General features: G+C 46.2%; 2 protein-coding genes across 5 annotated transcripts; both read right to left on the reverse strand.

Moving 5' to 3' along the window:
- HSPA8 (heat shock 70kDa protein 8) lies at positions 9,461-13,943 on the reverse strand. The gene is given in 9 exon segments (NM_001243907.1): positions 9,461-9,878; positions 10,163-10,395; positions 10,600-10,798; positions 11,028-11,230; positions 11,427-11,982; positions 12,070-12,222; positions 12,441-12,646; positions 12,935-13,144; positions 13,874-13,943. Coding segments are annotated over 8 exon segments (1,941 nt in total). The 5' UTR covers positions 13,140-13,144; positions 13,874-13,943; the 3' UTR covers positions 9,461-9,692.
- On the reverse strand, positions 17,150-121,406 carry CLMP (CXADR like membrane protein). 4 transcript variants are annotated; one of them, XM_021063025.1, is made up of 8 exons: positions 121,080-121,406; positions 120,210-120,549; positions 43,763-43,920; positions 24,661-24,862; positions 23,188-23,355; positions 22,592-22,714; positions 20,886-21,042; positions 17,150-20,350 (listed from the first exon to the last, which is right to left on the reverse strand). In XM_021063025.1, the coding sequence occupies exons 2-8, from the start codon at positions 120,235-120,237 to the stop codon at positions 20,053-20,055; spliced, it is 1,134 nt and encodes a 377-aa protein (XP_020918684.1). In that variant the 5' UTR covers positions 120,238-120,549; positions 121,080-121,406; the 3' UTR covers positions 17,150-20,052. The 4 variants fall into 4 exon arrangements, with proteins under 4 accessions (XP_020918684.1, XP_020918685.1, XP_020918683.1 ...); XM_021063026.1 differs by lacking the exon at positions 121,080-121,406 and having other exon boundaries at positions 20,886-21,027; positions 120,210-120,607; XM_021063024.1 differs by lacking the exons at positions 120,210-120,549; positions 121,080-121,406 and adding an exon at positions 52,175-52,425 and having other exon boundaries at positions 20,886-21,027.

Consider the following 133,995-nt stretch of genomic DNA (forward strand, 5'->3'; position numbering starts at 1 on the left):
GCCCACAGCTGGTGGCCTGCTTCAGGGAAAGAGACTGCCACTAAAAGGATTTTTGATTGGTCCCACAAAAGAATAGGTATTGGGATTTCATCGTTTACTCTCTCTCAGGCGAAAGCTGGGGCAGGGATTCCTCTTCTGTGATAACAGGGACTGTAACTGTTACAGGTGGAATGTGCTCCCCGCCTACCCCAGAGGAAAAAACCACACAACACTATACAGAATTCCAATTCCCACAACCTCAGAATGTGACCTTATTTGGAAATAGTCTTTACAGAGGTAATCAAGTTAAAATGAGGTTATTAGGGTGGACCCTAATCTAATATGACTTCCGTCCTCATACAAAGGGGAAATTTGGATCCAGAGACAGACATGTACAGACAGAAGCCACTGTGAAAACACAGGGAAAAGACAACCAGGTACCTGGAGTGACGCATCTAAAAGCTGAAGAACACAAGAGGCAACCAGAAGCTAGCAGGGAGGCACAGCAGCTCCCTCCCTGTGCACTCAGGGGGCTCAGCCCTACCGACACCCTGATTTCTGACTGCCCACTTCCAGACCTGAGAGACAATACATATTTGCTTAAGTTTTTGGAACTTGGTTATGGCAGACTTAGGAAATGTTAATAATTATTAATAGTTAACAATACTAACTAGTCCTTTATAGGAATCAAAAACAGTGTCGTTTTGGCACAAAAAATAGACATATGGATCAATGGAACACAACAGGGAGCCCAGAAATAAATCTGCACACCTACAGTCAATTAATCTTCGACAAAGGAGACACGAAAATACAGTGGAGAAAAGACAGTCTCTTCAGCAAGAAGTGGTGCTGGGAAAACCGGACAGCCGCATGTAAATCAGTGGAGTTAAAACACACCCTCAACACCATACACAAAAATAAACTCAAAATAGCTTAAAGACTTAAATGTAAGACATAACACCACAAAACTCCTAGAAGAGAACATAGGCAAAACATTCTCTGACATCAACCATACAAGTGCTTTAAGTTAGTCTCCCATGGTAATGGAAATAAAAGCAAAAATGACACCTAATCAAACTTAGAAGCTTTTGCACAGCAAAGGAAATCATGAAAAAAAAAAAAAAACAAAAAGCCTACAGAATGGGAGAAAATACTTACAAACGGTGCAACCAACAAGGGCTTAACTTCCAAAACATATAAACAGCTCATACAACTCAATATCAAAAAAACAAACAACCAAATCAAAAAATGGGCAGAAGACCTAAACAGACATTTCTCCAATGAAGACTTAAAGACAGCCAGCAGCCACTTGAAAAGAGGTTCAACATCACTAATTATTAGAGAAATGTAAATCAAAACTACAACAAAGTATCACCTTACCGTGGTCAGAATGGCCATCATCAAAAAGTCTACAGGGGTTCCCGTTGTGGTACAGTGGGTTAAGAATCCAACTGCAGTGGCTCTGGTTGCTCTGAAGGCATGGATTCAGTCTGAGGCCTGGTGCAGTGGGTTAAAGGATTTAAAGGATTCAGCTTTGCCACAGCTGCCACGTAGGTCAGCAGCTGTGGCTCTGATTTAATCCCTGACCCAGGCACTTCCCTGGATGTGCCCATTTAAAAAAAAAGTCTGCAAATAATAAATGATGGAGAGAGTGTGGAGAAAAGGGAACCCTCCTACATTGTTGGTGAGAATTTAAGTTAGTTCAGCCACTATGGAGAACACTATGGAAGTTTCTTAAAAAACTAAAAATAGGAGTTCCTGCTGTATTGCAATGGGATAGGAGGCTGCCCCTGCCCTGCAGTGCCAGGACGCAGGTTTGATCCCTAGCCCAGCACAGTGGGTTAAACAATCCAGCATTGCCATAGCTGCAGCATAGGTCACAACCGCAGCTTGTATTCAATCCCTGGCCCGGGAACTCCACATGCCTTGGTGCAGCCAAAAAAGAAGAAAAAAGGGAGTTCCCTTTGTGGCTCAGCAGTAACAAATGTGACTAGTATACATGAGGATGTAGGTTTGATCCCTGGCCTTGCTGGGTGGGTTAAGGATCCGGCATTGCCCTGAGCTGCAGTATAGGTCACAGACGTGGCTCAGATCCCAAGCTGCTGTGGTGTAGGCCAGCACCTGTAGCTCTGATTAGACCCCTAGCCTGGGAAGTTCATATGCTGCAGGTGCAGCCCCCCGCCAAAAAAAAATGTAAAAATAGAGTGGCCGTATGATCCAGCAATCCCACTCCTGGGCAACTACCCAGACAAAACCTTAATTCAAAAAAATACATGTACCCCAATGTTCACAGCAGCACTATTTACAACAGCCAAGACACAGAAGCAACCTAAATATCCATCAACAGATGAATGGATAAAGAAGATGTGTTGCATATATTCCTTGGAATATTACCCAGCCATGAAAAAGAATGAAATAATTCCATTTGCAGCAACATGGATGGACCTAGAGATTATCATACTAAGTGAACTAATTCAGACAGTGAAAGATAAATATCATATGATATCATATATGTGGAATCTAAAATAGGATACAAATGAACTTACTGACAAAACAGAAAGACTCACAGACTTATGGTTACCAAAGGGGGAAGAGAGTTGGGGGAAGGATAAATTAGGAGTTTGAGATTAGTAGATACAAGCTACTATATATAAAACAGATACTCAACAAGGACCTACTGTATAGCACAGGGAACTATACTCCATGTCCTATAATAAACCATAATAGAAAAGAATATGACAAAGAATGCATATGTATGTACGTATAACTGAATCACTTTGCTGTCCACCAGAAACTAACACGACATTGTAAATCAACTGTATTTCAACAAAAATTTAAAAATTTAAATAAAATTAATAATACTAGCCCTTACTGACTTACTCTATGAGTCAGACACAAAGCTAAACACTCCACACGTACTGACTCATTTCATCTTTGTAACACACCTAATGGTTGGTTATTATAATCCCCATTTCATAGGTAAAGACACTCAACTTCAGAAAGAAGAATCTGCCTAACGTCATACACCTAGTAAATGGCAAAGCAAGTCCCAGACAGACACATGAGAAACAATCAACAAATAAATAAAAGGTCTCCACCGGATATTTCCAAAGTCTTTTCAAGTGGTTACCTGTCTGCAGCCTGCTTTCTTTTCAGCCCCATCTAGTGTTTTCAACTCCCGGGTATGGAACCTCTATCTGCTTGGTTTGAGGAAAACACCAGCATAGGGTAGTGGGCAAAGGGGAGGATTTGGTCCAAGTGTACACACTCTAGTCACAAGATGAGTAAGTTCTGGGGATCTCAAGTACGACCTGGTGACTACACTTAACCATACTGTCTTATGCTTGAAAGTGGCTAAGAGAGTAAATACTAAATTTCTCACCCCAAGAAGGAAAACGTAAATGTGTGAGGTGATGGAGGTGCTTACTGTGGTAATCAGTTCACTGCATGTATCAAGCAACATGTTGTACACCTCAGACTTACACTATGTTACACGGCAATTATGTCAATAAAGCTGGAGGATAAAAAGGAAAATGATGGCACAACATCATTATTAGATCCTTAAGAGTAAGAATCTTATCTCATATTCACACACATCCTCTCTCCCTCCCTCCCGCCTCCCTGCACTTTGGGGAAGTCAGCTCTGCAGCCTCTTGCTTTCCTAACTTAAAAGACTTTTTGGGGAGTTCCTGTTCTGGCTCAGTGGAAACGAGCCTGACTAGTGTCCATGAGGATTCAGGTTCGATCCCTAGACTCGCTCAGTGGGTTAAGAAGCACTGCCGTGAGCTGTGGTGGAGGCCGGCAGCTGCAGCTTGGATTCCACCCCTAGCCTGGGAACTTCCATATGCCGCTCGGGTGTGGCCCTAAAAAAAAAAAAAAGGCAAAAAACCCTCCCAAAAAAAAAGAAAAACTTTTTTTTTCATTGTTATTGTTGGGTGGTTTTTTTTTGGCCACACCCACAGCATGTGGAAGTTCCTGGGTCAGGGATCAAACCCTGGCTACAGTTGGAACCTGTGCCACAGCTATAACCTATGCCATGGCTGTGGCAATGCCACATACTTAACCTGCTGTGCCACACCGGAATTTCGTAAGAAAGTTTTTAAAAGGTGCTTGTTGAGATACTGTTCATACATCAAGCAACCGATTAATCTATTTAAAGTGTGCCATCCATTATTTTTAGTGTATTCACAGAATTATGCAACCATTATCATCAATTTACCATCCCCAAACAAAAACCTCCTGTTTGCAAGAACTCTGCATTTCTCCCCAATCCTCCTTTCACTCAGCCCTAGGAAACCACCTATCCACCTTCTGCCTCAAAAGATTTGCCTCATGACCACTGCACAACTATAAATGTAATAAATTCACTGAGTAATTTTAAAAAATTTGCCTTTTCTGGATATTTCATATAATCGTACCATGTGTAGGCTTTTGTCACTGCCCTGTTTTGAAGGGTCATTCATGTTGCAGCATATATCAGTACTTTATTCCTTTTCACAGCTGAATAATATTCCAAAGTATGGACATACTCACACTTTTTGGCTATTATGAAAATACTGCTATGGATATTTGTGTATAAACTTTTGTGTGCATGTATGTTTTAATTCCTCTTAGGTACGTAACTTGAAGTAGAATGCCTGGGTCATTTGGTAATTAATTCTAAGGTTAACTTTTTGAAAACTGCCAAGCTATTTTCCAAATTGGCTAGACCATTATACATTCATGCCAGCAGTGCATGAGGGTTCGAATTTCTCCACATCCTTGCCAACTTGTTCTTGTCTTTCCAATTATAGACATCCTAGTGGGTAACCTGCTAAGCCATGACAGGAACTCCCATGACCAAACTATTATAAAGCCCAAAAGGAGTACATTCTACACCTAACCTCTTAGGTGCTTGTTCTACCCCTTTTTATTCATTCATTTGATGACGTTATATGTTTATAATATGCCAAATACTAGGTAGGACTACAAGAGCATGTGAATAGTCTTGCATCCATGGGTTTGAATTTGGTGGGGAATTCAAGCATTTCATACAAGTGAGAAGAAGCCCAGGAATTGGTAGTTGGGTGATGAAACAAAATAGGGGCTTAAACTAGAAAAGAGTGGATCGCGAAGAACTATTTTTCTCTATTTATGGAGATTCATTTTTTTCCCCTTCATGTTTCAAAGCTCTGTCTGTGTCTAACCTAACTACCCAAGTACCCTAAAATCCCTACTTAAAGCCACATCACCACAACCCCAGCCCACTCCACCCTTCAGTCAGAGCTCTTGTTCAACTTACTCAGCTGGGAATGCTTTGCCAGGAACGTGAATGAATTTGGAGCTGACTTTTTTTTTCTCTGCATTTGCTGTGCTTCCAATTAAGCAACTTGTGAAACAAACAAAAAGCACAAACCTTAGTGACAGTGTTCTAAGGAGCCACTCCTAGCTACCCTGGTAATTTTCCAAATGGCTTACTGCCATCTAGTGGATAAAAATGGTCTCACAGTCACACATAAACCATAGAAGGGGAAAATTCTCAGCCTCCCTCCACCTTGTTTTTAGAGCCAGTTTTAGGTTTTTAGGCCTATGTAAATTCCCAGACTAGGAGTTAAATCAGAGCTGCAGCTGCCAGCCCATGCCACAGCCACACCAGATCTGAACCATGTCTGTGACCTACACCACAGCTCACGGCAACACCATATCCTTAACCCAGGGATTTAACCCACAACCTCATGGCTTGTTACCACAAAGTCACAATCGGAACTCCCTCTCAGCCTTTCTTATGTCCCACCAATCACTCCATTCTACTTTAACAGAACCCAAAGCACTGTTTTTCCTATGAAAGTACATTGCAGATACTCAACTATTGTTTGACAAAGGATTTTGCAGGCATTATCATTTTCTTTACAGTACATTTTGAGTCCATAAATACTGTAGCAACACTGTTGGGAATAAATGTATTGCTCTGGCTTTAAAGACAAAAATTATTCCTTTAGTAGCTTAAAAGTACCACTGCCATCGAGTAAAATGATCTATGGTAATAAAAATGCATTTTAAAACATGACCATATTGTTTATTGCTAAGTTCAACTGAAAGCAGAATGTTTAAGTCTTAAAATTTGGAGTTCCCTTGTGGTGCAGTGGGTTAAAAGATCCTGCATTATCACTGCTGCTGTGGCATGGCTTCAATCCCTGGCCCAGAAACTTCCTCATGCTGTGCGTGCAGCTGGAAAAAAAAAAAAAATTTTGAAGTCTTAAAATTGGACCTGGAGATTGAGGGACAGTGAATTTTTTGCTCCCTCTTCCCAGTCCAGTGGTGCCGTGTACAAAACGTAGGCACCACAGCCTACGACTGAGATAGATTTAAAACCACAACCTCATTACAGTAATCCATGCAAAAGTAAAATTGCTTTTGTCACCCTCTATAGACTCACACATGCACAGACAGGCCATCCAATCATCCTGCTAATTTTGTTTGGTTTGGGGGTTTCTAACAACTGGGCGGATATAAGTTCCTGAGCCCAGACTGAATTAAAGTTAAGGCTGCACTTGGGGCAATGCCAGATGCTTTTAACCCATTGCACTGAGCCGGGTATTGAACCCACACCGCTGCAGCAACCCAAGCTGCTTCAGTAGCATTAACCCACTGTGCCACAGCAGGAAGGTTGTGAAAACAAACAACCTAAGACAGGTGAAGCCATTTAACTGAATGCAAAATTGCAAATGCTGCTGCTTCAACCAATTTCCTCTTCAATTTCTTCTAAGCTGTAGTAAACAATCTACTTTGTGATATTTATTGCCAGTATTTCCCCACATGTAACTGTCAGTCTTCTGGCTATCCTAATGAGGGACAGGACATGTAAGGCTGAAACACATCTTTACCAACTTCTTAATCTACTCCTGCTGTCAGGGGTTAGGCCACAGCAGGAACCTAGCTAAAAAAGCATGACAAAAAGTGACTGTCATTAGGATCCTCAAATCCCCAGACTACTTGAGACTTCTTGCAAAAATTAAATACCCAAGTTGGAATACCAAAAGGACTGAAAAGAAAAATGTGACAGTGCACTCAAACAAGGAATTATCAGATGAAGACTGCAACTAAATCGTTAATTATAAGGTTTCAGTCCTGGCTCAGTGATCAATGAACCCAACTAGCATCCATGAGGTTGCGGGTTCGATCCCTGGCCTCTCTCATTGGGTTAAAGATCTGTCATTGGTGTAGGTCACGGACTCGACTTGGACCCTGAGTTGCTGTGGCTGGGATGTAGGCCACCAGCTACAGCTCAGACTCAACCCCTAGCCTGGGAACCTCCATATGCTGTGGGTGTGGCCCTTAAAAAGACTAAAGACCAAAAAAAGTTATTAATTGCATGTATTTTCAGAAGCAGATTACTCTCTTAAAAATTCCTTTCAGTAAGCCTGAACCCCAAACACTGCACTGAGATAAGCTGGTACCCAATTCACTACACTGGGATGCAGGAGCGAACATACAAGTTTTTGTTAACAGTGTACCCAAATTTGAATGCCTGGCTCCTCTCTGCCACTGTGGTTTACTCAGGATCTCACAACTTCTGCTTTCAGACCTGGTCATTCTTCTTCAGGTTAATTAATACTAAGAAAACCTAGCAAAGGTATAATTTCTAGTTCATTTTAAACCCCAATTATTTTCTACTGCACAGGCCCAGCAATGCCTCATACTTCCCACCTATGTAAAAGGACACGTTGTATTTTATCTTTGTCTCACATTTAAGTTCACTAACCTGCTTTGTTGTAATTATTGAGGTTAACAATTTGCAGACATGGGTTCCCTGTCCTGGCTCAGGGGTTAAGAATCTGGCTTTGCAGTGAGCTGTGATGTAGGTCACAGGGAAGGCTTGGATCCCATGTTACTGTGGCTGTGCTATAGGCAGCTACAGCTCCAAATTGACCCCTAGCTTAATTTCATAACCCACAGGTTCCACCCTAAGAAACAAAAAAAAGCAATTTGCAGTAATTGCTACCATTGCTACCAGTGACTGGCCTACACGTTTTTCACCGATCACATGCTCCCGTTTTCTTAGTAGGATCCCACTTCAAACAGCAAAGTATTGCTCCTTATGAGCTAAATGGTCTCAAAAAACAAAAAAACCCAACATAACACCCCCCCAAAAAAAAACAGAAAACCACATGGCTTGCTCCAATTCATAAAAGATGAAAGCTTCCCAGTCACCAAACACAAACGTGAAAAAGAAATGCAAATTACTTTCACTTTCCACCTTTAGTGAAAACAAATACACCTCAGGCTGCCACATATGCCCGGAGAGCCAGCCTAAGTCAGTCCTACAACTAAGACTAGTCGTAACTACATACACTAACCTGATGTAGGGTTAGTGATCTAAGGTGACACTATAAATCCCAGACTTACTGGTTGGGTTGCCCAATAGCTCCACAAAGAGAAATGGTGTCTGCTGCACTAGGGTGGGGCCACTCTCCTGAGCCTGAACTGTATTACATTCCACAAGACCCCACTAAAGCAGGATTAATCCTGGCCACCAAGCAGCAGGTTGGCATTACCCAGGCCTTGTAAAACCCAATTTCAAACCATAGGTTTAGAGTCCCATCAAGGAAGTGACTCAGATGATTTTAAAAGATTCATATTCCAGGAGTTCCCGTCGTGGCGCAGTGGTTAATGAATCTGACTAGGAACCCTGAGGTTGCAGGTTCGATCCCTGCCCGCGTTGCCGTGAGCTGTGGTGTAGGTTGCAGATGCAGCTCGGATCCCGCATTGCTGTGGCTCTGGCGTAGGCCGGCTACAGCTCCAATTAGACCCCTAGAGCCTGGGAACCTCCACATGCTGTGGGAGCAGCCCTAGATAAAAGAAAAACAAAACAAAAAGAAAGATTCATATTCCAAAGTCAAGTACCTTGGGCCTCTAGCTTGATTCGGTCAACCCTAGTTCTACATACACTAAAAACCCACCCAATAGACAAAAGCATCAGACACTAATATCAGCCTTCACTCCTAAGGAGGCTTACCTAAAAAGTCATCCAAAGTAAAGTTTTGGTAAGCACTACTGAGAATGAAGTTTCTGCCTCACCCAGCCTGAAGTTCCTCAGCATGTTACCTATGACTCAAAACCAGAATTAGGTTTTCTAGATGACTCAACATTTCAAGACATTTCACAATGCTAACCTTAGAAACTAGTAGGCTTCTACTTTCAGATTACAGGATTTTAGGGGCACTCTGGTAGTTTCCTCATCCTAATTGGCCTCAAATGAATTTAAGGGATCATTTGGGATGCTGCTTTCCACTCTTAATATTGTAACACTGGAAAAACACATTTATCTGTTACATCATTAATAATGTTAATAGCAATCCACGTTATTTCCCCTCTCTGAAGCCTTTAGAAACTCAACTCGGATTGAACCCAGGCACTGTTGGGGGGTATGCAGCAGAAGGGGAAATTCAGCCCCCAAGCCAAATGCTGCCTTACTTCCTTTGTAAAAAGAGCCAGACAATTGTATGGTGCCAATTTTAAATAGTTTTATTTAAGACATTGCATTTTCCACTTAACAATACAGTGCTTATAAAGTGCAATGTAATTTCCTTTCCCTGTGCATATTCCATATTCAAGTATCAAGAATGCCCAGTTATTTACTATAGCAGCTCAACTTTACAACTGCCATGGAATTTGCTACAAATTTGGGTCCTTCAATGTCATGTGGAACAATGCTAAATCTATACCAGTTTGGCTTAGTCAACCTCCTCAATGGTGGGCCCAGAAGAAGCACCACCAGATGGAGGAGCTCCGCCCCCAGGGAAGCCCCCAGGCATTCCTCCTGGCATGCCTCCTGCACTCTGGTAGAGCTTGGTAATGATGGGGTTGCAGACTTTCTCCAGCTCCTTCTGCTGATGTTCAAATTCTTCCTTCTCCGCAGTCTGAAGAGGGAAAAAATTACACGTAAATTCTTCAAATAAAACTTTCAAGGCTGATGCATTGTGAAGACATGAGACATGCCAAAGCCTGTCATAAGTCTACATATAAAGATCTTGGGTCACTCAGACATCCAAGGAAGGAACTGCCAACATCTGAGGTTCTGGTGGAAACCGCGAATGTTTTGGACCATTCATCATTGTGACCCTATAAATCCACCCACCCAAGCTTTCCCAAAAGTCCTATATCCAACCCAACCCTACACCCTCAAACTTTCAGCAGTACAAACCTGGTTCTTATCCAGCCAGTTGATTATTTCATTACACTTATCAAGAATCTTCTGTTTGTCCTCATCATTGATCTTGCCTTGAAGTTTTTCATCTTCAACAGTAGCTTTCATGTTGAAAGCATAAGACTCAAGTGAATTCTTAGAAGACACCTTATCCCTCTGCTTCTCATCTTCAGCTTTGTACTTCTCAGCTTCCTGGACCATGCGCTCAATGTCTTCCTTGCTCAAACGACCTGTAACATTAACCAATCTTTTAGACACAGCTTTAAAAGCTATCAGCTACTTGGCAGTTCTGTACCATGTCACTCCTGCAATTCCATTTTGATCTCTTGGCTAAACACCCTCAAAAGCACTTATAAAAACAACCATTGTGATCTGAACTATTTTCTTTCTCTAAGACCAGTTATTAATGCCACAAATTAACAGTGCCAATTTACCTTTGTCATTAGTGATGGTAATCTTGTTCTCCTTTCCTGTGCTCTTATCCACAGCAGAGACATTGAGGATGCCATTGGCATCAATATCAAAAGTAACTTCAATCTGAGGAACGCCTCGTGGGGCCGGAGGTATGCCTGTGAGTTCAAACTTGCCAAGCAGGTTGTTATCCTTGGTCATGGCACGCTCACCTTCATAAACCTTGGTAGGGAATAGAAGTGACTAAGAAACACGAAAGCTCTGTACTTTAAATTTGCATAAGCCTGACTGGAGAAGAATGATCGCTCAGACATCCAAGGAAGGAACTAGCCAACACAAAATTTCTGGTGGAAACTACGAATGGTTTTGGAATCCATCATCACAGCGAAACATCTTCCCAGCTATTATAGCACCTCACGCAGTAAGCCAAGCCTACAGTACAGAAACATACCTGAATGAGCACACCAGGCTGGTTGTCAGAGTAGGTGGTGAACGTCTGCGTCTGCTTAGTAGGAATGGTAGTATTGCGCTTGATGAGGACAGTCATGACTCCACCAGCAGTTTCAATGCCAAGGGAAAGAGGAGTGACATCCAGTAGCAGCAAATCTTGAACATTTTCAGATTTGTCTCCAGATAAAATGGCTGCCTGCACAGCTAAATTAAAAAGCAACTTTTTAATAAAAAAAGGTACAACTCATTAGGGAATTAATAGTTCTTAATCGCTCAGACATCCAAGGAAGTTGTGCCATCATTAGCTAAGCTTTTGGTGGAAACTACGAATGTTTAAAAATCATTCATCACAGCGAAACTAGCACAGGCTTGTAAAAGCTAACTACCATAGGGAAATTACCTGCACCATAAGCAACAGCCTCATCGGGGTTGATGCTCTTATTCAGTTCTTTCCCGTTGAAGAAGTCCTGCAGAAGCTTCTGGATCTTGGGGATACGGGTTGAGCCACCCACCAGGACAATGTCATGGATCTGAGACTTGTCTAGCTTGGCATCCCGAAGGGCTTTCTCCACAGGATCCAGGGTGCCACGGAACAGGTCAGCATTCAATTCTTCAAATCGGGCACGAGTAATAGAGGTATAGAAGTCGATTCCTTCATAGAGGGAATCAATCTCAATACTGGCCTGAGTGCTGGAAGAGAGAGTGCGCTTAGCACGCTCACAAGCAGTACGGAGGCGACGGACAGCCCTCTTGTTCTCGCTGATGTCCTTCTTGTGCTTGCGCTTGAACTCTGCAATAAAATGGTTGACCATTCTATTGTCAAAGTCCTCTCCACCCAAGTGGGTATCTCCAGCTGTAGATTTGACCTCGAAGATACCATCCTCAATAGTGAGGATTGACACATCAAAAGTGCCACCACCCAAGTCGAAGATCAGCACGTTTCTTTCAGCTCCAACCTGCAATTAAAATACAAATTTGCTATTCCCTTTATCTGTACTTCTGATGACTCAAATCTTGACTGATAAGCCAAAACTGGTACATACCTTTTTGTCTAAGCCATAAGCAATAGCAGCAGCAGTTGGCTCATTGATGATTCTAAGTACATTGAGACCAGCAATAGTTCCAGCATCTTTGGTAGCCTGACGCTGAGAGTCGTTAAAGTATGCTGGTACTGTGACAACAGCATTGGTAACAGTCTAGAAAAACAAAAGATTAAAACCTGTCACATCAACTGCTTGCTTGCACAGGCACTCAATGATACCTCACATAATTAACATTCGAGTTTACCTACCCATTTTAATAGTTTTTTCTACTGTGCTGAGATCAGCCAAAATCCCACATTATCAGTAAACCTTCAAACTTGCTGTGGCAATCTCCACCCACATCTTCTCCTTGTACTACTGTATACACTTACCTTCCCAAGGTAGGCTTCTGCAATTTCCTTCATCTTTGTCAAAACCATGGATGACACCTCCTCTGGATAGAAACTTTTTGTCTCTCCCTTGTATTCTACTTGGACCTTAGGCCTGCCTGCATCATTCACCACCACGAAGGGCCAATGCTTCATATCAGACTGGACAACAGCATCATCAAATCTTCGTCCAATGAGGCGTTTGGCATCTGTTAAGGCATCAAACACAACCGTTACCTTGAACTGCATTCATCAGCCTCTCCATCAACTTAGCCCACCATTCTAAAACCAAGACCCTCTCAGTATTAAATGGATTCAACTTCTGACGAAGATACTTCAAATTCTTTCCTTAAGAAGAAATGCCACTCACTTAAATTTTCTAACTTTCCCTATTCTCAAGGTTTTTGAGATACCTCAAAACTGACTTTTTAGAATTACCTATATATAATCTGCCTAGATCACTTAAAACTCATGCTGTTAACATTTCAGTGGCTCACCAAAAACCGTGTTGGTGGGATTCATCGCAACTTGGTTCTTCGCAGCATCACCAATCAATCGTTCAGTATCAGTAAAGGCAACATAGCTTGGGGTGGTTCGGTTCCCCTGATCATTAGCAATTATTTCCACTTTTCCGTGCTGGAAGACACCCACACAAGAATAGGTGGTGCCAAGATCAATGCCAACTGCAGGTCCCTTAGACATGGTTGCTGTGGAGAGAAAAAGTCCATGTCGTTAAAAACCAGATTAAGCGCCCAAGATCGTCTATCTTAAAGACCACTCGCCATCAGCTCTCAAGACCACTCTTAAATACACATCGCTCGGAAACTGCCCTGGTCGGAAATAACCACGCGACAGGGTCAGAGCCAGCATGGAATGCTGCAGTTAAGGCTGCCATGCCAACCGCAGAGCCCGCCGCAGACTGAAAACAGCACCTGCCAAGAGGGTCTGCGCCATAGCCGACCACGTGGTCCGGTGCCCTGGACTGAACTTTCGCCCTCCCCCTTTCGCACCCTCTTCTCCACCCTTGCAAAGGATGAGAATCCTCCTCCACCGCCTTGGGCGCGTGCCAATCAGGACTTCCTCTTTTAGGAGAAACCCGTCTACGCCGGAAACGGGGAGCGGCCGGGATTAAGGAGCGAGCTCCACGCCCCGCAAAGGAGTGCAGCCCCTTCCCCCCTCTCTCCTCGCGCCGGGTGCGGCCGCAATCGCGGTCACCTTCCTGGTTAAAGCGGCCCTGCCCACCGAGCCCCGACCCTCTATCCCGATTGCATCACTGCCTGCCACCAGGAACAAAGCTCCCCAGCCGAGCAAAATAATAGCTGCCCGCAGCCCGCCTGAGATAGAAAGCTGCAGGCCGCCACAAACTCAGGGAAGCTGGGGCGGGAAGCACACTGCGGCGGCACAATGCAGGTTTGGAAGATATTCAGAAGCCTTACCTGAAACGTAGGCCTGGTTTAGCTAGAGAAAAAAAGCCGCAACCCGAAGCGCTCCCGACGGTTCAATGAGACCGGTTTCCGCCCGTCGCCCTATCTCTTATACCCGGCCTCAGAACCTTCCAGAAGGGGCCCGCCCCTGCCGGTGCCCATCATTGCTGCCTCAGCCAATGGGCGGGCGGTTACCTCCGCAAGCCCCAATGACGAACCCGGCTTGACTCCTCGCACCTCCCCCTTCCTTCCGCAACACGCCCCGCCTCGGATGACGCACTCACCGCAGCGTTCTGGAACTTTCATTCTCGCCCCCGCTCTCTGAACGGCCCGGGGGAAAGGGAGGGTGGGGCCGACGGAGCCCGCGCGCGGGAGTCCTCAGTCACCCCGTGGGGGGGAGCGGGGGGCGGGGAAGAGCGCGTCCGCCTCTGCGCATGCGCCCCCAGAAAGCGCGGGCGGGAGGGAACGGAAGGAGGGGGAGGAAGAGGGGCGGGCCAACTTGGAGTCAACCAATGACAGCGATCTGGCTCAGTGCGGAACCCGGGGAGGGTAAGCGCTCGGCCTGCAGGGAGGGGTCCGACTCCAGCCGCCGGGAGAGAAGACGGAAGTGGAGCGAGGACAAAATGGCCGCGAAGGTTGTTGCGCCCCTCCCCCACCAGGTCCTCATTCTCTTCCCCGACACCCACTCCGGATATATAGACTGTCCCCCAGGCTCTCCCGGACTCCACATCCGCACATTTCGTGACCGGCGTGACGCTGGTCTAGGGATGACCGTGAGCGACAGGGCCGAAGGTTCCGACCCCGGGGCGCTGCCGGGGTAAATTCGGCCGGGACACCCAGATCTGGGGAAGGAAGGAGCTGCCCGGCTGCCGCCGCCGGTCCCGCCTCTGCCTAGGGTGCGGCAGGGTAGCGTGGCAGGCCCCCGCGGCCGTCCGTTCTCTGTGGCAGCTGGAGGCCGTCTGACCCCGACACAGGTTGGAGAGGCTCGATTTCTTAGCCCACTAGCCTGTGTCGAGACCCTCAGCAAAGTAAATGGCCAAGCACGCTTCTCGAAGGCCTCGGTTACCTCCGGTATCCCGCGGAGAATAGATTCGGCTTCTTTTCTCAGCCCCTCCTCCACCCGACCGAGCCCCGTTCTTCTCTGTTACTTGTTTTAAAGGAAGAAAAGGTGGCGAGTTTTTTCTTTGTAAATGAACCAGACGTTAGGAACTTTGGTTCCGGTAGCTTTGTGTCCTTGATTTAGGCTTCCTGAGCCTTTTATTTTCAGTAACAGGAGGGAATAGCTATCTGCTTTGATTTTCGTCAGAAACTAAAAGAGAGGCCAGGCAGAGATGCCTTGAAAACATCACTGAAGGAGTCTAGTGTACAAAGCAGTGGACCTAGAATTTTCAATTCTGTCTGGTGGCAGGTGTTTGGGGCCTTGTCATTCTAAAGGCTTCTGAGAGCCTTTCTTAGTACCATGAAGGCTTTCCTACGTGCTCTTTCAGGCAGGCAGGGCAAGTAATAAACCCATTTAGTATGTGTGTGGGCACGGATAGGAGAAAAGGTTTTTTTAAGACTATCTAGAACTTTTATCGGCATCACTGGAATTAGAAAGGTCTCCAGACTTCCAGAAAGGCTGTTAGAAAAGTGAGGATGACTTGTCCTTGTCAAAGCCAGTAGAGCCTGGAGTTAGACTCAAATGTTTGATAAAAAGGGTATTTGCCTTTTGGGAGGGAATGTGGGCTTGAGTCTGTTGAGGAACATACCTAATGCCTCCCCATCTCTCAAGAAGTTCGTTTTACATGATGCTTTCACAGTGTACAGAGTGCTTTCATTTGCTACCTCATTTAGTCTTTTAAAACAATTCTCTGAGCTATGTATCATTCATTCCTGTGTTAGGAGATAAATGAGGTTCAGAGATGTCTTTTGTGGGAAGATAAACAGCTGGCTGAGTTACAATGGAATTCAGCTCTTGATTCCAGATTCTTAAGTCTTTTTTTAAGTAGTAATTTTCTTTGTGGAAGCACGTGTAACTCAAAGTGTGGAAAGAGGAAGATGTGTACTGCGGGAGGCTTCTTTCAGTTTTCTTCAGCATCTGCAGTCTTCCTCTCCCCACACGATTTATCAGTACTATCTCTGAACCACTACATTTTGCAGCTTTATAACCTCTGAATTACCTACAACATTTGAACCACTGAACTAGTGGAAAATAGAACTGGGGCCCCAGTCCAGGGGTTTGGTGTACTTTGCCAAACAGCAGAGATTAAAGAAAGCTGAACAGAGAACCTTTGTTTCTGGTTGCTTTCAATATATAAAGTTGAGATTATGATAAATGTCCTATCTCTACCTCTTCACATGCACAGGGTTTCAAACCCATTCAGGAACTAAAAGTTTGAGTGCTTGGGGCTGCAGAGTGGAGGAGTCTGAAGACTGGGTGTCTGATGGGGAATAGTGTCATTAACATTTTGGGATCCTGTTACATGCTGAGCTCTGTTCTGAGTGCTTTGCATATATTACCTCCTTTAATTCTCTGAAGTTTTTTTTCAGATTTATTTGAATTTCAGTGTTTACTTTTCAGATTTACTTGAGCCCCTTAGTGTGTACTTTTTTTCCCCACTTTTTAGGGCCCCACCCGTGGCATAATGAGGTTCCCGGGCTAGGGGTCTAATCAGAGCTACAGCTACTGGCCTACACCACGGCCACAGCAACACCAGATCCTTAACTCACTGAGCAAGGCCAGGGATCGAACCTGCAACCTCATGGTTCCTAGTTGGATTCGCTTCCGCTGTGCCATGACGGGAACTCCAGTGTATACTTCTTTGTTGGCACCTTACCTTGGCATAAAATACTTGCTTGGCAAATATTATTTGTTATTTTGATAAAGTTCTTAAGGGTAGAAACTGTCATGAGCTTTGTCATCATTTGGTATGTCCCATACTACTTAGTATCTTGCTTTGTGAGAAAAAAAGTATTGCATGCATTTATGACTGAAATCAATAAATAATAGATCATATTCAGTCTGAGTCCTTCTGTTCTTCACTTGGCAGCAAGCTAATAAGTAAATTTCCAGCACAGGTTATATGAGATTCAGCCTTTCCTACAGTATCACCTTTACTTATTTATTTTTAAATTGCTGATACAGATGCATCTGTAATAAATATTTGGTTTTTGTGATCAAACATAGTCCCAATTAGAAGTTGAAATATAAACAGCTTACCACCAGAAATGAGGCAAAGTTATGTATGTCTTTTTGTAATGGCAGTTCTGAAATTGTTTTTATACAGTGTAACAACAGACACCACTTCCTTATTTTACAATTGTAAGTTTAGTGTTCATATTTTATTGAATGGTTATTCTCTAAACATCCTCATCATTTCATCTGTATCTCTTCCTACAAACACTTTTTCTTACATGATTTATCCTTTTCTGTTTTATATTAAAGATCATATTATTTGACTTGCAAAGTTAATAGAATACAGTTTGAAACCAGTAGTGGCTCAGACTTTATCTTCACACCTGTGTATCTGAACCCAAAAGCCTGACTGAAGGAGAAGGGCACTGTCATGGCTGAGACTTTAGCACCTTATCTCCCAGAATCTTGGATTCCTAGAATTTCTCAGATTTCAGGTTGTTTTGTGACATTTTTGTAGATTTCCTGTGTGAACTGATTTCCAAAATAATCTGGATATTCAGTGGCATTTTAGTTTCCTAATAACTAACATGTTCAAATAATCTAAACCTTTTCGTGCAAAGGGGACTGATTCTGGCTTTTGGAGGTATAGGCAGAAATCCTTAGGCTCAGAGGTAATAAATAATGCTAAGAGCAAAGTGCAAGTGATGGTACAGCTGGAGCCACCAAAGCCTAGTCGTTGGCTCAGGTACTCTAGGAATGGGAAATCTCAGAATTACATAGCAGAAGTGCTCTGTTGCCTGGATACCACACTATCAGAAGAATAAAGAAGTGAAGTAAGGAATTATATGTTACAATGAGGCAGTGTAGTATAAGAAGCATTCTGAATATGCTAGCCTTCTTAAACTAATAGCAGGTATTCTTTACATTACTTCCTTGATGTTTCTTATGGCCCAACTTTTTTTAGAGGAGGAAAAAACTCAAGATGAAACTTTCACTCAAGGGTAAACCCCTATTTCTTAAAGGATTTTGGAAGAAAATGGCATTTGTGCTATATGAGATGTAGATGTAGAGATGAAAATCAGAGAAATGGGACAGAATCCTGGATCAACCTTTTCCCTTTAAGCACCTGATTCCCATTTTAGAAATGGCTTTCATCACCATATTCAGTACTACTTTTTCTTTCTTGTAGCCTGCTGCCCTTTTAATAGTAAGAAATGTTTTGCTCTACCAATGGTGATCTGTGGACATTTGCTTTAGAGTCCTTGAAGGGCTATTTTAGGTTTGGCATTCTTGTCATCAAATGAATTTGACTATCAGAGTGGTCAAAACTATTAAAAAGGCAAGTTATTCTACTGGAGGTTCTTATTTTTCAGACACCTTTCTTCTATGAGTCAGCTCTTCTGAGAGCTCTCCTAGTGAATCATTTCTGCACTTTCTTTCCAAGACGCTGACACTATTTAACAGGCACTAACCCAGATCTCTCCTGCCACCCACTAGTTATCTTCACCATCTCTTCCCTAAATGTTAATTTCCTTTCCTTCCACCCCAGAGCTAGGCTTCCTTAGAGGCTAAACTGGGAAAATGCAGAATTCCTCTGTCTCAGCCTTTCAGGAGGGAATGTTAAGACATCCATGCAGTGCCATCAGGAAACTTTGGCAGTCCCTGATTTTTTTTTTTTTTTTTTGGTCTTTTTGCCTTTTCTAGGGCCACTCCTGTGGCATATGGAGGTTCCCAGGCTAGGGGTCGAATCGGAGCTGTTGCCACCGGCCTACGCCAGAGACAGCAATGCGGGATCTGAGCCGTGTCTGTAACCTACACCACAGCTCACGGCAATGCCAGATCCTTAACCCACTGAGCAAGGCCAGGGATCGAACCAGCAACCTCATGGTTCCTAGTCGGATTCGTTAACCACTGAGCCACTATGGGAACTACAGTCCCTGATCTTTTTGATAATTTATGGCCTAGAATCAACAAAAGTCCCAGGTTCACATCCTCCTAAAGTGAAAGACGTGAAAGAAGCTCCAAGTTTGGTGAAGTTCTGAACTTATGATGCCACTCCTTGTCACATTTAAAAAAAAATTGATCTAATCTCCAGTCAGTCTTGAAATTCTCATTTCATATGTTCTCAGAAAGAAGAGACTGTAGCAGTATGTCAGATGATCTTGTAGCATCCTTAAAAGATCTTTCTAGACTTCATTCTAAGGACATGCTTAAGTGATCCGGAGGGATGGTTTTTTTTTTTTTGCTCCAGAGATAGCCAGCAGGAAAGTCCTTAGAGACCTTTGATTTGAGGGAGAATCCACAGTTGCTCCAGTATATATTGCTGGTATCTGTCAATGACCCTCTGAACATAATTATGATGGAAAGTTTTTCAGTCATTAGTTACATATTTTGGACTTCCTTTTTCAGTTCTTTTATGGTTTGGTATGAGGAAGATTAGCAATGGATAGAGTGGGAAAAACAATCATTCTTCTCCATCTCCCACTATTTCAACTTCTCTTGAAATTAATATCCAAACTTTATGATAAATGAAGTCAAATCAGGATAGAAGAGACATACTTCCCTTTTTAGAGTCTCTCATGGTGCAGATAGGTGTAATATAAGGCTGTGGGTTCTGCTTGACTCTGAATAATCATAATAATCCAGTAGGTTTGCAGAAATGCATAGAAACATTATGAACAACACCATATTTCTTCTTGACAATGATGAATTTAAAGTGTTGATACAAAACATCCCAAGTGAGAAGTTCTAATTGTGTTCACTTCCCCTTTCCCCAACTGTTCTCACCATAGGTCCTGGTTCCCAAATACACAGCTTTGGGCCCCTACCTTCCCCCGAGTCTGGTCTGAAGGCACAGTGAGATGCCTTTTTGGAGATGATCAGCTTACATCCTTTTCCTTTTTGGTGTCATAAGGAAGGTGTTCCTGTGAGTCTGTTCCATACAGTGGTCGATGCTACTTAAATGACCACTCATTTGGTTCAAGGGGGTTGTGTGGCTGGTGACTGAGCTTTAATGACTAGAAGAGTCCTAAGATCCTGACTCCCGGGAAAGGATGGGTGTCAGGTCCACTCTAACTCAGACAGTTTGGAAGGCTCTGCTCTGGCTGGGGGTCGTGCTGGGGGTGGTTTCTGCTCTGGTCGGGGCAGCATGGTGGGCTTTCTTCAGTTCGGAACTTCTCACGTCTGGCCCCACAAGGCTGTATGCGTGGGTGGCCAGCCCTGGCCGGGGAGCTTCCGTGGACAGTGTCCGATGGCTGCGGGAGGCACTGTTCGCCGTGGAGCGAGTGGAGGAGGAGCCAGAGCGAGAGCTCCGAGAGCCTGAGGAAGAGGAACTTGGTTTCACGAGGCGGGCTTTCGGGGCTTCAGCATCTTCTCTGAAGGGAAAAATCAGAGAGATAAATGTTAGTTAGCACCATGGGATTGTGAAAGCTCCCGCTGTGGCTGCTGCTTTCTGAGGCTATGGGACCAACTCCTCAAGCTGGAAACTCGGATTTCTATTAGAGGGCAGCCACTTACGGAAATAGGGACACTCCCGCCCCCAATGTCCTGGGCCCAAATGGTTGACCCTGTTACTCTTGGGAGAACGGGCACTCACCCCTGGATGTCTAGACAGCACTCCCCTTGAGTTGGGGCTTGTCTGCATAAACCCTTTCATGGCCTGCAGGCTAGGCCCATTCTTTACTGCACGCCCTTTATAAATAGAAGGGAATCAGAACTAGTGCAAAGTTTCTCTAAGTCTGTGTTGCACAAGAAGGTCAAAATACACCAGATCTGTCTCTGGCTGGAACTGCTAATCTTTTTAACAAAGTCATGGTCAAGAGGAAATGGATATTTTCATTGGCTATTCCTTATGGAGCTGACCTTAGAAAGGCAGCCTAGTTGAGGAAGAGGATTTTGCAAGAAGCTTACCGAATTTCATTTGGTCTCTCTTCTTCTTCATATCTTGCTTTGTCTTTCCTTCGGATTAGCAGCCACACCACAAGGAAAATCAGCAGGGCTCCAGCCACCATACCTGTTGCTGCTCCTGCAACCATGCCGATGCTTTGTACATCTGTTTTCTCAGAAACAAAAGCAAAAGGAAAACCAAACATAAGCTAAGAAATACATGGACTTACAAAACATCAGCTCTGGATAAAAATGAGTGTTTCCAGATCTTTAAATCTGTCCTCTTGAGTTCTCTATTTATCCTTTCTTGGTGTATGACTATCTGTCTTGATATTGAAGGGGAGTAGAGTCTGTCACCCCAAAATCTGCCTTGTTCACATTAGGATTATTTTAGGCTGATTTTTTTTTTTCTTTTTAGGGCCACTCCTGCAGCATTATGGATGTTCCTGACATAGGGGTCGAATCTGAGCTGCAGCTGCTGCCACCACAACACCAGATCCAAGCCACATCTGTAGCCTTCACTGTAGCTGGCAGCATTGCTGGATCCTTAACCTACTGAGCAAGGCCAGGGATAAAACCCACATCCTCATGGATACTAGTCAGGTTCCTAACCTGCTGAGCCACAATGGGAACTCCAAAGCTGATTATTTTTTGAGAAACAACAGGCACAGGAGAAGCTCTGAAAGCAGTAGAAGTTAACTGTTTGTAAGGGAAACTTACATTTGATCCCCTCCTGGATATAACACGTTTCTTTAAGGGGCTGGAAAATTCACACATACTTGTAAATACAGAGTTAGCTACAGCTGTTGAATAGTCCTTGACAACTACTGAATTTATTTCAGTGATAGCCATGTCTTTCTGGAAATAAAGATTTTGACCTGACTTTTAGTTGTGATTAAAAATATCTTAGGAGTTCCCGTCGTGGCTCAGTGGTTAGCGAACCTGACTAGCATCCATGAGGACGGAGGTTCAATCCCTGGCCTCACTCAGTGGATTAAGGATCTCGCATTGCTGTGAGCTGTGGTGTAGGTCGCAGACGTGGCTCAGATCCCAAGTTGCTGGTCTGTGGTGTAGACCAGCGGCTACAGCTCCAATCGGACCCCTAGCCTGGGAACCTCCATATGCCATGGGTGCAGCTCTGAAAAGACAAAAAGACCAGAAAATTAAAAATGTTTTAGGGAGTTCCTGTTGTGGCTCAGCAGTTAATGAACCCGATTAGCATCCATGAGTTCGATCGCTGGCCTCGCTCAGTGGGTTAAGGATCTGACGTTGCCATGAGCTGTGTTGTAGGTTGCAGACTCAGCTCAGATCCCGAGTTGCTGTGGCCGTGGCATAGACCAGCAGCTACAGTTCTGGTTGGACCCCTAGCCTGGGAACCTCCATATGCTGCGGGTGCAACCCTAAAAATAATAACAATAAAAAGATTTTAAAATAACAATAAAAATATTTTAGGGAGTTCCCATCGTGGCTCAGTGGAAACAAATCTGATTAGTATCCATGAGGATGCAGGTTCAATCCCTGGCCCTGCTCAGTGGGTTAAGGATCTGACGTTGCCATGAGCTGTGGTGTAGGTTGCAGATGTGGTTCGGATCCTGCATTGCTGTGGCTCCAATTTGCCCTTTAGCTTGGGACCTTCCATATGCCATGGGTTTGGCCCTAAAAAGACAAAAAAAAATTTTACGCCAACCACAGTATAGAGACAAAACCAAACCAGCCCTTTGGCCACTTACACTGTACAGTCACTCGCACCACACAGCTCTCCTTCCCAGCCTCATTGCCCGCTGTGCACTGGTAGAGCCCGGAGGAAGACATGGTGAGATTCTGCAGCAGCACTCGTCCAGGGTGGTTGTAGTCTACACAGGCAGAAAAGTGATTGTGATTCCCCAGTGACAGAGTCTATAGTTATCATTCACTTCATTGCATCATTGACCTAAGATTCTATAATACAGTTTGGTAAGGATGAGATGATAGAATTGATCCCTTTCTGGAATGTGGAAAGGAAGGTGAACATTCTTTTGAATTGTAGTGCATTTCTCAAAAGTTACAAAAGATTCTGAACGTTTAAAGGACAGTAAACACAGTAATTAGTTATAATGGATTTATATAGTACATGCATTCCTAATTTCTTCACCACTTATATTTTTGCCATTTAAGGGAAGAAAAGACAGATTTTTCCTGTCTTCATTTAGGAATGAAAAATGGAAGTTCAAAGAGGTCCAGCAGTGTATTCAAGGTCACCTTGTGAGTTGCTGACAAAGCCAGATTTAGAATTCATGGAGAGAGTACTGTCCTGTTGTCTCAACAGATGGGTAGAAAGATGACTTACCAATCCTTGATTTGGGAGGCAGATGCTCATCTTCTCCCTCCTTTTCCCGGATTCGCTGCCAGTAATACACAATGGGCTTTGTGCCAGAGGATGACTCACACTGCAAGGTCAGGTCACTTCCTTCTGTCAGCTCTCCCTCCAATTCACACTTGGGCTTTGATGGTCTCACTGGCCAAAAAAAAAGAAAAAGAAAAACAATATATGTGTGTACAATATATATATATATATGGGAGATCTTGTTGTGGCTCAGCGGAAACGAACCCTACTGGTATCCATGAGGATGCGGGTTCAATCCCTGGCCTCACTCAGTGGGTTAAGGACCCAGTGTTGCCATGAGCTGTGGTGTGGGTCACAAATGTGGCTCGGATCAAGCGTTGCTGTGGCTGTGACATAGGCCAACAGCTGCAGCTCCGAGTTGGATCCCTAGCCTAGGGTCTTCCATATGCTGCAAGTGCAGCCCTAAAAAGCAAAAAAAAAAAAAAAAAAAGAATCAAAGATCCCCAAGCATCCAATTCAGTGGAAGAACTATATCCTGTTGTTTCTCCAGCCATATGATCGATGTTGAGTGAGGCTTCACCAGCCCTTTGGTACCTTGCCACGCTTTACACCACCCCTGAATATACTCGCTTCCATCCCCTGTGAACATATCCACCCAATTCCAGCAGCTTTCAGAGGTGCTGTTGTAATTGTTGGAGGCTGCCCCAGAAGCTCACTTATCACTTCTCAAAGAAGAAACTTTTCTTTCGGCTGAGGCATGCAGAGGCTGGATGTGGGAACTCAGTTCCCAGACCTGGGACTGAACCTTGGCCACATCAGTGAAAAGCGTTGAGTCCTAACCACTAGACCACCAGCGAGCTCCCAAGAGAAACTTTAATAGTTCAAAATTCTAGGAAAGTTGAGCGTGATTTTACTAATACTAAAATGGACAGAAGCTCATTAACTTGGAAGCAATTAAATAGAATGCAGTAGCTCTTGCTGTCAAAACAGAAAAAAAACAGATTTGAATCAGATCTGAGAAATTTGTTAAATATAAGGGTCCTATTTAAACATTAGAGGATATTTAAATTTTGTAAGGGGCTACCATGGAAAATCGTGATTGCTTTTTAAAATTTCATTATGGCTAAAATACAAAATACACACTTTCGGGGAACTAGACTGGGTGACCTCTATATAGTACAAAGTACTAAACAAGAAGTTTTGTCCCACCGTAGTGCATTTGCCTGTCCCTTGCAGAGACTTCCGTAATAAGATAAGTTCCCTGATGGCCTAGCGGATAAGGAGTTGGAATCGTCACAGCTGTGGCCCAGGGGACTTCCACGTGTCACAGCTGTGGCCAAATAACAATAACAATAATAATAAGATACCAAGGCATTTACCAGGACACTCTATCTTACCTAAGACTTTCAAGGTGACATGACTCCACACATAGCGCTCTTAAGATACCAGGGCATTTACCAGGACACTCTATCTTACCTAAGACTTTCAAGGTGACATGACTCCACACATAGCGCCCTGAATTCTTCACCTTGCAGGTGTACCGGCCCTCATCACTGGGCTTCAGAGGCTCAATTTGCAGGGAAGCATCTCCTGCCAGGAAATTGGAGGCAAAGGCCACTCGGCCCTTCTGTTCCTCAGTGAAGTTACTGTAGACATGACGGCTGGAGTAGGTGATCACCTGTGGGACAGATGAGGCAGTCAAGCTGTGTGGCTCTCAGTCTTGCTCTGCTGATGAGGTCAAGATGAGGAAAGGGAATCTCATAATGGAACAAAGCAGTCAAGACTGGGGCCAATGCCAAGGGTCCAGGAGAGCTCTGTTCTAAATAGTTAAATACAGTAGGTTTGTCCAGGCCTTCCTTCTCCTTCTAGGAATAAAAACACTTGATATCTGGTAGCATTTAAACTATAAAATAGTAATTGTTTCATTAAATGCTTAGAACCCTTTCCATTTTATAGGTAAGAAACTTTTTATAAATGATTTTTATTTTTTTCCATTATAGCTGGTTTACAGGTAAGAGACTCTAAATTTGAGTTTCAGATTCAAGGTCTCATAGCCAAATCCAGGAAAGAAGGACATGCACAGAACCGTCTCCAGAGTGGCCTCTGAGGAGAACTGAGAGAGGGGAGGGTAAAGGGGAGGAGACTTACCTTTCCCCGCCCATCTTCCTCACTTTCGCAGTTCCTACCACTTGCACGTGATCTGGTCAAAGTACATACACTCCCTGTGCTAAGTGCTTTTACATGGAGTTTATGTCTCACACAGTGTTTCCAAGTAGGCTTTATCTATCCCCACTTCACAGGCAGGTGCAGAACTGGGATTTGAACATCCTGTTCATTATTCTGGTTACCACAGTGACCTCTCCTTTTCCCAACCGCATTCATTTGCTGCTCATAAACTGTTCTTCCATAAAGTTTGGAAGTAAAGGAGAAAATATGAAATGAAAAAATGTGTTTTGTCTTTACAAGAGTTTTTTTGTTTTTTGTTTTTCCCTTTTTAGGGTCAAATCTGTGGCGTATGGAAGGTCCCAGGCTAAAGGGCACAGTGGAACTGCAGCTGCCAGCCTGTGCCACAGCCACTGCATGCCAGATCCAAGCCGTGTCTATGACCTACACTGCAGATCACAGCTATACCAGATCCTTAACCCACTGAGCGGGGCCAGGGATTGAACCCATATCCTCATGGATATTAGTAGGGTTCTTAACCTGCAGAGCCACAACGGGAACTCCTATCTTTACAAAAGTTTGGAATCCAGCCGAAGTTAAAGATGTTAGTAGTTAAAATCCAGGTCTAATACTGAAGGAGTCATTGCTGGCTTTCCTGCTTCTTTTGGCTTCACTGTTGATCAGTAAGAGTAAGTTAGGTGTGTTGTCGATAGTTATACTCCAATAACCTTTTTTTTTTTTTTGTCTTTTTGCCATTTCTTGGGCTGCTCCCGCAGCATATGGAGGTTCCCAGGCTGGGGTCCAATCGGAGCTGTAGCCGCCAGCCTACACCACAGCCACAGCCACAGCAATGCAGGATCTGAGCCACATCTGCAACCTACACCACAGCTCACAGAAACGCCAGATCCTTAACCCACTGAGCAAGGCCAGGGATCGAACCTGCAACCTCATGGTTCCCAGTCAGATTCATTAACCACTGAGCCATGACGGGAACTCCTCCAATAAAATTTTTGAAAAATACAAAAAATTTGTAAAACAGAGTAAGTTAGGTGGGAAAAAACTATGCCCTTTCCTTCCATAAAATACACGTGAGCTTATTTTGGTAGGGAGACCAAAGTTTAGATTTCCCCAAACAGAAAAAAATAATCACACTTTTTACTGAATTTACATCTGCCCGCATCACCAGCCCTAGTTCTTTAACGTTTTCTTGGTTCTCTTAGTCTATCACCTATTAATCACAAAAACCATGCTGATCTAGTCTACCAAGACTTCAAGTCATATAACTTCAGTTTTGCCCTCCCTGCCACTTAGGGATCGTATTCCTAAACTTAGTGATGTAAACATCAGCACACATTTATGGAATGACTGCTCCCCATCAGGTCAGAAGGAAGCTTATTCAATGAGTAAAACCCTCTTCAAGTAATTTATAATCTAGTGGGATTAACAAAGGGAGAAGTATAAACACAGGAGTTCCCGTCGTGGAGCAGTGGTTAACGAATTCAACTGGGAACCAAGAGGTTGCGGGTTCGGTCCCTGGCCTTGCTCAGTGGTTAAGGATCCAGCGTTGCCATGAGCTGCGGTGTGGGTCGCAGACGTGGCTCGGATCCCGCATTGCTGTGGCTCTGGCATAGGCTGGCGGCTACAGCTCCGATTAGAACCCTAGCCTGGGAACCTCCATATGCCGCAGGAGCAGCCCTAGAAAAGGAAAAGAAAAAAAAAGTATAAACACAGAAAAAGGAATGGTTAACTTGAAACAGTATCAAAGAGAACATCCTAGAAAAGTTGGTGGCATTAGAGTCAGGCCTTGAAAGATGAGTAGACTAAATAAGAGATGAGAGAGGCAGGGAGGAGATTGCCAGAGGGGCATTCCAGAAACACTGAAGGGCACTGAAAAAGGCATGTGAGCAGACAGGAGTCCCCCAAGCATATTTTTGGTTCCTGCCCCAGCTGTTCCAAGTGGTTTCACTCTAAGCCCTTAACCCCATCCTCAACCACGGGAAGCTCTGTACTCAGGAAATACTTTCCTGAAAAGATTTGAAGCCATCCAATAAAATGGTCATAAATTCTTCTACCATTCTAACAAAACCTTTCAGGACCATCCATTTTGCCTTTACCATCCTTCTGAAAAAAGCATTTTCTCCCCTCTCTGCAGTTTCTTTTTCTTCAGGAAATATGTATTGAGTTCACATGCCAGGGACAGTGCCAGGCGCAAGAAAATGAGCAGGAATTGTTAGAGTGGAGAATCAAAGAAAAGGCAGGAGGCTGGAGCACTGAGACTTTAAGTGAGTTTTACTGACCCACAGATTGGCCAGGAGCACTGAGAGAGGGAACTCAGGCTCCCCAAGGCTTAGGGAGCAGTTAGTTATGTAGGAAAAGGGGTAGTTTCTATTTTTAGCACCGGTTTGTTCTTGGGCTAAGTCAGTATTCATGAGAGGCAGTCTCTTTAGGAATGTAGGTAATGGTTTGGGGTAGGGGGTAGGGGGAAGTTGCAAAGGAACATCCCATGACAAATGACATGTTTAAGTTTAATTGGTCTCCAAGGCAGCTCATTGTTGGGGGAGGGATCAGCTTTCTAGCTTGGAGGTCTGATGAGAGTTTTGGTGGCCCCTAGCAAGCCATGTCGGATTGCCCACCTAAGAGGAGTAGACACAGTTCCTACCCTGAGGACCTCACAGTCTTGTGGGGAGAAGAGAAAATTAAGGTAAACACTGTAATTGATAATACATTAAAATGTTTTCAGTATTCAATTTTGCCCCCCTCCCTTCACCCACTGCCCCTGTTGTGATAATTCTGATATCTCTTTTGCCAACACATATTTGAGCTCCAGTTTTATATTTCCAGTGGCCTGGCCACTACAGACATCTGTCCTCTCCAATCTACCCTATATAATAATGAAAGTTAAAGCTCAGTTAATATTAATGGAAAACTCACACTAGCTCTTTTCCAGACCAAAAAGCTCTCATGGCTCCCCACCACCTCTGAATGATGATCAGATTCAGTCCAGGGTCATCAAAATGACCTCTGCATTGCCACCTCAAAACTCGTTTCCTATTTAGTGGGTGCAATCACCTTACATTATTTCCCTTGCTTTCATAGGTGTGATTTCTTTGTACTCACATGCCCTTGTCTGCTGCATTTTTCCACTTAGAAACTCCCTTTTCTCAATCTCTCCACATAAAGAATCCCTCTTCCTCCTTTTAAAACTTCAATCAGGAGTTCCCATTGTGTCACAGCGGAAATGAATCCGACCAGGAACCATGAGGTTGAGGGTTTGATCCCTGGCCTTCCTCAGCGGATTAAGGAGCAGGCGTTGCTGTGAGCTATGGTCTAGGTTGCAGACATGGCTTGGATCCCGAGTTGCTGTGACTGTGGCGTAGGCCAGCGGCTACAGCTCTGATTGGACCCCTAGCCTGGGAACCTCCACACGCTGTGGGTGCGGCCCTTAAAAAAAAAAAGTAAGGCCTAAATCAACTGAACGCCTTATGAAACCTTCCCTGATGTAACACTCAGACTCAGAAAGCTCTCTTGGCTGTTATCCATAGTATGTCTTGGCACCATTTTTTTCTTTTTTTTTTTTTGGACATACTCATGGTATGAGGGAGTTCCAGGCAGGGCCAGGGATCAAACCTGTGCCGCAGCAGTGACCTCAGCCACAGCAGTGACAATGCCAGATTCTTTAACCTGCTGAGCTTCCTGGGAATCCCTTGGCACCATTTTTATGTGAGGGGAAATTGTGAAAGACAAGACATTGAGCAAACCAGTTGCGGGATCCCCTTTCTACAATTCTGGGCATTGTCCTAGAGATTCTTCAGGCCATTCCAATTTTAGATACATCTGTTACCCTTGACTGTCTTTGGCTAGGGTTCTTTATTCAATTAACATTAGTTGAAAACATACTCTACACTTGGCACTGTTCTAGAGATGATAACAATACAAAACAATGAGTTTTATGTGCTGTTGGGGACCAGAATCTGCCACCCCCAAATGTGCCACTTTGCATATGCGTAATGATTAATTTCAGCTGAAGACATCTGAGCTCCTGAAATCCCTTATCTGTCTAAAAGCAGAGCCTCCCAAAAGAATTTAAGTGTCCATAAATTCCCTTTCCCAGAGCAACTCTAATCCAGAGGTAGCCATCATACCCAGACAGATATTGTCACAAACCAGCATATTTCCCTTCTGCTCTTCTTCTTTTTTTATGTTGGCCAAACTCACAGCATGCAGATGTTCCCAAGCCAGGGATCAAACTGGTGCAACAGCAGTGACCCAAGCCACTGTGGTGAAAATGCTGGTTCTGCTGAGCCACATGGGAACTCCTCTCATCTGTTCTTCTAAGAGTCTGTTTATCTTTCTAAAAAGTGATTTGCTTTTTCATAAGTGCCCTTTCCTCCCTTCCCTTCCCCTATTAAATTAGGTACATATAGTTGTCCCAATTCTAACCACGTTTCTGAGTCACTCATCTCTGGCTGCTCCCAGGTGTTACTTAACACAATGCACGGGTTTATAAACTGCTTGCTTTTCTCTTGTTAACCTGTCTTTTGTCATTCTAATGGACAGTGCCCCAGCCTGAATACATAGGATAGTAGAAGGAAAAAGATACTTTTTTCCTCCCCTAGTTTTCTTTTTTATTTTAAGTGAGAATTGCAAGATTTTTCAATTTTTAAAACATTTATTTATTTATTTATTGCTTTTTAGGGCTGCACCTACGGCATATGGAGGTTCCCAGGCTAGGGGTCCAATCGGAGCTACAGCTGCCGGCCTACACCACAACCACGCCAGATCTGAGCCGCATCTGCGACTTGCACCACAGCTCACAGCAACTCTGGATCCTTAACCCACTGAGCGAGGCCAGGGATTGAACCCGCAACTTCACAGTTCGTAGTCAGATTCGTTTCCACTGCACCTCAATGGGAACTCTGCCCCTACAGTTTTAGAGGACAACTTTAAAAAAAAAAATAAAAATTAAAAAAAAAAAAAGTAAAATCACAACTCTCATACTCTCATATACATATAAAATAAACATATCAAAGATTTTACTTAACTTATTAATTAATGATGGAACCAGAAAGCTGTTACAACAGGTTCAAAGGAGAACTGGACTAAAAGAGATTTAGATTCTTCTTTGGACAGAATTCATCTGCATCTCTATGAATAGGAATTATTTGCATCCTATGGATAAGAAACTGGCATCGCCCTGGGTATTCTACAAGTTAATTTCTATTTCTGCAGAAGTTAGTATAGAAGGGAAATTAGGACTCTAAGCAGAAAACCTGGACTCTAAGCATAAAGCTGATGTTCAGGGGAACCTCCCTCTGGCATATTGTCAGGAAGGGGCAAGTTTTTGGGCTCCGGTAAGGGGAAAGCCTCTACTGGTGTGACAATGAGGGGAATCAGATCCCATGAAGGCTGCTTCCCCCTTCCCCGCTGCTGCTGCCTCCCTTCCCTGTGGGCTCCAGTTTCCACTCAGAGTCTCTACAGTACAGCACCTGAAGTGCTGCTGGGAACTGCACTATGGGAATGTCTCCTTCTTACTGGGATGAGGGTATTGGAAACTGGGGTATTGTCACTAGGACAGCACCCCCAGGCTGCTCCCTGAGGCTAAGGTGAACTCTTCAGAGGCATCTTAAAGCAAATTGGCAAGCATGGGCACTTGAAGACTATTTAGGGAGGGAAGAGAAGGCAGGAGGAAGAGGAGCTGTCATCCATAGGTAAGGCTGGACATGTGACCAAAGGCTGAACTTGAATCTTAAGCTAAAGAGATCCAAGATGACAGTCATTTATTCAACATATTTTGAGTCTCCACTACATGCTAGCACCTATTGTAGGCACTTGGGAGATACCAGCAAACACAACATGTCAAAATCCAGTCCATGAGAAGCACATGTTCTAGGGAAAGACTTCGAAGAACACTATATGGGAGATGTGACTCAGTGAAATACTATGAAACTAATGGAGTGGAGATGGAGAATTGTGGGCCAGGGAGACAGACTGCAACTTAAATAAGGTCATCCAGGAGTTCCCATCGTGGTTCAGCAGGTTAAGAACCAACTAGTATCCATGAAGATGCAGGTTTGATCCCTGGCGTTGCTCAATGGGTTAAGGATCCGGCCTTGCCGTGAGCTGTGGTGTAGGTCGCAGATGAGGCTCAGATCCAGTGTTGCTATGGCTGTGGTATAGGCCGGCAGCTACAGCTCTGATTTGACCCCTAGCCTGGGAACCTCCATATGCCACAGCGCAGCCCTAAAAAAAAAAAAAAAATAATAAAATAATAATAATAATAAGGTCATCCAGGTAGACCTCACTAGAAGGTGAAATTAGAGCAAACACACTTGAAGGAGATGTGGGGCCAGCCTTGGGGTTATCTATGGGAAGAAAGTTCTAGGCAGAGGAAATTGCCAGTGCAAAGATCCTAAGGTGGGGGCGCCCGGTGTGTCTGAGTAACAGCAGGGAGGCCAGGTCACCAGAGGACATCAGAGGAAGTCAAGTGGTGGGACCACATCACAGAGGGCCACGAGGTAAAGATGGCTTTTACTCTGAGGGAAATGAAGGCTGTTTGGGGGTTTTGAGCAGAAGAGTATCACGACAGATTTATATTTTGGGAGCAGGCTGTGGGAGGCCAAGAGTGGATACAGAAAAACCAGTCAGGGGGCTACTGTGGTGAAGATTCAGGTAAGAGATACGCTGCCTGGAACAGAAGCAATGAAAGTGATAAGAAGTCATCAGATTCTGAATGTATTCTGAAGATAGAACCAACTAGATTTCCCGATAGACTGTCTGACCACCTACCTTATTTATTTATTTTTGCTTTTTAGGGCCTCACCCACAGCACGTGGAAGTTCCCAAGCTAGGGGTCGAATCAGAGCTGCACCACAGCCACAGTAACTCCAGATCCAAGCCGCATCTGTGACCTACACAACAGCCACAGCAACGCTGGATCCTTAACCACTGAGCAAGGCCAGGGATGAACCTGCATCCTCACGGATACTAGTCAGGTTCATTTCTGCTGAGCCACAATGGAAACTCCCTGATCACCTTATTTACATGTATGTGGCATGAGAAAAAGAGGAGTCCAAGGCGACCCCTAGGCTTTTGTGCAAGGAGAGAACTGCCCTCGATCCAGAGGGGGAAGACCAGGCCGAGCAGGTTTGGGGTCAGAGTATGTAGAGTGAGGAGGGGGTATCAGAATTTAGTTTTGGACGTACCTCATTTGAGACCCCACTAGACCCCCAAGGGAGACGTGGAGGAAGAGGCTACAAATGTATGTCTGGTGGTCAGGGGTGAGGCCTGGACTGAAATAGGCATTTGGGAATTATAAGCATGTGTTTGGTATGTAAAGCCAGGATGGCTGAGGGCATGAATAAGAGACCATGAACACAGAAGGGAGAATGAGGCTATTCACAGAGCGGACATGGAAACATAAAGACAAGAATGCCAATAAAACCCCACCAGAGTTCCCGCTGTGGCTCAGTGGGTCAAGAACCCAACTAGTATCCATGAGGATGCAGGTGTGATCCCTGCTCTTGCTCAGTGGGTTAAGGATGGGGCATTGCCACAAGCAGGCTGAGGCATAGGCTACAGATGCAGCTCAGGTCTGGTGTTGCTATGGCTGTAGCGTAAGTGGGCAGCTACAGCTCCAATTCGATCCCTAGCCTGTGAACTTCCATATGCTGAAGGTGTGGCCCTAAAAAGACAAAAGAAAAAAAGAAAAGAGAAAAGAATCTGACTACCGTAGCTTGGGTCACTGCAGAGGTGCAGGTTCAATCCCCAGCCCTGTGCTGAGAGTTAAAGGATCACAACTGTGGCTCAGATGCATTCCTGGCTGGGATATTTCCATATGCCTTGGGTGCGACCATAAAATTAAAACAAAACAAAAAACCACCACCAACCTCTGAGTAAAAGAGTGAAATAAATGACTGTTGTCTTGGATCTCTTTAGCTTAACTGAGTGTTAAGCCTTCTTCTAAGTCCAGCCTATTTCCCTCTGGATGACAGCTCTCTTCCTCCCTCCCTCCTTTCCTAGAGACTCAATAAATGAGTCATGGGTGAGCTCTCAGTGAGACTACAGACCAGGAGGAGGCGACAGAAACAGCTCCTGGGAGAGTTGACTCTCCTCATTATCATACCCTGAGAGGCGCAGCCAGAAACATTCCACACCCCTCCCACAATTTACATCCTAGGGAGGTGCCTCCTGAACCCTGTCTTCAAGCTGAGGAATATTCTGGAAAGTACAGGAAATGCATGATGTCAATCAAAGGTCCGGTATTTACTCCCAGGCAGGCATTTTGTCCTGAAGGTCTGCATTCTTTCCAACAGAAGCCCGGGGAGGGGGGTGGAGAAGAAGCACGCAGAGGGCTCTAACTCCAGGAATCTTGGGTCCAGATCCCAGCTCTGATAAGGCTTTCGCCAAGGACAGTCTGTAAGGTTTAGTGTCCACATTTTCTGGAGATGAAGTAAGGTCTAATTTTCCTCAAGTATTAAAAGAAAATTACTGTAGCAATCCTTACCTTACCTACTTCACAGGCTTATAGTAATGTAAAATAAAACTCATATTTTGCGGCAAGAAAAAAATTTTTTGTTTGCTTTTTTGTTTTTTTGGGTGTTTCTTGTTTCTAGGGCCACACCTGTGACATACAGAAGTTCCCAGGCTAGGGTCTGAGTCAGAGCTGCTGCTGTCAGCCTACACCACAGCCACACTGGATCCTTAACCCACTGAACAAGGCCAGGGACCAAACCCACATCCTTGTGGATACTAGTCAGATTCTTAATCCATTGGCCCACAACAGGAACTATGTGGCAAGAAAAATTTAAACAGAAAAAATTCTTCCCTGCTGTCTGGCTTCCCCTCTCCCCCACTGCGCATATGCATTGGTAGGGATCACTGCTCAACTATAAGGAGCAACACTCTCCAAGTATCAACAAGAAAACGCCTTAAAAGACAGCATTTCTTCTTGATCTTGTAAGCGATCCCATGACCCACTAGGACGGCGCTTAGATCTGGATGATGTAAGCGATCAATAAAAGGTCATTCGATGTACAGCCCTCGATCTCAAAAAACCTATAACCGTGCCTTGATTTCTTTTTCTTTCTTTTTTTTTTTTTTTTTTTGTCTTTTGTCTTTATAGGGCCGCACCCGCGGCATACGGAGGTTCCCAGGCTAGGGGTCTAATCCGAGCTACGGCCGGCCGCTAGCCTACGCCAGAGCCACAGCAACACCAGATCCGAGCCGAGTCTGCAAACTACACCACAACTCACAGTAACGCCGGATCCTTAACCCGCTGAGCAAGGGCAGGGATCAAACCCACAACCTCATGGTTCCTAGTTGGATTCGTTAACCACTGAGCCACGAGAGGAACTCCCTGTGCCTTGATTTCTAAAGGGCAGAACAGTTCTCAGAGCTTTCTGAGATGCTCTTCTAGGGTTATAATCCTCAGATTTGGCTCAAATAAAAATTTCCAATTCTTTCTTAGATTGATTGATTACTTTTTCATTGACAATAAGAAATAAACTTAAGAGACGAGGTTGGAGAAAGGGCACCGTTCCTTCTCTCGATGACTTTTAGCAACACCTCTGCCAGCACAGTGCTTGGCTCTGGCCTCAGGCATGTGAATTAGACACAGAAATGAAAATCCACCAACATAGTACAATACACCCAGAGATTTTTGTTTTTATATAACAAACACATATATGGTACTTTTTTTGTGCTAGGCACTTCCCTGAACACTTAACAAATATTAACTCCCTACCATCAAGAAAAAAATAAAAAGGCAGGGAGTTCCCTTGTGGTGCAGTGGGTTAAAGATCTGGTGTTGTCACTTCAGCAGCTGGGGTTGCTGCTGTGGTGCGGGTTCAACTCCTGGCCCAGGGACTTCCACGTGCCGTGGGGATGGCTGCAGGCTGGGGTTGGGGGAAAGGCAGCATGACACAGTGTAAAGTTTAAGACAAGATGAAGGAGATGAAGGCAGTAGTGTCTTCAATAAACTGCTTAGATTTAAGGCCATTTTGTTTGCTTGCTTGGTTTGGGTTGGGGGCGGAGGGGACGGTTTGGCCACAGCACTCAGAAGTTCTGGAGTTCCCGTCGTGGCGCAGTGGTTAACGAATCCGACTAGGAACCATGAGGTTGCGGGTTCGGTCCCTGCCCTTGCTCAGTGGGTTAACGATCCGGCGTTGCCGTGAGCTGTGGTGTAGGTTGCAGACGCGGCTCGGATCCCGCGTTGCTGTGGCTCTGGCGTAGGCCGGTGGCTCCAGCTCCGATTCAACCCCTAGCCTGGGAACCTCCATATGCCGCGGGAGCGGCCCAAGAAATAGCAACAACAACAACAACAACAACAACAAAAGACAAAAAGACAAAAGACAAAAAAAAAAAAAAAGTTCCCAGGCCATGGATTGAACCCATGCTACAGCAGCAACCTAAGCCATAGCAGTGACCATGCTAGATTAAGGCCATTCTTTTGTTTAATACACATTTGTAGAGTGTCTTCTATGAGGTAGGTACATATATCTTTTTTTTTTTTTTTTTTTTTTTTTGTCTTTTGTCTTTTGTTGTTGCTTATTTCTTTGGCCGCTCCCGTGGCATATGGAGGTTCCCAGGCTAGGGGTCAAATCGGAGCTGGAGCCACCGGCCTACGCCAGAGCCACAGCAACGCGGGATCCGAGCCGCGTCTGCAACCTACACCACAGCTCACGGCAACGCCGGATCGTTAACCCACTGAGCAAGGGCAGGGACCGAACCCGCAACCTCATGGTTCCTAGTCGGATTCGTTAACCACTGCGCCACGACGGGAACTCCCTATATCTTAATCTGAAACTGGGGTCCTGCAGTTTAATTCTTCTCATGGGGTAGCTCCTTTGGGCTGCCTGTAGTCACTAATTAATCAATGCGTTTTCCTCTGAAGCTAGGCAACCCAGGGAAGGGCTCTTGGGAAGGGAGGTTTCCTCCTATTCTTAGGGAGAGGTTTCTTATCCCTTAAAATACAACCAGCCTCCTATGCCAGGATGTGACTAGCACAATTTCTGAATAATTTCTTAGTCTCACCTCAATTCTTTTTGCTTTCCTCTCAATCAGATAAAACCTATGAACTCTGACCCAGAAAAATGTACATAATAGATTATTTTCCAAATAATTCCTTAGGGTGCCTAAGATCCAACTTAAAGCCCTGTGCTTTAGATGCAGACCAGGAAGAGCTAGGATCACAGCCTTCTTCTCCAGATGTGGTAATTATTCATTTTAAATATTTGCAGACTATTCTTAGCTCCACATCCTGTTAGGAAGAATAGTTTTCTTTTGAGGTGGAAGGAGCTACCATAGAAATGCCAGATGGGTGGGAGGGTAGGCAGAGAATGAAATACATTGGCAGCAGGAAAAAAACTGGAAGCTTTAGAGTGTATCTCCTCTCTAAAACAGAATAGGGGGCTGATGTTTGAAGATAGAATAAGTAAGCTTGAAATATTAAAAAAAATTTTTTTTAGGAGTTCCCGTCGTGGTGCAGTGGTTGACGACTCCAACTAGGAACCATGAGGTTGAGGGTTCGATCCCTGGCCTTGCTCAGTGGGTGAAGGATCCAGCTTTGCCGTGAGCTGTGGTGTAGGCTGGCGGCTACAGCTCCAATTCGACCCCTACCCTGGGAACCTCCATATGCTGCAGGAGCGGCCCAAGAAATGGCAAATAATAATAATAATAATAATAATAATAATAATAATTAATTATAGTTGATTTACAATGTTGTGCAATTTCTGCTGTACAGCAAAGTGACTCAGTCAAGCTTGGAACATTTAATAGGCACTCAATATTATTTTCTTTCTTTCTGATTTTTCATATTTATGTACATTTGTGTAGGTACATAATCACCTATAAGGAAGTAGTTTGTGCTTCCTAAGAAGAATGAGATTCTAAACCTATAAATCAGTACAGAGCTGGGTGATTTTTAGGGGCTTTTGGGTTTTGTGGGCTGTGGGAGATTGGTGACCCTGTGTGGTCTGGGGGATTTCTTCCTTGTTCATTTTAGTATTTGGACTACTATCAGAAGATACCTTTGTCTGGAAAGGTATATTTGACTTTGAAAGCCTTAGGAGGTGTGGTCCAGAATTAAATCTGGCTGCTGTGGGCTATTAGAAGTATACTACCGTAGGAGCTTTCGAACTTTTTGAACAGGCTCACAATAAGACGTACTTTTTTCTTTGGCCGAGCCTACCGCATGTGGACATTCCTGGACCAGGGACTGAACCCAAGATGCAGCAGTGACAACACTGGATCCTTAGCCCACTGTGCCACAAGAGAACTCTGAAATACATTTTTCTTCATGACCCAGCACACACATAGCACATACATCCATGACTGAAACACAGCTTTTCATGAAACTGTGCAGGTGTGGGACATTCCGAGATGTTCTAGTCTATGTGAAAACAAAACATCTCATAGGTTGGGATCCACTACTGAGTCCTAAGTTTGAAAAATGCTGCACCAGGGCACAGTGATGGAGAGAGCTGGCTGGGAAGTGAATGCTTGTCTGTATTCAAATGGGAGCCCCTCCACTTGGAGCTGTGCCTGGGCTCAGTTAATGAACCTTGCTAAACCTTAAGGTCCTTGACGGTCCCACGGGGATAAGCTGCTTCATAAGATGTCTGTAAGCCCTCGTGATCACTTTTATTAGGCTGATTCTGGGTTCCAGAAAGCCCTTAAAGTTTCGAAATTGGTCAGCCCCATTCATTTGTGCAGTGACGCTCCCCTGGCTCAAAGCCTGCATTGTTTCTCATCCCCTGTGCACACTGCACTCTGCAGTTTGGCCCCTGGGTGTGGCACCTAAAGCCAGCACAGCCTGAACCATGACTCATCTTTGGCCCCTGTCCTCACATCTCGGAAGAGCCTGGTCCCCAAACTCGAGTCCCTTGATTCTGAACAATGTCTTCTAATGTGTCTTTGTCTTGGATCACACAGTCTTCCCCTGAAATGTCTCTCCTTTTCTTTTTACCTAAACAACACCGACACAGATCTCAAGATCACGCTTGAGGGGCACCTTCTGTGTATACAGGCTTTCCTGGTATACTGTTTTTCTCTCCCTTTCCCCCAAACCCTGAAGAAAAAAAGAAATACCTACACTCAGTATTTAACAAGTCTGGAAAGCAGACATTACACAACTTGAAAATAATCTTCATGTAATTAAAAACCCCTTATTTAAGATGAGAATTTCACAACACTTCTGATACAGAATGGGGCTCAGTTACAGCTTTGCAATTTGGCTTTTTTTTTCCCCCCAGACATACATTGAATCTGGATGCTTGTAGGCCTCTCTATTTTATTTTATTTATATTATTTTTTATTTTTTGTTTATTTTTTCTTTTTGCTTTTTAGGGCCGCATGTGCGGCTTATGGAAGTTCCCAGGCTAGGGGGTGAATCGGAGCTACAGCTGCCATCCTACACCACAGCCACAACAACACGGGATCTGAACCTCACCTGTGACCTACACCACAGCTCATGGCAACACCGGATCCTTAACCCACTGAGAGAGGCCAGGTATTGAATCCTCCTCCTCATGGATACTAGTCGGGTTCGTTAACTGCTGACCCACAATGGAAACTTCTTATTTTTTTATTTTTAGGGCCACACTTGTGGTATATGGAAGTTCTCTGGCTAGGGGTTCAATAGGAACTGTAGCTGCTGGCCTACACCACAGCCACAGCAATGCCAGATCTTTAACCCACTGATCGAGACCAGGGATTGAACCCGAATCCTCATGGGTACTAGCTGGGTTTGTTACTGCTGAGCCACAATGGGAACCCCCCGGGAACTCTTTTTTTTTTTTTTTTTTTGTCTTTTTAGGGCCGCACCCGCACATATGGAGGTTCCCAGGCTAGTGGTCGAATCTGAGCTGCATGTGCTGGTCTAGGCCACAGCCACAGCAACGCCAGATCCAAGCTACATCTGCAACCTACACCACAGCTCATGGCAACTCCGGATCCTTAACCCACTGAGCAAGGCCAGGGATCGAACCTGCGTCCTCATGGATGATAGATTCGTTTCTGTTGAGCTATGACGGAAACTCCTTATTTTATTTTGTTTTTAATTCTAAGAAATGTAGTGCTGAGACCAAGCTATTGATCAACTGGTGTGTGATAGGGGAACAGGAAATATCAACTTAATCCTTCAGCAAACAAACAAAAAATTAAATATATGAATTGCAGCTGTTGTGGGGCTGTCTGTCTTGTGACATTCCTGGTGGACTCGCTCCGGATGCATTTTTAGGGAGACAATTTGTTAGGACTCCAACAGAACAGACAGTCAGCTCAGCTTTCTGGCAGTTGCTCTGCTGTGCCATGCCCTGCATAGCAATGGCAACACTGCCTTTTTTTTTTTTTTCTTTTTGGTTGCACCTGTAGCATGCAGAAGTTCCCAAGCCAGGTATCAAACCCATGCCACAGCAGTGACAACACCAGATCCTTAACTGCTAGGCTACAGGGAACTCCCCAAACTGCCTTGAATGAGATGCATGGAGACCCTTCTATGTCTTACATCAGGATTTTTCTTATTCAAAGTCAAAGAGGAGGGGGAAGGGGTGAAGGGGTGGTCCTGAGGGAGGGGGGGTTGGTATGGGAATGAGAACATCTCTGGCCTGATTTTTCCATTTGAAAAGAAGAGAGGAAAGGTTTCTCTCTCTCTCTTTTTTTTTGCTTTTTAGGGCCACACCTCGGCCTATGAAGATTCCCAGGCTGGGGGTCCAATCAGAGTTACCAGCTTCTGGCCTACGCCACTGCCACAGCAACATCAGATCTGTGACCTACCCCACAGCTCATGGCAACGCTGGATCCTTAACCCACTGAGTAAGGCCCCGGGATCGAACTGGCAACCTCATGGTTCCTAGTGGGATTTGTTTCTGCTGGGCCACGACAGGAACTCCAGGGGAAAGGTTTCTGATGTGAGTCCCTCACTGACCTTGGTGGAGGGGATCAATCTTACTATGTTTCCATCCCTGGAATCAGAAGGAAAGTTCCAGAGTTCTAGTGGCCATGTGGTCAGGAAATTCAAATATTCCTGAGGTGCCTCCCCATCCCTAAATATCCTCTGCATAGCTGAGCATCCTAGACAAAAGGGATGAAAATGTTTCTGCTTAGATGGAGATGCAGAGCCAACCTTGGGATCTAGGTCACTGGCCAGCCCAAAGTATGTCCATTCCGGCCCCTCCTGTACTTCCTTCCTCAGTCCCCGTCACTGTCTCTCTCACTCCCAACACCCAGGCAATTAACCAGCTCTGGCAACTTTCCCCCCTGCTTGGTGGGCAGCTGCCCACAACCGTAGTTTAACCCTTTTATTATTGTAGAGCCTGAAACCATTCAACTGATCTGGCTCCTACTCAAGTCCCCCTTAACTCAGCAGGCCACACAGTGCCAGAGTGATTGCTCTAGATACAAAGATGCCCTTTTGATGCTTAAAATCCTTCAGGAACACTGTGACATGATAGGAAAACCTCTCAGCTCCCGATATGGCAGACAAGACCTTTCCGTTTCTGGTGCTGCCCCTTCCAACAGGCTCACACTTGCATTCCACCTGTACCAGCCACTTGGGAGTTCCTAGAATGTGCCTGCTTTTGTGACTTCCTCGGGGCAGTGCCTTCTGTCAACAGGGATAAGTGTGCCTCTGACAAGAAGCACACCTTGACCTCTACCCTCCTCCAACGGTTCTTAGCCAGTGGCTCCTTTGTTCTCATCTAGAACACTCTGCCTATCTCTGACATGATATGTATCTCTTCAAATAGCTTCTTTATGAGAGAGTGTGTGTATAGTGGGAATCCAATATTTTTTACATTTAATGAAATTTAAAAAAAAATCTTTTTAGGGCTGCACCTGCAGCATATGGAGCTTCCCAGGCTAGGGATCAAATCTGAGCTGCAGCTGCTGGCCTACACCACAGCTGATGGCAACACCAGATCCTTAACCCACTAAGCGAGATCGAACCTGGGTCCTCATGGATGCGAGTTAGATTAGTTTCCATTGAGCCACAATGGAAACTCCTATCTAAACGGATTTTTGATCCTGCAGAACTTCCAACAGTGCCAAACTTTTTCCAGTGTCAGGGTCTTTTCATAATTAGTTCTGTCCAGAATCATTTTCTCCCCGTATTTTCCTTACTTCCTATATAGCACATTTTCTAATTTCAAATTATTTATGAGGGTGGTGGTTAGTAGCTCAGGTACAGATGTCAGAGTGCCCAATTTCACAAGTGGGTGACTTTAAGCAATTTTCTCACTTTGCAAGTATATGTGCAAGATGCGCCTCAGTTCCTTATTTGAAAAATGGCCGTGATCATCCTGGTTATGAGGATTAGGTTAACTGAGATAACATATGCCAAACAGATTTGGGCCTGGCATGTAGCTAATATTTACCGCTCTGTAATTAAAAAAAAATTCTTTAAATTATTAAATGTCATTTCATTTTGAGCTCCAAGAAGGCAGGGACTCTGACAGCTTCTTCATTATTGTACCCCAGTGCCTGCCGTGGCATACAGTAAGTGCAACCTAAGTTCATGTCATGAGTCTCAGTGACTGAATAAATGATGTTCCTTACTTTAGAGCATTCACTGAAGGTAAGCAGGGACCTGTGCCTGCTGATCAAAATGCATTCAGAAGCCGTATCAGCGGCCTTCTTTAGTCGACTCTTATATACACTTAGTTACATAACCAAGCAACTTTTTTTTCCCCTTTAGTTTAAATAAAACCACTTGGGTAAAAATTAGATGAGTGACATTATTCTTGGATTTTTCACGAGAGGAACATAGGCTCTTATTTACTTCATTCAGAACTGAGAGTATCATGTCTAGGATTGGTTACCAAGTTGTTGCAATAAACATCCCGAGGTTAAGGTGACCTTGCTCTGGCAAGAACAGGGTGAGTCTTAGGATGAGGTACAAAGAACAAAATGATGAGCAGCATCAAAACAACAAGGTGATGTAGGCAGCTGTATAAACAAGTTGAACTCGGACAGTGATCCTGAACTTTATTTTCAGCGAAAACCTTATCTTCTCCCCATCTTATGAAATTAGTGGTATAGATAGAACGGGAGGAAAGGACAACTTTTCACTTTTTAGTAGGGAAAGGAGTAAAGTTTTGAAAAAGAAGAAAGCCTAAAGTCAGCTTCCCTAGGTTATAAATTTTTGTTTTGTTTTGCTTTTGGTTTTTCTTGGCCTCACCCACGGCATGTGGAAGTTCCCGGACCAGGGACTGAACCTGTGCCACAGCAGTTGACCTGAGCTGCTGCGATGACAACAGCGGATCCTTAACCCATTATGCCCCAGGGGAACTCTGGTTATAGATTTTTCTTTCCTGTTTTTGTCCACACTCATGGCATATGGAAGTTCCCAGGCCAGGGACTGACTCCATAGCCACATCTGTGGACATACACCACAGCTGCAGCAACACCGGATCCTCAATCCACTGTGCCACAGTGGGAACGCCATAGATTTCTTTTTAAATCACAAAACTTTCAACAAAAAGATTTCAATAAATAAGTCAATGGGTAAAGGGAGTGAGAATAGTTATGCTAGAAACCCAAGGTTGAGGAAATACAGAGGCTGAATGCAGCCAAGGCGAAAAACGATAGTAACAGCAGGTTGCTTAGTTCTCATTCTCGGAGGAAGGCCAGCCCATTGGGTCGTCTGAACCTGAGTGCTTTAAGTTCTGTTCACATGTCCAGAAGCCTATAAAAACCAAGAGACCATCACGGTGGCCCTACTGAACCTGAGCACTGCAGACCCAGGGCCAGCTCCTTTATTTTCCAACTCCAGAATCAGTATCTATTCTTTTGCTAACCAGTTATACATGTGTTATTCATGTTCATTCCTGTCCTGTACTTATTCCTCTGTATCCTGTGTTGCCGATCATATTACACAATCTTAGCGTTCAGAAGTCATGACTGTGCAGAGCCTAAGCATTGGCAGGTGGTAATGGTCTCAGAGGAGGAGGAGGAGCAGGCTTCCCAGTACGGGTGTGGTTCTGGCCCACTAGACCAGGCAATCAATGACTGCATTTTAGTTCTCTTCCTAGGAAAGATGTTCCTAGGGCAGACACCCTCCTTGGGCTTTCTTGTAGTTCTTGCTTGTTCAAGGAACAGACACTCTCTTATCCTCATAACCATATACTCTTTCTTGTTTATTTATTTTTTTGGCCACTCTCATGGCATGCAGAAATTCCTGGGCCAGGGATCGAACCCAGGCCATAGCAGTGACAATGCTAGATCCTTAACCGCTCAGCCACCAGGGAACTCCCTTTCTTGTTTAAAGTTTGCAGCTAGAGTCTTTCAACTATAAGCCAGATGAAAAAGCAATTCTAGCCCTTTCTGACACCATGAGAAAGACGAGCCAGTCGTGGGGACTAAGGAAAGACACAGGAGGACAGGAGAAGAGAGGCAGGGCTCCAGCCTGGTGCACACTCACCACTTTTTGGTTCCCTTCATGATCAGTGAGCAGCCATTCGATGTCCAGGGTATCTTTCTCTGGGAGCCCCAGTTGATGGTGACAGGGCAAAGTGACCTTTTCCTCTGCCACTCTCTTGATCTCAGTGTGAGTCCCCAAGGTTCCGACATAGTAGGAAACTGGAAGAGGAAAACCTCTGATGAGTCAGGCAGGAACCAGATGGCAATGTGTGGGGAGCAGATATTACAACCAATAATTATCGGATGTTCCTGTGGGCAAGGGGCATATCAAGGTATTAGGAGGATCCTAGGCTGGAAGTACCAGAAGTCCCGGGGTCTCTGTCTGGCTCTTCTGTTAACTGAATTCATCATATCTTCCTTAACCTCTGCTCCCCACTCCCAATTACAGTCCTACTATAGCCCATCTCTCCTACCTTACTGGAGTTTTATGAACAATGAAATCACTCAGGTCAACAACTTTTTTTTTTTTTTTTTTTTTTTTTTTAGGGATGCACCTGCTGCATATGGAAGTTCCCAGGCTAGGGGTTAAATCTGAGCTACAGCTGCCAGCCTATACCACAGCCACAGCAACTCAGGTTCCGAGCTTGTCTGCAACCTATATGACAGCTCACGGCAACGCTGGATCCTTAACCCACTGAGCAAAACCAGGATTGCACCCACATCCTCATGTATACTAGTTGGGCTGGTTACCACTGAGCCATAATGGGAACTTCCAACAACTTTGTCTTTTAACCATTCTCTCCCCAACTAGCAAAGGCTTTTAAAAGGATGGAAACTAAAAGGGAAGGCAGGGGTAGGCATCCTCCCAGAACAGACACCAGATACTAGTTCAGTCTTAGATCCTAAAAACAGGCTGCCTGCATGCAACTCTCAGTGCAGCAATGCCTCTGGGAACAATGGGCTCTTTCTTACAGGTAGTTCCTGCCTCCCTAGGGATACTCTCTTACTCTCTAACTTCTACTTTCATTTTCTGTAGTTTCTTTTTCTTTCTTTTTTAAGGCTGCACTTGCGGCATATGGAAGTTCCTAGGCTAGAAGTCGAATTGAAGCTACAGCTACAGCTGCCAGTCTACGCCACAGCCACAGCGACGCTGGATCCAAGCCACGTCTGTGGCCTACACCACAGCTCCCGACAACACCAGGTCCCTGACCCACAGAGCGGAGCCAGGGATCAAACTCGCATCCTCATGGATACTAGTCAGATTCGTTTCCGCTGCGCCATGATGGGAACTCTGTAGTTTTTTTTTTTAATTGAGTTATAATTGATATACAATTTTATTTAAGTTACAGGTGTACATTATAGTGATTCACAATTTTTAAAGGTTATACTTCATTTATAGTTATTATAAAATATTGGCTATATCCCCCATGTTGTACAATATATCCTTGTAGCTTATTTTACACATAATAGTTTGTACCTCTTAATCCTCTACCCCTGTGTTTTTCTGTAGTTTCACATCATGTGACTTCAAAGTATGAAGCAGCACTTGTTTGTTTGCTTGTTTTGGTTTTGGTTTTGTTTCCAGCATGCAGAAGTTCCTGGGCCAGGGATGGAAACGGAGCCACAACAGTGACAATGCCAGATCCTTAACTGCTAGGCCACCAGGGAACTCCTGAAGCAGCACTTTCTATCTAGTCAAAATTCCAAGTTACCACATTTGGATCCCCTCACTTTATTCATCCAATATTCTTTAGGCCAATAGGAATTCAGTTCCACTTTTGCCTTCTTTTTTTAAAAAAAATTTTTACTACAGTTGATTTGCAATGTTCTGCCAATTTCTGTTATATAGCAAAGTGACCCAGTTATACATTTATACACATTCTTTGTTCTCACATTATCCTCCATCATGTTCCATCCCAAGTGATTAGATATAGTTCCCTGTGCTCTAGGAGCAGGATCTCATTGCTTATCCACTCCAAATGCAATTGTTTGCATCTATTAACCCTAAACTCCCAGTCCCTCCCACTCACGTTTGCTTTCTTTAGCTCTTTCATCTTTTTCCAGAATGGTATCATGTCAGCAACTTTAGTTTCCAAGTTCACTTTCTCTGCTTCCTATTCTTTTCTTTTAGTACCTGACTATTAAATCTACAGTATTGATGACTGATGAATTGATGTGATGAAACCTCACCTAATTCTACATATGATGTGTCCAGAACTCAAGGTGTGCTTTAGCTCTGATCTTCCTTTATTTCTTACATAGAAATAAGGAAGCTCCGCATGAAAAATGATCTCTTTCCAGCCATTCACAATATAACAAAATCATCCAACCTCTAAGCTGGAACAGCTCCAGGTGTCAGGGCTCATGGGAAATCCTCTCTCCTGCAGAGACCTCCCTCTGCCACTTGAGAAGGATTTTTTAAGTGCTGTCGACCTAGGGTCGTGACTAATAAGAACATATAAATTACTCTCTTAGTCTCTGTTCATTTCCCAAAATTGATTAGCAGCAGATCTGTGGGAAGGAGAGAGGCCAGCCTTCTTGCCTTCGGGGAAAAGAAACAAGGAAGAAGGGAGCAGGGGAGGCCCATGGGCTGATATGCAGGGCTGGAGCCCTCAGGGGCTCTAAGAGATGCAGTGGGGAGATTCCCAAAAGCTCCGTTGCAAAGAAAGGAGACTAGAGAAATCTCTGAGCCTGAGAAGGGGCCTCAGAAGCAACAGGACAAGCCCCTTGTGGGGTCTTAGTGACATTCTCAGAAGGTTTCTGCTATTTCTGTTTAGAACTTGACACTGAAGCAGGAATGGCTGTCATGAACTAAGCACTTCCAATGGTGTGACTGCACTGAGCATCTGTTCCATGAAGAAGGGATTATTATCCAGATCTATTGAGGAGACGTAAAGAGGGGGCTTAGCAACTTGCTCAATATCACACAGCTAGGAAGTGGCAGTGCAGGGCTGGACACAGATATGCCTCACTGTGAAATTCTTGCTGACAGTCAGGTTATGCTACTTGTGCCCTTTATTTTATGTGGCTTCCTAAATGCCTGGTTCTTCCATTAGCTTCTAAGCTCCTTGAGGTTAAGTTCTAATCACCATTGCATGCCCAGAGCCCTTAGCCTGGGCCTCATACACTGCAGGTACTCAATACCTACATGTCAGAGGGATTCAAATCTAACCCATGCACTGATTTTACCAGTGAGCAAAGTGAGGTCCAGGGATAAAGGGGACAGCCCAAGCTCCTACAATTCATTCAGTCGCAGACATAACCCATGTAAAGCCCATTTTCCCTCAGTCCCCATAAAGTAGCTGTAGAGCAGCAGGGAAATGAGCCGGTTTGCACTGCACCAAGCTCAGCTTGTAAAGAGGAGCTCTGATCACTCCCCCTGGACACGATGTGCAAACAAAGCCAGTGTCCCACATCCCTGGCAAAGCTAGAGAATCCAGCACAAAGGAGGTACTCACTCTTCATCGAATAAATTCAAAGAATCAGCTATGAAACTTGCTGATTTGAGCCACTAGAGGGACTCAAAAGCTCAGATTTGGCTGATGTCACCAAAGGAAAGGAACAGAGTGGTGGGTGGCAGGCTTTGCCAGAGGGCCAAGTTCTATTTATACTATGCCCAGAATTAAACACAGCGGTGCAGGGATGGACCACTCGGTGAATGCAAATTGCTTTACCAATGCAGGGAGCCTCAAGATCAGGGCACATGCACCTCTAGTCTCCCCTGAACCTCAGTTCCCCAGGATATCTGCAAATTTCTCAGGTTTTTCTGTGCTTTTAACCCACACCCTTGTTCTACAGTCTACAGGGACAGGGGCGTGGGCTCTGCATACAACTCCCAGGCTCAGAAATGCTCCTAGCGGCTGCTGAGCACTTGCCTGCAGCCTGGCAGGTGAGCAGGAAGAGGCAATCCAAACACCCAGGGGCCAGCCTTGAATTCCCTGGTAATGAAGGGTTTGTCTCCATTGAGAAAGATCTTAGGGATAATCAAAATTTAGCTACAGCCTGGAGAAGTGGAGTGTCAAGTCACCGAGGCAGTTGGTGGCAGAACCGCAAGTAAAGGAATCATCTCCACTGGGTGTCTGGGACTCTTGTGGCGTTTGATGGTGGGGAGAGGTGCTGGAAGGTGGTGGTGCTCCTTGCCCAAATGCAGAGTCTTGGAAGCCGCCTCAGGTGCTGCCTAAGCTAAAGTCTGCCTACACTTGTCAAAGGACCTTTGCAAGCTTGGGAAAATGACCCGCTCTGAGCCTTAGTGTTATCACCTGAAAAATGGGAATTTAACAAGACCCTGGGGAAGTTAAAGTCTCTGGTGATGGCACACAAGAGTGTCCTCCTAAAATGCTCTTCTCTACCACAGACAGGAGCTTTTTCTCAGATGACTGCTGCCTACCTTCAGTTAAGATTAGTAGAGGTTAAGGTTTTATTCTCTAAGGGACATTTACATTTAATAAAGTCTTTTGAACCTTTAAGATTTCCTTCAAAGAGAAGGGGCAGGAGTAAATTTTTTTTAAGGGCTGCACCTGCAGCATATGGAGGTTCCCAGGCTAGGGGTCAAATTGGAGCTTCAGCTGCAGGTCTATGCCACAGCCATGTCTGCAACCTACACCATAGCTCCCTCACTGATTGAGGCCAGGAATCGAACCTGCATCTTTATGGATGCTAGTCAGATTCTTAACCCTCTGAGCCACACTGGGAACTCCAGGGGTGACTTTTTTTTTTTTCAATACAAATACTTGTATTTAACTGAGAGAAAATAAGCCACATATTTTGAGGATGAATCCATTGAGAAGAAAATAGTAAACTTTGAAAGGTTATTTCTATACCCAACTGACTATTCCATTCACATCGAAGCATCACAGTTGTGCGAGCAGCTCTTTACAGGAAAACCGCCCTCAACAGGGAGCTCCCTTTCCTTCACTCCTGGCAAAGTTATATTGTAACTAACTTTTAAACCAGGTATCTTTCTGCTCTACTCATTTCCTGCCCAAGCACACCTTTCAAATCTTTTTTTTTTTTCTCTCCCACCATTCAAATCTTTTAATCACAAAATACCTTGCCTAACCTGTTGGTTCTTTCTGTAGATCAAAGCAGAAATGAAGAATAAGTAATTAACAGACGACAAAGTCTCTTCCCTAGCTTCCCCTTCAGTAACCTCCCAAAAAACTGTGTGACCAAACTGTGAATCAGACATCTATGCTGTAGAGCACAGGGAACTATATCTAGTCACTTGTGATGGAATGCGATGGAGGATAATATGAGAAAAAGACTGTACATATATGTATGACTGGGTCACTTTGCTGTACAGCAGAAATTGACAGAATATTGTAAATCAACTGTAGTAGAAAAAATAAAAATCTTAAAAAAAAAAAAAAAGTCTAGAGCCAGGTCACAGGAGTCTGACAAGCCTGCACCTGGTGGGGGACGGTGACGACTCTGGCCCCCTATCTCAAAGATGACCTGAGATCACTTCTCTGTTTCTCTTTTTAAAATGTCATGGTGTGAACTGGGGATTGGCACCTGCCATCTGTCTCTGCACAGATTGAATTATGAGCCGCTGCAGCTGCTGACCCTCAACACCTCCCCTCCCCCAAAGGAGCTCAGGGTGGAGACCAGGAGGGAGACACTCTGTGCTCTGGGAAAACGGGCAGAACAGGTCTTCCGAGGGATATTTTCACAAGAAAATTTTATGAACCCAATTCTTGCATCTCCTCATACCTAGAAAAGCACTAAAATCCGGTGATGTCTGCTCCTCGAAACTAGCAGTAACCTTCATGAGACTAACAGCTAACTTTGGTAAACTGTGTACATGGTCGCATGTACCTCCCTCTTCACCAAAGTCACATTTATACTGACATGTCCCCTACCACTTGGGAGCAGTTTCTCAGAGCTCTCTGAAATGCTGCTTCCTGGGCAATAGTCCTCATTTTGCCCCAAATAAAACTCAACTCTCAGCTTTTAAGTTATGCAATTTTTTTTTTTTTTTTTTTTTTTTGCTTTTTAGGGCTGCACTGTGGCATATGGAAGTTCCCAGGCTAGGGGTCGAAATAGGAGCTGAAGAGCTGCCAGCTTGCACACAGCCACAGCCACACAGGATCCAAGCCATGTCTGCAACCTACACCACAGCTCACAGCAATGCCAGGTCCCCAACCCAGTGACCGAGGCCAGGGATGGGACCCGCATCCTCATAGATACTAGCCGGAGGATTGGTTTCCACTGAGCCATGATGGGAACTCCAAGTCGTGTGTATTTTTTTAAGTCAACAATCCCTAAGCAGAATCTTGGGAGGTGGTTTTGGGGGGGACACTGAGTCTGCCACTTCTCCAGATTGCTGGCATTCTGATCAAAGGCACCTTTCTCCACTACCCTTCAGGAGAATGTAATTGATTTTGTAAGCGTTGAGCAGCGGGACCCGATTTATTCAGGAACAGTAGAAGTCCTTCTATAAATGGTACCTAGGAAGAGCTGGCATTGTTTCTGCGTGGCCCTTTCAAAGAAGTTCACTTAGTCTAAATAAGTACTTCATGTACTCTGTTTCCCTCACAAATTGAGGTTGTGTCTCTGGATCGGACTGTGTCGGTGTGAGCAGACGTGGCAGGAGCGAGAACCCTGGCAGAATTTTCTCAGATGACTCCCCAGGGCTGCTGCTGACCCATTTGCTTTTGCAAATGCAAAAGGCAAAAGCTTAGGATAACTTTTAATAGAAACTAGGATGCTGCATGTAAAATATCTCTTTCTCTCTTATTTCCCTAACCGAGAACTTTTCTTCTCAAATGCTTACTGAATGCCCTTGGGGCACAGGCTGCCCAGGGTCTATGTGCTACTCTCTCCAAAGAAGGGGTCCCTCAGTGCTGCATCATGGACACAGGTACCCACGCTCCCCAGGGCCCCACCTAGGAGAGGCCACAGTGCTCTGTGCACAGGTCCTTCAACTATTTAACATACAGCAGGGCACCCACTGGGTGACGGGGGGAGGGGGTACAAGCATCCCTCCCACTCTTCATTGGGCCTGTTCACTTACCTGAATGGGAGGAGACTTTTCTTATGTTTTGCCTTACAAATATTTGAGAAAACCTCAGGGAAATCAAAATCATCGAACATCTTTCAGAAAAATTTAAAGGATTTTGGAGACTTTAAAATAAACTTCTCTGATTTTGTAGGTCAAGAAATCGAGACTTAGAGAAGTGACTCACGCAAAAGCCTCCTGATTTCTAAACTAATATATATAAAATTCTGTGTGGGGGTGTGTGTGTGCAGGCCTGTACCTTCCAGACTGTTTTTGGAACACTATGCAATTCAAGAGGACTGGACTGCAATAGAAAGAGCATGTGTTTGGAGGCAGAGAGATGTGGACTTAATTGACCCTAAGGCCAATTAACTCCTTGACCACTGAGTCTTTTCTCCTCCTCTGTAAAATGAGTACAAAAATATCAACCATGAAAGGTGATCGTAAGGATTACGAGGGATGTATGTAAAGTGGCGCTGCCCAGGGCATACAGTACAAACTCAACAAATGGTAATTATTGTTATTAATAATTGTACACACTGTATTTTGAAAGACAAGGAAAACCAGAAAAACATGCTGAGGAGGTAAAGCAGGATTTTGAGGAGTTTGAAAGTCATTTTGCTAGGTACCTGTTAATATTTGCCCACATATTCTTTTCCTTTCTATATACATATGTGTGTGTGTGTTTGCTGCATATTTTTGCTGCTGCTACTATATTTCAACATCATGATCACACCTAGGAAAATTAATCATATTGTATGGAAGAGCAATCATTTCTGACAAGAGTGGTTAAGAAAACTACGATGAGTCAATAGGATGAAGCTAGTTCTGGAAAGACAGGCAGATGCCACTGAGGGGAGGCAGAAAGCTCTCCTGGTGGAGGGAGCGGCCAGAGTGGAAACCCCTCAGGCCCTGCCCACCGCCTGCCCTGCACCAGCCACCACCGCCCCCCCACCCCCCACCCCGCAACCACCCAGGGAACCAGGGAAGTTTCTCTTCTCTCTCTTTTGCCTTCCCTGCCCCAGACCTAGGCCAGCCCTAGAATCCCGCCAGCCAGCTGCCTTGATGAGGTCTTTGGAAAAGGAAAACCACATTCCCTCAGAGCTGTTAAATGACTGGTTCATTTGATGGTCTTCTCAAAGACAAACGTATATTTGATATTTAGAGCGTGCCCTGAAGTCTGGCACTTGCCATCAGCCTCGACGTGGATTAAATCATGATCTGCAACAGCGCCTGAGCAGAGCTCAGGGTGCATATCAGGAGCGAGGCACTCTGTGCTCTGGGAAAACGGGAAAAACAGGTCATCAGATAGTCAGATATTTTTAGGAGAAAGTTTTTGTGTGCCCAATTCTTGCCTCTCCTCATACCTAGAAAAACACTAAAATCCTTCGCGGGGATGTCTGCTCCTTGTGACCTTCAGGAGATCAGCAACAAACTTTCATAAAATGTGTGCTGCACGCACCTCCCCCTCACCTTTATCACATCTTGATGTTCCCCCTTTTCCTCTGTGGATGGTATTGCAGCCCAGTCTGTAGTTAAGGATAAAGAACATCACGGTCATCTGTGAATGCCGTCACCTCCAAGGGTGAGAGCCCGGTGAGTCCGGCAGGCTGTGAAAACTCAGGATACTGGCCCCATAGTGGTGCATCTCAAAGGAATGGTTTCTTTGAGCCCAGGCTTCTTTTGCTCCTGCTCCCTGCCCTCTGCTGTAAAAGCTCCTATATAATATATCCTATCTCCTCCCTCACAGCCTCGGAGCTGTTTCTCAGGGCCACCTGAGAGGCTGTCTCCCGGGCTTAAGCCCTGTTTTACTCCAGATAAAACTTAACTCTCAACATTCAGGTTATATTTCTTTATGTTGACAAGAGAAAGCCTGGAGCGGCAGGAAGGCAGCAGTGGTTATCAGTGGAATTTCAGATGTCTGGGAATCAGTGTGATGCCTTGTTATTTTCCCCCCAGGAGGTGAGTATTTGTTCCTGTAATCCTAAAATTAGGGTGTGGGTGCCAGGACCAGGGTGGCAGCCTGAGTCATGGGCTTCAGTTGCGGGGGCGGGGGGGGGGGCGGGTATAGAGCTTCCTCTTGCTTCCCTGTCTTGGGGTTGGTATTAGAGGAGGAGAGGCAGGAAGGGAGGAGAAAGGTGGAGTTGGGGGGACTGGTTGGAGGAGGGGAGGAAGGGAGGATGCAGGGCTAGAGGCGGGACAAGAGGAGAGGGGAAAAGGAACAGAGGAGAGGGAAACGGAGAGCCTTGTGCTCACAGAAGGTAGTTGAAGGCGTTTCCAGACTAAACACAGGCTGATTAAAAATTAACTCACCTCCCTTTCCCTCCGTGAAAAACTGTCTCAATTTGTACTTTGTGTGTATTTATTCACATTAAAAAACTGTATGGAGCGCTTCACCTGTCAGGCATGCAGGGACTACAAAAGGCGGTAACAAACCATTTGAAAGCTAATGATTGGACTTCCGTCGTGGTGCATCGGAACCGAATCCCACCAGGAACCATGGGGTTGCAGGTTCAATCCCTGGCCTCGCTCGGTGGGTTAAGGATCCAGCATTGCTGCGAGCTGTGGTGTAGGCTGCAGATGCAGCTTTGATCTGGCATAGCTGTGGCAGAGGTCAACAGCTGTAGCTCTCATTAGACCCCTAGCCTGGGAACCTCCATATGCTTTGGGTGTGGCCCTAAAAAAAAAAGCTAATGATTAAGGATACATTTATTTAGCAATTAATTGTTAAATCCACCTATTCAAGTGCATTACCTCCTGTGAGCCCTCTGAGTATCCAGGGAGCTAAGGTTATTGGCTCTTTTCAGAGAAGAGAAAGCTGAGGACCACACAGCTGAGGCCACATGGCTGGTGGTGGCAGCGTGGGACATGGGCCCACCTCCAATTTTAATTCTCTTCTCTTTCCCACACCAAAGGTCCTTTGCCTTTAAACTGACTGATTGGAAACAGAGAGGTCATGTGTGTTAAATATGGATGGCACAGAACTAGGTTGCAGAGCTAATCTGAGCGGACACACTTAGGATTTATAATCATCTTTCTAGCTGGGGTTCTGAACCAAAAGCAAGATGAAATTTTATAGAGAAAAGTGTTAGGGTATAGCTAGACACAAGTACAGGGTGAGAAAGACCCAGAGGACTGGGAGGCTACAAGGTTTATGCTGTCCACTAGTGTGATGTAACTGCTGAAAAAGCCCATGGATTTGGGGCTGCATTAAAAAAAGTTTAATGACCCAAAAATGGGGCATAACCACTTCATTGCCCTCTATCCTGGTCAAATAAACACACCTAGAACTTTTTTTTTTTTTTTTGTATTTTTAGAGCCATACCTGAGACATATGGAAGTTCCCAAGCTAGGAGATGAATCTGAGCTGCAGCTGCCAGCCTACACCACAGCCACAGCAACGCTGGATCCTTAACCCAGTGAGCAAGGCCAGGGATCAAACCTGCATTCTCATGGATATGAGTCGGCTTCATTACTGCTTAGCCATGCTGGGAACTCCAACATCTAGAACATTTGTGTTTAGTTCAGATGCTTCACAGGAGAGGGATATTAACAAAAAGGTGGCATCCAGGTTGTAATCCAGGAGATAATGGGATCTAAAAAACATGTCATATGAGGAACAGTTGACACAATTATCATTGAAAAGTTAGAAAAAGCAACAGGGTAGTCCCTTCCAACATTTAACAGCCTGCAAAACAAGGAATAGGCTTACTGGGTGTTGTTCCAGAGAGTAGAATTAAGTCCAGATGGTGTAACAGAATTAAGCATAAAAGGATAAACTGGGAGATTTTCAACACCTCTTTCCAGTTCTGAAATGATAATGATTCTCTTACAAAGGATTTATTCCATTTGGCCTGAATATATGTTGATAGACTTTCTAACAGTCCCCACCTGATTTGAGAATATGCTGTATAATTTGGTGCATTTTCCATTACTGCAGTCACTCAAGTGGGCGCATGTTAGGCGCTGTGACAGGGACCCTTATGTGTGGATGTTGCACTCAATATTTCATGTCCTTCCTGACTGTAACATTCTATGAAATAATTATCTAGTGCTTGGTATAGTCAAGGCACTGTCCTAGAATACAAAGTGAAAGATACAGATGTATACTATTAGCTGTCAATATATTTTGTCAGCATCAATTAGCTCTTATACAATCTATACACATGGTCTAGCTTGCTCCACTCTCAACATTATTTTTCAAAATCCTTGAAGGGCTCTTCAACAGAATTAAAAGAAACTGGCCCTGGGCAACTATTGCATTTCTTTCTTATCTGTGGATATTTTAATCCGCAAGGGGGCAGAATTTACTTAGGATTAGCCATGCCTCATCCTGAATATAGTTCTTATACTATTAGTAAAAAGTATGAAAATTGACAAAGAATTATAGGCTATCTTGGATTTAAATTTGATAAGCACTTTGTTGCCATTTGTGGTTATACACTAAATTTCCAACGGTATGCATTTAGTTTCCAAAGGGCATGGAAAAAAATGGAAATCTTAGAAAATAAGGTCAGGCATTTGAGAGAAACTTTATTAAAGGAAGAAAAACATATGCCTTTTTCATAACTCCAGGTCACTGGTTATGGATGTTTACTTTGTCTAAGACCAAAGAACCCTTATTTTTATTGCAGAATTTATTATGAAAGAAATCAATCACTCACATGTTGTGAAGTTCCCTCTGCAGAGAGTCAGTAAGGAAAGGCAAGGAAGAAAGGAAGAAAAATCTGTCCCAGATGGCCTGGGGGGAGGGATCAGCAGAGGAACCCCCAGGGTCCTTTCAATCTTGACGTTCAGCCTTTGTTCTAGGCCAGGAATTTACTGAATTACAAAACCCTAGAATGCTCTGGTTCTCTGTAATCTAGAATCTCAAGTTTGGGAAGTCCCAGAGGGTCATCTCAGGCGAGCATTGCCTTGCCATTAAGCCTATTTCATATTTAAAACTAATCTGCTGAAACATATCAAACTGTTCAGACCTTCTCATTATCACTGAGAAACTGCAGTCTCAGCAAAACTGTTACAAGATCTTGACATGTCTGTTAGTATCAAACTGTTAATTATTGTACATCATAAGATATCATGAATACTGATTTCTACAGCATTTCCCTAAACGAACACCTTACCCATGAAGCTTCAGCTTCTGGGGGCCACAAACTAACAGGGACATTGATGAAACCATGGCACCCAGAAGGGGGTAGCCAGGCGTGCACAACTGTTTGAAGAATATGAGGGGCTCTCCTGTTACCATCCTAGGTGACGCCAGGGTACAAAGCTGAACGGCATTGTCTTTTGTCTATGAGGATGTCCCAATAATAAAGAAACAAAACAGGCACCCAACAAATCCAGTTCAGGACAGTGTGTGATCAATATGAATGTGAGGGCCAGATGTGCTTGAGGAATTTAGAGGAGGAAGTCACCAAGGGGATCGAGGATGCTTCATAGAAAAGGAGGTATTTATTTAACCTGGGCCTGAAGAATAGGTTGGACTTTTGGCAGCTCCAGTGGAGAGGCGATGATGTGGCAAAGACTGGCAATGGCAGCCTGACTGCTTAGGAAATGAGTTGCCGAGTTGACCTCAGGATTCAGCAGGCTAGACCATCACCATGGAGCCTCAGACCTGATAGCTCCCCACAGCCCGGTCAGTAACATCACATAATCACCATGCAAGCTCTACCACTGTCATGTACCTGGGGGTTGACTCTCTGGCAGTAATGTTTTATCCTTATTTCTCCAGTAATAATTGTCAGGGGAAGGCTACCAATCTAGTCTCCAGGAATCACTCTGCCACAGAATTATTCCAGTTGTCCCTCAGAATGCTGTTCTCAGTAGTGTGCTTGTACATGTTCTATGTACGTATTCATGTTCACATATGCAAGGAAACACACACACACACACACACCTGTCTAGGGACCCCTACACGCCTGCCCATGTCAGGATGCAGATCAGACAAGAATGTAGCCTTTGATGCTGAGACTCCGAGAACTAACCTGTTTCACTGACATGCCTATTTATAGCCTCTATCTCATTCCAAATGCTAAGTCGCTTTCTAAATCTAAATCTTTTATTACCTTTGGCAGAGAGTCGACCAGAGGAGAAAATTAAAAATAGACACAGGCTGGCTATTGAGGGAGCAGTAGTCAATTTTTAGGGATTCATGCCATAGAGAATTGAGATTATGTGGATAATTAAAACCCACTGATAAAGCCTCAGTTCAGCCTTTAACTTTATGCTTCCCCCTCTACCTTCCCATCAAAGCTAATGACAGATGACCAGCATGAACTTCATCCCATTCCCCCTCCCTCACAAGGGGACAGACAAAAGAGCCATGAAACAAACAAAACTATAGTATGAATTTGTCACCCAATATATTTACTCCCCCATAGAAACACTCATCAATAATAGTTAACAATTTTGAATGCTTATTATGTATATACCATAGTTATCTCTCTCTTTTTTTTTTTTTTTTTTTTGCCTTTTGTCTTGTCTTTTCAGGGCCCCACCCACGGCATATGGAGGTTCCCAGGCTCGGTGGCAATCGGAGCTACAGCTGCTGGCCTATGCCACAGCCACAGCAACGCCGGATCCTTAACCTACTGAGCAAAGCCAGGGATTGAACCTGAAACCTCATGGTTCCTAGTCAGATTCATTTCCACTGCGCCACGACGGCAACTCCAGTTATCTCCATTTTTAATGTCAAAAATTCTGTGAGGTAGGTATTATTATTATTCTCATCCTATAGACAGAGATGCTAAGACAGATTAATTTGCCCAAATCACACAGTCAGGAGTAGAGTCATGATTCTAATCCAGCCATTTTCTCCAACACCCATACCCTTAACAGTATATTATACAGCCTCTCAGGATATATATTTAACAAAAATTTTAATGATCTAATGTAATGCTGGTATTCTGCTGAGTTTCTACAAACCTCACATCTTTCCTACTCTTGATCATATATAGAAATGCTTCTCAATCTTTGCTCCCATTTTTCCATATACATCAAACTCTACTAGTATTTAGAATAAACACTGCGATTAAACCAATGGTATTTTAGAGCAGGCTTTTAGAAACTAGACATGATCAGAGTTCCCTGGTGGCCCAGCAGGTTAAGGACCTGGTGTTGTCACTGCTGTGGTTCGAGTTGCTGTTGTGGATTCGAGCCATATCTGCAGCCTACACCACAGCTCATGGCAATGCCAGATCCTTAACCCACTGAGTGAGGCTGGGGATCGAACCCACATCCTCATGGATACTAGTTGGGTTCCCAACCTGAGGAGTCACAATGGCAACTCCCTGTATATTATTTGTTACAAGCAATTAAATTATTCCAGCCCACACTCAAGGAGAAGGAAATACCAGGAGGCAGAAATTCTGGGAATGATCTTAGAGGCTGCCTACTATATATTTTAATAAAATTTTAAAAAATTATACATTAGCTTCCCTACTTCCCCACATACAGTGATAATCACTATTATATAGAATTTAAAATGCTTTAAGAATTCACAAATTTTTTTGGTAACCACAGCATCCCTCGGGGGTAAGTTATGACATAAATTCTTCATTCAGTTTTATAGAAATGCAATGACAAGCTTGATATTACCACTTTTATGTTTGCATAGCACTTTTTAGATGTTACATTCTTTCCCGTATGTATTTTGAGTTTTATTATGCAGAATAAGTGGGAATTGTAGTTTAGTATTAGTCCATCTGAAAATACTCTGCAAATTATAAAAATGCTTTATAATATTAATAATACCCAGCATTAATTGAGTGCTTACTATATACGCCAATTGCTATATATTAAGAAATATATACATACATACACATATATATATATAAAAATTCATTTAATCACATAACCCTATGAAGCAGGGTTTGCCTCATCTTACAGAGCAAAACCTAAGACTCAAGAGAGATTAAATAATTTGCTAAGATCTCAGACTAACAAATTCAACTCAGTCTGACTTCAGACCTCCCATGCTCTACAAATGATATAAACTATGCTCTTCATATTATTCTGGTAATAAATTTTCCTAGAATATGTCATGGGGAAATTTTTACAGAAGCTGTGCCATCCTAATATCAAGGAGGAAAAAGAAATTATCTTCAAAGATTATGGCAGGTAGAATGTGAATGACAGTAATTTCCCCAAATGGCATTTGTATCCAAAATTCAAGAATACAGTCTTTCTCCAAGAGACTAATGCTACTAACCTATTATCACTTGGATAAAGTGCTGGAAAATATCCTTACTAATATGTTCATGAAAAGGTGACCATACAATTCACTTAACACAGACTCTTTTTAAAGGGCTTACAAATAACTAGTGCATTTAGATAAGATCTTAAGGACTGCAGTAAGCTTTGATTTTCTTCCTACATCAAATACCTGAGCACAACTCTCATCAGGTGGCTTAGCTCATGCCTTGCAGGAAACATCTCAGAGGTTTGAGGTTCTCATCTCCCAGAGACGGAGAACAGTAATTAAAAACCTGGACCTCGATCTTTATGCTACTTAATGATGGTAAGCAGCTAAGTCGTAAACCAGACTTCAGCTCCTCGAATTAAGGTGGCAAGAGGAGACCTAGCATTGCAATTTTTTTTTTTTTTTTCTTTTTAGGGTCACACCTGCAGCATGTGGAAGTTCCTGGGCTAGCAGTCAAATCTGAGCTGCTGCTGCTGGCCTATGTCATAGCCATGGCAACGCCAGATCCAAGCCCCATCTGTGACCTACACTGAGTGAGGCCAGAGATTGAACCCACATCCTCATGGATACTAGTCAGGTTCTTAACTTGATGAGCCACAACGGGAACTCCCTAGCACTGCAATTTGGCTCCACTTACCCAGTGTATATCCTTGCAGAAAATGTCAGGTCTCAGCAAGGGAGGATTTGCAAGGCCAAAGAATTTCCCCTAACTTTACTTCCTTCCTGTCACTCACCAGTACCCAAATGACTCAAATGGCTGCTTCATGCTTATTTATTCTTTCATTCACTCATTTATTCAAATGACCTCATGATGAGTCTTGGCTTTGGCTTGCCAGAGGATTGTCTTCCAAATGATCTTTACAATTTTACCAGGGCAGTAAATGGGTTCTGGCTGATCTCCCTTTCTCCCTGCCTACTCCAGGCTTACAGGAGGGGAGTGGAGAACCCGAAATCACCCAAGGGCTTTTGATGGTTCCCAGATCTAATTGATTATTAGCATCATTTAAAAAGTGATTTTTTTGATTCGAAACTTTTTGGAATGTTGTAATATAAGAACAAAATGATGTAAGTGAAAGGTAAGTCTCTCCGCCACACCTGGCCCTCAGTTTCCCGCCTACAGATAACAATTGTTACCAGTTCCTGTGGATTCAGTGTCTTACACTTGACTCCTGGTTTGGTTGCTATGGAATGTTCGGTTGGATACAGTTTTTGCTCAAATTCCAGAAGGCATTGCTCCATTGACTTCTAGCTTCCAGAGTTACTACCGAAAAGTCTGATGTCTTCTTTTTTTTTTTTTTTGTCTTTTCTAGGGCTGCACCCGAGGCATATGGAGGTTCCCAGGCTAGGGGTCTAGTGGGAGCTGCAGCTGCTGGCCTATGCCAGAGCCACAGCAATGCCAGATCCGAACCGCATCCGCAACCTACACCACAGCCCACGGCAACGCCAGATCCTTAACCCACTGGGTGAGGCCAGGGATCGAACCTGCAACCTCATGGTTCTTAGTCAGATTCGCTTCCACTGCACCATGACAGGAACTCCTGATGTCATTTTTAATTCCAGTCTTTTGTAAATAACCTCTTGTTTTTCCTCTGGAAGTTTTTAGGGTTTTATTTCATCCCTAGAGTTGTAAAATTTTGCTAAGATGGGTTTGGTTGTAGGTCTTTTTTTTTCCCTATTCATTTATTGTTAAGCAATTTAATCTGAAAACTCATTTAAATGTCAGGAAATGCTATCATACTATTTAAAAGTAATTCCTTCCATTTTTTCTTCTTCCTCTTTGTACACATATGTGCTGGATATTGGACCTCCTGGGTCGATCCTCTCATTTTCTTATCTTTTTCTCATGTTGTTTGAGTTGTTCCGAGAGATTTTTTTTCCAAAAGATCTCTTAGAGGTCATTAAAATTAGCCATTCAAATATGTTGAGTACACACTTCTTTCTGGCTGTATAACCTTTGACAAGGTCCTTAGCCTCTTTGTGCCTCAGTTTTCTCATCTATAAAATGGGGGAAATAATAGTACCCAATTCATAGGTATTAAATGAGGATTAAACCCTGCAATGAGCATTGACTTTAAATACATCCCTGGTGCATAGTAAATGTTCAATAAATATTGTTACTACTCCTTTTTTTTGGCTGTGCCCATAGCATGTAGAAGTTCCCAGGCCAGGAATTGAACCCATGCCATAGCAGTGACAAAGGTGAACTCTTAACCACTAGGCTACCAGGGAACTTCACTATTTTTTTTTTTTTAAGGTTTTTTGAAGTATAGTTAATTTACAAGGTTGTGATAACTGCTGTATCCACTATTTTTCTTATTAATCTGTTCCTTTTCCATAACATTCTACAATTTCTACCCTTATGCCCCTTAGGATATTGATCACAGGGTTCCTTCTGTTGTCTCTGTCTTTATTTGTTTTCTTCTTACTTTCCTCAAGTGTCTCAGGTTGGAGAGATACCAAAAAGCTCTGTGGAAGAGCTGTGAGTGCACAGGGCTTTTTGCACCACAGATTTCTCTGGAGGCTTTTTTTATTGAGGGATTCCCACATGTTAGGGTCTGGTGGCTTTTTCTCTAAAGCTATTCTCTTCCTCCAGAGAATTCTCAAGGCATCCATCTGTTAGTGGCAGGTGGGTCACGGCTGCCAGTGATCTGTGAGCTGGGTGGCCGGCGGGGTGGGGGCAGGGGAAAGGGGTCTGGGAATCCTGTTCAGAATGCAAATCCAACAGCCTCAGAGAAAAGGCCTCCAGACCCTGACTTTGGTAACCTCTGTGTTTACAGTTTGGCCTTCTGCTCTTTGCTGGGCCTGATGTCTGTGAATCTGCTTCTCCAAGCTCCCTTCTCCTGTGGGAGCAGGGAGGACTTGGGGCTTCTCTCTTGAGGGGGCAGAAGGAGAAAAATACCTTTTTTTTTTTTTTGCTTTTTAGGGCTGCACCTGAAGCATATGGAGGTCCCCAGTCTAGGGGTCAAAATGGAGCAGTGGCCACCGGCCTACACCACAGCCACAGCGACGCCAGGTCCGAGCCATGTCTTTGACCTACACCACAGCTCACAGTGAAAAAGACCTTTTAAACAGATCCCCCAGCTTTAGGAACATACCTCAGCTCAGTTTTCTCCTGAACCAACGTAGCTTCAGTTCCTGAACCTTCCAGAGCGGGCTCCCCTCCAGAAGCAGCGTGTTTCAGCCCCCAGGACCTGTAAGTCAGTTCTCTCCTCATCTGCGTCCCTTCATCCAAATACCTGTCGACATGTCTCTCTCCCCTCTATTTCCTCCCCCATTCTCTTGTCCTTGGCGGATTTACAGCTATTTTATGCCTTTACTTCCATCTGCATGGCATTTGAGGAGGAAACAGAAAAACACCTGTGTTCAACTCCCTACCAATAAGTGACTGGGGGCAGGGAACAGCCCTTGTCTTCAATTTTCTCTGCTCCACATTTGAGAACAGCTAACAACTTGGGAACACCTGTGGCTTTTTAGCCTCCTACTTCTGTTCAACAGATAGTCATCTTTGCGACATTACCATCTAACTGTGTGCCCCACAGGAAGATCCTTCGGGAACAGAATTATGTGTCCTTGTCCTCAGGCAACTCCCGAAACAGCGGCGGGGGCGGGGGGGAGGGGGGGTGTCACAGCCCTGCTGGAAAGCATTTCTGCTGCAACCTCCTGTGCTGCAAGCCACAGAAAAGGGGAAAGGATGTTTTTTGTCTTCCCCATAGGACCTTGTCTGAGAGCAGGGTACCAGAAAGTGGGAAAACAAGTCTCATCTGGAATGAGGAAATGATCAGCATTTTGTTAACCTATGGAACCCATAGAGAAAAAGGGTGTGGGATTTTTTTCAATGTCTTTCTTTTCGTTCCTTCCGTCCCTCATGCTCACCAGACATGTTGTGTTTAAGCTATTTTGGTTTGGATTGGGGAAAAACAAATCCAGGCTTTCAGAACGCATTAAGGAAGTCCAGACACCTCTAGGGACAAAGCCATCCTGCCCAACATAAATGAAGCCCTGTTCAGCCCAGCACCCTCCGGCCTCCAATCTCATCTCTTTTGCTGTGCTTGCAGCTTAGAAACCCTACAAGAGACTGAGGCCTTCATAGGAAAAATATTTGTTTAAAGCTTTCATTTTTCTCTGTGGTCTTTAAAAGCCACTGTGGTTCTTCGTCCCGGAATCAGCTTTTCTGGGCATATCATGTTTGCCTCCAGCTGTGACCCTTCTAGGGGCATGAACCCTACAGAACTCTAGCAGAGATCTGAAGATTTTTTGTTCTTGAGAAATTGGTGGGGAGCCCTGCCAGGAGCTGCCTGGGACACGCAAGCAGATTTCCTTAACCGCTAACTCCTGTGTCAACCAGTGAGCCAACAGTGTGAGCACGTTAGGTTCCCACTGGTCACAGGGATTCTGTGAAAGAGACGAGGGTAGGATTAACATGGAATTCCTAATTCCCGCCCTCACCGAGTACCCAATATAGTTATAAGTTGTGTGAAAGATCAGAATACCATGAGACAGCACAAAATTGGCAAATCCTGTAAAGTCCCAGGAGCTCAGAGGAGATGGCAACTCATGGATGATGAGAATCAGTGCAGGACGTAATCCCTGCGGGCTGAAAGAATCAGCATTTCAGGGGGGTGGATGAGTGACAGGTAGAGGGGAGCCAGGCAGAGAGGCAGGAAGAGCGCTGGATGTTGGAGTGGGAGTGACCACTCAAGGCTGGGTTGCAAGGGAAAGAGAAGAGGAACAGAGAGGAGGAATTGAGTCATTCAGGAGACAGAAGCTTCTGGAGAGATACTATGTAAAGTGGCCCTCAGAGAAGAGCTCTGATTTTTCTTTTGGCTGTTGTAACACTAGCCTGTGTTTTCATCTAGTTTTCCCACCAGACCTGGCTTACCATTCTTTGAGATTAATTCAGAAGCAGATGGAGACCTGATTTTATGCCCCCCAAAACCCCTCTGTTTTTTTCTTTGCCTGGGCAGCAGGTGGGGGGAGGGGGAGAACCTGTGTCCCAGCCCTCCAGAGACACCGCTGCTAGATCCTATTGTTATGCCACAGCGGGACCTCCACTCCTCCAAACCCTCTCACACCCACATTTTTTGTTTTCTTTTTTCTTTTTAGGCTGCCCTGTGGCACATGGAGTTTTCCAGGCCAGGGATCAGATCCAAGCTGCAGCTGCAACCTAAGCCACAGCTGTGGAAACGCCAGATCCTTAACACACTGTACCAGGCTGGGGATCCAACTTGCGTCCCAGCCCTCCCAAGATGCTGCCAACCCCACCGCACCATAGTGTGAACTCCAATGCCCTGCATTTTAAAAAATATTTAGTATAGAAGACTAGATTCATGTGCTTTTTTTTTTTTTTTTTTGTCTTTTTAGGGCTGCACCCGCAGTATATGGAAGTTCCCAGGCTAGGGGTCAAATTGGAGCTGTAGCCCCTGGCCTACACCACAGCCTCAGCAACACCAGATCTGAACTACATCTGTGACCTACACAACAGCTCACGGCAACGCTGGATCCTTAACCCACTGAGCAAGGCCAGGGATTGAACCCGAGTCCTCATGGATGCTAATTGGGTTCATTAAAGGCTGAGCCATGACGGGAACGCCTATATGTGCATTTTAAGCTGAAATAAGACTTTAAAGAAGTGGCTCACTTGTGGCAGATTGTTCTGGGCTGTTTTTCCAAAGCCCCAGAGGTGCATGCCCTTCTTCCTCTAGGAGCACTTGGGTGGAAAAGTCTGCAAAGCACTGTGCTACGTAACTTCTAGGGCCCTCAGCCTGGCCTACAGGATCGGGTGGAAACCCCTTTGTGAAGTTCAAGGTGCTCCAGGATCTGGACTGAGCCCACTTTGCACTCTCCCTGCTTCCTGCACCTGCCTCCTCCCACCGCAGGAGAACTAGTTCCTAAACACACCAATTACACTGAACACACACCAGACTCTGCACTGGGTAGGGGGTTGTATCTAATAAAACACACTCCTGTCCACCACCCACAAGAAGCTGCGACGCTCCACAGCTTCACGTGCCCTGCCTGGAACATCTCTCTCTCTCTTTCAAGGAAGCAGCCCAGGGATGTGGCTTTTTGCCTGAACAGCTTGGCTTTCTTTTATCGCCTTTCCCATAGTACTGGATAGACACCTATTAGAGTCTTTCTAGTTCATTGTGCTTGTATATTTGCTTATCTTTTCTCCCACTAGACATTAGCCTTCTCAGGCAGGGATATTTTGGTACCCATCTGTAGTTATACAATGCTTATCACCAAATAGACCTATAATAAACGGAAGCTGAACTAATTAATTTTTCAGAGGGACATGCACATTCTCTAGGAAGCTCATCTGAAAGCATTAATTAATTTATTCAGCATCTATCCATTCATTAATAAAGTATTTGTCAGTTTTCTACTGTTGAGGTTTATGAAGATAATAGTAAAGACAGCAGGAGTTCCCGCTGTGGCTCAGTGGTAACGAACCCGACTAGTATTGAGAGGATGCGGGTTTGATCCCTGGCCCTGCTCAGTGGGTTAAGGATCTGGCGTTGCCGTGAGCTGTGGTATAGGTTAAAGATGCAGCTAGAATCCCATGTTGCTGTGGCTGTGGTGCAGGCCGGGAGCTATACCTCTGATTTGACCCCTAGCCTGGGGAATTCCATATGCTGTTGAGGGTGGCCCCCAAAAGACAAAAAAAAAAAAAAAAGAAAAGAAAAGGTAAAGGAAACAGAACTAGGCTTTTCCCTCATGAAGCTTATAATTGTGTGAAGAAGACTAAGAAAAGAAAAGTAAGTATTAAATCCTGTTAAATGTGATCTATAACTAAAATCTGTAAGGGTAATAAATGTTTTAAAGGAAAAGTAGAGGAAGCTAGGAACAGATATAATTCCATCTTGAAATGCACTTTGAGTTCTTAATATCCCACATAATTATATTGTTTGGATTATAGCGGAACTCTTCTTCCTTTTCCTTATCTTGTTCAAGCCCTGTGAAGTGTATTTTTAGACTGTTCTACTTCTTGAGATAATGACTTCTTTTCCATTTTGGTAAATAAGACTCTTGTGCCTTATTTACCAAAGGAGTAAGAGGAAGAATCTCTTGCACATTTAAAAAGGAGAGCCACACATTCCTGGAGAGGAGGAGGGATAGTAATTCTACACAACCTTGGTCAGAAAACAGAGAAGGAGGGAACACTTCCCAACGCACGTCATCAGTAGGGCCCTGGTCCTGCAAACCAGGCAAAGATATCATACACACGCAAAGGAAAATCAGACCTATGTCCCTCATGAACAGAGATGCAGTCAGCTCTTAGTAAGATCAGATCAAGCAACAAATGCAAAGAATAATGCATCAGACCAAGTGGGTTTTATCCTCAGAATGTAAGATTGGGTTAACATTTACAAAATTGATCCTAGCAATTATTCATATTTATAGAAAAAGGGAAAAGGAAAAAGTTCAGTATATGAAGAAAAATAATTTAACAAATAATTTAACAAGCTCAACACCCACCCCCTTATTTATGGCCTCATCTATGGCGTATGAAAGTTCCCGGGCCAGGGATCGAACCTGTGCCCCAGCAACAACCTGAGCTGCTACAGAGACAATGCCAGATCCTTAACCTGCTGAGAACCATCAGGAACTTTTATTTAAAAAAAAAAAACAAAAAAGGAAAAACTAAAATAGGAGTTCCCCGGTGATGCAGCAGGTTAAGGATCCAGCATTATCACTACTGTGGCTCTAATTATATCTGTAGTGCAGACTCGATCCCTGGCTCAGGAACTTCTGTATGCCATGGGTGCAGCCAAAAACAAAACAAAACAAAAAAAACAACCAAAACCGAGATAGAACTACAAGTTAAAAGGGAAGTGAACATTAATTAAAAATTTAATAATCAATGGCCTTTTTGCAAATTGAGTCATGAAACGCAGAGGTAGGAGGAAACTTGTGGAACATCTATGCTAACAGCTAACTTCACTGAGCACTTGCTAAGAGCTCTGTGAACATGAATTTAATCATCGCAGCCACTCCAAATAGGTTCCGCTTTTATTCCCATTTTACAGATGATGAAACTGAAGCTTGGAGAAATCAAATAAATTGCCTAAGGAAATATCACTAGTAAATGGCACAGCCAGTATCTGAACTGTAAATCTGTTGTCTGGAGTTTGTGGTCAGTACTATTTCTCATTTAGCTATTTTACCTTATAAATTAGGCATCGGAGTCTCAGGTCATGCTGATGCAGGTTGACAGCAAATTTAGGACGAGGACTCAAGCCTTCTGACTCCTGGGGCATTTATTTTTTTCTCCAGAAACTATGTGTTACGTTCACATTTAATCCTCCTACCCCTTCCTTTTCAACAAAACACACATTATTCCTCCTTGGAAGCTCCAGGCCCAAAATACTAGAAAAATAAATATAATTTAGAACTCCAAGAATTGCATTTCGTCTCCTGCTCTGTTTAGGCTTCAAAACCACTAAGCCACATAGAAGATGCTGCCCACGCTCGGAAAAGAGCGTCTTCAAGTGGGATGGAGTGGAACCCTCCCTTCACAGGAATGCGGACGGTGAGAAAGGAAGAGTATCAAAGGGAAAAGGAGGTAAGGAAAGTTAGGGCTGCGTGGTTTTCACCTCTCAGATTTGAAACTCTGGCACCTGAACAGAGGAAAGTGGAGGGTATAAATGCTCCAGGAGGCCTCAAACTGGTCCTTTTGTGACAAAGATCAGTCCCCATCTTCCTACTCACAGCCCCCAGGGCTTCTTAGAACCACCTGAGAGGTGCTGGGAAGTGGTCCCAAGAGCATCAAGGCTCTGGAGCTCTGCCCTGCCCTCTGGAAAGGTTTGGCAAAGTCAAAAGGAAGGAAAATTCTTTTTTGTATTCCAAGCAATGTGAATTAAGAAGAGAGGGATTTCCCGTCGTGGCTCAACAGTAATGTATCCGACTAGTATCCAAGGGGATGCAGGTTCGATCCCTGGCTTCGCTCAGTGGGTTAAGGATCCAGTGTTGCCGTGAGCTACAGTGTAGGTCACAGATGCAGCTCGGATCTGGGCGTTGCTGTGGCTGTGGTTTGGGCCAGCGGCTACAGTTCCAACTTGACCCCTAGCCTGGGAATTTCCATATGCTGCATGTGTGGCCTAAAAAGCTTAAAAAAGAGAGAGAGAGAGAGAGAGAAATGGTATGGGCTTGATCGTATCTAAGCAGATCAGGAGGGAGAAGAACAATGTCAGCATCCTTCCTTTTATGCAGGCAGAGGTCCCCTAAGTGGTGCTCCCACACAGACAAAAAGGAGTCCCTCTTTCCTGGCCGTACCCAGGGTGACTGGCATCATTCCTGTGTCCCGTGCCACAGAGAGGAACGTGCAGGGAGTGTTTTGAACGATCAAGGTTGCGCTGTTGAAAATGGTTGCAAAAAAAAAAAGTACTTCAGGAGTCAGAAAATACTCACAAATCTAAAAAAACCTGCTTCTAAACACATTACAGTACACATGTACAAACAGCTTTCACACAGAGCAGAAAAAGTGTGCCCAAGACCAGCAAACTCTGTTCTTCTTCCCTAGGTGGATTTCAAAATTAATATAACTCACTTCAAAGTAGGGTGGATGTACATGATTTGTTTTCCCTTCCCCCCAAATAGTTTGATCATTTATGTTTTAGTCTTTTGTTCTCCTCCCTCAAACATAAAGGGTAGGAGTTCCCGTTGTGGCCCAGTGGTTAACGAACCCGACTAACATCCACGAGGATGCAGGTACAATCCCTGGCCTCGCTCAGTGGGTAAAGGATCTGGCGTTGCCCTGAGCTGTGGTGTAGGTCGCAGACGTGGCTCAGATCCAGCATTGCTGTGGCTGTGGCATAGGCCGGCAGTGTAGCTCTGATTGGACTCCCAGCCTGGGAACCTCCATATGCCACGGATGCGGCCCTAAAAAGATAAAACAAAAAAACATAAAGGGTATAGAATTTTCACCTGCCTCATCAGTCGCATTAAGAAATATTTCCTGGTAGCCACAGAGGTTAGAAAGTTTAGAATAGATTAGGGGTTAGAAAATAAATATGGAAAAGAATATTTTGAGTATTGGAGGGAATTATTAACTTGCAGCAACACCAGATCCTTAACCTACTGAGTGAGGCCAGGGATTGAATCCATGTCTTCTTCGATACTAGTCAAGTTCTTAACCTGCTGAGCCACAACAGGAACTCCTAGACCTGGTTTTATTATCTGTAAATTATATAGTAGTAGTCCCTAGTTCACAGGGCTTTTGTAAGTATTAAACAAAGGAATGTTTGTTTGAAAGCACATAGTATGAAATATATCTTAGCTGATATAGGACTACAAAAGTGGCGGTAACCACCTCAAGGAAAGGGAGGACATATATGGAAGAAACCCCTAAGGAAGCAGCAGAACTGACCATAAGTGCTGAGGCAGGGCGTCTGCTAGCACAAACAGCACCTTTTTGGAGCCAGTTGCAGGAAGATATGACACATCTTCCTCTGGGCTGATTCAGTCCGATGCCAGGGCACACAGCTGGTGAGCGGGCAGCAGCTCTTATTAAGGGACTCAGCAAAGGAATGCTTGCTGGGGGACTGTCAGAGACAAATGCTTTATGATGCCACTTATTTGTGGAGTAGGGAAAGCTTGGGGGGGCGGTGGCTGTGGAGAAAGCTATTTCCTGAATAAGTTTCTCCAATGTCTCCTATGTCTCTGTGCGCTCAGGTTGTAACTGCTGACGAAGGAATTCCAGAGGTGCTGGGATGACCTGGAAATATGTTCATGGAAAGATGAGACATTTCCAGGAATTTCAGCAGGGTTGACAGGACCTAGTGACTGGAAATGAGCTGGAAAAGTAGGCTAGGCCAGAGCAGGAAAAGTTTGCATAAGATGCCAAGAAGGTTAGCGTTTATTCTTAATGGCGAGCTGCAAGAGTTTTTAAGCAGGGATGTTTCATGCTCAAATTTACAATCTAGCAGGAGAGCTCTGTTTAGCTGTGTGACAAATGGACTGCAGGGGAGGGCTTGGTTCATGGAGGCCAGTGCAATAAATCCAGGGGCAGCAAGAGATAAATAAACTATTTTTGACCCTGTAAATGTTTTCTTTTTTCTTCGAGGACAACATAAGACCCAAGAAAGTTGTTACACATCCTTGTAATGTTTCTGCTGACATTCTCAAAAGTAAACTCTTTCTATGAAAACGGTGATTTGATTTATAGAGGCTGTAAGGGCAAGGTTAAGGACTGAAAGTTAAATGTCCCACGAGGGAAGGAAGAACAGTGGGGGAAAAAACTCCTGAATGAGGTGACAGATATTTTTCAGGAGTGTAGGCTGGGTATTGAATTGTTTGAAGATGACTGCCAGTAGGTTTTCTTTCCAGGTGTAAGAGTTCGTGGCTGGAACCTAGATTATTGCTTTTCAGCAATATATCTAAAATGTAGGCCCAAAGTGTAACTTTAATAACTTGCCATACGTGAACTCTTCCTCATGGGCTGGCTAACAGCCTTTGGTTTTAGGTGTGACAGGCTCCCAACATAGACTGACTCAGTTTGTCCTCATTCCAAATTGGGGAAGTCAACCTCCTGTGCCCAGCTCCCTGAGCTCCAGAGAAGTCCCCAACAACCCTTCTTTTCTAGAGAAATAAATTAGCTTTTCCGACTTGGAATGCTGAATTTTCCTTGCAGATCTCTGTTTTAAAGCCCACCAAGTAGAATAAAATTCAGAGGAAAGCGGCTCCGAGGGAGGGCGGGAGGAGGGAGGGAGCGAGGAGGAAGGCAGCAGAGCCGGCAGGGTCCCAGAGGGGAGATGGCCATCTCCTAAGAATAAACAGTTTCAGCAGAGGCGGCGCTGGGGACATCTGCTGGCTGTTTGCTTTGGACAGCGTCGGCCAAGAGGTCTCAGGGTTAAATGTCCCCAGAGATTCCGCGCGGCCCCAACCCAGCCGCCTGGCTCCCCCAGCAGCCGCCCGAGCCTGCAGCCCGTCGCCTGGGGCTGCCCAGCGATTTCCGGAATTTCACAGAAGGGGGAAGGCCGAGCCCCAGGCGGGCTCTGAGGGCGGCCACCCTCGCGGGGCCCAGCTCCTCGAGAACAAAGAAGTCAGCTGGGAGCCTGGGCTGGAGCTGCCCGGCTTCTGCGCGAGCGGCAGGCGCGGGGCGCGGTGATTGAAGCCACCGGGGCTGCAGGTTCCCGCGGCCGCCCAGACCCCGGGAGGGAGCCGTAGCCTCGTTCCTCTTCCTTTGTTTTCACTGTCAGATGCTCTAAGGGCCCTAGAACTCTGGTAGGGCGGCAGAAAGAGCAGCAATTGGCTCCCCCCGCCCCTTTTTAAGGAAAAAATGTGGAGCTCCCGTCTTGGCTCAGTGGTTAACGAATCCGACTAGGAACCACGAGGTTGCGGGTTCCATCCCTGGCCTCGCTCAGTGGGTTAAGGATCCGGCGTTGTCGTGAGCTGTGGTGTAGGTTGCAGATGCCGCTCGGATCCCGCGTTGCTGCGGCTGTGGCTGTGGCTGTGGCATAAGCTGGCAGCTATGGCTTGGATTAGACCCCTAGCCTGGGAACTTCCATGTGCCCCCAGTGTGGCCCTAGAAATGGCAAAAAGACAAAAAGACAAAAAAAAAAAAGTAATGAATGTAGTGTAATTCCACCCCCAGCCCAACAACTAGAAACCCCCAGGGCCCCGCCTCTGCCTGGGAGCCCTCCACCTGTGGGAAACTTCAGTCCTCTCACATATGGAGGAGTGGATTTTCTTGTTTTCTTTCGGTGGTGGGGGAGAGAGTGGTGAGTCATCTTTACCAAAATCATATAAGATACACATTAACATTTTTATTTATTTTATTTATTTTTTGGTCGTTTTTGTCTTTTTAGGGCGGTACCCATTGCATATGGAGGTTCCCAGGCTACGGTCTAATCAGAGCTGTAGCCGTTGGCCTACCCCACAGCCACAGCCATGCCTGATCTGAGCAGCAGGGTCTGTGACCTACACCACAGCTCATGGCAACGCTAGATTTTTAACCCACTGAGCAAGGCCAGAATCCAACCCGCAACCTCATGGTTCCTAATCAGATTTGTTTGCGCTGCGCCACGATGGGAACTCCCACATTAACATTTTTTTTTTTTGTTGTCTTTTTGTCTTTTTGTTGTTGTTGTTGTTGTTATTGTTGCTATTTCTTGGGCCGCTCCTGCGGCATATGGAGGTTCCCAGGCTAGGGGTTGAATCGGAGCTGTAGCCACCGGCCTACGCCAGAGCCACAGCAACGCGGGATCCGAGCCGCACCTGCAACCTACACCACAGCTCACGGCAACACCGGATCGTTAACCCACTGAGCAAGGGCAGGGATCGAACCCGCAACCTCATGGTTCCTAGTCGGATTCGTTAACCACTGCGCCACGACGGGAACTCCCCACATTAACATTTTTAAAATTTAAAACTTAATGAAGTTCTAGGACTAGTACCTGATTATCATTTCTTTATAAAAAAATGGAAACAATTCGAAGCCTCCCTTGACCCATTCTCTTTAATCCTCCTCCTCTCCAAGTAATTCATAAAAGTTATTAATTTTATGAATATTCTAGATTTCTTCTTTCCAGGCTGAAGTCCCACATCTCATCTCTGGGCTCTCGATCGGTTCAGGGAGGGCCTATCCAGACCCCAGTGGAAGCTTCTGACAATCTATTCCCTGTGTGGGGGCACAGCTGAGTTCTAGGTGGTCTCCAAAAAAACTTCCCAGTTTTTTTCTCATGCTGCCTGAGGGCAGGACCCAGGTCTCACTGTCCCTAAGCAGTAGAAGGAACAGTGGCCATGGAGTCAGAACACATGGACCTTGCTACCTACACGCCGAGTGACTGTTACGGGTCATTCTCCCCAACCCTCACTGCCCACTTCTGCTAAATGGGGATAATACTGCTGTAGAGACAGACTCACATGTTCCCACCACCTGGTGTTCATGCTTTTGTGTAATCACCAGCCCTTGAGAGTAAGCAAGACCTGTGTGTGACTTGCTTTTGACCAATAAATATGGCCATGGTGATGATGGGCTATCACTCATGATTATGTTAAACTGCAAGAACTCCCTCCCAGCAGACTGGCGTTGGAAGCACTCTTGCTGGCCTTGAGCAACAAGCTGCATGTTGTGAGCTGTGTGGAGAGGGCCCCATGACAGGGACCCCAGGGTGGTCTCTGACCCATGGCCAATAAAAAATGGTACCAAGAACCTGAATGCCGCCAAGAACCCTGTGAACAGGGACTCACACCCTTCCCCACTTGGGCCTCCAGATGAGAACCAGCCCTGGCTGACACCTTGCCTGCAGCCTTGAGAGACTAAGCAGAGGACCCAGCTACGCCACATCTGGACTCCTGGCCTGCAGAAATTATGAGATAATAAATTGTGCTGTTATAAGCAGCTACACTGGTGGTAACGTATTACATAGCAATGGATAATCAATATTTTTCTCCCTTTGGTTTGTGTGTGAAGGGCTTTGTAGTCTGCTGGGCACCGTATGGCCGTAAGACATTACTGAATCCAATATCTAGCACAGTTTCAGGTCTACTCTCAGTCACTATTTATTTTGTTTTTGTTGTTGGTTTTTTTTTGGGGGGGAGGGGAGGCTGTGCCTGAGACATGTGGAAGTTCCCACGCCAGGGACTGATCCCACACCATGGCAGCAACCCAAGCCATAGCAGTGACAATGCCAGGTCCTTAACCTGCTGCACCGCCAGGGAACCCTCCTCAGTGATGTTAAAATGGGCATCAAGGTGAGCACTGTGACAGAAACTAAGCTGTCTCGAACAGTTTTTTTCGGTGCACGAAGCCCTCCACCTTGTAGATTTATGGGCTGACTGCACGTGGCGCTCAGGTTACCAGCTGGTTGGTCCCCTTCTACCCCGTCTCTCTGGCTGTATGTGGTCTGCCCCTACTCCACTGCCTGACTGGAACCTGATCGCTCCTGCTGTACCCGCTGCTCACACTTAACAAGGCTCTAGAGCTGTGCCAGCCACTAAGCCACACTGGGAACTTGAAATTTGGCTAAGTGGAATTGAGATGCTTTTTTTTTTAGGGCCAAACCTGTGGCATATGGAAGTTCCTAGGCTAAGGGTCAAATTGGAGCTGCAGCAGCTGGTATGCAGTTCAGGTCCTCTGTCGGTGTGATCTACGCTGCAGCTTGACATAACATCGGATTCTTAACCCACTGAGTGAGGTCAGGGATCAAACCCAAATCCTCGTGGACACTGGTAGGGTTCTTAACCTGCTGAGCCATAATGGGGACTCCCGAGATGCATTTTAAGTATAAAATACATGCTGGATTTTGAAGAGAGTGCAAAAAAAGAGTGAAAAATATCCTGCTAATAATTTTTGGTATTGATTACAAACTGAAATAATCTTATATATTTAGGGCTACATAAAAATGTTAGTAAAATTAATTTCACCTGTTTTCATTGCTTTTTTTTTAAAGACTTACAACTTTATTATTATTATCATTATTATTATTATTTTTGTCTTTTGCCATTTTCTTGGGCCGCTCTCGCGGCATATGGAGGTTCCCAGGCTAGGGGTCGAATCGGAGCTGTAGCCGCCGGCCTATGCCAGAGCCACAGCAACGCTGGATATGAGCCGCATCTGCAACCTACACCACAGCTCACGGATCGTTAACCCACTGAGCAAGGGCAGGGACCGAACCCGCAACCTCATGGTTCCTAGTCGGGTTCTTTAACCACTGCGCCACGACAGGAACTCCTCATTGCTTTTTTTTTGAAATGACTACAAGAAAAGGTTACATGACAAGCGGGCTTGCATTCTATTTCTGCATTTTCTTTGGACAGCATTGCTCTAGAGTAACATTAAAGGTTAGCTCCATGCTCCTGTCTGCTTCCTGACAGCTGGCTGACTGGAGGATGGAGCGCTGCAGCCCCAGGTAAGGGCTCTCTTGGGTCTTAGCCATGGGAAACCAGAGTTAGAGGACACGCTTTCTCTTACGCATCCCGTGCTCCTCGGTGAGCGGGTTCAGCTCTGCTAATGGTTTTCATGTGCTGAGTAAGCGGTGCTCTTGACCGAGTTAATGCAGGATGACATGGAGCTTCTGAGCTCCAGAACACCTATGGCATCACCCCTGTCACTTTGCATATCCCCTCCTGCCAGTCAGCTCACACCTGTAGCCCTCCCAGGGGGAGGAGATTCATGGCACCAGCAAGCCCAGTTCTGGGCCAAGTGCAGGAGCTACCACCTGCTTTGGTTTCTCCCACTGGTTAAATGAAGGCCCACCACATGCAGGGGGTGCTCTCAGGCAAACCTCCCCAGTGTTATTCCCTTTCAGTTTTCATTATAAAGGAAGGGTAATGGATTCAGCCTGTATTTGTTGGTGGGCAGCATCACGTAGCAGTTAAAAGCACTGGAGTTAGACCCCCCAGGTTTGAAATCAAGCCCCACTTCTTAATAGCTGTGTGACTTTGAGCATGTTTCTTTCTTTCTTTTTTTTTCTTTGGTCGTCTTTTTGCCATTTCTTGGGTCGCTCCTGCGGCACATGGAGATTCCCAGACTAGGGGTCGAATTGGAGCTGTAGCCACCGGCCTACGCAAGAGCCACAGCAAAACGCGGGATACGAGCCGCATCTGCAACCTACACCACAGCTCACGGCAACGCCGGATCCTTAACCCACTGAGCGAGGCCAGGGATCGAACCCGCAACCTCATGGTTCCTAGTCGGATTTGTTAACCACTGAGCCACCACGGGAACTCCTGAGCATGTTTCTTAACTTCTCTGTGCTTCACTTTCCTCATCTATAAATGCAGATAAGAAGATCGTGTGCTATTTTATTTTTTATTGTGGTAAGAACACTTAACATGAGATCTACTCTCTTAAATTTTAAAATGCTAAACAACAAAGCCCTACGGATAGCTCAGAACACTATATTCAATATTCTGTAATCAATCATAATGGAAAAATAAGAATATATGCATAACTGAATCACTTTGCTGTATACTAGAAACTACACAATGTTGTAAATCAACTATAATTCAATTAAAATACATTTAAAAATAAAATGTATAATACAGTCTTGTTAACGATTGATAAACACAGCAGGTCTCTAGGATCTATTCATCTTTCATGACTAAAATGATGCCTGTTAGGAGTTCTCTGCTGGCACAGTGGGTTAACAAGCTGGCACTGTCACTGCTATGGCTCAGGTCACGGGTTTGATCCCTGGCCTGGGAACTTCTGTATCCTGTGGTTATGGCCAAGATAAAATGAAATAAAATGCCACCTGTTGATTAGCAGCTCGCATTTCTCTCTTATCCAGTCAGTCCCTGGCAACCACCATCCCACTCTTAGATTATGAATTGGGCCATTTGAGACACCTTATATAAGTGGAATCATGCAGTTTTTATCTTTCTGTGGCTGGCTTATTTCATATAACGTCCTCGAGGTTTATCCATGGAATATTTACTCATATTGCAGAATTTCCTTCCTTTTTAAGGCTGAATAATATCCCATAAAAAAAGAGAAAAGAGAGGCATTCCCTTTGTGACTCAGCAGGTTAAGAACCCGACATACTGTCCCTGAGAACGAGGTTCAATCCCTGGCCTTGCTCAGCGGGTTAAGGATTCCATGTTGCCACAAGCTGCACTGTAGGACACAGATGTGACTTGGATCTGGTGTTGCCATGGCTGTGGTGTAGGCCAGCGGCTGCAGCTCTGATTCAACCCTGGCCTGAGAACTTCCATAGCTCACAGAGGCAGTCTTAAAAAAAAAGAAAAAAGAAAAACAAGAAAGAACTTGTACCTAGTATGGATGTGAGGATTAAGTGAGATCACCCAGTGTTTTGTGCTTGGCATGTGTGCACACTCAGCGAATGCTGGCTCTTATGGCTCCCTTAGTCCTCTTGTATTAAGCCCTTGCCGTTTGGGGAAAATAGGGATGAATCAGCCCCAACCCTATTCTCTGGTCACAGCCTTGGTACCTAGTTGATCTGCTGACAAGAAGAAGTAGGCCCAGCCCTTGTGGGTGACAGGTCCTCATTCCTAGAACTCTTCCCTTAGCTTGTGTGACACCCCCTTCTCTGGGTTTCCTCCGCCCGGTGCCATAAACAGTTCTTCTGCGTGGGTACCTCCGTGAATGCTGCCGCTGCCCCAGGCCCCACCTCCAGCCCTCTTTCATCTCTCCCTCCGCACTCCCTGGTCTGCCCCTGGGGCCTCCGTGCAACTAGAGCTGATAACTTCCTACTCCAGCTCTACCACCCGGACCTCTGCCCTAAGACCTGCAGCTGCAGTGAAAGGAGTTCTCCTTCCTGAACCAGAAGCAGGAGTCACGTTCATTCATCCCTCTCTCCTCCCCTGCTTGATGTTCTCACCCCACCCTGGTCCTGTGGATTCTGCCCCCTGAAGGCCTTTGACTCTGACCCTCTCCATCCCCATTGCCCTGCTGTAGTGCAGACCCCCAGGATCTGCCCTGAGATACCTCCAAAATGAACTCCTTGCTTTCAGTTTTATATTTTCCAATTCATTCATTATTATTTACCAAAAAGCTAATTTTTTTTTCAGGTTCAGCTTTATGGTAAGATGACCCTGGGAGAGCTGACTTTGCTCTTCAACTTTATCCCTTGTACCTGGTCCACCCCCAAGTGACCTCCAGCCACACTGAACTGCTTTGTGTCTGCATGTAAACCGGTACACCTCGATCTCTGCACTCACTGCTCCCTCCACCCAGAGTGCCTTGCCCTGCCCTTCTGTCCTGCCTGTGGCATCATGCTCTGCCTTCCACTGGTCCCTTGAGACCTAGGGGTCACATCCTCCCCTCTTGATTGCTCCTCCTCTGTGTCCCCCTGGCCCTGTCTGCACACCTTCAACCCAGCCCTCGGAATTCCCACATTTCCCCATCTAGACTGTCAGTGCCTAGAGGGTCAGGGCCATATTCTTCCTCACTGCACCTTCAGCACCTTGTGCAATGCCGGTTCAGAGCAGGTGCTCAGAAAATGGCCTTTGAAGAAATAAATGAAAATATACTCAGGCATAGATCTAGAAACTTTAAAAAGATACATTACCTCAATGATCACAGCAGCACTATTTACAATAGCTGAAACACGGAAACATCAACAGACAAATGGGTAAAGATGTGGTACATACATACAATGGAATATTACTCAGCCATAAAAAGAATGAAATAGTGCCACTTGCAGCAACATGAATGGATCTAGAGATTGTCATACTAAGTAAGTCAAAGACGAATATCATATATCACTTATATGTGGAATCTAAAAAATGATACAAATGAACTTACTCACAAAACAGAAACGGACTCAGACACAGAAAACAAACTTATGGTTACCAAAGGGGAAAGGGTTAGGGGAGGGATAAATTAGGAGTTTGGGATTAACACATGCACACTACATATATAAAACAGATAAAAAACAAGAACTTACTGTATAGTGTAGGGAACTATATTCAATACCTTGTAATAACCTATAATGGAGAAGAATCTAGAGAAGCATATATATACATAACACATATGCATTATGTATATAAAACGTATTTTATGTTATATATACATACGTTATATATACATATATATGGAATCACTTTGCTGTGCACCTGAATCATTATAAATCAGCTATACTTCAGTAAAAAGTGTTTAAAAATAAAAAGGTAATATGACTTGCTTTGTGGGGATGCAGCAGCTAGGGATGCTGAGTGTGGAATCAGACTTTGTAAATTCAAATCTTGATTCTGTGCCTTACCTAGAGGCAAGTGACTTCATTTTCCCATACCTCAGTATCCCTACTTATGAAACTGGGATAATGATAGTATACAACCTCGTAGGTTAGTGGTGGGATTTTCAGTGACTTTCCACAGGACACGTAGAATGGCAGCTGATATGTTTGAAGAGCTATGTAAGTGTTAGCTGTTATGTCTAGGGTTGTAGAGCTTTTAAATAGCTTTCAAAGCTAGCATCGGACCTAGGTCTGTCTGAGCTCAAAGCTTATGCTGTTTCCACTATGCCGTGCTGTCGCAAATTTGCACAATCTCTGCCCAGGAGCATCTGGGTGGATCTGACTAGTGAGGGAAAGAGCATCAGTGGTCTGAAGTTCTGGCATCTTAAAGCTTAGGGCACAAGGATGTGCCTGACTGTGGCAAGAGGATGGGGAGAAAATGTGACCCCATAAAAGGAACATCCTAAGTTTATATGTTCATAAAATGAGTTTGTTCCTACTGTAGTTTCCTCCAGTCACATGACATGGACAGATCATCTCTTAGCAGATGGGAAGGGTACTGATGTCTAGGATCATTTCCTTGGGCAGTGAAGATCTTTACTGCCAGACTTCAGACCTTCCAAGAATGAACAGATGCTGCATTGAAGAATTCCAAGACCAAATGTCAAATCCCCTCAACTTCTGCCATTTCCTGCTAAAAGTCCCATCCATATCTCCCTGATATTTATAGTGGGAAGAGAGCCAATTAGGTGCATGACTCATGTTCTGGTCATTACCAAAAACAAAAAAATATGCAAGCCAAGTGATTCCAGCCCACCTGGACCTTTTGAAAGACACCGAGAGAGAACAAGTCACCCTGATGTATCCGGGGGCATCCCTCTTCCCTCACCATCTTTCTTTTTAAACTGAACTATATGCTGATGTACAAGGTTATTAGTGGCAGGTGCACAGCGCTTTGACATTTGCACACCCTATGAAATGACCACCTCATAAGTCTCGTACCCATCTGTCCCCACACACAGTTACTCCAATATTACCGACCACATTCCACACCCTGTATCTTACATCTCTGTGGCTTACTTATTATATAACTGGAGGTTAGGACCTCTCACCACCTTTCTTTTACGGGCACACTTGTCCACTCAGCAGGTGTTTTGCCCCCCCCCCCCCGGCATGTGCCAGGCAAAGATGCAGGGGGTGGGGGTGGAAGTAGGAGGGAGGACAGGAGGTCATCCAGGAGCCCATGGGAAGGACCCTAGAGCACTGACGGGGTGAGGCCTGGTTTCTGCCCAGAAGTCTATTCTTTTCCTTTTTTTTTTTTTTTTTTTTTTAGTGCTGCACCTGTAGCATATGGAAGTTCTGAGGCTAGGGGTCCAATGGGAGCTGTAGCTGCCAGCCTACACCACAGCCACAGCAATGCAGGATCTGAGCCTCATCTGTGACCTACACCACAGCTCACGGCAATGCCTGACCCCCGACCCACCGAGCAAGGCCAGGGACCTAACCCGCATCCTCAAGGATACTAGTCATATTCGTTTCCGCTGAGCCATGATGGGAACTCTTAGAAGTCTATTCTTTGAAATAAAGTATTTCACATCATTAGGCCATCTCCCCAGCAATTCTATGCAAAAAAAAAAAAAAAAAAAAAAAATCCATACGTGGAAAAGGCTGCTGCCTGCAGTGACCTGGTGGGCAAAGCCACTTCCTTGAAGTTTCCCGGTCTTCCCGAGATGTGCTAGGGGCTGTCTGGGGACAAGTGTGAAGTCACTAACACACATCCTCATGGTTCTTCGCCTCTTTTTATGCTCCTCCCCTGCCACCTGCCCCTGTGTTGTTGTCCCTACCTGCTCACTCTCATTCATGCCTTCTTTCAAAAAGTGTTTGTTGAACTTCTAATTCCTGAGGCACTTTACTAGGTATTGGGTAAGCAAAGAGGAATCAAATACTGTCACTGTACTGTCCCTTTCCTGGAGGAACTCATGGTCTGATGAGGGAGCAGATATATGCATCTAATTACAGGCAACTCACTAAGTGCTTGTAAGAGACACACAGGAACATAGCTGCACTTATGTTCACCCTGCTCCTACTTACGGAAGTCAGGGAGGAATCTGATCAATTAATTCATGCTGAGATACGGAAGCCTGAGAACCAAAAGCATTACGTTCCCAGGGGCATGTCTGCTAATCTCATAGCATTTTCGCTCTCAGCGTGGTTATTAATCAGAACCGACATACGATGTCTGTTTAAATGTTTCCACTTCTGGTCCCACTCCTCTAATTCAGGCTTTCATCACTTCACCTCTGTTCTGGTTTCTAACAGCTCCCTGCCCCCTGCCTCTTCATTCTCCAAAGCCTTCTTCACAGCTTGTCAGATGAATGTGCCCACGGCACAGTTCTGATCGTAGCCTTCACATCTGCTGGTCGTGCAATTTAAACTCTCGCCACCTTGATCTCATTTATAGGACGGTTATAATGATGCCCTGCTGATTTTGTTAAATATCTGTGGCGAGGAAATGGGATCATGTTTATGAAAAGTCTTAATAACTGTAAGAGGCTGATCACATATGTTATTATTGTTCTCATTTTACTATCCGTTTAAAAGCCTTCAGTGGGAGACAGTCTCTCTGAAGCCCAGCCCCCCCCACCCTGGTTTCACTCTTCTCCCATCTCCCACAGAATGAATGCTCCAATCTTACAGGACGGGTGTAGTCAGCATCCCCTGAGCATGTCTTAGGGCCCCAATGGAACCATTTCCAAAGCCACCGCTTCCACCTGGAAGGGCCTCTCTCCTACCCCTGCCTACTTCCTCTACTCTCATCCAAGCTTTGCTTTCCTTTCTAGCCAGCTGGGTCCTCACCTCTTCTGAAGGCCTCTTCCATCTCTGGAGTTCCCGCCCACACTACCACACACCTGGCAGGTAGCACAGCAGCCCCACTGATAAATGTACATAACTTTTCACCTGGGTTCGAACTGTTTCCTCCTCTAGGCACCCCTTGTTATGGGCTGAACTATGTCCCACTCCACTCCTGGGTTGACTTCCTACTCTCAGAATGCGAACATATTTGAAGATAAAGTCTTTCAAGATTTTAAGTAATTAAGTTAAAATGAGGTCGTTAGGGTGGCCCTTAATCCAATGTGACTGGTGTCTTTAAGAAGAGCAGGTGAGGACACAGGGAGAAGGCAGCTTACAAGCCAAGGACAGAGGCAGTCTACAGGGACACAGGGACACAGGGAGAAGGCAGTCTACAAGCCAAGGACAGAGGCTGCAGAAGCAACCAACCCTGCTGATACCTTAATCTTGGGCTTCTATCTTCTGGAACTGTGAGAAAATTGATTCTTGTTGTTTCTGTCACCCATCTGTGGTACCTGGCCATGACAGCCCTAGCTCACTAATAGGTCCCTGAGGGGCAGCCACTTCTGATTTTCTCCAAAGCTCAAATTAGGGAAATCTTTGCCAAGTACCTCTTCATTTTTCTCTTCTGCCTCCGTATTTCCCCCTGTATATCACACACGTCCCAGCTAGACGGTGCATTACGAAAGCTCAGGGCCATGTCTTCTCTTGTGCACACTCAGTAAGGCCCAATAAGGGGCTTGGAGCACAGAGGTTGTGTAAGAAATGCCTGAAGGGGAAGCACGTTGAAAATAGTGTTGGAGCCACTGGGCTGATAGAGACTGCCCTCAAAGGAAGTTGACTGATGCCATTTGTTCTTTTTTTCTAAAGGTTTTCTCTAGGAAACGAAATCTCTTGCCTTGAAACGCATCTGGCTGAGAGAGTACAGAGCAATGACATTAACTGTAATTGACATTAAAGCATCCCCCTGGACCGAGGCTGATGGGGCTCCAAGGTTTCAGGGCTCGTGTTGCAGGAAGCACTGACATTCAAGCTTGCCCATCGTCTGGAACACTGAGCTCCTCTCCTCTCCCCGGGCACAGAGCAGCCTCCAGGGGTTGGGCAATGAAGAGCTTCAGCTCCTTTCTCTTTATGGAGGAAAGCATCACCGAAAACTTTGAGCTTTTTTCTGAACTTCCTCTTTTCTCCTGCCAGCTTTTCTCCATTGAGTCCTATTGCCATGACCACAACTGTCCCCAGAGATTCACTTCTCCCTCTTAAAATTTTGGCCCAAGGATGGAAAATAGAACTCTTCTCTATGCCCACTAATAAAGCAGATGCTGGCAGAAACATTCAAAAGGAACTTTACTGTGAACTAATATATATAACTATTATATAATACATATATTTCGTATTATAGTTCTCTATATAATTAACATATGAAATAACATATATGTGCATCTGAGCATAACAACATTTAGGAAGTGTCTTTTTATTTATTTATCTATTTATATATTTTTTGCTTTTTAGGGCCTCACCCATGGCATATGGAGGTTCCCAGGCTAGGGGTCAAATTGGAGTTGTAGCTGCCAGCCTACACAACAGCCATAGCCATATGGGATCCGAGCTGTGTCTGTGACCTACAGCACAGCTCACGGCAACGACGGATCCTTAACCCACTGAGCGAGGCCAGGGATTGAACCTGCAACCTCGTGGTTACTAGCTGGATTCGTTTCCACTGTGCTACAACGGGAACTCCCCGGAGTATCTGTTTTTATAATTGGCCCCCTTAATTTGCTCACAGGCATTGTCCTCTCCACCTCTAGGCTAAGGAAATTCTTCCACTTTTTTTTTTTTTTTTTTTTGTCTTTTCTAGGGCTGCATCTGTGGCATATGGAGGTTCCCAGGCTAGGAGTCTAATTGGAGCTGCAGCTGCCAGCTTACGCCACAGTCACAGCAACGCCAGATCCGAGCCGTGCCTGCGACCTACACCACAGCTCACGGCAATGTCATATCCTTAGCCCACTGAGCAAAGCCAGGGGTTGAACCCACAACCTCATGGTTCCCAGTCAGATTCATTTCCACTGTGCCACGATGGGAACTCCTTTTTTTTTTTTTTTTTTTCCCCGCTTTTCTTTCTTTGGTTCTTTTCTATTCCCTCTCAGAGAAGGTACTGGAATTAAACAGCTGTCATATTCTGACCTGCTGGTCAAAAAGTGGGTTGATGGCCCACCCCAGGTGAATCCTGAGCCTTACACTTAGCTCCCATTCTGGGTGGTGAGGCAGGGCATGCAAAACCGTGCCCTCCCATCCCTTCATCCATGTGTTAAGGGTGGCATCCTTGCTCCCATCCTGACTTGTCTTCCGTCTGTCAGTGAGAAGCTAGTTTCTCTTTGTGGTTGGAGTATGGACCAGCAAACCTGAAGACAAAACCAGCTCCCTATCGGAAAGCTCTTACTCAATCACCCTGGAACTTACAGGCATGCCAGTTAGTGGACAGCACCCCCTGGAGGCCACACAGGTGATGGCCTGTTGTGGGGTATTTCTGGGGCCACACTGGAGGTCTTGGAAGTCCTGCTTCTGTGTGGTGTCCATGCAACCTCGGCCTTGAGAAGGTGGGTGTTTTATCCTGGGTTTTTATAAAGTTATACTTCAAGACACCATAGATCTCTTATCATGTCAGATATCAGGAACTATAGCTTGGCACAGCAAATCTATGAGGCGACAACTTAGCATCAGGAGCTGATCACTGGTTTGGAATGAGGAGGTCCAGGTTCGAGTCTTCCTTCAATCGTCAACTATCTAAATGACCTTGGATAAATCACTTTCATCTTTATGGACCTCTGAAATGATAACTGCTCTGCTTTTCACTGATATGATCACAACTCAGTGATGGTCTCTCACTGATGAGAAGTTCTGATGGGCAGTTACATATGCCTTTAATGAGTTTAATGGGAAATGTAATACACAGTTAATGAAATTTGGGGATCAAAAGTATTTCAAGGAATTCCCGTCATGGTGCAGCAGAAATGAATCTGACTAGGAACCACGAGGTTGCGGGTTCGATCCCTGGCCTTGCTCAGTGGGTTAAGGATCCAGCGTTGCCATGAGCCGTGGTGTGTAGGTTGAAGATGTGGCTCAGATCTGGCACTGCTGTGGCTGTGGTTTAGGCCGGCGGCAATAGCTCTGATTAGACCCCTAGCCTGGGAACCTCCATATACAGCGGGTGCGGCCCTCAAAAGACACACACACACAAGAAAAAAAACAGACAAAAAAAGTATTTAAAATCATGAGTCTCAGGAGAAAAACAATAGAAAGAACACTGGTATTTTATTTTCGTTGTTTTTGTTTGCTTTTTAGGGCTGCACCTGTGGCATATGGAAGTTCCCAGGCTAGGGTTGGAATCAGAGCCGTAGATGCCGGCTTATACCACAGCCACAGCCACAGAAACACAGAATCTAAGCCACATCAGCAACTTACACTGCATCTCACAGCAACGCCAGATCCTTAACCCACTGAAGGAGGCCAGGGATCGAACCCACATCCTCGTGGATTCTAGTTGGGTTCTTAACCCACTGAGCCACAATGGTAACTCCAGAACACTGGTATTTTTAAAAGTTGAGGATTATTAGACTAGATGATACAGAAGTCCCCCAAACTCTGACATTCTAGAATTCTTGTCTATATCGTCACTGTACACGAAAAGTATGTAAGACTGGGCAAATGCTGACATTGGGAACAGCAGGGTGCTGAGAGACAAGAGAAGGCTGGGAGGGAAAGAAATGACTGTGATTTGTGACTCAGAGAATCTGTTCTCTGGTTTAATACAACCATCCTATGAGGGAGGTGTTATTATCCTATCGATGGAGAAACAGGCTCAGAGAGGTTTAGGGTTCGAACAGATCACAAGTGGAAGAGTTGGGATTTGACTCCAGCAACCAAATCAAAACCTGGGATTTTACCAGTTCTGCTGGTTTTTAAAACAATGTTCTCTTTTTGATACCATAATGTCTTTTCATCCAGAGACATGGTAGCCAGCCTCCGAGACAGCCCCAGTGACTCTTGCCTCCTGGTATAGTCCCTTCCTACACTAAACAGGACTGACCTTTGTAACTAACAGGATTTTGCAGAAATGATGGTGTGTGACTTCTGAGGCCAGGTCATAAACATGCCGTGGCTTCTACCTTGCTTTCTTGGATTGCCAGGCATCACAGAGAGAGGACGATAAAGCAGCTCCTGGAGAGGCCCCTGTCGGGAGAACTGAGGCTTCCTGCCTACAACCAACATCATGTAAATGTGCCATCCTGGAAGCTGTTGTGGCCTAAATGTTTGTGTCCCCCCTAAATTCATATACTGAAGCCCTACCTAGCTCCCCCGGTGTGGCTGTATTTGGAGATGAGCCCTCTAAGGAAATAATTAAGGTTAAATAAGGTCATACCGTTGGGCCCTTAATCTGATAGAATTAGTGTCCTTAAGAGAAGATCACCAGGGGGTTCCCTAGTGGGTCAGTGGGTTAAGGGTCTGGTGTTGTCACTACTGTGGCGCTGGTTACAGCCGTGGTGCAGGTTCAATCCCTGGCCTGTGAGCTTCAGCTTGCCACTGGCACAGCCCAAAAAAAAGAAGAGGCCCCAGACAGTCTTTGCTCCCTGTGTCTCTATCTGTCTTTATTTCTGACATACTCTCTCCTTGTGTCTCTATCTCTGTCTTTATTTCTGACACACTCTCCCCCTGCACCCATGTACAAAGAAAGGCCATGCAGGGTCATAGTTAAGAAGGTAGACATCTACAAGCCAGGAAGAGAAGCCTCAGCTTGCAGAAGAAAGACACCAATTTGCTCGTACTTTGATCATGAATTTCCAGCCCCCAGAACTGTGAGAAAATAAATCTGTTTCTTAAGCCATCTAGTCTGGGACATTTTATTATGGCAGTCTTCGCACAGTAATATCAAAGCAACAGCTCCTTCAGCCGCAGCCATGCCTTCAGGTGACAACAGTGCCAGCCTGACTGCAAACGGAGGACCCCAAGCCAGAACCAGCTGCTAAGCTGCTTCTGAATCCCTAACCCACGAAGCTGAAATGTTTATTGTTTTAAGCCATTTAATTGGAGGGGATATAATTTTGCATGCAGCAATAGACAGCTGAGGCAGGAAGTGAGGGAGAGGGCCATTTATGCCCAGGCAGTACCCAGAGCGTGTCTTGCATAGCTGAAGGAAAAGCATCATCTGCGAGACTTTTCCTGTAGGACAGACCTGGCCCTGCTTCATCCGACAGGCAAAGTCTCAGACGATGCTTCCTTCCTAGCTATGCAGAGGGAGAGGTGCGGTGGAGAGATGCCCAGCTGTGCACCATCCCAAAGATAATGCCTCCCAGATGATGCTTCCTTCCTCCCAGAAGTATCTGCGAAGCACCCCCAGCAGCAGTGCATACAGCTCCAAGGAAGTTCTCACAAAACATCACCACGTGGACACTTTCTTTGCAGGACTTTTACTTTGCTAATAAGTTATTTTAGTTCATATTTCTATTGAATGCTGACGCTTCTGACCTACTTAATTTTTTAACAGTTTTAGGAGCAGAAGCCCTGAGGGGTACAGCTCCTTCCAGGAGAATGGAGGAATCACAGAGGTTAAATACCTGGGACCAATGGATCAGCTGGCTCCAAAATAAAATTTAGAGGAACTGGGAGAGGTGGTCACAGTGGTGGAATCTCCTGAGAAGGTTTAAGTCATCAGGCTGAACCTTAAATCATCCCAGTTCAGGAGAATCCTAGAATGTCAGAGTTAGAATGTCTTAGAAATCACCCAGGACAACCTGTCTATTTCACGATAAAGAAGAAATGAAGGCCCTGCTGCTGAGTCACTTGCCCAAGTGTACATGATGTTTGTGTGAATGATGGAGCTGGGCCTGGGGCTCTGGCCTTTGGACTTTCGTGCAGCGTGTTCTGTCACCTGCCAGGGTCAGGAGGAGAGCGTGAAGCCATCGCCTTCTTCTAAGGGGGATCTCCACCTGACTCAGCTCTGCACCACTGCCCTCCCTGCAGCCATTTCATTAAATGATTTCTTCCCCCCGGCTCTTTCCTATAGGGTCCCTTCTACACAAACCCCTCAGGTCTGGTCTCATAGGCTTTCTCACATAGATCACTCGGCCCACCTGCAAGAACCCCGTGCTGCTTTGCTAGAACTCTGATACCTAGCAAGCCTTTGTCAGGAAGATGGGGGAAGGGTGAGGAGACAGGGGCTCTATTATTGATTGGCCACCAAAGATCTGCCCTGGGATCTTAGGCAAGTCACGTACTGCTTCTCAGCCTCCAAGTGCCCTTCCAATTATAGCCCATCGCCCTATCAATCAGGCGCCATCCCTTTTAATGAGTTAGTGAGCTAACTCCACAGCATGCCTGCAGTCTTGATAAAATGCCTCTCAACTGGAGAAGACTCTTTCGGAGTGAGAACAATGGTGGAGGATTCAGACACTGTGGAAGCTGGAGTGCCAGTCCCTGCGGGAAATCCGCTTGGGGTCTCCAGGGCCAGTGCTACCTCTGGCTGCCTGCTTTGGATGGACCCCGTCACCTAGCTGGGCTTCACTGTCTCCGCCTTAAAAGGCACTGTTCGTTCTTTTCTTATACATGTTATGCCATTAGGTATATTATTTTAGTTTTGCAATCCATCACAAACCCAGTAGAGTACCCAAATATTTCAGTCCCTAAAATCAGGGTTAGTTTAACTTTTTTTTTTTTTTGTCTTTGTTTAGGGCTGCACCTGTGGCATGTGGAGGTTCCCATGCTAGGGGTCCAATTGGAGCTAGAGCCACAGCAACAGGGGATCTGAGCTGCATCTGTGACCTACACCACAGCTCACTGCAATGCCAGATCCTTAACCCACTGAGCGAGGGCAGGGATCGAACCCACATCCTCATGGATGCTAGTTGGGTTCGTTAACCGCTGAGCCACAATGGGAACTCCAGTTTAACTGTTTTTTTCTTTTTAGGGTCACACCTGTGGCATATGGAAGTTTCCCAGGCCAGGGGTTGGATCAGAGCTGCAGCTGCAGGCCTAGCCCACAGCCATAGCAACACAGGATCCAAGCCACATCTGTGACCTACATTGCAGCTTGCAGCAACACCAGATCCTTAATCACCTAAGCGAGGCCAGAGGTCAGGCCTGAATCCATACAGAGACAACGTTGGGTTGTCTTAACCCATTGAGCCACCATGGGAACTCCTGGTTTGTTAACTATTGTCCTCATACTGGGCAGTGTCCAACCCAGGGGCTTTGGAACTAGACAGACCTGGGTTTAAAACTGGCTTTATCTCACTTGCTGGCTGTTGGACTTGGGTAGGTTACTTCACCTCTCTGAGCCCCATGCTGTCTCCACCTACAGGGTGTGGTGCCAGGAATCTACAGCTCATGAGGTGGTTGTGAGGGTCACCGTAAGATTGTCACAGAAAGGACTTCCCGGTGTGTGACACAGAGAAATGTCCAGTGAGTGTCAGCTGTGATTATTGCTCCTCCATGCCTAATTCACTGAGCTTCTTTATGTGCCAGGAACTGGCCTTGTCACCAGGGACTCAAACATAAAAGAGTCTGTGGTTCCCTCAAGAAGTTCGTGAAGTAGTTGCCACACAGCTCTGGCTCTAAGGCATTTGGAAAATATAGAGACCAAAGATCTGTCAAAGCATTAAAAAAAAAAAGTATGCTTAAATACGGATATTTGTGTCTGCTGTTTTTTAAAAATGATGAAAACAGTGTCTGGAGAGCTCGGCAAAAACCCAGTATCTCCTGGGAACTATTTTAACGGCTACTTTCAAAGAGAAGATCAAAAGGGGGCTAGGAACCTTCCAGAAAGTGCTCCCACCCGATAAACCATGGGCCATGGTGCAGACAGAGCTGTGTGATCCCCCATGAGGCAAGCCGGGTCAGGGGAGGGAGGAGGAGGGAGACACAGAGACCTGTGGGTGAGGGGGTAAACAGTGTCCCTGGGGACTCACTTGGGCCCCAGGCCACAGGCACAAGTGATGCAGGGGCAGCGGCAGGGAGGGGTGGGGGACCAGCTCAGTGCGTCATGTCACATCTGAATTAGAATGTGGAGCATGCGGGATGGAGTCAACAGGGGCTGAACCTTTGTGGGCAGCACTGGTTTTCATTTACATTAGCTTCTCGGCTGCTTCAGTCTTGAGATAACGGTTTCTCACTGACCACAACAGGGGCTGGTCAGCTGACGTTGCAAAGCAGTGGGGTGAGTGCTGTCACGGCTGGGAAAGACCGGGGGTGCTGTGGCCATGTGGGGGCCAGATGTGGAGACGCCCCAAGGGAGGGCTGGGATGCCCTGTGCCTGCAGGAGGAGCAGGTGTTTCCAGAGCTCTCTGCCAATACTTCGCTGGTTAATACTTGTTGCTCCAAAAAATTATTTTCAGTTTCTAGCCCAAAAGGGGAAAAAATTGAGGAATTCACCCAATTTTGTTCTTAAATCTGCCACATTTGTTTGTTATTAAGACCTCCTGCCTAATGGTGATGATGATTGCATAACAAGCTATAAAATGTTCTGAGGATCACAAAACGGTCCAGCTACACCCTCATGAACTTAATTTTTTCCCTGAGAAGGTAAACAAATACTGACATGTTGGGAAGGACGGTTCTTAGAAGCATATTTTTTCCTGAGCGGCTTCTCTACACGTTTTAATGATTTCTTCAATGCTGGCTCACGTGAACTCTATTTACTTAAGGGAAAACCAGAGAGCGCGGCAGATGTGCGGCACCAGAACCTTGGAATCAGGGGCTGAATCGTGCTGAATTACCTGGGATGGTTTGAGTCAGAGACAGGTCTTTAACATACTGATTTCCTAAAATGCACAGAATGGCTTGGGCCTGCTGTAGTTCTCTTCACCAGAAACTTCCTCCCCGAAAACACCTCAAGCAGGAATGCTTAAAAGATGCTGACAAGGAACTTGCCTACTTATTATCCTATTTATTTATTCATTTTTATCCTTTCAGGGCCACACCCTCGGCATATGGAGGTTCCCAGGCTAGGGGTCACATCGGAGCTACAGCTGCCAGCCTACACCACAGCCACAGCAACACCAGATCCGAGCCGCATCTTCGACCTACACCACAGCTCACCAACCACGCCAAATCCTTAACCCACTGAACAAGCCCAGGGATCGAACCCACATCCTCGTGGATACTAGTCAGGTTCATTCACCACTGAGCCACGACGGGAACTCCCAATTGTCCTATTCGTTGATTGAAACATCAGGTCCCTTTAGGTTTCCTGGGCCTTCCTGTGACAGACATACTGAAATGGGGCCAGAAAAGCTGTTTCTCATTCCAAGGTACATAAGGATGCACAGCAAAGTCAGCGCCCAACCCCGGGCTCTGCCTGATGGAAGTAGCTGGAGACTTGGCCTCTAACTGCAAGTTACTAACAATCTACTTGGGGAGGCAGGACGAAGCTGGATGGAGCAAAGAATTTAATCCACTAAATATTTACGAAGTCCCTACCATGTGCTAAACCAGTCACGCTCAGCCTGCCCAAGGGACGCTCTGCAGCTTCTTCTCTTCAGATACAGAATGGCTGGACCTCTCCCCCAGAGCAGTGGCCTAAGAGTTGTTTTCAAAGCAGCATCAACATCATCTGGGAACTTATCACAAAAGCCAATTCTTGGTCCCACCCCACAGTCTCCAGGGTGAGGCCCGGCAATCGGCGTTTTAACAAGACCTCCAGGTGCTTCTGATGCTCATGCTTGAATCCAAGAACTCCCGATTCAATAGGCCTGGGGTGGGATGTGGGGTTTGGGCTCCTGAATATTTCCTGAATATTATTTCCTGAATAATATGTGTGAAGAGCTGCACAGAAACCCTGAGGTGTGGTCAGGACTGGGAACCACTGGGCCGGTAGCATGCGAGATGCAAGGATGCTGAGAGTCTGGCCCTGACATGAAGAGCCTCGCAGTTCAGTGGATGGTATTAAACCGGATGCTACTGAAGGCCACAGAACAGCACCATCTGGGGTGGGGTTAGGGTGAAGCTCCTGGAGGAGCTGGAGCTCACCCTGCATCTTAAAGTGGAACGGGATTCCAAAGAGCTGCAGGAGGACCTTTGAGTAGGACGGGTCAGACACAGGAAGGGGTGAGAAGAGCGGACTGCAACCTGCTTTTCACTCAGTCCTGAAGAAAGCACCCATTGATTCACTCAACAAACATTTTCTGAATGTCTCCTCTTGCAGCTGAAGCACCCATTGATTCATTCAACAAACATTTTCTTTTTTTTTTTTTTGAGATCCTTTTATTGTTTTAAAGGATTGTTTTAAAATTTTAAACTACAAAACCGATTTCATACATTCTGCCATAATCAACAAACATTTTCTGAATGTCTCCTCTTGCAGCTGATTACTTATGACAGCTCCCCCAATTCCAAAAAGGATTTGGGGTGGTTCACAGCGTTAAAACACCTCTCACACAGGAGCAAAATAATGCACATGGAACAGAGTTTCCTTAAAAGGAACTCGGAAACAGATCTTTCAGGCACCTGGGATGAATTAGTTGAGGGCTGGCTGGGAGCAAGCCCCCGAGAGAGATGCTATGGGGTTTGCGGAGAGATGAAGGACCCTGCCAGGGAAGACGGATGTGCACATAAATAACCATGTTTGAGCCGAGAGCTAGGGCACGTTTGAGACCATTTTCAGCTGTGGAAACGGGTGTCTGTGCCTTGAAGGAGGAAGAGGGTTTGGGTGTTGAGATTTGTGCCATGGTTGGAAGCAGGAAGGAGCATCAAGGCAAGTAAGAGTATCCACAAGGCCCCAAAGCAAAGAAGTGATGGAGATCAAGAGTAGGATAAATCAATGGGAATGTGGGATTTCCAGAGAAATGTGAGAAATCCCAGAGGGTCTTAACTTCAGCTGGGAAAATTTGTGTCCAGTCTGCTAGTTAGTGGGGAGTCATGGAAGGCATTTTGGAGGGGAGCAACCTAGGGGCAGTTACATCTTACAAAGATGGATTTCGCCGAAGCGTGTAGGATGGAGTGGAAGTAGAATGGGTGGACAGGGAGACCCCTGAGGAGGTTGGGTCTAAGCTAAAGGAGTGAGCATGGCCTGAGCTGGGGATGGCAGGAGCCAGAGAAAGGACAGTCGTTGAAAGAGAGGCTTTGGAGTTCCAACAGACGGCTCGCTGCTCAAAGTGTGGTCCTGGGATGTGGCATCAGCATCACCTGGCAGCTTGTTAGACATGGAGAACCTTAAGCTCCTCGCCGGTTCCCTACTGAACCAGAATCTCCTTTTTAACGTCTTAGAGCTCCCGGGGATCTGCATGCACACCAGTGTTACAGAAGCACAAGGAGAAGATTCAAAGATAATGTCAGCTTTTTTTGAGGACTGGATCATAAGAGGTTGGGGCTAGGGTTAGAATAAGTTTGTGTTGAGGCTGAAAGGACCAGACCTACACCAGCCAGCAAGCCTCCTCCTTTTAGCACCATGACTTGCAGCTTCCCATCTTGCTAGAAATTCACCCAGCCGGCTTTGAGGATAGTGTCCTTTTACCCAACCCTGGCTCTGCAGGACTGTTTCCAAACCTGCCTCTTAACCTCTCATCATCACAGGCACCAAGATAGCACAAGGTCTTCCTAGGACCCATGCATTTATCTAGTGCCCTCTCCCCAGCCAGATGCTGAAGTCACAGGAACAGAAATCCTAGGTCACTAACCAGAATGACCTGTGGATGCTGTCAGCCATCTTTCCCTTTCCTGAGTTTTATTAAAGGTGTGCTACCTTCAATATGCATAAGAGGGTCCTGAATTATATTTTAAGGGAAAATCAAAGATTCAAGGGGCATGGGGGCTGAATTCCCTACCACAAAAGCCTACAGACTTGTCCTATATCAAAACCCCTCCATCAATCCATGACTTGTGGCCACGATCCATCCCTTCCACCCTCCAACCTCTTTTTAGCACTGGCTTTTACATCTCAGCCCTGAAGGGGGAGCAGGTTCTGGGAAACCCAGGTTCTGGGAAATGTGTAGTGTTTGCAGGTTGGGAGGTGTCTGTAGTGACCCCCCCACCTCCCCACAGCCAGGTGCCTCTCCTCCAGCTTCATCACTTGCGCCCAACCCCAGGGCTACACTTGCTTCAGAGGGATTGACTATAAATGGTCATCAGGGGGAAGCAGCCAGAATGCCAAGAGCTACAAGGCCTGACAGAGCTTATGTATCAGCCTGACAGCTTCAATAGCCCAGAGTCCACAAGGAATCCCAAACAGCCCATGTTCCTTCCTCCCCAGCCACAGGCCTCCTGCCTGCCTCACTGGCCTTGTTTAAACAAGATGAGAGCAGGCTGTGTTTAGACCAGAAGCCGGGAGACCTCTCCCCAGCGCCCAAGGACAGGTCAGCAAGTCGAGGCTCAGACTGAACATGAACTGCTTTTCCTGCTTTAAGGTCTCCTGACTTCTGGAAACTGGGGCCCGTGGGAGTCCCGTCATCTCAGAAGTCTGATGCCAAAGGTGCGGCAGGTCCATGGCCAGCACCCATGGCTTGGGTCTGCACGTGGTAACAATTACAGGGAATGTGACTGTCTCCTGGGAACGGCGCTCAGCCCATCTAGCACTCCTCACAGTACCTGGCACACAGTAAGCACTCACTCAGTAAACAAGAGCTCTTATTATCAGTATTCTTACAGATCATCCTACAAAGACTTTTTTTTTTTTTTTTTTTTTTTTTAAACAGCCACGCCTGCAGTCCAGGCTAGAGGTTGAATGGAAGCTGCAGCTGCCAGCCTACACCACAGCCATGCAATGCAGGATCCATGCCACATCTGTGACCCATAACACATCTTGCAGCAACCCCAGATCCTTGACCCAGTGAGTAAGGCCAGGGATTAAACCTACATCCTCATGGATGCTAGTCAAGTTCTTAACCTGCTGAGCCACAATGGGAATGCCCAAAGATGGATTATTATTCATTATTTTCTTCTTTTTGGGGGGCAGCTGAGGAAACAGACTCTCAGAAAAGTTCAATAACTTATTCCAGGTTTCACTGCCATCAAGTCAGAAAGATGGGGTGTAAAGCCAGAGATGGTTCTGCACCCTTCTCTTACTACAGTGACCAGGGTCAGCTCTGAAGGAGTCACCTCCTCACTCTGGGCTTGGGGTATGAATTGAAATTAATGACCCTTAAGGATCTTCCCAGTATAATCGGCCATGACTTCAAGTTGATGGTCTCAGGGCCAGGGGAGCTCCTTCCTAGTGGAGAAACCTACCTCCTTCCCTGACCAAGAGAGGCTGCTGTGGACACAGAGGTGGATTGTGGTCTCTGAGAAGCAGATGAAGAGCCTGGGCTCTCTGACCAGGCCCAAGGAAGAAAGATGGACAGACTCCTAGGGTGAAAGACGCGTCAGAGAGCAGGATGGCTGTTCCTAGCCTCACTGAGGAAGTGGGACCGGAGGAACCTCATTCAAAGAATCTGAGCTGCAGAGTTCCCACTGGGGCTCAGTGGTAACAACCCTGACTAGTAAGCATGAGGACACAGGTTTGATCCCTTGCCTTGCTCAATGGGTTAAGGATCCAGCATTGCTGTGAGCTATGGTGTAGGTCACAGATGTGGCTCAGATCCAGCATTGCTGTGGCTGTGGTGTAGGCGGGCAGCTGCAGGTCCTATTTGACCCCTAGCCTGGGAACTTCCATATGCCGCAGGTGAGACTCTCAAAAAAAAAAAAAAAATCAATCCGAGCTGAAAACGCTGTCAGAGCTTGGAAATCTGCCTCCATAATTTCCTCCTTCCACTTCATCCACTGCTCTCCTCCAGTCCTAAAGGATGCTTTTTTTTTGCAGAGCAAGCTGCAAAGTGAGGGTCATATATCTGGCCAGGGCAGAGCTGTGGCGCCACACCCTGAAGCTGGGGCCAGAAAACACCAAAGGATAGCCACCGAGTCCAGGCTCTCCCCATATACGTCAGGACTGGATGCTTTTGGTGGCTTTCCTCTGAAAGCCCTTCTTTCCTTCCAGACTTGGAAACAATTGCGGTTGTTGGGCTGGTTGCTTTGGAATGAGACGGGACTGCTCTTGGGAGTCTGTGAACCTCTGGAGCTGCTTTCTCCCTGCCATTCTGATGGCCCTGCAGTGCTCCTGGGAGGGGGGAGGGCAGCTGCCCCTGTCCAGTAGTCAGTACCCTTCTCAACTGCATCCTTTTCCTGTCAAAATTCACCTCCTGCAAAAAGCCCTGAGGTTGGATGGAGCCGGACTTCCTTCTTGCTCCTCCCCCTCCCTGGAATTTACAGGATTCACTCACTGCTGATTATCTTCTCATTTACATCTCTCTGTGGTTCCTGCTACGGCTCAGGTTTCTAGTTTTTTATTTTCCTGCTCTGTTTTGTATATTGCACTAGACTGGGAGCCCTTTAAGGACAAAAAGCCCCATGCGTGCTTAGTGCCTCAGCCCTGTGTTTTGCAGCATGGGGCTATGTTGCATCTATGCTGGGGGTTCACTCTGCCTTCAAATGTCCAGGATCAGAGCTATGAGGGGGACAGTGGGGAAACCCCTGGCTTTCAGAGACTTTGGGCCACCATAAGGAGGGGAGGGCAGAACAGAGCTGATCTCCCAAAGGATCAAGTGTCTATTTTCGCACCCTGCACATGAGCTGCTGGGGTCCTGCTGGGGAGCAGCCATACACCCCTGGGCTCCCTGGAGGCAGTTGGGCTCAGACAGCCCGGAGGAGGTGCAAAGAGGGAAAGATTTTACTCTGGCTGTGAGGGCCTCCGGGACTCCTGGGGAATCCACAGGCCTCATATATATTTATGTGAACTTCAGATGCTAATGAATGTTGTGGAGCCAAGAGCCCTGCTGGGCTTTGTGAGCAACTGGCCTGGCTCTTAACACAGTCTTCTTTGTCGGCAGGGCTTTAGGTTCAAATTGCAGATCTGGGCTTGGAAATGCAGCTGACATGGAAACCTGCCCGGGCCTGGGGCAGCATCACAGTGGGCTGCGGGCACCCACCTTGCTTCCTCCAACAATACACGAAACCTTGGTCTGGCTGAGGTCCCCTTGTTCACCTTCTAGTCTCCAAGGACAACGTCCATCCGCTTGTACACAGGGAGGTATCTACCACCTTTTGAAGGCATCCCCAGCCCCGTCACTCCTCCACTTCAGTAGTGGCAAGCTGGGCAACTCTTAAAAAACCTGTTTGGCTGCAATGGAATGAAGGTCAGTTCACCGCCATATCTCACAGAGCATCTCTTGGGCACTAGAACTCCCTGCTGCCCCCTCTGGCCAAGCTCAGTCACCAGTTTCCTCATCTCCTCATCCCTGGACAAGGACCCTGTACCAGGCACAGCGAGATGAAGAGTCTCAAACCTCATCCTCACAATCCTATGGTCTCATATAGGGAGGAAGCTGGGAGAGGGGAGGAAGAGATATTAAAATACATTTATTGGAGTTCCCGTCGTGGCTCAGTGGTTAACAAATCCCACTAGGAACCATGAGGTTGCAGGTTCGATCCCTGGCCTTGCTCAGTGGGTTAACCATCTGGTGTTGCCGTGATCTGCGGTGTAGGTCGCAGATGCGGCTCGGATCCCTCGTTGTGGTGCCTCTGATGTAGACTGGTGGCTACAGCTCTGATTAGACCCCTAGCCTGGGAACCTCCATATGCCGCGGGAGTGGCCCTAGAAAAGGTAAAAAAAAAAAAAAAAAGACAAAAAAAATTTATTACGATAAATTACATTTGTTAAAACAGAGCTATGGGCAAAGTCTTTGGGAATAGAGCCAAGAGCAACCAGCTCTGCTTGGGACTGACGGGTAAGAGGTCACAGAGAAGCTCACCTCTGGGCTTGATGTTAAAGGCAAGTAGGACTTTCCCAGGTGGAAAAGGAGGGACAAGGATGCTAAGCCAAGGGAGGACCAGGCCTGTGTGGGGAAGAGCAAGCCACGTGAAGAGGTTTGAACGCGATCTTTTAGTCTGAGGCAACAGGTAGCCAGAGCCTATATGAAACCAAAAGTAGTAAACCTAATTAGCCTGGAGTCAGAGAAGGTGACCCTGGAGGCTTACGGGCTACGCTGGGAAGTGGGTGGGGCGGGAGGAGGGGGCAGTTGGGAGGCTGCTGTACTTGAGCAAGAGGGAAAGCCATTTAAGGACAAGTGGCACTTAGACATGTAAGCCATTTTTAAAGTAACATTTAAAAAAATAGAAGTTATACATACTTATTACACAAAAATTAGAAAACAGGGACGAAAAACACACAGAAAATACCAATCACCTGCAAAACTTCCTTCCAGTCTTTTTTTTTATATATATACACAGTTGAGATTTTACTATCCACATAGTTCTGTAGTCTTTTTACCCCCTTTTATTTCAACAGCTGCACTTGTGGCATATGGAAGTTCCCAGGCTAGGGGGCCAGTGGGAGCTGCAGCTGCTGGCCGACAGCACAGCTACAGCAGCGCCAGATCCGAGCCGCGTCTGTGACCTACAGCACAGCTCATGGCAATGCTGGATCCTTAACCCACTGAGTGAGGCCAGGGATTGAACCCACATCCTCATGAATACAAGTCAGACTCTTAACCCGCTGAGCCACAATGGGACTCCCTACTACTTTTTATATCATGAGCATTTATCCAAGTCATGAAAGTTCTTTTTTTTTTTTTTTTTTTTTTTTTTTTGTCTTTTTGCTATTTCTTTGGGCCGCTCCTGCGGCATATGGAGGTTCCCAGGCTAGGGGTCTAATCAGAGCTGTAGCCTCTGGCCTACGCCAGAGCCACAGCAACGCAGGATCCGAGCCGCGTCTGCAACCTACACCACAGCTCACGGCAACGCCGGATCGTTAACCCACTGAGCAAGGCCAGGGACCGAACCCGCAACCTCATGGTTCCTAGTCGGATTCGTTAACCACTGTGCCACAACGGGAACTCCTGAAAGTTCTTTGTTATGTCTTTTACTAATAGCATTATATTCGATTGTATGGATTCATAAATCATTAATTTACCTAGTCACTTTCCCATCCCATTTAGTTTGTGATGGTTTTTTTTGTTTCTTTTTTTTTTTTTTTTTTTTTTTTTTTTTTTGCTTTTTAGGGCCTCACCTGAGTCACATGGAGGTTCCCAGGCTAGGGGTCTAATCTGAGGTACAGCTGCTGGCCTGCACCACAGCCTTAGCAACGCCAGATCCGAGCCGCATCTTCGACCTACACCATAGCTCACAGCAATGGCAACGCTGGATCCTTAACCCACTGAGCGAGGCCAGGGATCAAACTCGCAACCCCATGGTTCCTAGTTGGATTTGTTTCTGCCGCACCACGACCGGAACTCCAGGGTTTTGTTGTTGTTGTTGTTGTTGTTTTTAATCGCAGTGAAGATTTTAACACCCATACACTTTCGTTCATTTTATTTGATTATTTCTTTAGCATAGGTTCCTATCAATGGAAGTGTTGATCTAAGGCTATGAATGGCTTTAAAATTCCTGAAGCAGATTTTAAGCTGTTCTTTAAAAAGGTCTGTGCTGTTAGAACCCCACTCTTTATGTGTAAGCATGGCACCCTTGGGTACAGACCAGGAATTCGCTCTCTCTTTATCACTTCCTAAAGTCAACACTCTTTCCCCAGACTTCCCCGGAAGAATGATCAGTCAGGGCAGACAGGGTTGGCTTTAACCCCTTAGAAGAAACCCATTTCTGCAACAGGATGGTTGGGTTAGGTTCATCCCAGAGTGATCGGGTGTCAGTCATGCTGGAAAGATGAGAGTGGCATTAGTCAGAGCACCAGCAATGGTCCACAACCCAGGCTGGCTTTTCCATGGCTGGAACCTCTGTAAAGCCTGGATTTCTGGGAGGATCCCTGGGTCTGTCCACTTATTCCTAACATATTCCCATGCTGGTCAGAGCACAAACTTGCTTCTATTTGTAAAGCACAATCTAACATGAATGTCTTCGTGGACACAGGCAGAAGGGGGCTGACATGTCTTTTTGTCCACGCCAGATGGAAGTCTGTGCCTAATAACCACAGGGGATGGTTGCACAGTGCCTGGCTCATTACAAATATTTCAGTGCCTATGATCTCATCTTGGTGTGGTTAGGGAAAAAAGCACAGGCTTCGAAATAAGACATGTACTAGGCTGTGGCTTTGGCCAAGTATCTGAATCTCTAAGAGCCTTACCTTCCTCCTTTGTAAAATGGGACTTAGTATCCTCATTTTGCAGATGAGGGAACCGAAGCTCAGTGATAAGTGACTTACCTAAGGTCACACAGCTGGGAGGAAAACGGAGCCATTCAGGGCTCCCCACTACCCGACTACCAGATTTTTAAAATTCCAGCCCCATGAGTCTAAACTTTCATAAACCTTCAGCTTTCCACTTTACGTAGAGGCTAGGACTCGCCCTTCAGAGTAAGTTCTAGTTACACTTACTTAAATGCTCTTTCTACTACATTATGCTTCCTCATATTTCCCTCTAAATCTAATTCTTTGGGAATAAGAACAGCTCGAAAATTTTGTATTGCATTCTGTATATAAGAGGAAGGTCCAACTGGGTCCTTCTTTCTTATTCAGGGAAGCAAGATGGTTAAGGGGAAGGGAGGACACAAACAAAGATCGTCTGGCTCCTTTTCCATCTGGATAGTAAAGCACTCTCTCCTGCATTGTAATAGTTCACATCTAGGCCTGACATTGGTTCTCCTTGAGCTGATTTGTTAAGCACTGGAAAAATAAATAACAGTGCCTCCCACTTGCTGCCTCCTTTTGAAGATGTGTCTGGTCTCTGGGGAGACCTGGCCAAGGGTGACCTTGCCGGCCTGCTCATCTTCTGAAGAAGGCCCTTCTGTCTGCAGGCAGTGTCCTAAGGTCCTTTATATCCTCTATTTCAGGTCTCCATGAATTTCCTTTAGTCCAGAAATTAGGAAACACTTAGGAATTTTTTTTAATATGGTTGTTTAAGGGTTATTTAATTCATACCCTGTTACTCAACCCAGCATTTTTTTCCCCTTGGCTTAAGCCATCTGGTTTGTGTTCATTGTGAAATACGATAGCAGGATATTAGGCTTTTCAAAAGTACAGGCAGGAAAAGGGGGGAAAAGGCTCTAGCTTGCAAAAATGGTAGATTTTCCTTCATCTTTCACGACCCAAAAATGTAGTTGGAAGCACTTTATCTTGGGCTGGATTGTGATTTACTTGGGTCATTGCATTTGTCGATGAAAACTGCAAACTTGTGAGTTTCCACTGCAACTGGGAATAGAATTCACTGGGTCCCACATCTCAAAGAAAACTCCAGAGGAAGATCTGTGTCATCTGGATCCTGTACTGAGTTAACCCTGAAGGATCGTGTCCTGGCCTCTGGATCAGGCGGAAACTTTAAGATTCATAGGAATTTGACTCCTAGGACTAGGAGTTACTTCTAGAAGTTCTCTCAGCCAATGATTCTCTAACTCTCAGATATAAACTGGTGCTGCTGGGTCCATGATAAAAATTTCATAGCTGCATAGGGAAGGAAGAATGTAGATGATACAATATGTATGGTATAAAATGAGATGAAAGTAAAATATTGAGCATGGAGCTTGGCATACTGTTAGCACTCAGCACATGTTCGCTGATGTAGACAGAGCGCTGTCTGTGTGTGGCTGTCAACTATCTTTTTGTTACCATTATTATTGGTGTTGCAATGCCTTTTCTTTTTAGGAATAAACATAACAGTAGGATGGTAGCTGGCCTTTCTGTTTAACATTGATAGACAGCAATATTTAAAAAGTGGGCACCTGATGTGGTACCCAAAATTACTTCTGACATTTCACTGGTGCTTGAAATCTGAAAGTCTGAGAAACAGTCATCTAGGTGTTCAAATCAAACAACTCTATACTTCAAATCAAATTTTGTCTAATCCATAAGGGACTTCCTTTCTCAGTGACCCAAAGGGCCTGACCCCTGGGACCTTTTCCCATTTGTCCACAAGAAACAACTATCTCTGGATGGGGAATTAGACTGAGAGGTACCACAGCTCTGAAAACTTCTTTCCAAAGGGGATCCAGCTGCTGAGGTGTCCCCCCGCCACCCGCAAGCCCACTCCCTTGGCTCAGAACTATTCTGCCCTTCAACTCCCAATTCTCCCCTGACTCATAAGAACCAGCTGGAACCACTGGTGGCAAGAGCTCTGTCTCCCAGGAGACCGTCTCACCGGTGACAGCAGTCCATTTCCTTCCTTGAGCCAAGCCTATCAAGCTAAGCCTCACCTTTGCTGAGAATTAACAGTGTGTGCAACGAAGGTGTATGTATCTTCCTGACTCTATTTATATCACCCGAGTGAGAATCACATTTGGGGTGTCATATACCAATACGTCCTGTGTAACATCTGGTGTGAGAGACACTGGGTAACACGAGGCTCAGTTCTGGGTCCTGCACAAGCAGAGTGACACAGCTCTTCCCTGAGGTTTAGGACAAGGTGGGTCATTCATTCATTTGTTCAAGTACCATGTGTCCTAGGGAGGGAGACGAAGACAGATTCACCCAGGATCATGTCTGAGAAAGCTTATAGTCCAGAGTTTAGAGCACACAGAGCTTACTTCAACAGAGGGGGATGAGGAAGATCTTGGAGTGAAGACAGTATTTAGGCCATGTAGCTATCTCAGAGCAAGCCTCTGTCTTTGCATTCGGATCCTTCTGTGGAATTTCACGACTCAGGATGTCTTTGCTCCCTTTAAGGCACTGTGTATTTGGGGATGGGGTTCCAGGAGGCAAGGGGGAGGAAAGAGGGGCAGCTGGGAGATGGAAAGTGGATACTGACCCTGGATTCCTATATTCTGGGTATCCAAAAATACTTAGAATTGGGAGTTCCTGCTCTGGCACAGGGGTTTAAGACTCCAACTTCAGTGGCTCAGGTTGCTGCGGCGGTATGGATTTGATCCCCAGCCTGGCATGGTGGGTTCAAGGATCTGATGTTGCCACAGCTGCAGCATAAGTTGCAGCTGTGACTCAGACTCAATCCCTGGTCCAGGGACTTCCATACACTGCCATTAAAAAAAAAAAAATAAAAGCCACCAACAAAAGTTAGAATTGGTGTGAAATAACCTTCTCAAGAACAAATCCCTGAATAAGTCAAGGCTCTCCTTCCTGCACAGATCTGTCTCCCCTGAAGGCCCTATTTAGGGCTAGGCTATTCTGTAAAGGAGGCCATGCGGCCAACACAATAAAGATGGTTACGATGGGAGAACATCCAAGTCTGCGTCATTTCTCACCCGATTCCCACTGTCCTCATTCCATCCCTCACCCAGCGTTCTTCTCATTTTCACAGTCTACGAGGCCCAAGCTCAAATCCTCGCTTTGTGTCACTTACTAATTAAACGACACTGGGCAAATTACTTCTCTGAGTTTCAGCATTTTGCTCATCTATAAAATGGAGATGTCAGGAGTTCCCGTCGTGGCGCAGTGGGTAACGAATCTGACTAGGAACCATGAGGTTGCGGGTTCGGTCCCTGCCCTTGCTCAGTGGGTTAACGATCCGGCGTGTAGGTTGCAGATGCGGCTCGGATCCCGCGTTGCTGTGGCTCTGGCGTAGGCCTGTGGCTACAGCTCCGATTCGACCCCTAGCCTGGGAACTTCCATATGCCGCGGGAGCGGCCCAAGAAATAGCAAAAAGACAAAAAAAAAAAAAAAAAAAAAAAAAAAAAAAGGAGATGTCTTAGGGTTCTTATGGAGATGAGTTCAGTCTATAGACTGGGTGCCTGGCTCATGGCATGGCTTCGAGTAATGATGGTTGTGAGAATTCAACGATTTCTAGGGCTCTGGGGTAGGAGGAGGATGTGTTTGATGTAGTAGAAACGACCTCGGTCCTCTGCCTTAACCCCTCCCTCGGAGGCTCCGAGTCCACATGTACAATGGGATTGATGCTACATACGTCAGACTGTGCCTGTGGCATCACATGAGGTGATGTGTATGTGAAAATATCCAGCACAGGACCCATCACGGGTGGATGTTTTAAAAACATCACTTTATAAGTCGGAGGGCTCTTTACTTGCAAGGCGATTATGGCCGTTCCTAATCTTTGTAGCCTTGCTGAGTGGCAGTTTCCAGGAAAAGTGACTCCAGCTCAGGGTAGAAAGTCCCTCCCAGTGGTAAGCGCTGTCTCAGCGTGGATGGGGCTCTGCAAGTCCTGAGGACCCTGTGGCCTGTCCACTGGAGGATGGAGGATCATCTTCCAGAAGGGACTTCGGCTGGGTGGGGGGTGGAACAGACAGATGTGTAAAAGTGTTCAGCAATTTCAGCTTTGGCATCAGGAAGAGGGAAGGCTGGGCAAGGGCAGAAGCTGCTCCAATGAGCTGATGCTCCCTGTGATAAACACGGTAACGGCAAGCCCTTCAGCAGGCAGAAGGAACTCGGTAAGGTCCAGAAAATAGCACATTCTGTCCTGGGCATGACAGTTCTGGTTTTGAGAGATGAGTGGTTCCCCAGAGTTTCCAAACCTCCTCTGAACATACACACTCAGTTGCCGTGACTATGATCTCCAGCCTACCCCTTCCACTCCTCTGCCTCGTGATGGAAAGAAGCCCAGCAGCAACCAGGGACCCTGGTCGTGGTCAGCAAGGGGCACAGGCCAGCATCATGGGCCTCCACTGGCAGTTCTAATTCAGGTGGCTATGTTCCTGCAGATGGTCTATGAAGATGTGTACATGCTTTAACACCCTCGGGGTTGCTGAGCTGTTGAAAGAGCTTTGGGCTGGGAGCCAGGACTCCAGGCTGGCCATGTGATCTAAGGAAAGCCACCAGACCTCTCTGAGCCTCAGCTTCTCTCCTTCCATCTCTCCCTTCCTTTCCAAGGGGTATTTTCCATGGACTAGAAGCACTGGCTGGAAATCCGTTAGAAATCAGCATCTCAGGCCCCTATCCCAGACCTACAAAATCATATCTTGCAGTGTGACAAGATCCCCAGGTGATTCATAAGCACCTTAAAGTTGGAGAAGCACTGGCTTAAGTGACTTGAACAGCACATGAACTTAGGGCTCCAGCTCTGCAGACAGAGTGCCTGGGTTCAAAGCTGGACTTCGCAACTCACTAACTGTGTGACCTTCAGCAAGGACTTCACCTCTGTAATGTTCATGCCCTGCCCTGTAAAACGGGACCCTAATGGTACCCACTCGGTAGAGTTGTTATGAAGATTGAATGAACTAATGCATACAAAGAACTTTGCACATAATAAGAGCTCATTAAATGACTTCTTTCATTTATAAAATGTCTCAGTTGCTATGTACACTGTAGGAAAAAAAAATACATGTTTATTCATCATCTCTTGACTGAGCATCTATCTTTGTGTCAGGCTCTGTGGGGATATGGAAGTCAGTGATACAGAGAAAGTCCAGATTCTTGTAGAATCAGACTAGAGACAAGTGATAAGCAGAGATAAAAAAGAATATTTCAGATTGTGGTACATGTTAGGAAGGAAATATAGCAGGGTAACATGAGGTGCCCAGGTTGAGACTCTGGTTAGAGGGGAGGCTGGGTGGAGTTCAGGCAGGGTCTTGCAGAGGCAATGTTTGCACTGAAACCTGGAAGGCAAGAGCCAGCCTTGCACAGACTAGGGAAAGAGCACCCCAGGCGAGGGAGAGGCATGTGCAAAGGCCCTGGGACTGGAGTGACTTCAGCATCTTCAGCAGTAGAAGCTTGGGCAGGTCAGACTGTGTGGGTCTGGTTCAGTGCCAGGGAACGCAATGAGGGCAGAGCCAGGGAGCTGGGGGAGCACAGAGAGACCTGGGGTAGGGGAACAGCTCACACTGCCAGCCTGGGAAGGGCGGTGAGGGATCCCTGGGCCTGCAGCCTTCCACTAAGGAATCCCGCAGAGCCCTCCTGCTCCACGAGAAGGAGCTATAACTTCACCCCTCTCATCTCTCCTCATGCAGGTGACAGCTGAGGCCCAGGGAGTGAGTTGCCCAAGGTCACTTCTCAACACCATCTGAGATAGGTCCCCAAACTGGCCTGTAAACTGTGAATGTGTGTTATTTCCAGAGTGAGGCTGATACCTATTTCACAACCATCCCCACGTGTCCTCCTGGCCACCCCATGGCCCCAGCTCTGCGTCTCCAGACTCCCACCCCCTCCCACCCCCTGATGCCATGTCTTCACCTCACATGACACTTAACTCTTGCTCCACTATGAGCTGAAGTAAGCTCTTACACCTTCATGACTCTCCTTTTCCAAAACCCACATTGCACTTCCTGTCTGTACCGAACACTTCGGCACTTAACTACATCCTGTCCAACATCGTTCACCACTTCCTTTTGCCTCCGATAGTCTGGTCCCCCAACTGGACTTCAGGAGGGGAATCTTGGCTCACACACGGCTCCATCTCCGCCCACGGCACCCAGCACGCAGGAGTTGCTTCATAATGGAAATCTGTATCTTATAAAACCCACCCACAACCAAGCCCTTGGAGATCCCAGGAAAATAACACTCACACACGAAATCGTTATAAAACCAAGGTCAGAGACATCTCACTCTATTACGAGGAAAGTGATGGACTGACTTCTCGGTGTCAGCATGGGATTCAAATCTCGGCAGAAATCAGCTTGGTCCAAAAGAGCTCTAACTGAACAGAGGGACAGGCCCATCTTCAGGCCCCTGCCATCCCCTCCCCTGGGCTGCCCTTATTTCAGAGTCCCTCCTGGGCATGTGACTCGGCACAGAGAGGATGCTGACAAATGTGGGTTAGGCTTCTTCTCGTTTGAGGCTGCTCCGCCACCCCGGACAGACAAAAGCCTGTTCCCACCTTGCCCGGTGCCCATGGTTTTAACATGTGACATGGGTTTGAGAGCAAAAAGGCTGACAGCAGGTGACGCAGCACCACCACCATTCAAAAGATGGAAGAAGCGCTTTGATCCGGGTTTACTCTGAGATGAGCTTAGGTCGAGCGGAGCTGCTGCGGCCTGTAAGGGGCTGGCCGACCACCTCCCACCCGAGCACAGGTTCGCTGACTTTTGCGAATGTCCGAGCCAAGTGCCCGCCATGGGGAAGGACGGGCCGGTCGCCACGGACGGCTTGCTCGCAAAGCTGGGTTAGGCTCCTGACGCCGAGCCGGGCATCCCACAGGAAAGCCTGTAGGTTCGGAACACCGCCTAACAGCCTATGAGTCCTTCAGCGAATACCAACGATGGGTCTGCTCTTGGGCGAGCGTGGTGCTTTGCCCGCTGTGCTGTCACTTCCCATGTCCCCAGGCCCCAGGGGATAGGCCGCTGCCTCGCCCCAGGAAAAGGGAAGGCAAATCCAGGAAACTCCAGAGCCTTTCCAATAACACCCTCATTTCAAGGACAACCAGAAACGCTTAACCACGGATGACTCATGCCCGCCCAGCACCCAGACACCCTCCAGCCTCTCAGTTTGGCAAATATGGGATCTTTAACTCCTTTCTCCCTCAGTCTATAAGCCTAAGCCTTATGTGTCAGTGGATGTGACCTGAGGTTACAGCAGGTGATGGCCCAGGTCAGGGAACTCAGGTGTGCTTATACCACTTCCCCAGCTCCTGCCAGAGGCGCCCGAGGCCCTGCTCTGGAGCCTCTCGGATGTTTCTCATGTTCTGCAGGAATTCTGCAGTTTTCAGATCAGTGGCTCTCAGTGGCTTGAGACTGCACTTCCAGCAAGCTCCCTGTGCTACCGCTGCTCGCCTGAGGATCGCACTTTGAGTGGTGACAGAGACTGCCACTGGGTGACCTATCAAATGGTTTTCTCAGGACTGCTCCAGTTTTAGCACTGAAAATCCTATGTTCCACATCTTGAGAAACTCTCAGTCCTGGGCAAATCAGGACAGAGGGTCACTCTACCTATTAGACAGATCTCAAGCTTTCCCAGAGGGGAGAGCAGTTGTGTGGGGCAATGATCTTTCACAGGGAGCCCACTCAATGCCCACTCTGTGAGCTGGAGTGGCAATGGGACACCAGAGGGTGGGAGCCAGTGAGGACCCCAGCTGAGTGCGGTGGGGTGCTGCTGCCATGCACAGGGGCTCACCGTCCAGTGGAGGAGGGGGACCAGGACTGGTTTGGGAGCCAGAACACCTGGCTTCTCCTTCTGATTCTGCTACTCGTTAGCTGTGTAATGCCAGGAAAATGTCTTAAGCTCTCTGATCCTTTCCAACAAAATGGAGGCTGACAATACCCATCTCACAAAGCTGTGGAGAAGATTGAGTGGGCTAACATACACATAAGCGCTAAACTGGAAATAACATTTTAAAAGTCCCATCAACGCTTTCAGTAATCTTCCACTGTGTTTCCTCTCTTCCCCCTGCCTCAAGGATGCCCAGGGGGAGATAGTGACATGCAAGGTCAATCAGCCAAGACAGAGGAGAAAGAGGGAGGAAAACGACCTTTGACCCCACGTGCCAGGCTAGGGGCCCCTAACTTGTCACTCACCGCAGAGGACCTATCAAGGGCCAGGGAGGGAGTCGCCCCAAACATGACTACATGTGAAAGACTGAAAGTCTGAAAGGGCTGAACTGCTTGTTCTTTGCCCCCCACGACCAGATCTAAAGCCCCAGGGTGTCAGGATGTCTGGACGCCTCCTACTCCCAGACCTGCTCACTGTTCACCTCTAACCACCCTCTGCAATGATGAGGACGGGGTGCAGTTCTGTGCAGGGAGACATGAGTCTGCTTGGCCTCCCAAGTGGCAGGCTTTCAAGGGGTGCTGGTCAGGTCTCTCTGCCAGCAAATATTTCCACCGTCTCCCATTCTGTACCTAAAATTGCCATTTCCTCTTTGAGGTCATTTTGATGCTAAAGAATCCTCACTGAAGATAGTCTAGGAAGAGGTAATGGTACTAGGCACTCCTATAAGGAGGTCATCTCTTTACTTTATAAGCTTACATTTTCCATTCCTTAACTTGTTCATTCATAAGCTTGTTCGCTTGTATACTCACTGGCTCATTCTCCAAGCAGCTACTGTGCACCAACCACTGGGCCTGGAATTACAGATGACATGACACTGTCCCCTGCTAGCAATCACACAGGAAGGACAGAGAACCCCAGACTCTATGTAACCTCACATGAGCTGGTCCAAAGGTATGAACGTGGTGCTGGGGGGTAAGAGGGGCTGCAGCGCTCTCTGCCTGGACAGTCAGGGAGCCTAAGTGCCTGAGATGACAGTGACCTCGGTGCTGCAGGATGGGTGGGTGCTGGTCAGAGAGATGCACTGAGAAGGCAACTGGGCCAAAGAGACATAAGATGCCAGAGAGGAGGAGTTAAAGAGCGTGGGGCGAGACCCGTGGACAGACAGAGCGGGGGCAGAGCCCCACCACTAGCTTAGGGGGCAGAGCCCCACCACTAGCTTAGCGTTGGTTGAGAACAAAACCTTCCAGGAGGGGGTTCTCTGCAGAGGATGGGGGTGTGAATGGGGGAAGGTGGCGGGAGGGGGGCAGGAAAAGAGGCAGGAAGGATGAGATGTACAGAGTCCATACTTGCCTAATGTGAGTGTGAGTGTGTCTGCTCTCCTCTCTCCCTGTGTCTCTGTTTCTCTCTGTCTCTGTACACCTGTGCCTCTGTTTCTCTCTCTGCCTCTCCATCTCTGTCTGTATCGTTTCATTGGTTCCCCCCCCCCCATCTCTTTCTGTCTCACTCTTGTTTCTCTCTCTCTGCACGGGTGGGACTCTGTTGCCGTCTCTCTCATGAAGCTCCAGCTCTGAGAGCAGCCACGCTGGGCCCAGAGAGAGCGGAAAAGAGCAAGGGGAAGGTCAGGCGCAGGTGGCACGCATGTGAGGGATGGTCACCTGGATTCCTCAGGGCTTGGGAAGCTGCAGGACTCCAGGGACAGGAGGGAGAAGCCGTGGAGCAGGGACAGTGGCTGCAGCGAGGTGGCCCCGTTTCCAGCGCTCCTCCTTCCCGGGTGGAGAGGCCTGAAGGCAGGAGTCTGCAATTCACTATTGGCTGGAGCGGGCGAGGTTGGACCCCCAGCGGAGGACGGCAGATGGAGACCAGGCCTCCGCTGGAAACCCAGCCTCTACCTGCCTGGCCCAGGAATTCATTCGGAGTGGGAATTCTAGGTCTGTGGAAATCTGGGACACCCAGTTTAGCCTCTTAAACAGGGAGGGCAATCACACTCTTTGCTGTTCAGGCCAGTGGAAAAAAACAGACATTTTTCTTCCCACCCTGAGGTCTTCCTTTCCTCCCAAATTTAAACAGGAAATATAATTCAACAGGTGAGTGCTGGGCTCTGTGGATCTAATTTTGGTCAGGACAAGGGTGGAGGGTTGTGGGGCCTGGCAGCTCCTTCTTAGGTCAGATCCTCAAAGACCAAGTGGGTCCTGGTCCCTGAGTGGCCTCCCCACTCCCCGCTGTCTGTGTGTCTTCATAGGTATGCCATCACCTGTCTCTCCACTCCTGTCTTCTGAAGATCAGTGTGGAAGCAGAAGGCAAACTCAGCTCCAGTCTGGACAGCTGGACAGTCTAGGACAGAACACCTTACCTCTGCAGTCTCACTTTTTGGACCCCAAATAGAGGTGATAATATGGCCTTGGAGGTTGTTGTGAGGATACCAGAAATTTCTTATATGAGAGTCCCTCGCACGATGCCTGTGACATGGTATTACCTGACAGCAAAAGTGGAACAGAACCACCCACTGTTTGCCCAGGCTGGGCAGCCCGAGCCGACACAGGCCATGGGGAGCATGTGGTGGAGATAGCTGAGTGGGGGGGGGAAGGACCAAAGGCCACCAGCCTGTGATTCAGCTTCAGCAACCTGCAGGCGATACATACAGTGGCATAAGGAAGGACACCTCTTGCCCGGGGCTAAATCACACACAAAGTTACTCTCCCAGAGCAGTTGCAGCCAACTGGGGCACAGTCAGGGTTTATGCACCTCTTGGGCCCTAGAACAGGGTGACATTCCCTTAAGGACATTAGGAAACTTGTCTGCAGGGTGGAGGCACAGTGGTGGTCAGAGCCCTGAAGGCCAGCACTGCTGGCCTGGTGGTGGCTGACTTTAAGCAGACCCTCCACATATCCCTGGGGTGAGCCCCTTCCAGCAAGGACAGGCATGGCCATCATCACAGCTCTTTCTTAGCTTCCGATGTACCAAGCAGGATGCTAAAAGTCTTCACATGCATTGCCTCATTTAATTCTAACAAACCTATGCACTGTGATTAGATGCAATGACTGGTGAGAAAACTAAGGTCAGGAAGGTGAATTAACTTGCCCAAGGTCCTGTGATTATGAAGTGGTCCAACCAGGCTTCAAAGCCAGAATATGAGGACCCCGGGGCCAGGCTCTTACAGAAGTGGCCACACTGCTGGTCTACTGGAAGCCTTATGTGCCTTCCCCCACTCTTCCCTTGAAGAGTGATTGGAAATAATTGGAACTGTCACTGGAAGTAATGAGAAGTGACAGACGCTGGGTTGGAAGGCTTATTGCTCCGAGTAAGAATGATCCCCACAAACCCAAGCCTAAATTTAAACAATGAAGTCACAAAGCAATTCCCCATCTCTGGGATTTGACACCCCCCCCCACCCCTCCCAACAAGAAAAGAAGTGAGGCTATGTCAGGGGAGGAGTCTGTTCAATACAATGGATTTCTTCTCGAACAAAAAAATTCCCCCTCAGTTTGATCCTATTCACTTTCCATGTGGACAAATGCTATCAAGACCTCAGGTGAACAGACCACTGACCTACGCCACAGCCATAGCAACACCGGATCTGAGCTGCATCTGAAATCTTTGCCGCAGCTTGCGGCAACGCTGGATCCTTAACATACTGAGCAAGGCTAGGGATTGAACCTGCATCCTCATAGATACTATGTTGGGTTCTTAACTCACTAAGCTGCAACGGGAGCTCCCGGACCATTGTTTTTAATCAAGAGATTAAAATCCACTGATATGTTTTTTTTTTTTTTCTCTTTTTCTTTTCTCTTTAACATCCCATGAGGGAGGAGGAAATAGAGGCAACTATGAAACTAGCAGGCTGTGATGGAGAAAGACTTTCAACAGGTCAGGACATCAAGAGATTCAATCCTCTAGAAAGCAACTGGCTGAATGCCAAGGGCACAAACCGCTGAACCTGTCCCTTCTGATGATGATGGGGTGAGCTGTCAACCCCCTAGCTGTTTATTTAGCCCCAGCCCCACTAATCCACAAGTACTATGGGCAAGCGGAAACCTCAGCCTCCATCCTGAAGACCCACTTGGGAAGACACATCCCGTCTCCCTAAGACAGCACATGACTGAGTAGCTTCCTCCTTGGGACTGCTAGAAACCTTGGTACTTTCCTGGATGGCAGCACTTTCACATATCTGCAATCCTTTGTTTATAACTTGTGTTGCCCGACTGGGCTGAATCCTTGGGTGGAAACAGCATTTTGCATCATGGTGTCTCAGAGCCTAGCACAGGAGACCCCTTTTCTAATTGTTTTGTGAGTGAGGGTGCATGGATAAGCTCAAAAATATTACGGTACACACGTGAGAGTTACAGGAAGCTCTCAAATGTTGCAGCCCCCCTCCATGAACTTGGAAGCGCTCAGAGAAGTTGTTCTATGCGTCTAGCTCTTGCATCCTCTGCTGTTGCTCTCTCTATGCCTTCCTCTTCCTCCTGCCCCTCCCCCTTCTCCTGTTGCCTGAACTCTCCAGATCCCCTTGCTACCTCGCTTCAGAAAAACCTCCCATATTCCACGCTGACAGGGGAAGACATCGGCCCATTTTTCTCTTCTCAGCGTGGGCACAAAAGAAACGACTTTCTCCCCTGCCTTCTGCTCAAACAAAGCTGCCTTCAGTCTTATCACCACCAGCCCCTGGCTGAGGCTCTACAGGCAGTGATCTAACCACTGCCACTAACGAAGTAAAGGTTGTTTGATTTCAGCATTTCCCCCTGTTCTGTTCTATACAGTGCCAAAGGAAATAAATTTTTATTTTCCCAGAATCGAGATAGTTAGGAAGATCAGATAGCCAGAATTTTTTTTTGGGGGGGTACAGTCTACATTCTTCTTTGGGGAGGGGAAACAAAGAACTCAAAACTGTTGAGAGGAGGAATGTAACTAGAAGAAGCAACATACAAGGTGAGTTAGAGCCAACCTACAGCTTGACCACCCACAGCCTCATGCTAATAAGGAGCTCAGGGGTCTGACCACCAAGTAGGGTGAGGTCTCCACCACAACCTTGAGAACTGCACGTCTTCTGATTCATTAGGAGGAACTAGTAACTCATGTACGACATATGTAGTAATTCTGGGTTATAAACAATGGACATTAACCCAAACAAACCATTTCTTACCCTTTTGAAAGGAGCCGGGGGGGAAGGGTGGGTGATAAATGTTCTAACTGAATTTTCCACTGTGGGATTTATGGTTTGGCATCCTATAAACGAAGCCTTGCTTCAGCCTGACCCTCTCTTCTTGGCAACACAGAAGGCCTGGTTTCAGAATAACTATGTGCCTCCTGATAACTGGAAAGCAAATGGTCTCTGGAATCCATAATACTGTGTCCGTGTCCTGGCTCAGCTGTTTATGAAGAAGGTAATCTTGAGAAACTCACTTTATTCCTCTAGGCCTCAGTTTACTTATCTGCAAAATGGCCTAATAATGACATTTACTCCCACGGAGTGATTGGAGGATCAGATTAGGTATGTTAATATATTCTGTAAACTGTGAAACCTTGTACGAATGGTAGAAATAAATTCTACTGTCCTAAGAATCCTGCACACATAGTCCTCTCTCAGGTACTATGAGTAAACTAATAATATACAATTCGTAGTTCGAAAGCTAACCACAAGTTCAAATCCATGCAGGGAAACCACTAAGTTACACACTTAATGGGTACACTTTATTGTATGTATATTATGCCTTATTTTTAAAAACTGAACAAGGAGTTCCCGTCGTGGCGCAGTGGTTAATGAATCCAACTAGGAACCATGAGGTTGCGGGTTCAGTCCCTGCCCTTGCTCAGCGGGTTAACGATCCGGTGTTGCCGTGAGCTGTGGTGTAGGTTGCAGACGCGGCTTGGATCCTGCGTTGCTGTGGCTCTGGCATAGGCCGGGGGCTACAGCTCTGATTCAACCCCTAGCCTGGGAACCTCCATATGCCACGGGGAGTGGCCCAAAGAAATAGCAAAAAAAAAAAAAAAAGGTAAAAACTGAACAAGATGCTTAATGTCTGCAAACAGTTTCATACAATAGACCTTCTACCCGAAGTCGACCCTGGGTGTCCATGTTTGGGGTTATTTTCTGGTAACTCAGCTTAGGATGAGGTCCTTTTTTTTTTTTTTTTTTTTGGCTGCACCTGTGCATACAGAAGTTCACAGGCAAAGGATTAAACCCATGCCACAGCAGTGACCCATGAACAACAGTGCCAATGCTCGATCCTTAACCCGCTGAGCTACCCAGGAACTCATAGGATGAGGCCCTCTGGGGGAGTATTTCAGTTTCTAAACTTCCAGGGCAGAGGTCTCTGGCCATTCACCCTGGCCTTGAACTACGCTGTCTGGCTAACAGTGCCACAGTGCAGACACAGGAAGGAGTTACCACCCCTCTCTATGCATTAGGGATTCATAATCATATGTTACCCATTTCCATGAGTAGACAGTGCCTGAAAAAAGTCAGATAAGCATGGTGAACCCACATGTTCTGATCACAGCCACATCTGGACCAGCTGGCAAATTCTCAGAATTATCAAACAAAACAAAACAGAATGTTAATGGTATAAGGAAACTTAAGCGATAACCTGTCTAATACTCTTGTTTCACAGAGAAAAAACTGAGGCCCAGAGTGGTAATGACTTGCCCAGAATAACCCAGCAAAATCATGAAGAAGCTAGAGCCACTGATTTCCCGTTCTATTCCCCGTGGGCACGCCTACATCTTTAGGACTTTGGGTATAATCCTTTTGTCCTGAATATACCAAACATTATACAAGGCACTGCAGACGTTTCCAGGATTTCCAGTTATGACGGCTAAATTGAAATGTTACGACATCTGCCCTATTTTTCAGGCAATTTCTTAACCTAAAAACCAATGCCAATTTTTCAGCATTTAGCTCATTTAATTGAAGCATCTGAAGAGCAACTGTGATCTTGGAACTTAACCACATGAGCTGAAAAGGAGAGAGAGAGATTTTCTATTTTGAGAATGTGTGATAGGACAGATTATGGAATGAGGGTCTTGGCCTGTCTACTAAGATACCTGTTTAACTTTAGCCAGATCACTCTGAACTTGGCTTCTTTGTCCATCATAAGAGAAAGAGTAGGTTTAGATCAAGGATTTAGCTGGGTTCCAAGGAAAGGTATTAGGAGGTCAATGAACCCCTAGAAGTTATAGGAAAATCTGATGTGTATGTGTCCTTTTTTAAGAAAGATTTAGGTTGTTCATCATATTCTCAGAAGATTCTGGGAGTGAAAAAAAACTGGCGGGAGGGGAGTTCCCACTGTGGCATAGTGGGTTAAGGATCTGGCATTGCTGGAGCTGTGGTGTAAGTTGCAGCTGTGGCTTGGATTCCATTCCCGGCCCAGGAACTTCCATTTACCCTGGGTAAACGGGAAAAAAAATTTTTTTTTTGGTCACGTGCCCACAGCATATGGAAGTTCCCCGACCAGGGATAGAATCTGTACCATAGTAGCAATCCAAGCTGCAGCAATGACAATGCCAGATCCTTAATCCACTGCCCCACAAGGGAACTCCTGGGATTCAAAATTTTAAGAACCATTCATTTAGATAGAGTCTTAGCTTTCTCCCAGGTCTGACAATCTTTCACTCCACCTTTTAGAAATGTCTGTTGAGTTCATCATTATTAGGTATATTCATGAAATACACTCATGTGTACACTGCCCAGCTGAGCACAAGACAAGAATTGGACGAGACAAGATATGAGTCTACTGGGAATGTATCTTTATTATGACCATCACCAGTGATGTGGGAAGATGAGAGAAGGAGAGGGAATCCTACTGAGACCTGTCATTAAATCACAGGCCAATGGACTCTGCATTCAAGCCTTCCTCAAACTCATTTTATGGGAAACAAAGTTCCTTCCCCATCCTGACAAAAGTTTCAGTGACAGAGTCTACTGTTAATTTGTACTAACATACTCATTATACCAAGATAAGTTTGTATAACAAATGTATCATCTGGTCCCTGTCCATGTAATGTTCCATGTATAGTTTTTAAAAAACAGTACTGGGGAGTTCCCATCATGGCGCAGTGGTTAACGAATCCGACTAGGAACCATGAGGTTGCGGGTTCAGTCCCTGCCCTTGCTCAGTGGGTTAATGATCTGGCGTTGCTGTGAGCTGTGGTGTAGGTTGCAGACGTGGCTCGGATCCCGCGTTGCTGTGGCTCTGGCATAAGCCAGAGGGTATAGCTCCGGTTAGACCCCTAGCCTGGGAACCTCCATATGCCGCAGGAGCGGCCCTAGAAATGGCAAAAAGACAAAAAAAAAAAAAAAAAAAAAAAAAAACCCAAAAAACAAAACAAAACAAAAAAACCAGTACTGGTTGTATTTACATTAATGGATGAGGAAGCACAAAAGCAGAATGAGTTAAAGCTGGGCTCTTCAGGAGTTCCTGTTGTGGCGGGGAAATGAATCTGACTAGGAACCATGAGGTTGCGGGTTCGATCCCTGGCCTCGCTCAGTGGGTTAAGGATCTGGTGTCGCCATGAGCGGTGGTGTAGGTCGCAGGCGTGGCTCGGATCTGGCGTTGTTGTGACTGTGGTGTAGGCCAGGCAGCTCCAATTAGACCCCTAGCCTTCAAACCTCCATATGCCATGGGTGTAGCCCTAAAAATACAAAAACAAACAAACAAACAAAAAAACCCACAAAAAACTGGGCTCTTCACAATTGTGTTGTCCTACAGTCAAAGAGTAATAATGCTCCAAATCTTTCACCTCTCTTGACCTTAAATATTCCAACTATTTCAAAAATCCAATCATCTTTTTTTTTTTCTTTCTTTCTTTTTAGGGCCACACCAGTGGCACATGGAAGTTCCCAAGCTAGGGATCTAAATCGGAGCTGCAGCTGTCAGCCTGTACCAAAGCTACAGCAATGCCAGATCCGAGCCACATCTGTGAACACCACCACAGCTTGTGGCAACAGTGGATCCTTAACCCACTGAATGAGGCCAGAAATCAAACCCGTATCCTCAAGGATACTAGTCAGGTTCTCAACCAGCTGAGCCAGGATGAGAACTCCAAAAGTCCAATTATCATAGCAAAGAGTTCACCAGCCTTTAGCTTCTGCAAGGTATTGAAAGTGTTACACAGATGAATGAGGCATGGAGCTCACACTTTAATTGGGGTGTTAGATAAGCGCTCAGATCACTATAATACAACATAGCATAATAGAAATGCTACTGGGACGCAAAAGAAAGGAAGAGAGTATATTTTGTTGGTGAAATCATGGACAGATGTATGGAGGAAGTGGTATTTGAGGTGAGACTTGGAGGGTGAACAGGATTTTGATCCGCGGGGTCAAAAATCTGCAGTGAAGAGTAAGAGGGCATTTTTTGTGGAAGGATTATCACTTAAAAAAAAAAAAAAGCATAGGATCAGAAAGAAGCATGGGACCTAGAAACAATACAGGAAGTAATCCAGGTTTCCTGGAGAGTTGTCTGGGGGCAAGGAGGAGGGGAGTTGTGAGTGATATTTTGTAGAATCTTTAATATGAGAATGAAGTCTGTATTTGAAATTATAGGCAATGGAAACTACTATAGGTTTATGGAAGAGCAGAATAAGATAATGGAAACAGGGAACATTTGAATTCAATTCCACCCCCATTTTATAGACAAGAGAGCTTGCTAGATTCCTAATCCAAATTCTTTGCCTTATATCAGCTGTTTCACAAGGTTCCTGGGGTAGCAGTGTGTAGGACAGAGCAGAGAGCTTGGGCAGGAGACCTCCTGGCAGCTATTGCAGAAGTCTAGGAAGAGTGCGGATGGGAAAATGAGACCTGAGCATCAGGGGAGGGGGAGGAGTGGTGTCAGAGAAGGGGCTGGGGGAGCCCATGAAGTCACCCTTCTTTCTCTTCCATGAAGTTCAGAGTATTTCTTGTTCATCTGCATCAGAGAAGCAGGACTTTGATTTCACTCAGTGGAGGGTCCAGAAGGCTAGGAGTCAACTGGCCCATCCTTGTTCGGACTATGAACGCTTAGCCCTGACAACTCCCCTTCAATATTGGGTCATCTCAAGAAAAAAAGAGGCTAGAAATCATGCCAGCAGTGACCAGAAGCAATCCTGGAACTGTTCTTGTCAGGGGCCAGGAGATGACTTTTGGATTCAGGCAACTCTGAGGGTTCTTTCTGGCTTTGCTGGAGTGCCCACTCAGACTCCCCATGGCTCAGAACCACTTTGCAAAGGAGGCTAATCCAGCTCCCAGGAGGGTTGCCCAGGGGCTGCTGACCCACGCAGGGGCATCCGTTCCTTCAGTGTTGCTCCCCTCGGATGCTGGTCTCTGGCTCACCAGCCTCATCTCAGGTCTCCTGCCCTGCCTCTTGTCCTGACCCTGCAGCTCCTCTCCTCTCTGACTTCTTACTTGGACAGTTTATTTTCATCTGAGAGTTGCAATGTCATGAGGCTGAGTATGTCTGACAAAGGTGTCGATGTGGCAAAAGCTTTATTGCAGGTGAACATCCTACTCTTAGGTAAAAAGGAGATGAACACCCAGTTATGCAGAAATCTAAGCCAGTGGTCCACTTTTCTACATGGCCTTTGGTTTATGACAATATTATAAAGACAGACAGGACCCCCCCCCAAAAAAAAAAAGAAGTTGTGGGAGACAGCTTCTATGAGAAGGACAGAGCAGCAACCCAACAAATGATTTCTCACCAGAGGAGTGATTACACATCAGAGGCACTCAGTAAAGAGGGGCCAGGGACTCAATGACATCTTTCAAATCAAATCTTGGTCCCTTCTACTTTCTCATGAGCTAAGAGGCTGACCATCATCAAAGCCAGCTGATTTCAACTGACCATGTGGGCTGACGTCACTTTCCCCCAGAAACTGTACCCCAAGGGGGCTGGGATAGAGCGATACTCAAACACTCTAATAAGTTTTGTTTCCCTTCTCCAGCTCCCGTCCCACTGGGCAGGATCACGCTGACATCCCAGGCCTCACGAAGAGGACTGAAGTGGATTTCACTGCACAGAACATCTTTAAAAGTTCTTCTGCTGTGGGGGAAGGCTGTATACATGGTGTGGCGGGTTTAGTGAACCATCTCTGGAGGCAAACAACCTACATCCAGATCTTATCTCTGCTAATTAGGAGCTTATAGCTTTAAGCAAATGACCTGACCTCTTAACAGCTCAATTTCTTCATCTGAAAAATGCGGATAGTAATAGTGGGTGGCCAGTAGGGTTGGTGTGAAGAATAAATAACAAGCTAGCCCATATAATGTGCTCAGCAGAACAAGTACTTAACAAGTTTCAGCTGCCTTTAATAAGGCTGTTCCGACCTTTGAGTCTACTGGCATCTGGTGATTTGTAGCTTAGGGGTAAGGCCAGTAAAAAGTAACAAAGGTGCCATCCAGATATACCAGCTGTGCTGAGCAGTGGTACTACAATGCTTGGCTAGTATTTAAAAGAGCTTAGAAAATAGTGCCTCCTCACCTGCCCTACTTGAGTAATAGTTTAGGTAAATCCACCTCTTTTATTCCTCTCACCAGGGTGATGGGTTATTATTGGCCTGAGGCTGGCCTCGGCAGGCAGGCATATGGCCTAGGTGGTTTCTAAGGTTTCAAAGAGCTCTAGACATTTCAGGGTGATTCCAGAGCCTCTTCATTTTTGTTTTTTTTGGGGGGGAGTTTCTCTCCATCAGGCCCCCATCAAAATTCTGGTGTTTTAGGTTCTCAGAGCTAGAATGAATCCAGGAACCACCTAGTTTGCTTGTTTTGGAGCTAAGGGAACGGAATGCTTGGGTAGTGAGTTAAGTGTCCGAGGTCACCCAGCTAGGCAGTTCAAAACCAGGACTAGTTCTCTCCTGGCCTGGTCTCCAGGGCAGCATCACTCTGCCACACCCGCAGCTCTTTGTTTTCCTGAACTCTGGCTCACTTTTGGTCCTAGCTCCAGGTGTAGCTCCATCGCCCTGGGACCACCACGACTTTTCCTTAGTCCCCCAGCTGGCCCTCCCTGCCCTGCCACCCTCACTCTGGTCAGCTCTTGCCCTCACATCCTTGATGGGCGCTGTCCTGCCCTGTCCTATCAACCTGCCTGCTTCTAACCCGAGTGACTCTGTGCCTTAGGGCCGCTGAGGCCTCAGGAGTCCTGCCTGGGTGGCACCCAGAAGGGACACGCAGGGCAGCACTTCGGGGGCTCTAGAATCTGTGTTCCTCTGCCCCGCCTCTCTGCTCCATTTTCCTCCTTGAGTCTTGCGGTTCTGCCTCACGCCCTCCTCCTCTTTTCTCGCTCCCTCGGAGCCCTTTCCTCTTCTTCCCTCCCAGGCTCTCTGCACCTTCTTGGTTCTCCTGGTGCTCAGCCCTTTCCCCTCTCCTGCTTTCCTCTCCCGCTCTCTTCCTCGCTCCCCTTCGTTTACCCTCCAACACATCTGTTTCTAATCTGGGCCCTCCAGGCGCCTGTTTGAAAAGAAAAAACTCCCCCCACCCTCAGGAACCTGGCACAAAAATTCCCCAATAAACCTTCCCTCCCCCGACTCTCCAGTTTCTCCAGATACTCCTGAAACTAAACACCACCCCCAAAAGGACCCTCCACACCTCGCGGTGTTCGGTCAAACTCGACCAGGAAACCCCTCCACCCCCAAGCCTGCTCCGGGGCCCAGATGTGCGAGACGTTTTCGATGGCCGACTGGGCGGCCCTCCGCTGCCAGATGTGCTCCTGCGTGGCCGGCAGGCAGGGACAGAGGAGTGCGGCTCCCTCCGGGAGCCGGGGGGGACAACCCTTCGGAGCTCGCGTCGCGGCCCGGGCGCGGGACAGTATGTGCCCGGGGCCCTCGGCCCTCCCGCCTCCCCCAGGCACTCACCTAGCCCGAGCAGGACGAGGAGGGTCATCCCGATCCCCGGGCGCGGGCGCCTCCCCGCTCAGCCGCTGCCTGGCTCCGGGGCGGCGGGACGCAGTGGACGGACCTTCGGCGAGCTGGGCGCGGAGCCCCGGGGTGCGCGCGGGGCGGCTGCAGCCATGTGCCGGCGCGGGAGCCGCCCCGCGCCCCACGCCCCGCGTCCGGCTCCGGGGTCCCCACGCCCGGCGCAGAGGGGCTTCCAACCCTCGCCCCTGGCAGCTTGCGCCTGGACCGGAGCCGGGACCCGCGTTAGCCGCGAATAGGCGAGGCAGAAAGACGCTACTGCTTCGAGGAACACTTTTCCCTGTTTGGAAAGAAAAAGGAGTGAAGAAAGAGAGGGGGAAAAAAATAGAGTGAGCTGGAACCACATGGTTGCCTCCCACCGGCAGCCCCTCCCTCCCTCGCTCGCTCGCTGCTCCCTCCCTCCCGGCGCCCGGCAGCGGCGGGGGTCGGGCCCGCGGGGCTCCGCCGGCCGCCGGAGGGAGGAGAGGGGTGCGGCCGCGCGGAGGCCGGGGGTCGCGCCCGGCGCTCGTTATGGGATCGAATCAGTAGGAGGGAACCGGGGACACTTGGGCCACGGGCGAAGATGAGGCCTTGTCAGTGTCCTCGGTCTCCGTCCTCACTCAGTGCTTCTCTCCACTTCTTTCTCGCATCCTTTGCTCGCTCACACACACACACTGCTTCCGTTTCGCACACATCTGCGCTTTCTCCCTCTTGCATCTCCTCTCTCCGTTTCTCTAGTATTTGCATTCTTCCTGCCTCTCCTTCCTCACCTCCTCCCTCCTCTCCCTTCCTTCCTAGCGCCTCTTTTCTCCTCTCCTCCGCTGTCCCTACCAGGTTTTGTCGGGATGAAACTCCAGACCCGCGGTGAGACAGTGCAGCCTGGAAGTGACAGTTGGGGCTGTCAAGCTGCAGGTCTGGTCGGGCGCTCCAGACTTCACTGCCCGTTTGGGTTGCACAGCCTTCTCCTTGGCCTTTAGCTCTCGCCCTCGCTCTTTCTGGGCGGTAATCACAGAGCCCACTCTCGGATCCAGCAGAGCAGAGCGAGCCATCGCCTCGGGGAAGTAGGGTCCGGAGCTCGACGGAAATGGGTCCGTTAGCAAACCTGGAGCAAACAGCACTGCAAATGGCCCTGGGCAAAATGGGCATCACTCCCTTTAGAAAAGAAGGCAGAGGGCGCAGAATTTCCTCCTGCGTGGGAAGGACCCCAGCCAAGGAGGCCCGCCTCGTGCGCACTCGGATTGGGCTCTGAGGCTTTGCCACCAAGACCCTGCAGCTTGGAGGCTGGAGGGGACTAGAGAAGGAAAGGGCAGGGACAGCCACGGTCACCTCTCAACTGTCCTGGGGCTCTGAGACAGCCTGGACCAGCACTCTCTGGTCGCCAGACTCTGGGTGTCCCTGGAGGGTGTCACTGGAGCCTTTGTGGGGAGCTTCCCCCAGCAGAGCCTGCCCTGGGTCTAGTGGAGATGAACCCCCCCCCCCCCCCGGCCTGACACGCTGCTCATCACACTTTCAACCCTGTTTTTCCAGTCCTTTCTTCAGGGGCCTTAGAGACCAGGAGGTATATAGTCCTATCCTTCCTGGTAATGAAACCAACTCGGTTTTATAGGTGAGGACAGCAGAGACCTGGAGAGGTTATGGTCCTCTCACCAGGTCATTCAGAAGGGCTTTGGGACTAACTGTTAGAGTGGCTTTTGAATTAGAATTAGAATTCTGGCATTTTTTTTTCCCTTCTCCTTTACCCCCCCCCCTTCTTCAATAGCTACTTATTATGCACCTAGTCTGGGCCAGATGCTTTTTTAGGAACAGAACTTGGTTATTGACATTTTCTAAACATTTGGATCTAGTATATCTTGGCACCAACTATGGCCCAGGAATCATTAATTATCTAATATTTACCTTTTTGTGAATTCTTATGATAATGCTAAGGGATAAGCAATTCATATTCCATTTTAAACGTAAGGAAGTTATAACCTAGAGAGGTTAAATATCTTGCTCCAGATCACAAAATACTAAAAGTCTTCTATTTCAATATTAATATCCTTTTTTTTTTTTTTCAGCTGCACCCATGGCATATGAAAGTTCCCAGGCCAGGGACTGGATCTGAGCCACAGTTGCAAACTATGCCACAGCCGAGGCAACGTCGGATCCTTAACTCACTGTGCTACATTGGGAATTCTTATTCCAATATTAATATTCTAATATATTATTTTTCTATTAAAATATTTTAAAAGTCTATGAACACTTTTGTTTTCTATTTTATACTTCTTGTGTAATAGGAGAAATGAAATATTCCTACCTATAATGCATATATGAATGTTAATTCTCTTAAAGACTGAAGAAAGTAGAAGGTATAAAGTGATTTTTTGTTATGTCTATCTTAAAATTTTATTTAATATTTTGGTATATTTTCAGACTTACAGAAAAGCTGCAAAAAATAGTACAAAGAATTCTTGGATACTATTCACCCAGATTTCTTCTTTTTCTTTGTTTCTAAAGGAGATATTTTTGTAAAAGTTTTAAGCCCCATCTCTACTCCTCCACTGCTGGCAGCCTTTCTCATGAGCCTGGCGACCCCACGTTTTGTGTGAGGACTGGTATGCACATGAAGACAGATGCATGTGAGTGTAGACAGGTGTGTGTTTAAAACCACATTGCTCAGGCTGAAGATAACAAGGCGGCTTCAGCTCCAAGTCGTTAGCCAGTAGCATAAGAAAGGCCGATTTCTTATGATTTCGCCTGAGATCAGTTTCCCTGGGTCTAAAGTGTTAGAGCCAGTATATATTTGGCACATACTCCTTGGGGAGAGTCCTCGGGTCCCTGGGGAGGACCTTCCCTGAACTCTAAGCCTCTCCTCTGTGAGCCTAAAGAGCAGAGTGCTTCCCCAGGGATGGATGGCTCTGTAACTCAGAAACACATCACCTATCTAGGCTGTGTCCATGCTGATTGGGCTTGTGCCATGGGGATCCAAAGAGGTACATGGCAGTCCTTACCCTAAATGGACCTCTCAGTCCACTGAGAGAGAAAACATCAATATACGAAATGTTTCCACAACAAACAGGAAAGTTATGTAGTTAAGGGCCAGAATAAATTATCCTGACAATAGGAAACACTGGGAATTCCAAGATATGGGGGGGGGGAGCACTGTAGGCCAGGGTGGTTTCGAAGGGAAGGTTCGGTGGAAGAGCACTTCTTGAGCCAGGCCTTGGGGGATGGAAAGAACTTCACTAGATGAGCGGATGGGGTGGGGGTGGGTGCATCAGAGGACTGATGTGGGGGAGGGGCACTCTGGGACAAAGACATGGAATTAGGAATAGCTGTGGTGTATTCAGGGGGCACTGAATGGAATGAAATCCATGAAATGAAAAATTGGTGTTGGCATAAGATGCTTGGGAAAGGCCAGCTGGCAGTGACATGAGGACGAGCCCTGAGTGTGAGGCAAAGGATCCTGGAACTTGTTCTGCACCTTCTCCAGATTGAGTGAAAAAATTTTAGTGGAAAGGACCTTGATGAGAACCATATTTTAAGAGATATAAATCAGCAGCCCTGGAGTTCCCGTCGTGGCTCAGTGGTTAACGAATCCGACTAGGAACCACGAGGTTGCGGGTTCGATCCCTGGCCTTGCTCAGTGGGTTAAGGATCCGGCCTTGCTGTGAGCTGTGGTGTAGGTCACAGATGCAGCTAGGATCCCGTGTTGCTGTGACTCTGGCATAGGCCAGGGGCTACAGCTCCGATTCGACCCCTAGTCTGGGAACCTCCATGTGCTGCAGGAGCGGCCCAAGAAAATGGCAAAAAGACAAAAAAAAAAAAAAAAAAAAAAATCAGCAGCCCTGCCCAGAGGTGACCCCACAGGGGCTGGCCAAGGGTAGAGAGCTATAGTTCCCATTCCTAGCCATCAAGTTCCCTACCTTCACGCTCTAATGTGAACAACTGACATTTTCTCAACATTTTGTGAAGGGATGTGCTTATGCAGCTTGGAGACAAGTCCCTGATCCTCCCCACTCTGTGAGGAGCCAAAGACAGTCGCCCTAAGCCTCTTCTCTATGGGAATTCTAGAACCATCAGGGGTGTGTGCATGAAGTATTGGAAGGGAAACTGAAGCAGAGGCTTCAGTTGATTAGAAGCTACTGCATTAGATGAGGAGATGAGGTGAGGGTGTTGAAACATAGAAGATATTTGGGAGGAAGGGTTAGATATCTGAAGATCATTGTGAGTGGGAGAGGGAGTGGAGGACAAGAGGCACAGAGGATGAGTATAACTGATCGAATGTGTTATTCTAGATGCTGAGCTTCAAGTTGCTAGTTACAGACCTTCTAGTATATTCCAAGGATTTACAAGTGTCATCAGTAGTCCTCACAATACCACATTACAATGAGGACACTAAGGTTTGGAGACTAAATAAATTGTATATCATTCCTTGGTTAGTAAATGATTGAGCCAGGATTTAAAGTTAGAAGACTGAAAACCCTCACTGCCTTTTTTTTTTCTTCTTCTTTCTTTCTTTCTTTTTTGGCTGCCTTGCAGCATGAAAGTTCCGGGCTGGAGATCAAATCCGAGCCAGAGCTGTGAGCTACACCTCAGCTGCTGCAACATGGGATCCTTAACCCAGTGCCCTGGGCCCGGGATTGAACTGGTGCCTTTGTAGAGACAAGCCAGATCACTAACCCACGGCGCCACAGCGGGAGCCCTCATCGCTGTCTTCTGATGGTAACACAAACCAGGAAGTCAAGTTAACTTGTCAGGAAGGGAAAGATCAATTTAACTTGAGACATGATTCCTTGGAGGGGATGATAAACCACATCTATCCATTCATTCATCCATCCATCCAACCACTTTTTCTTTGAATCAATAATTCACTAAATCTTTGTGCCAAGCACTGAGTGGGCAATGGTGAACAAAGCAAAAGTTGTCCTTGCTCTCCAGGAGCATATGGTGGGTCAAGGAAGATGACAACAAATAAGGAATCACCAAGCCGGTGAGGAATACTCTGAAAGTGGAAGTGCAGAGTGCAATGGAGCTGATGGCAGGGCCATTACCCAACGTAGGGGATGTCAAGGAAGCTGCCCTGAGCAGGAGGGGAGGGAGATCTAGGCTGCTGTCTCTTCTCACAGGACACCTGGGAACCACGGACCATGTCTTTTCATCCCTTTGACTTCTGGTACCTCCCTGTGCCCGTTCTCTCGAGGAGGACAGGCTCCTGAGGACACTTAGGACAGGCACTGCTGGACAATGAAAGGAGCGGTGATCTTAAAAGCAGACAGGCTGGGTTCTTAGTGGCTTAGTATAGTTCCCTTGATGTCCTGGAGGCTTCTTCTTTTCCTGATGCTGCTACAAAGAAGTGAGATTGTGACGAAGGTGCTCAGCATAGTGATAACACGTGCGAGACTCGGTAAATACGTGTTCCGAGTAAAACTTCAGGGGAGCTCATAGGGTTTCATTCCCTGCCGTAAAGAAGAGCCACGTTCGGTCTCATTTCCTTTTTCTAAGAAAACAAGGTTATTGTCATATATTCTTTCCTGCCCCACAAGGACACTGCCTGCCTTGGCTAGTCAGGGCGCTGGTTCTCTGTAGAGCTGGACATTAAGAGGCCCCAGCTGGCTGTCGGGGTTTTGCCTGGTTGCCTCTTCCTGAGGCTGTGTCTGAGGAACCCCGTGTGCTCACAGGGGCTGGGGTGGATGGAACGACTGTTCTCCCCCAGAAGGCCTGGGGGTAGGGGGAAGGTGAAGAAGGGGGAGGCGAAGAAGAGGTGAGAATGCTGAGCCCTGCTCTATCCCACTCCCCAAGATGACAGTCCCCAGCTTTGATCTGTGTGGTCAGCTGAAGAGGCAGCGATTTTTTGGGGACTCAGGTTTCCTGTTGGGCATTTGTTATTGAACAAATGACCTCTGCTTCCATCTGCCTGCCCAGACCCAGGATGCATAGATCTGTCCCTAGACCCCCATGGGGTTTTCAGAGGCCAGTGGGAGAGTCAAGAGGCAGATGAAAAGCAGAGAAGGTTTATGGAGCTGCTGAGCCTAAGAAGTGGCAGTCAGAGTCTGTGTCCTATATGCCACCTTCCTCTTGAGGTCAGCTTGATCCAGGGTTTCCCAGCTCCTCCCACAACCCACTTGCAATTTCTGCTAAAGTGACACCCTTAGAGGTGCGCAGGTCAGGCTTGGAGGAAGACAGGCTGATTTTGAATTCCTGCTACTCTCCTTATTGTGTCTAACTCGGGCGAGTTTTTAAACCTCCCTCAGACTCCATTACCTCATCTGTAAGAGTTCTCATGTGGTTGTTGGGAAGATTAGGCGGGAGTATGTAGAGAAAGCACCTAGCACAAGGTACCCTGGGGCTCAGCACACCTCAGCTTCCTCTCTGTTCCCCCTCAATTAATGCAAAAACGCATGACTCCAGGGTGTGATTTGTAACTGGGTCTGCTGGGGGCTGCTTTCACCTCTGAAGAAGGACAGAGAGCATCTCCTTCCTCTAAGGGTGAATGGGAGTCTAGTGCCTTCCTAGGAAATACACAGCAAAAAGGAGTAGTAAAAGGATTTCTGGGCTTTCTCCCTCATATCACTGCCTATCTCTAAGTTGAGGTGAAAATCAGAAGGTTTTTCTATGGTTAATAATGCTCAGAATTGACCACAAGACAAGTTGTCCTAAGGAAGCTACATGAGAGGGATAAGATGAAGCACTAAATTTCAGATCTTTTGATTGAGAAGTTTATCAAAAGTATCTGATCCAATGTCCTTATTTTACTGAAAAGAACTCAAGCTCAGAGAGGAGCAGCAACTTGTTCAAAGCTACACAGCCAGTTGGTGGCACAGAAATGATGAGAACCCTAGTCTGATGCCTTGTTCAGTGCTCTTGCCACCATCCCCTGCCGACCTGTTCTCAACACAAACGAGGCAGATGCGCAGACTCATACCTGGCTTCATTCTGCAGCCAGAGACTGCGGTGATTTTCCTGAGAATCCAGCAGCATGTTTTCCTCTGTAACATGTAAGCAATGGCAGAAAACACAAACGGCCAAACCAGAAGGCAGAAATAGTTCCTATCTTCCCAGCTAGTATGAGCTCCCCTGTACTTTCCATTCATTCAGCCCTAACGGAAGTGTTCCAGCTGTGAGCCTGCATTAGTTCCACCTCCGTGCAGCTGCTGTCTCTGCCATCAAGCTGGATGGGTCTTTGGAGTTCCCTTTAGTCTAACTTCCTCACTTTGCTGATTGAGACCCGGCCAGGGACATGCTATTTCAGGGTCACATTCAAGTTAGAGTCAGAGCCAAGCTTGAGACCAGTTGCCTAGAGACGAGCCCATCCTCCTTGCAGCAGTGTGGACGCTTATCACACAGAGTGGCTCTGCCTCTTCCTAAGAGGTCAGGAATGAGAACAGAAAACTCCATGGTGTCTGCTGGCAGAAACAGGTGTGACAGGGCCCTGGAAAGAGCTAGGATTTTTTTTTTCTGGTAATGGATGAGGCTGTCGAAGCCATCAAAAACGGAGGCTAGGAGTTCCTTTGTGGTGCAGTGGGTTAAGGATCCGGCATTGTCACTGCAGTGGCTTGAGTTTGATTCCTAACCTTGGAACTTCCCCATGCCATGAGTGCAGCCAAAAAATAAGAATCTGAAGACAATATATCCAAAGCCTGATTATACCACTGGTGTCCCAGGAGGAACTCATATTTTTGTAGACCGAGATTCTGGGACATGTCAGCAGCTGTTTGCAGCTGCTCAGTGACAAGACTGGTGTCTGCAGTGGTGAAGCTGAGATGCTGGCAGGGAATGAGAAACATACCCCACCTTCCCAACCACCACACATGCACAAATGGGTGACACAAACTCAGGCCACTGTCTTATGTTGTCCTGCATCCCGCCTGACTACATGGTTCCCAGGAGGCAGAGTGAGGTTTACGATAGCTGTGGCCTGAAACCACTGTCTGAGAGGCCGTGGAGAGTGGTGGACAGAGACTGAGGTATGACATCAGAACAGGACTGAGCCCTTCCTGGCACTGGCACTTCATTGAGTTACCTTGAACGAATGAATCATTTAATCTCTGAGTCTCAGCTTTTCATCTGAAGAAAACAGGGATGCTGGAATGTTATAAAATGTTAAGTTCTTTATGAACGTGAGGGAAGTATGATTAGGAATATAAATTGTAGGAATGAGGGAGTTCCATTGTGGCTCAGAGGGTTAAGAACCAACATAGTGTCCTTGAGCATACAGGTTCCATCCCTGGCCTTGCTCTGTGGGTTAGGGATCCAGCCTTGCTGTGCGCTGTGGTGTAGGTTGCAGATGTGGCTTGAATCTGGCATTGCTGTGGCTGTGGCATAGGCTGGCAGCTGCAGCTTTGATTTGACCCCTAGCCCAGGATCTCCAGTACACCACGGGTATGGTCGTAAGAAAGAAGGGGAGAGGGGAATTGTAAGAATGGGCGTGACCTATTTAAATGGGTCATTCTTTTCTGTCTCCCTGTTTCTCAGCTGGAGTATGGAAACAATGAATCCAAGAGTGTTTAGTGTGTAGCCATGACAGACACAGGACAGTATGGGAAAGATACAGACTGGGACATAAGACTCAGGGTGGGGCCTTCCCCTCTGATTTCACTGAGGGCGTGCCAAGCACAAACTCAGGGCTGGCCAAGCCTGTTCACTGGTTCCTAGCCCCATTCCCTACACAGCTCCACCACAGAGGCTGAAAAAAATCAAAGCACCTTCCCAGCCTCCCTTGCACCAGGGAAGGCCATGTGACACAGGTCTAGCCAATGAGTCAGGCGTAGGAGAAGTTTGCTGGGGAGCTTTTGGTGAACATTTGATTTATACTCTGTGCAAACCAAAATGGGGTTTTCCTTCTAAGGGGCATCCAATTTCAAGGAGAGATATATTATATACTCTTAAATAACCATGAGCCCAAGATAAAGCATAGACTTTGGCTTAAGAAGGCATAGGCCTGGAGTTCCCGTCGTGGCTCAGTGGTTAGTGAATCCAACTAGGAACCATGAAGTTGCGGGTTCGATCCCTGGCCTTGCTAGTGGGTTAAGGATCCGGCATTGCCATGAGCTGTGGTGGGGGTCGCAGACGCAGCTCGGATCTGGTGCCACTGTGGCTCTGGCATAGGCTGGCGGCTCCAATTCGACCCCTAGCCTGGGAACCTCCACGATCCGCAGGAGCGGCCCAAGAAATGGCAAAAAGACAAAAAAAGAAAAAGAAAAAAAAAAGGAAAAAGAAAGGCATAGGCCTTTCTATGCTATCAAATTTAAAATATTTCTTCCTGAGTGAAGTGATCAGGGGCTACTTCATGGAGGAGGTGGCGTTTGAGGTGGATAGGACTTGACACCAAGGATGGGAGATCCTGACATGATTCCCAGTCTCAATCTCACCACTATCCTGAACCACGTCATAGGGAATCCAAAGGTTCTTACCAGGTGAGGTTAATTACAACTCTGGACATGGTCAGATACAATTACGTCTGGTGCACAAGCAGCATTTCCTTCAAAGTCCGTGAAAGATACAACTCATCCCTCTGAAGTGGGCAGGGGTAGATAATAAAGAAAGAAGCTCACAGTCATGAACTGATGACCTAAGATCCTAGAGTTGTTTGGGAAGAGAGTCCATCAATCCCTTAGGCCATCTAGTCCTTCCTGAAACTCTGTACCTTCATCCATGTAGACGCACACTCGTGTGTGTTGTGCAAACGCACACATTCTAGTTATGCACCTTGTCCAATGTGCATCAAATAACTGATGCTCACTCATAGTGAAGATAAATGAAATTCCTGTGAGGAGCGTCAGTGCTTTGGCTCATTATCCCTAAGGGCAAGTCATAGATTTGTGCAAGTTTTTCAAGTGCTTTCCTTGGTGTCCAGTGGCGTGAATGCTTCCCTGAAGTTGTCGGCTAGACTTGGAGCCGGCATATCATGTGGAAGCTAGCTTGGTTTTGATAGGGATAGGGTAGGCACAGATGGTTGCAGAAGTCCCAATAGGTGATCACAGATAAAGAGGGAAATCTGGGAGATGTTGGGAGGCCAACAAGTTCAAGAAAACCAGCAAGGAAGGCTTGCTTAATTAGGGGAGGTGCGAGAATTGCCTCAGGTCATTGGGTGGGGGATGGGATGAGGCCTGCATTCAGATTCAGACCAAGGGCAAGAGTTTGAGGACCGCCCTTCAGCTGATTTGAATACATAGCATACTGGATACTAAAGAGGAGCTACTACTCCTGGAAAGGAAGAGGCGGGCCTTTCCAATCCCCACTCCTCTTGGATGATAAAACTATGGCCCACGCATCCTCAGGCGCTTGCATCTCTTACAAGTGTCCTATTCTAATAAATCTGTTTCTCACCTATCACTTTGCCTCTCGCTGAATTCGTTCTGCACAGAGGCATAAAGAACCTGAGCCTTGGTGAGTCCAGACACAGGGTGAGTAACTTGAATTTAAAACCGTGGGTTTAAGTCCCAGCCTGGCTTTAGGTTGGGTTCAAGTCCCAGTCTGGGTTTTGGCTGGGTTCAAGTCCTGGCACGTGGGTTCAAGTCCCAATCTGTGTTCTGGCTACGTTCAGCCCATTCGTGCTGTCAGTTTCAGTTTCACTAGGACCACTCTTCAACTCCTCTGAATCAACTGCCCTGGACAACCACATGGTTAAAAATCATTCATCTATACACTCCTTAGGATAACTAATATCAAAACACCAGAAAACAGCAAGCCTTGGTGAGGATGTAGAACTGAAATACTCTTGTGCAATGTTGGTGGGAATGTAAAATGCTACAGCTGCTGAGGAAAGCAATACGACAGTGTCTCAAAAAATCAGACACAGAACTGCCATATGAACCCAGAATTCCACTTCTGGGAATACACTCAAAGGAAGTGAAGGCAGAGACTCAGATATCTGTACACCCATGTTTATGGCAGCATCACTTACAAGAGCCAAAAGGTGGGAACAACCCAAACGTCCATCAACAGATGAATAAATAAACAAAATGTGGCACATGGAATATTATTTGGCCTTAAAATGGAAGGAAATTCTGACACATGCTACGACGTGGACAAGCCTTGAGGACATTATGCTAAGGGACCTAAACCAGGGACACAAGGATAATACTGCATGACTACACTTATATGAAGTACACAGAGCAGTCAAAGTCATAGAGACAAAAAAGAACTGGTGATTTCCAGGGGGTGGGGGACAGGGGGAATGAGGAGGTGGTGTTTGATGGATACAGAGTTTCAGTTTTGTGAGATGAAGAGTTGTAGAGATGGAAAGTGGTGGTGGTTGCACAACAATATGAGTGCACTTAATGCTACTGAACTGTACACTTCAAAATAAGTGGATAAATTTCATGTTACGCATGTTTTACCACAATTTAAAAAAACCATGCATCTACAATATCCCTTACTTTAAAAACATCTGCCCCTAAACTGTCCAGATCAAACATAACCTGGTTTATCTTTTGGAGATCATCATGGTCTAATTCAAAGAACTAAACCTTGAATCAGAAAGTTTAGATTCAAATATCAATTCTAATGCCTATTAGCAGTCTGACCTTCCTTTTTTTTTTTTTTGTCTTTTTAGGGCTGTACCTGTGGCATATGGAAGTTCCCAGGCTAGGGATCAAATTGGAGCTACAGCTGCTGGCCTACACCACAGCCATAGCAACGCAGGATCCAAGCCGCGTCTGCGACCTACACCACAGCTCTCAGCAGCGCTGGATCCTTAACCCACTGAGCAAGGCCTCATGGATCCTAGTCAGGTTCGTTACTACTGAGCCACAATGTGAACTCCCTGTTTGACCTTATTCTTACTGAGCCTCAATTTCCTTGTCTCCAATCAAATATAATAATACCGATCTTGACTCATTTACTGGGCAGATGCTAAGAGCCAATGAAATAATTTATGTGAATGTTCTCAGTAAACCACAGAACACTAAATAAATAGAAAAGTTTTTTCAAGAGAATGATTAGGTTTCCTCCGGGACCTACTGTAATATTTTCCAACTTACTTGCCAAGAAGTTGCTTCTATCACACCTAAATTCCTTCTAACACAGTTTCAACTAGCTTGGAAAGGGTCTTTCTGTTAGGACATTTCCAAAGCCCCAGTTTAGAGATCCTTCCATCCGGCAGGTTTCAAAGGGGACAGCAGGAACCGCAAGCAGAACCGTGTGGAACCACTGATTTGGGGGCCAAGGACAGAATTCTTGTTTGGGTCTGGTTTGGTTTGCAAATTCCTGGCTGTCATAGCAACCCTGAAAGTAAAGGAGGACTGTTCAGCGTCATCTTTGACGGCAGCCTGGGCTGGGAATGCACTCAGGTTGGCCTGAGCAAGCAGTGTTCACTGGTTACCACTCTGGGCCTCTCTCTCCAGGCCCAGACATGGGCAAGGCAGGGAGCCCATCAGTCTCTAGCCCTTTGGCTGCCCAGCTGCCCACCTGGTGTCCCATTAGCTCTGCCCGATCAGAGTGGGGAGGGAGTTTCTGGAAGGGACCCACTGGAGATGAAGTGAACACCACCAGGAAAGCAAAGGTCTGCATCCCTGTGAAGGCGTATGAAGATGCTTGGGGAGGGGGCAGCTGATGGCATTTCCATGATACTCCAGGTGTCCCCGTTAAGTTTGCCATTGAGCCCTGCTGACCTATTCAACCAGGGCTGTTTATCCTAAGGCGAGTGCTGGAGCCCTGAAAATGTTGAAGATCTAAAATATGTGATCAGCTTCACAACATGAAGAGACAATCATTGGAATTCCCTGGTGGCTGGCCTAGTGGTAAAGGACTTGGCATTGTCACTGCTGTGGCTTGGGTTCAATCCCTGGCCCAGGAAATTCCGTACGCTGTGGGTGTGGGCCCCCAAAAAAGAAAATTGTGAAAGTGGAAGTATTAGGTACCTCATTACACCCACAAAGATGGCGTGATGCCATTTTCTTTCATTGTTATATTTATTATCTATCACAAGATTTTTACCTATTTGAAAACAATTTGCTGACTAGTTTTTCATCGCTGGAAAATTCCTGATTATATGCAGTGATCACCAAGAAATCATTGCCAGGCCAAATTACAAATTGTAAGAAATATTGCAATATTTTTATTTAACTATAAAAAAGTTAGAGTTAAGTGTATTTTAATATGCCTAAAATGATGTGGTGTGGGGCCAAAAGGCCTGGAAAGACCTCAAGATTTTTCTGCTTCTAATTTCGTTTCTCACACTTTCTTTTTTCTTTCCTTCTTCCTCTTTCTCCCCCCCATCCTTCATTTCTCTCTACCCTTCCTCCCTTCCTTCCTCCCTTCTTTCCTTCCTTCTTTGCTCTCTCCTTCCTTCCTTCCTTCCTTCCTCTCTCTCAAGGGTGCAGCATCATTGCTGTCTGATACTGAAGTGGCATAAAATAGTGGAGAAGCTCCATGCCCTCAGATGACATATGTTCTCACTGAAGGAACCTGGGGACACAGCTATCTATCAATCTAGTCTTCTGGGACTATCTGTCCACTTGTGAAATGAAGTAATACCAGCTGCTTCCAAGAGTTCTGGTGAAAATTAAATTAGGTTAATAAAAGTGTGTTGTCAAATTTGGTTGTCATTATTACTAATACTAATAGTAACACCCCCCTGTGCTTCACTAGCCATCACACAAACATTAACACGACCTCTCGCCACTGGAGCATTACTATGTTGAGGTGTGCAGAAAGCACGCCTATGCTTCTTGTTGTTTCTGTGCCTAGATGAGAGCAGCATCCTGCCTAAAGGTCAACCTCATTAACCCTGTTTGATTATGCTACTGCTCCATCCCCTGGGTGA

This window comes from Sus scrofa, chromosome 9 (genome assembly GCF_000003025.6).
Source record: "Sus scrofa isolate TJ Tabasco breed Duroc chromosome 9, Sscrofa11.1, whole genome shotgun sequence".
Lineage (NCBI taxonomy): Eukaryota > Metazoa > Chordata > Mammalia > Artiodactyla > Suidae > Sus > Sus scrofa.

Bases quoted from the DNA above. Each gene is read 5' to 3' on its own strand.
- CLMP (XM_021063023.1), bottom strand. From the start codon at position 52,262: ATGACCGTGATGTTCTTTATCCTTAACTACAGACTGGGCTGCAATACC. The intron at 24,863-43,762 runs GTGAGTGTGCAC...TCTGTCCCACAG, and splicing joins ATGAAGGGAACCAAAAAGTG to GTGATCACCTACTCCAGCCG. The intron at 23,356-24,660 runs GTAAGATAGAGT...TTTTTTGGCCAG, and splicing joins TGTCACCTTGAAAGTCTTAG to TGAGACCATCAAAGCCCAAG.